Consider the following 121,896-nt stretch of genomic DNA (forward strand, 5'->3'; position numbering starts at 1 on the left):
ACAATTTCAATTGCAGAACCCTGAAGGGTTTGGATATGGACAGTAGGCTGGATATTCTTGGGTAACATAGAGCAGTGGTTCCCAACCTTTTTCCTTAAAGGAAATGGCCACTTTAGGAGGATAACAGCTCGCTGGAATAACAGCTACACTTGAAGTATTACATTTTGAAAATGTAATAAAAGTCCACTGATGCATTTCAAAAACGTCAGAATGGCTCATCCGTCATAATCCAAGTGCCCTGAAGCTGTGGCAGCCCGTCATCCTCCGATACCCTGTACGAGTTTTGTGGATTAAAAAACTACACTGGACTTCTTGTTGGCATGAGGGTCAGTAAGTACTGTCTGTATTTTCAAAGTGGCCATTTTCCTTTAAGAGACCCCTTTTCTGTCATTGAGTTAAACACTACTGCAGTTATTCATGTTGTCATCCATTCTGCTGGTTTTGTCTATGCAGATCTCTTTATTGATCTGGATGAAAACCAAAAGGAAAAACAAGGTTAGGGTTATTTAAGAATTGAGGGTGCTCAATGACATTTTACACCCATTTCTAACCCATTTAACTATCTGTATCTGTAAAATAAGTCACTATAGTGACTTATCCCAAAATGCATATTGTGTTAATGCTGTATTATTACCAAGAGCTTTTCCTGGTTTGACCTCTGAATAAACAGTTTCATCCACCGCTGCAGGACGTGATTTTCCTATGAATGTTTTGCATTAAACAGTAACGCCCCAGTAAACAATCATAATGATATGTACACTGTCTTCTTTAGCAATGCATCCATACATGATCTAAAATAATCTTAGTGTACACAACAGAACACAAGAGAAGGTATGATACAGGTTACAGTGTTAGGAGGAAGAGGTTGGTGTTTCTAAAAGTGGAGTATGGGTACCCCTAGGGGTACTTTGGAGTACTGCAGGGGGTACATGAGATTTTTAAAATACAAAAAAGTGAATATAGTGGATTTTAATTTAATACAAAAATTCATTCATTCATTCATCTTCTAACCGCTTCATCCTCTTGAGGGTCGCGGGGGGGCTGGAGCCTATCCCAGCTGACATCAGGTGAGAGGCAGGGTACACCCTGGACAGGTCGCCAGACTATCACAGGGCTGACACATGAGACAAACAACCATTCACACTCGCATTCACATCTACGGACAATTTAGAGTTATCAATTAGCCTAGTCCCCAATCTGCATGTCTTTGGACTGTGGGAGGAAGCCGGAGTGCCCGGAGAGAACCCACGCTGACACGGGGAGAACATGCAAACTCCGCACAGAAGGGCTCCCACGCCCGGGATCGAACCGGCAACCCTCTTGCTGTGAGGCGAGAGTGCTAACCACCACACCACCGTGCGCCCTAATACAAAAATGTAATTATAATATTGATAGACCACGTTTTATATATATTCAGTTATATTTTATATAGCTATATATTTTTATATTGACAGCACAGGAGATACATGGATATTTATGTAACACATCTTTGCACAAGAAAAGATGCTAAACATGCAACAAAATGATGAAGAGCAGCAAATGTTTCAGTCCTTGACTATAATCAGAGCTACTGACATGAGTACCTCACAGAACAGATATAGACACAGACAGATTCCTACCAGGTGTGGTCAGTCAGCTGGTGCCACTTATTAGATGAGATCAACTCTGAGGTGCAGAAGCATGACTACCAAATCACAATGACCTGTCATATGAGTACTACACTACTCACAGCATCCTCAAACACCAATATATGATAACAGACCATAAGAATATACAATATACACTAAACACAACCATACACAGGATGATAGAAAAGAAAGGACAGAACATGACCAAGCATGTCCAACAAGGCCATGTTGACACATGCAGCTCTGGAGAGGAACAAGAAACCTAGAAAAAAACAAGACCAATTGCGTGTTTGATTCAGACCTAAAGGCTGTTCAGTTTTGTGAAGAAAGATCCATCTACTTTCACACTGAAGACGTTTTGTTTCCAGATCTGTATGTCTGCAGCGGGTTAACTACATCACTGCCACAGAAGCTGAGTGCAGTGGCTGGATGTTTGGCCTCCTGGAGGTGAGCACCTTTGAGCACCTTATTTTCTACACAGATGTCTTATATAAATAGACTGTTTTGCATTGATCTCAGCCTGTGGAGCTTTTGTGGCTTTGTGGCATGTTCACATTTCCATTTGTCTACTGTGTGTTTCTGCCAAAAATGTTTTTGCTCTGGTCAGGAATACTCAGCTGAATAACTATTTCAAAGGGTGTACATTATTGAAAAACCTTTCGGAAACCACTGGAATAGGTCATAATGATGGCTTCGTGAACTTAATGAATGAAAAATTGTCATGATTTTAGAATATGTAAACAGTAAATCAATGAAAATAAGAGAAGAAAATAAGAAATTACAGACACCATTTTCCAACACTGAAGCATTTTTGACTTGGATGACAAACTGTGTCAAAGAAAATCCAGTAACAGCTGCAGGTGGACGTTTTACTTACCTTTGTCTTTCTTGGCTTTATTGTGAAAGTTCACCTGGGCATACATCACATTGTCGTCTGAAACAGAAGCCACATTTCAGGTTTTATTTGTACAACAGTTACAAACAAATGGATGGATCGATAAGCAGAATTAAACCAATTAAATGTAACGTGTCCTGATGTGTTTTCCATGACTGCACAGTAGGGCCAGGTATTAAAGGAATAAATGGAAAAGTAAATGACATACAATTTACATAAAATCTGAACGCTCTTTATGTACTGTAGAATTTGACCACTGCTGACACTGCTGACAAATCTAGTGGTATGAAGTGGTATGAAAAGATTACACTGTGACAGTACCCAATAAAAAGTTAAGAGTGAATCTGTTATACTTCACTGTACCTGTAGCTGATCTTATTTTCACATCTGAGCAAACTGCGCTCTCCTCTGGCTCCTCTTTTTTGTTCCCTGTTAAAAGGACCAGATGAATGCATGAAAAGACAACTTCCTGTATGTTTTTTTTTTTTTTAATGTATGAAAAGCGCTATATAAATAAAGTTTGATTTGAAATAAAGTTTGATTTGGTTATTTAGGTACTGCTGGCCTACAAAGGCATCTCTAGTGTTTGATGTAATTGTCACTACATAAAATAAAGTACTCACCCTTTTTAGTGATGTTTTTGAGCTCAACCACAGAATATGTGACATTGCTGGATTCACCTGAAACAGATATTTGTTCAAACAATCACCTTATTCTAGTATATCTAACTGCTCAGTGTCAAACATAAAGTCTATACTTTACCATGTTCAAGTCCTTCAAAGCCTTTGATTGATTCATAGAGAACAGCATCGCCTACAGAGCAGTGAAAATCAAGCCAAGGTCATACTAAAACCTTTGATCACATTATAAAATATTCTACATAATTCCAAAACATAGTGATGGCCAAATGAGTCCTCTTGAACCACTGTCTTTATTTTCTGACGCCACTAGATGGCACTGTCTGCTCAACAAAGGTTTGAAAGCACACTTTGAGTCCTTCATCTTTATATTTAAACCAAGAGCGCCATCTAGTGGGGTCAGAAAATAAAGAAATTGGTTCATGAGGTTTCATTTGGCCATCACTACCAAAACAGATAATCACATGTGAAATACTAGTCTTAGAGTTGATGATAAATCATAAAATTAATCAGGATGAAGGCTGACCATGGAGAGAGGAGCATATTCCTTGAGCTGAGTTTCATCCTGGTTGATCATGTGGTCTGTAGCAGGGCCCCGACTGCTGCTCTGAGACCTGGTGGGCCCAAAACATGAAGTAAATACAGTGACTTTAAAAAGAATATGCACTGTGCTACTGTCACATTCAGAATGAGAGAAGAGAGTGTTGGACCGACCTCACAAAACATGAATCTGTGGAGCAAAAAGACATCTGTTGTTACATTGTTTTGTATGCCAAATTGTTCGACTGTTACTACAGTACATGTAATCACATCAGAGTCAGTCTAACATCAGAAGTAAAAGATCTCACCTTTTGACTTTCTGTAGAGATACAGAAACAGCAGCAGGAGAAGAATCAGTAAAACTCCACAAACCGGCCCAACAATCAACAGCACAGGAAATGGAGGCCTGGGCGCTGCTATAATAAATATTCTATATTAATATTTACTCATATAACACTTTGATCAAATAGAGTTCCCAAAGTGCTTTACATAAACACAGAGTCAAGGTCCAGTCAAGCCAAGTAATAAAACTCCAAGAGTAAAAGACAATGACTGACGTCCAAAAATGTATAAGAACATACATCAGACTGTTCTCACAAACTGCTTGTACATTTTCCTACGAAAAAGTAATGCGCCCAAATTCATTCATATTCCACGGATTTGAAATGCTGCGATAACATGACCAATGCACTGTGACAGTAAACAAGGAGGCAGTCCCAGCACGCAGATTGGAGTGGTGGAGGGGTCACAAACAATAGACATTTACTTGTTACTTTCCGCTGGTGTCACATGTGTACTTTGAATGAATTTTGAGGTCTTTCAAGGTACGTCTTCACCATGTTTGATCCTAACCCTAACCACTGTAACTTCCACTGGCTAACCCTAACATCCCAAACTTGTTAACAAGTTAACAACGTAACTATGTGTTAAGGACGCAACATAATATGTGGGGCGCTAATTCATAGGAACCATACAAACCGTTATGAGAATATGTTGCACACATAGATACTAACATGCAAACATAATCTAAGTATGTATACAAAAATACATTCACGCATTAATAAATGCACAACTAGAAAACCACATACACTAAAATACACCTTTATAATCCCCTGATCAGATACCATGCACATTTAGATTAACACATAAACACATACAGTATCATAATAAATTCTAAACCTTTCACTTCTAATCATATATATTTTTTTAAATGTATGAAACAGTTTCTCTTTCACAAACAGTTTTTGAAAAAACTAAACAAAGTCACACTAATTCAGATATAATCTTTCTATCTTGGACCGTAACACAGCTTTACAAAAAATGCTGAAGAAACTGTTTTAATCATACTCACATTTTACTGACATCCAACTCTCTGGTGACGTCCAACTCTGCTGACCTTGTGGTGAATCTTTTCCTCTACATTTATAAAAGCCTTCATCTGACTTTGACACTGCAGAGATAGTCAGCTCCCCTCCAGTAACATTTTGGATGAGTTTGTCATTTTTATAGAAATCCACATTATAAGGAACTTTTTCTGTCTTGAATTTGCAGCCAAGAGTGACAGAATCTCCCTCAGTAACAGGATGGACAGGGCTCACCAGGATAATATCACCGTCTGTAAAAAGATTAAAGAATACAAAGATTTGGTTGCAGAGATCAGCTGGTGCAGCTTAAACAAGCTGATGTAACATTATGAAAATAAATGTTTGAATTAATTTTACAGCTGCATGCAGTAACTGAGAAATCCCTGTCTTACTGTAAATGTATCTTTCTGTCATCAAACCAACAAAAAGATTATAGTGCTTGTTTCAGTGTTGCTCACTGATGTACTGTAACACTGTAATTTCAGTGCAGATCACCCTTAAAGGTCTGGTGTGTAGGATTTAGTGGAATCCAGCGGTGAGGTTGTCGAACTGAAACTTCTTCCTTTGACCAAGCCTGTAGGAGAACTACTGTGGCTGTATGTAGATATAAACAGCTCATTCTAAGGTAACGAAAACAAAGTGACTCTTTTTTCAGATGATAATAAATCAATTAAAACATAGTTATGAATACTGTACAGCATTTCTGCCAATAGATGCCCCTAAATCCTACACACTGGACCTTTAAACCATTCCTTTCATTTCAGCTGCTGGTGACTGGGGATGTGACAGTATAAAATTAATGTTAGATGATTATTGTCATAAAGGTGTCAGTGAGCAATAAAATCCATCTGACAACATCTTGGAAAATATTAAGAAATGATAATTGAATGAACCAAAGCTGATGAGCTCTTTTAAAGGTCATCAAGTTTCACTCATTTTGAAAATCAGTTTGTATAATGTTAGTCACCTTCAGATTTTCAAAACTATGTAACAGAATGTTAAAATACTTCAGAAACAAAATCTTTTAAATGAATTAAGACTCACCCTGTTTAGTGATGTTGACTGCATTGCTGAACTGTCCTGTTTCAGACTCACACCAGAAGACTCCACTCTGCCAGTAACGGTCCATGTTGCATCTGGATCCAGTCATGGTCCCCCAGTAAGAAGAGGAAGAAGAACAGTGTCTCGGGTAGCCATCTACAGAAAACCTGCTCACTCTCCACTCAGTAGAGTTTCCCTCACAGCTCAGTGACACAGGCTCTCTGCTGAAGTGTTGCATTCTGTCAGGACTCACTGTGAGAGACGCTGCTGAATGAGAATCTAAAAACACATAAAAAGCAGACAAACAAAGAATGCAAACATTAAGCAAGCTATACTGTCAACAATCATTTGGTTTCCTTGTTGGTTTTAATGTGTTTAAATGCTGGAGTATAGACACAAAGGATCACACCAGTACAGGTATATAATAGAATTTAAAATTCCTCCATGGAAACAATCCTTCAGGTTTAATGTGGATTTAATCATTTTGTTATTTCAGGCTACAATGCACTAATACAAGGGTGCATAAATTGAAGTACAGCTCTCTGGGTACATAACCTCCATGTTTATCCCAAAACATGAAGAGAGGAAGAAGAGAGCTAGCATGAAAAGACAGAGAGAAGGAAACAAGCCAACATAAATGGAAGGAGGTAAGAAAATACATGAAAATAGAAACAGGAAAAAAGAAAAGAGGAAAGGGACGCTGAAGAAATGAATTCAAAGAAAGAAAAGAGAATCTCGACCTTTCGCTACAGTACAGTAAGTACTCAAAATGTAATGTAGTAGTCTTATGAGATTGGGTTATGGATTTCAGTAGTTGAAGGTTTGAACAAATGTGCACAATGAATGATGTGTAAAAATAAAAAGGAAGTCATGAGATGCACTCATTTTAAAATTCAGTCCAGCAAAAGAATCTGACAACAAAAACATCAGTAGTTTGAAAAACTAAACTACTGACCTGATGCTGGTGTGAGGGAAAGGTCACAACAAGTGCATTTATACAATCATCTGAGCATGGAAAAGTCAAACTAAACCTACCTCCAGACCAGACAAACTTAGGTTCACTGTAATGAGTATAATACACTGGATCTCCTCTTCCAGCTCTGCACACATATCCTGCTGTGTGTGTCTGTCCATCAACAATGTAGGAATCCTGTTCAGTCCCATGGATGCTGCCAGGTATCAGCTCATAGCTGTAGGAGTTGTCTGACAGTTTGGGAACAGCCTTATACCAGAAGAACCTCCATCCTGCAGATGGATGTTTAACACTGCAGTTCAGAGTTACTGAGGCTCCAGGACTCAGCCATAATGGAGACACAGTGAGGACAGGCTGAGGTATATCTGTTGGAAAGTGATTTCACAGAATGAAGACATGCTATAATTTGTTGTTGGTAGATGACATCCACGACTTGTATTCAAATTCAAATATAAAGGTGCACTGTCTGAAAATACAGGGAACAATAATTTCTTTTTCACATTCAGCAAAATAAAGATGACGACTGATGACATGTGACTTACAATCAGATACTCTCAATGTGAAAGCATCACTCCACTCTGTTGAAGACTTTTCATGTTTCAGTGTGCCCACACACCTGTAGTCTCCACTGTGTGATGACAAAGCATATGTAATCATGTTTTCCTTTTGTTTTTCAGGTCTGTATGAGCTGAGTGTCGTCCACTCATACTCCCACTCAGCGTCTCCTCCATCCTCAATTTCACATGTCAGTGTGATCGTCTCCAGATAGTATATCTCAGGCCAGTTGGGTCGCAGGGTCACAACAGCTCTGTTTGTAACTGTTCATGATCAAGAGGCCACAAATATAAAGATTAGAAAAGATTAAACATCAAACTCATTTCAGTGTTAGTCTTAATCCTCATTCAAAAATACACAGTGTATTATTTTCTGCATTTTATATTCCATATCATATTACCGACTGGATCACTGTACTCTGTGTAGTAAAGTGGATCTCCTCTTCCTCCTCTGCACCAGTAGAGTCCTCCCTGTGAGACACTGATTGTTTCATTTGAGAGGAAGACAACATCTTGTGTGGTCAGAGGTTCAGAGGCTTTATTGCCTCTGTACCAGAAGTATTTCCAACCAGATGATGATGATGATGATGATGATGATGATGGGCTCACAGAGCAGGTCAGCGTCACACTGCCCCCTGATGGAAAGTGTCTGCTCAGTCTGGCCTTTGGTTGTGCTGTTTAATTTAGACAAAGACATAAAAGTGGTCATTATTTCCCTGTGAATCAGTCCAGTTTGAAAGAGAATGAAAATGAATAATATAATCTCATCCAGCATTCTTGGTGGTGCTACAACTTACTGTGGAAAATGAATTTTTTTTTTTTTTAATTTTATATACTTTATTAATCCCTGAGGGGAAATTCAATTTTTCACTCTGTTGTCAATTACACACAGGTCCGAACACACACATGCACAAACTGGACCTATACATGCACTAAGTGGAGAAATGTCAGAGTGGGCTGCCCATGACAGACGCTCCGAGCGGTTGGGGGGTTCGGTGCCTTGCTCAGGGGCACCTCGGCAGTGCCCAGGAGGTGAACTGGCACCTCTCCAGCTACCAGTCCACGCTCCATATTTTTGGTCTGGACGGGGACTTGAACAGCCAGCCCAACCCAAGTCCCTATGGACTGAGCTACTGCCGCCCCAAAGTATCGTAAACTGATGGAAATCAGTTGCAACGATGCTTCTGTTAAACATTTATTAACCACTAAAGCTGCTGGTTAAATTAACCTAACATGGATTAAAGTGAGCACAAACACACTCCTAAGAATGAACGACAATTTAAACACAGCTTTCTCTTTTTCTCTTTGTTAAGTGTCCACTGTGTCTAAGATAATGCAGAGAAATCATCACTCCACTTCACTCTGGAAATGCTAAAGTACATGCCTGCTGCTCTTTATCGCAAAATGCCCTTAAATTTTGAGACTCTAGTGTGAAAACTACTTACGTTCCATTTTGAGTTTTACTGGTTCAGATTCTTCGTCCTCAAATTTACACATGTAAGAGCTCCCATCTGAAATGACTTGAACTGTGTTTTCTGAAGACATCGCTGACTGATGGTTTGTGTCTGTTTCAATAGGTGATCCATCTTTGTAGAAAACAGCATTCTTCTCCTTTGTCTGAGTACGATGTCGACAGCGCAGGGTCACTGATTCTCCTTCAAACACAGTGGATGCAGGACTTTCCAGGATCACATCTTTGTCTGTGGAACACAGGTCAGTAGGTGTTTCATTAAATCATCTCAACAAATGAACATATCAGTCATTTGAAGATCTTGTTTGAGTCGTAGGGGACAAATTCTTGACCATCCCTGTGGATTGTGCAATAACAGTCTTTTTCTCAATCTAAAACTTTTTTAAACAAGATTAACAACATTCATACATTATACATTAGCACTTTGTCAAACAGGTTGATCATATCAACATGGCTGATAAAAATAAATAAATACATAAAGTAATGCTTGTAGTGAACTTGGTCATGGTGGTAAAACTTATCACTTACCTGATACAGTTAGAGAGACTTTATTACTTTCTTTTCTTGAATATGCTGAGCGCTTGTGATCACCAATGCACTGGTATTCACCACTGTCGTCTGTAGACAGAGATTGTGATGTATATCTCTTGTCTGAGCCGAAGGGGGGAAATTCTCGACCATTCCTGTAGATTACGTAATACCAGTCGGTGTCTTTTCCCACCCTCATGTCACATATGAAGGTAACAGACTCTCCGGTAAATAAAGTGGACCAGTTTGGTTCAGTGGTCAGCACAGCATCTATAAAACCAACATAAACATTGTGTTTTCTTTATTGTATTAATTAAACACTGCTGAAACAGAACACACAGAAAATGGTGAAAAGTGATGCAGGTGTTGAATATTTGTCTCCAGTGAATATATAAACAAGAAGAAGTATAATTACCTTGAGCATGTCCACAGTAGAGGAGTAGATTCAGTGCTGAGATAAAAATTGGAACTTCATCAGACATTATCAAACTTACAGAAAAGATCGATTATAATAACCTCGGACATTTCTTTCATTCATGGCAACAATTCTTTAAACAAAGTCACTGGTGTACTCACAGAAAACCCCCAGCACACAGAGCAGAGTGTGCCCCATCTTCACACTCACGACTGTTACTCTGCCTCTGAGAAATGCTTCTACGCTGTGTAAAGAAAAAGCTCAGAACGTGTGAATCATACGATGAAAGATCAGAAACTGTGGGATGACAGAAGATGCATTACACATAAATACTGGACAGGAAGTTTTCTCTCACTTCTTCCTCTGAGTCATTGCATTCTGTACTTCCTTCCCTTTTACACAAAGCTCGCCCAACCAGACTGGCTTCACCATGGCATATTTTAATGTTAGTTTTTGTTGGACTTTATTTGTGGTGACCCACACAAGACAATCTATAAATTGATTTGCAAATACACAGAACTTACTCTGTGGACATGTACTTTAATTTCACAGAAAAATGTTACAGGTTTTACGGTTTCACATTCAGTGAATGTAGAGTCTGTAGGCAAACCCCGGAGATCTTGCCTCCGGAAGAAGAGCGGAAGAGCCCCGGTTTCCGGTTGTAGGCTGTTTGTAGTCTGCGTGATATTGACCAGTCACGTTCTAGCCGGCTGCAGTTGTTGCCAGGTTAAACGGTCCGTGTGGTGAACTCACTAGGCGGAACATAATTGGCGTCACTGCAAACTCTGAATCCATCGCAATGGTTCAGCATATTTACTTATATAGAAATGGAAGTCGGAAACAGAAATTCGCCTCCTCCGCCCAAATCAAACCGGAATGCCAAAAAAATGGGGTTCTGCCCCCAGAGGCTGTATCGCCGTCTGCCGGAAGTCAGACACTGAATACAGCCGATGGGTTCCAAGAATGTGGCTAACATAACTAATGCTTGCTATGCTTTTATTCTGATATTGATCGGGGCAGCATTCAGTCAAAAATGGTGGCTGCGCTGTAAGTGCACCCTCTTGTGGCTGTTAATCATAAATAACTTCAGTGTCATCTCTTGTCATTGTAACCTGTTTGGTCCAGTGACGGTAACAGCTGATGGTGCTGATGAGAAGACGGAAGAAAGAATCATGTAGCAGAGACACACCAGTGACATCATCTCTTACGAAGCATTTAACCTTGACGTTACCGTCACGAGGATAGTGATCATTTTCGTTATCAGGCCAACTGTCAAGAACGTTAACTGATCACCTGACAGAGGTAAATGTAGGCTACTAAAGTGACTGATAATTCCATCTGTGGTGTAAACGACTAATTATTGTGAAATCCATCAATACATGCCCTATATGACTCCTAGCCATGCCTTACACAGCACTGCACCCACCCCAAAACAGTTACAGTTCGCTAACACCTCAGTTTGACCCCCTAAGCATATTCAATCAGTGTATCAACAAAGTAGTGGTGGTGGAAATGAACAAAGTACATTACGACTTAGGTCCTGTACCTCAGTATCATTTTGATGTACTTGTACTTTACTTGAGAATAACTCCTTCATCAAGATGTGGGATTTAAGTGTGCTTTAAGATTTTGCAGACTAAGTTTTCTCACAGTGTTTGAGACTGTGAAATTGATTGCGACCATCCTCTTCCTCATTTCTGTGTAAACCAACACCACCAGAGACAGTTGCAGTCAACACCACAGTGACAGCAGGTTTTATGGCTATGTTTATAATCATATGCATTTTACCTTCCAGGTTAACTACATGATATTTTAAATGCACAGCTACCCTGAAGACATTATATTACTAAAGTAATCTGTTGCTGTGTGCAGAACGTTCTGGTGTTAATGGGATGATGTCGTTGTCTAAATGTGTATGCAGCAACACATTTTGTAGGTGTGAAAAGGAAGTGAAGGAGGGTTTAATGACCTCATACTGACAGGCGGTGCCTTGGCCGGCTTTTTCTCCGGCTCTAGTTGGAGCCATAACATTTTAAAAAAGCAACATTTGGTGATTGATGTTTATTTTATGATGTTTATGGCAGAGTCAAAGAAAACAATGTTTAAATTCTGGACAGAGTGCCCAGGAGACAATTTATATTTAGTTAATGTTCATTTAGTCACTTCCTGTGTGTGTGTGTGTGTGTGTATGTGTGTGTGTGTGTGTGTGTGTGTGTGTGTGTGAGTGTGAGATTGAACGATGCATCACAGACTCTACTGGTGCAAAAGTTCATTTTTACTATCATGTCATTTTCTATTTATGTTTACATGCAGCCCTTCTTTTAACATCCTTCTCTGAGCTTTATTGTGACAACTACGTGATCTAAGCTGTTGAGACAGTTGTATTTTCTGATTAAATCAGCATTGCATTGTACCCTGTGGTTTTTGTTTGTTTATTTCTTAATGGTCATAAAAAATCTTCCAAAACATGAACTCATCCTGATCTATAAGTATTTTTACACCCACAACTCTGAGAATACTGTAAATAGGGATTATTTCACTATAGTTCAGTTGATCATTTCCATCATTGCTCTCTGTGTAGAAACACAACACACAACTATGAAAAATGCAAAATGCCCAACAATTATCTGTTATAATTATGAACTACTTAGTGCAATACTAGTGTTGTCTAAAATGCTGTGACCGTGTGACGTCCCTGCATGCTACCTGCAGTGGTTGGGCAGGAAGTGTGGGACTGTCAACATATGTGGTCAAACCCAAAGTGTTGTGAGGCCTCAGAAAAAGAAGATGTGGGAAAGGTCTGGTCTCATGTACTATTTATACATATTAGGTATGTAAGTTCTCTTTTCTTTTGTCCAGCTCCAGTGTCAGTCCTTCTGTTTCTTGTTGAGTGCAGAGTGTCAGTGCTCGATGTGAGGATGGGGCTGACTTTGTTCTGCGTGCTGTTGTTATTCTGTGAGTACATAAGTGACTTTATTTGTTTGACAGATACAGATTAAGGAACATGTAGTGAGAGGAACAGAGTATCATATGTTTGTCCAGCTCCAGCTGTTTTTAAATGCTTTTGTTTATTATGTATTTGACAGTTCAGCCAGTTTATAATGTCTTAAGTATCAATCTTTATTACAGCGCTGAATACACTCCTCGACTGTGGACACACTGAAGGTGACTGAACAATTTTCTGTCTTTTCTGTTTTGGGGTTTATTCACTATTTATTCACTATATTTGATCAATATATGTATCATTTCATGTAGCAGTTATGATGTGACTAAAGCAGTGATTAAGAGTGTGTCATTACATGGTCCTCAAACACTGTTTTAGGGTTTGAATGTTTGACAGTATCTGTTATATGTTTGTGTGTGATTTCAGACGCTGAGCTGATCGTTGAACCCAACTCACACTGTTTATTTAGTGGAGAGTCTGTTACCTTCATATGTGACATGAGAGAAGGAACAGACACTGACTGGCTTTACACATTCAACAGGAACGGTCGACCAGTTGTCTCCTTCAATACAAACAACTCATACTCACTTAACCTGATGGCTGACTTGAGCGGTGATTATCAGTGCACTGGTCGTCACAAGGTCTCAACAAAGTTGACCAAACAGAGTAACAATGTCACTCTGTCTGTATCAGGTAAGATATCTCATTTGTTGTCGCGGCCACCAAGTTCAGCATCACCTGTAGCACAGCCATGTTGAGATAATCAGTGAACTATCACAGAGACAATCAGCAGGAGTTTTAACCTGCTACACAGACTCCATGGTTGCTGCATGTAGTTGCTGCAGTTTACTGTGTGTGTACTGAGTTTTGTTGAGTAATAATGCAGTTGGATATGCAGGGTTTTGAAGTTTACGCGATATTAACTGATACTGAAATAATTAACTGCATCATTTTAACAACAGGATGCATTGATTTGATTGATTATTTGAATGTAAAGGTTGCTGGGTTGCTTTGCATTGCCACTGGTACAAATAAGAATCCCTTTTAAAGAGATTGTACTCATTTTTTACACAATTCACCTGTTGGAGGGACACAGAGCCACACATAGAGAGGAAACATAGACTAGCTGCATTAAAACACAGAACTGCAGAGAACAGCAAGCTCAGTGTAGCAGCTTCAGTTGATTATAGTGGACGTGCTCTGCTGTGGGCATGATGCAGCATATGTGTTGCTCTGCAGCTGTGTCTCATGTATTTTGGCCATAAGAGAAAAGAATCTGCATGTTTTTCAATTGACTTTTGATACATGTGGGTGGCATGGTGGCACAGTGCTTAGCATTGCCCACCCTGGGCCAATGCAAGAGCAAAAAAACCAACCAAACAAACAAAAAAACTCTCAAGCAAAAAGCAAATAAGAGTTAATTACTGATGTAGTCTGCACGAAAGGTGTACAGATGAGGGAAATAAACACTCAATCGAGTACAGTTCATCCAGATAACAAGGCAAGGCTGCACTGAAGTAAACACTGGAGAATACTCTCTTAAAGGAAGAGAGGAATTCCCTCCAGACAGTGATGGGGCAGAAAAGACTGAAGAAATGGTTTGTTAAGTCAAATTTATTTGTATAGCACATTTCATATGACAAGCATAACTCAATGTGCTTAAAATGAACACAACATACATATGAAATCATATAACAACAAGGAAATTGCATAGTACAAGAGCATGTAGAAACCTGATAATAACAACAATACAAAAATAATGGTACAGCTGGTTTAAACCACACATATGTCTAAGTAAAAGCTTGTGAAAAAAGATGTGTTTTTAACCTGTTTAAAAGTAGACATTGATGTAATAGACCTGAGGTCATGTGGTAGTGAGAATAGTGAGAAGGTCTCTACTTCCAGATCTCAGGAATCTATCTGGCGTGTACTCAGCCAGCATGTCATTGATATAAGGTGGAGCTACACCATTCATAGCTTTAAAAACAACAAGCAAAATCTTAAAATCAATTCTTTGCTTTACGGGAAGCCAGTGAAGAGAAATTAAAATGGGAGTGATGTGCTCATAGTTTTTTGTCCTGGTTATCACTCTAGCTGCAGCATTCTGAACAAGCTGCAGCCTGTAAAGTGCCTGTTTTGTCATTCCTGTGAAAAGTCCATTACAGTAGTCCAGCCTGCTAGAAATGAAAGCATGCACCAACATTTCAGCATCTGAGAGGGATATAAATGATCTAACTTTAGTTATGTTTCTAATATGATAGAATGCAGTCTTGGATTTGGAGGAAATATGCTTCTAAAAATTAAGATCAGTGTCAATAATAACACCTAGATTCTTAACATGCTCAATAGGTTTCACAGAAAGAGGAGTCAGTAGGGAACTAATCTGCTGCTTTAAAGCTTTTGGACCAACAAGAAGAATTTCAGTTTTGTCATGATTAAATTGTAAGAAGTTTTTGGTCATCCATCACCTAACATCATTAATGCACTGAATGAGGTCATTTACAGGACTAAGATGCTTAGCAGAGACAGATATGTATAGCTGGGTGTCATCAGCATAGGAATGATATGATATATTGTATTGACGGATTATGGAACCAAGTGGGAGCATGTAGTTAAAAAGAAGAGGGCCAAGGATAGACCCTTGAGGCACTCCATATAAAAAGCTGACCTCATCTGAAAGACAATCTCCCATTGAAACAGAGGAAGATCTACCTGTGCGGTAGGAAGAAAGCCAGTGTAGAACAGTGCCTTTGAAACCAAGACAATTTTTGAGGCGACTAAGCAGAATAGCATTGTCGACTGTGTCAAAAGCGGCACTGAGATCGAGCAGGACAAGGACAGAGACTTTATGATTATCAGAATTAATTTTGAGACCAGTAACTGCACAGAAGTTTTTTCCTTATGCATTTCAGAGTAATTTAGTTGTCAGGCATATAGATATTTACATTAGAATGATTTTATTAACAAGTGCTTGAAGTGTGCACTGAGCTGCTGTGTTATCTAAAAAAAAAGATTACGACTTGATATTGGAGGATTGGAGGTAAAAAACTTCTTGGTACATCCCTAGAAAATAATAATGAATAATGAATGAATAATAAAAATGTATTCTAAACCAAACAGCAGGAAGACCTGTGGCCACTCTGAGAGCAGGCAGGACAACGATACCCGTAGGGGGCACTCTGACACTGACCTGTTCTGTGGAAGGCTCTGCTGGATGGAAATATGACTGGTTCAGACGTACCTCAGATTCCCGTGAAACTTTAATCGTTACGAATGGTATACAAAACATCAGTATCTCACAAAACGGTATCTACCGTTGCCGGGGAGGAAGAGGAAAGCCAGTTTTCCTCACAGAGTACAGTGATGACTTTCGCACTGAGATGACTTGTGAGTGATGTAACTTTTTTTCAGTAAAGCACTTTTAATGTTTTTTCAGCTGATTTTATTTTTCTGTTTGAGTGTTAATTGTGCTTTTCTGATGTGAACAGTGTCCAACAGGATCTCTGTGACCCTGCAACACAGCTGGACTAAGGTATTCAGCGGTGAGACGATCACTCTTGTATGTAAGATCAAGACAGGTGGAGACACTGAGTGGGTGTACGAATGGAGAACAACCAGCTCACACACACCTCCAACACACCGTGAGTACAGGATCAGCAGTGTTTCTGTTTCTCACAGTGGACGCTACTGGTGTAAGGGTAGAAGGGACTCGTATTCCTCAACAGAGTGGAGTAATGCCCTGCAACTGACAGTATCATGTAAGTCAGATTGTCTTTCATTTAGTCTATGTTTTAATGTGTTTTTATCTGTCTACCTAAATGACAACAGTTGCTTTTTCCTTCTCACAAAAATGAACAGCATATCGACCCAGGCCTAAAGTTATGGTACAGAAGAGAACCATACCAGAAGGTGGCAACCAAATACTGACCTGTGATATGGAGGACTCTGCTGAGTGGAAATACTACTGGTTCAGACGTACCTCTGTCTTTTCTGAAAGTCAGATCATCAGAGATGGTAAACCTGAGACAGTACTCAGTGTCTCACAGGGAGGCATCTACCACTGCAGAGGAGGGAGAGGAAATCCAGTTGTCTTCACAGAGGACAGTGACGCAGTCACTCTTGAGAAAAGAGGTGAGTGTTGGTGCTTTAGTTTGGAGCGATACAGCATGCAGAATTAGTGGTCCAAACTAGTTTCTTCTGTTTCTGCTTCTACTTAAACAGTTTCCAACAAGGCAGTCGTGACCTTGCAACCCAACTGGCCTCTGATATTTAGTGGTGAAACCATCACTGTAATCTGTGATATTCACGAAAGAGGAAACACTGCGTGGGAGTATGAATGGAGCAAACCCAACTCAAACACCACTCTAACAGACAACAAATGCAGGATTAGCAGTGCTACTGTGTCCGACAGTGGAAACTACAGGTGCATGGGTAAAAAGAAATGGGACTTGTATTCCTCAACAGAGTGGAGCGATGTCATCACATTGACAGTTTCATGTAAGTTGATATGTGTTTATTGCATAGTGTTTCTTTGGCATTATCACACTCATATCATGACCACTTGCCAAAAGATGGCTCTGTTTAAAATTTTACGCATTTTGTGGGTGTGTCTGAATTCAGTTTGTTTTGCCACTTCAGTTCAATCCAGTGGTTAGGAAGAGTGAAGCATACAAGCATTCCTATCATTACCTACAGCACTGTAGTATACCTCATACACATGTTGAGAACAGTGATTAAATGAGGATTTTGTTGTTGTTTTGATATGGTTAACAAGTGTTTTAGTGTTGCAGAAGACATTGCCTCCATGTCAGCAATAACCATGGCAGAAGGCATTGTCTTCGGATTGTCTGTCTGTCTGTCTGTCTGTCTGGCTGGCTGATTCTCATGAGCGCAATATCTCAAGAATGCTGTGAGGGAATTTCTTCAAATTTGGCACAAACATCCACATGGTATCATGGATGAACTAATCAGATTTTGGTGGTCAAAGGTCAGGGCCACATGGTGACCATGTCTGACTCATTCTCGTGAATGCGATATCTTAAGAACACCTTGAGGGAACTTCTTCAAATTTGGCACAAACGTCCACCTTGACTTAACCATAAGCTAATTAGAATCTGGTGATCAAACATTGAGGCCACTGTGACCTCCTTATTTGCATGAACATAGTATCTCAAAAACACATAGGGAATGTCTTCAAATTTGGCACAAACATCCACATGGTATCATGGATGAACTAATCAGATTTTGGTGGTCAAAGGTCAGGGCCACATGGTGACCATGTCTGACTCATTCTCGTGAATGCGATATCTTAAGAACACCTTGAGGGAACTTCTTCAAATTTGGCACAAACATCCCCTTGGACTCAAGAATTATGACTGTATTAATAGGATATAATGATGAAGTGAGGACATTAAATATCCAGAAGGTCAAAGGTCAACCTTACTGTGACATCATGATGTTCGGCAAAAACCCCTTTTCTGGCCATTATTCAACGTCATATCTCAGGAACAGAAGAGAACACACTTAGTCAGATACCGAAATGCTGACACTGATCTTGGGTGTCCACCTTGAAACTGTGATGATTGTATAGATCTTTTGTGCCACTGGGGGAAAGATGACGTGTGTGAAACATTAAGGTTTTCACAGATGGATGTAACCTGTAACTGTAACCTGACGCATTCACTGAGGCATACAAGTGCGAGGCAGTAATTCTAGTCTTTAAGAGGTTGAAATTGGAGTCATTTACAGGGACAGTCATGACCTTTTTTTATTGTCTTTTAATCGAACTAAACAGCACACAGACCAAAAGCCAACCTGAGTGCTGACAGCAGAGCCTTTCCAGCAGGGGGCAGTGCGACCCTGACCTGCTCTGTGAACTCACCATCATTTGGTTGGAAATACTTATGGTTCAGAGAGCAGACAACCTTTCAACACCTGGCCACACAAGAATTTGTCTTCCTGTCAAATGGACAAATCAGTGTCTCACAGGAAGGACTGTACATGTGCATTGGAGAAAGAGGAGATCCAACTTACTACACAGAGTACAGTGACTCAATCAGAATTTACAAAATTGGTGAGTGTTGCATTGAGATATGACTGTATCTGTGATTGCTAATAGGGATCTGGTTGATGTTAATTTAACCTTTTTCATTTGTCATTTTTGTTTCTTTATTGGTGATTTGTGAACATGAATAGCTACAAAAGGGGCTGTAGTGACCATGCAACCCAACTGGCCTGAGTTATACTCTGGAGAGACGGTCACTCTTAGATGTGAGATCAAGGGAGGAGACACTAAGTGGGAGTACGAATGGATGACAACCAGTTCATTTAAACCTCCAAACCAGAATGAATACAGAATTAGTTCTGTCTCTCCATCACACATTGGAGACTACTGGTGTAAGGGCAGACTGGAAAGGGCACAACAGAATTCAACAGTGTGGAGTATTTCCTTCAAACTGACAGCGTCTTATAGTAAGTCAGATTATGTTACATCCACACTGAAAAACTCATGAAAGCCTTGACGTTTGGGTTAAATACTTGCGGATTCTTTGCAAAGCTTTTTCACTGTTTTTTACTGTTTTCCATCTGAAAAATTCTCCCCCACAGATAAACCTCAGCCTGTCCTCACTGTGTCTCCATTATGGCTGAGTCCTGGAGCCTCAGTGACTCTGAACTGCAGTGTTAAAAATCCATCTGCAGGATGGAGGTTCTTCTGGTATAAGGCTGTTCCCAAACTGTCAGACAACTCCTACAGCTATGAGCTGATACCTGGCAGCATCCATGGGACTGAACAGGATTCCTACATTGTTGATGGACAGACACACACAGCAGGATATGTGTGCAGAGCTGGAAGAGGAGATCCAGTGTATTATACTCATTACAGTGGACCTAAGTTTGTCTGGTCTGGAGGTAGGTTTTTTTTTATTTCTTCCCTCCCTCAGAAAGCTGATGTTGTGCTATATCTTCAAACTATTGTCCACACTGGCATTTAATTGGATGTGCAGATTCATTCATGAAGAAATGTATGGCTCCGTGAAAATATTCAGGGCTAGATTCAAAATATTTGCTAGTTGGTAATGTAGTCAGTGAATTAAAGTTACAATGTAATTACTTAAAGTTAAAGTGGAAGTCTCGAAGATTTCAGTCCTGGTTTATATGGTGACACCTGAGGGCTGTATCACAAAGGAAGTTCAACAAAGCCAGGCTCTCTTTGCCTTCAGCTGGTTCCACAAATCTTAAAGCCTCAATCAGAGATAACAGGTTCTACGAAGGTGCTTATCAGTCTGCTCAGTTATCTCAGGCCTTCTTCTTCACGCTCTGTGAACATTGCCATAAAACCAGTCAAATGATGTGTTCAGTAGTGATGGCCAAATGAAGCCTCAGGAACCAATTTCTTTATTTTCTGACCCCACCAGATGACGCTCTTGGTTTAAAGATAAAGGCTGAAGGACCTGCAATGAAGTGTGCTTTCAAACCTTTGTTGAACAGAAAATAAAGATAGTGGTTCTTGAGGCCTCATTTGGCCATCACTAGTTCAGTGCATCATTTGACACTTAAAAATGATCGCTCTGTGCCGCCTCCTTCTGCCTTTGAAGAAGTATTACATTAAAGAGGAACATTGTTGTCTTAAATTAAGGTGAGAGAGGAATGCTGGCAGAAAATTACTAATTGTGTGAATTCACTAGTTAAAAGGATATCACTCCGTTTATGTCTGATGTGACAGCTACACATTCTTTAGCTCTTTACTTTAAATTCGATGCAACAGATTTAAACATTAAACTCAAGAACTGCATTTACTGCCCCTTACAGAAGGAGATGTGGAAATCACTTTAGTTTTGTGCAAATCTAAGTGAAATAAATGCTACTAGTTGAATATTAAAAGTGTTAAATACAAATCAACTAGAGCACAACATACATATTTCATACATAGTTTAATTTCAAACATAGTTCAGTAAGAGCAAGAACAACTTTGCAAATACAGTAGACAATATTGACAAAAACTGGTCCTGACCAGGTTAGGTCTGCAGCATAAGTTACAGCAGTGAAATTGGCAGTCTAGTTAGGTTAAAAGAGAGCCACCTTTGTAGAATAGAAAACTCTGGCTGTAGACTCAACATACCTCACTAAGCCACTACTATCACTTCATGGTACACCCCTCTGTATTCTCGGGTGGTAATAAGAGTGGTTTAGTACTACTAGTCACAGACTTTTAGGGAACGTGAAAAACTCTTGTTGTTTTAATAAAGAAAGCAAGCAATAATTGGCATTTTTCCATCAATCTGAAAGTAACCGTGATCTTGTTAAATGCTGCACATGGCATGAATGTGCGGACAGCAGGGCACAGTGAAAGGAATTGGTTACCTTGCTAAGTTGGAGTCGCCCGCAGTTTTTCACTTTGGCTGCTCCTTCTTGTTCTTCAAAATTGTATGTTGTCCCGTTTTGTAGATGCATTTTTGTCAGTCAGCTGTCCACTGAGCTGCGGCTCACCTTGCTCTTGGAGGCAGCTACAGTTTCAGTTTACACGTTCCAACAGACATGCAATTAAATGGCAACAAACGAAACAAGGAAATAACAGTTGTGGTAATATTTTAACACTAACAGATTGCTTATGTCATAACACACTACTCCACTGTTCATTTGGTCATTGCTGTAAAACCTTACCTTAGAGACTTTGCGACTGGATCGCTGCCGCTCTGATCATCCTGCCACGTTGATTTGATGTTTGTTCTACTTTTATTCCATTTCTATGGTTTAACCAAAGCTCTGCATCTCATTGCAACACTGTTAATGCTCAGCAATTTAAAATGATTGAAACAACAAAACCCAAGGTACATTGCTGTCTTTTTAACGTTATAATTTCACTTTTATTTGTTTTACTCTTCAATGTTGTTTGTCAGATGTTCAATCAGCAGCGTCTCTCACAGTGAGTCCTCACAGAGTGCAACACTTCGCAGATGACTCTGTCTTACTGAGCTGTGAGGGAAACTCTACTGAGTGGCATGTGAAGGGGTTTTTTGAGGACGGCTACTTGCCATACTTGCCATACTGCCCTTCCAGGGGGACAATGACTGGATTCACATGCTATATAGACCCTAACCATCTCTTGGGCCGTACTGCTGTGTACTGGTGTGAGTCTGGATCAGGGGAGTTCAGCAATGGCGTCAACATCACAGCAAATTGTAAGTTTTCATCCCATTTCTTCTTTCACATTTTGAGCATGTAATTTCACGTTAACATTTTAGAATTACATTTTTTTACATATGCATACTGAGGACTACACTTGTCTGTCTATTAGCAGCATGAGAAATGTATGCGACTAGTATTAACCCAAATAATTGTGGCATGTGACACCATTCATTTGTTCACTAACAAGCTGGTTTGTCAGCCCTGACTCATTAATAATATTTATTGGTTTTACAGATGATGTTATCCTGGTGAGCCCTGTTCATCCTGTGACTGAGGGAGATTCTGTTACACTTGGCTGCAAGCTAAGGACGGAAGAATTACTTTCCAATGTCGCTTTCTACAAAAATGATGAACTGATTCAAAATAATGACAGAGTGGACCTGAATATCTCTGCAGTCTCAAAGTCAGACGAAGGCTTCTACAGCTGTAAATACTCAGGAAAAGTGTCACGACAGAGTTGGATGTCAGTAAAATGTGAGTATGACTGATGCAGCCCATTTTCATTTGTTTATGTTTGCTATGATAGCCTTAGGATCAGCAGATTTCACCCAGCAGGCCTTTTTCCCAGAAGATATTTCGACTTGATTTGCTCTGTCTCTGCTCCCGCTAAGCCATGACAGTCTGACAGAGAGCCAAGACCAGGACCCTTAAAGCGAAGCAGCTAGATGGAGTTGAGCCATCATTCATTTTATAATTTACATTTGTGCTTTTCTTTTGATGTCAGAAAGGTTAATGTTTTGTGTTTAAAAAAAAACCTGGACAGTTATGAGGTAGTTACATTTCACAAGAAATCAGTAGGCATGTTAAAAATGGACCTCTTAATCACTGTCAGACAAATGTTGTGGTTTATCATTTTTGGCACAAGTCTACATATAACAGCAAATACAATTATTTTTCTTTTTTGATGGTTTTCAGCGAAATATACAAAGACATTTTTTGTAAAGCAGCTTAATTTAAAACTAGCAATTTTTTTCTGTCCCACTCTTAAATGAATGGGTTACCCCAAAATCGAAAATACATATTATTCCTCTTAGTGCTATTTATCAATTCAATTGTTTTGATGTGAGATGCTGAGTGCTGAAGATATAGAGATTTGAAGATGTCTGCCCTCTCTCAAATATAATGGAACTAGACGGCACTCAGCTTGTGGTGTGGAAAAACTCAATATCAGTGTCTGATGATCCAAAGAAATTCATGTAGGAACTATTTTCTTTCTACCAAACTACACCCACCAACCATTAGTGATGGCCAAATGAAGCCTCATGAGCCACTTTCTTTATTTTCTGACCCCACCAGATGGAGGTCTTGGTTTAAAGATAAAGGCTGAAGGACTGGCAATGAAGTGTGCTTTCAAACCTTTGTTGAACAGACAGCGCCATCTGGTGGCTTCAGAAAATAAAGACAGTAGTTCATGAGGCCTCATTTGGCCATCACTACCAACCGTATCACTGCACAGCAGGAAACATGCATCTACTGCTAGCTCACCTAGCAACACTGAGCCAGCTAACGTACAACTCAGCCAAGTAGGACGCCATTTATGTTCACATCTTGGGCTGTCATGAGGACTAAACCTTTAATCTATGGGTAGTTGTGTGCATCCTTCTGCCTAGTGATGTGGTTGGAGGGTGAAGTTCAGTACAAAGAAAATAGTTCCTCCATAAAACTGCTCACAACAAGATCTGTGGATTATCTTGAGTTAACAGGTCATGATTTCTGGAAAGAGACATTGCTGTTGAGTTTTTCTAATGTAATTTTTTGGCACTTTGAGCACCACAAGCTGAGTGCCATCTAGTTCTATTATATTGGAGAGAAGGCAGACATCTTTACAGCTGATATCTCCAACACTCAGCAACTCACATCAAAACAATCTAGAGTGATAAACAGCACTACAGGTAAGAAGAAAAAATATATGTTTGATTTTGGAGTAACTGTCCCTTTAAGTCAGTGGCTTCTTGCCTAATGCTGACATTGGTTCCCACAGTTTGCAGAAGATGGGGCCCTGGTGATACAAGTTCAAAATAGGAAAAAATAAAGGTGCTGCTGCTGTACCTGGGTCTCTATTTAAATACGAGACAGTATCACTTATGAGTATGCAATCACTGATCTGATCTGCTTTTGCCCATTAAAATAAATTAATATTTAGTCTTTATAAATCCAGCATCTGGTTCTCCATTTCCTGTGCTGTTCATTGCCGGGCTGGTTTGTGGAATCACACTGATTGCTCTCCTGCCACTGCTACTATTGTGTTGGTGCAAAAAGTCAGAAGGTGAGACCTTCTCTGATTTATTTTACATAAACTACATTCTGCTTATTAAAAAGTCACAAAGGAATTCTGATAGCACGACACCGAGCAGTAATGATTACTGTCTTTTTTACAGATACATGTTGTTGCAGGTTGGTACAACACTCTCTGGTCTCATCTGAAACAAAACATAACTTATTATTGTTATTTACTTCTTTTTTTTTTTACATACTAATACTTGAATACAGTTTATTGCTTTGTGTGTTAAGGCTCATGCAGTCTCAGAGAACCAATCAGAGCTCTGCTACAGTCGAAACTGTCTACCAAGCTGGAAATCAACAGCAGCTATACTCCTCTCTTCTCCATGGTCAGCTCACACTCTTCTTTATTCCAACCCTGTTATTATTTTTATGATAACAGCAATTCCATGTGATGCAGATTTGACACTGTTAAACTAAGTCAAGTACGACTGTATCAACTATGATGTCTTTATTTTTATTGACTTGTAGGTGACATGTGTGTCTATGAAACAGTTGGCTCTGGAAACACTGGTGGTGGTGGTACAGTATAAACTGATTCATGCAGCGCAGTCCAAAATGATACAACTCTAAGTTAGGAATTAAAATTCAAGCCATTAAAAACATTGTCATTTCACGAGACCGTGCAGATGAATACAGAAATGTCACATCTCAGATTCAGCTTAAAGGTCTTGGAAGGAGGAGTGAGTACACAAAATATGAAACATTCAAAATAAATTAGTTGATTGTTAATACCCAAATGGACATAGTGTTACATAACCAAAAGTATGCGGACAGCTGAATATTATACCCATATGTGTGTGATTGCCAGAAGTGTGAAGAGTAAGAAAGCTAGATTTTTTTTTATTATTATCATTATTATTATCATTATTTTTAACATACTGTTTTAACAGGAATACAGGACGATGCAGTGGAGAGCTCTGACTACCATAATGTGAATCCAGATTCAATTGCAGGTACAAACACAGGGTAATGTGCATTTGAATTAATATATTAAATATATTGGACAACCATATAACTGTAAGTATGTAGTTTAAAATGTTTCACTGTAGGCATCTAAACTTTTCCACTTGAAATGCATTTTAAAACAAATTGAGGAAGCTGAAGATTTCATTGACTCTTCAATTATAACTGTCAACAGCCTTGTTAGTGTTAAAGGGTTAATGTATCAAGTACTTATTTTCGTTGGCATTTATTTTGATTTTGTTTCAGGTCCATAAAAAGAAGTGCATCATCAGCAAAAAATCAAGAACCATGGACAACGAAATGATAGACAACAAGGTTCCAGATATTTGGAGTCAGTACGAGTATTTTTTTACAACTACTCACTTGTGTGCAACCAGTTGTTTTAATTATGGTAGTTTAATTTATTAAAATGCTTTTCAGTCTTTCTGTAATTTATGTTCATGGTTCAACCTCCATTTTACAGGAATTCTCATGTAAATCAGCATCATATCAGTTTGCTGCTGTAGACTGCAGCTACACAGGCTACAGAAATTGTGTCTGACTATAAGGTTAATATTTTCAGAGGAAAAGAAAACAAGACAACAGCTTTCATCAAAGATCAGTCAGATATAGTCAGGGCTTCATATCTGTACAGATGTTATTTTAAGAATCCTCACATCCCACTGACTGATCCCAAGTCTTTGTGATGCTAAATACATTAATAATTAAAATAGTCCAATGTTTATATACTGTAGACTACGTATAGTTTATGAAACAGTTAAAGTGGCCAAAAATGTGAATATTTGTGTTGCAGGATGATTTAAGGTGTGCCCCTAAATTTTCTGCTTACAGTGCTCCGACTAAAAAAAAAAAAGTTAGTTTGGAGCCCTGTACAACATTCATGTTTTGCTTTTGTATTTATACTTATTTTGTATACTATTATTGCTATAATGTAGTAATTATGTAGGTTAGATAGCTTAGAAAAACATATGTGTCATTCTATGTTAGTAACGGAGTTTGGCAGCATGGCTTTTATGTATAACTTGTCTATGCAGTTAAATGTTTATATGCATGATTTGTATTCATTTGTTGTTTTTGTATAAAGGTAGATTGGTTTTTCTCCTTGTAGTAGTCATCAGTTGTTTACTATATTCACCATTGTAGTGCTGACATTTAACATCTGAATAAAAGCCCATAAGTATTGTAATATTTTAATCAAACCAAACCAAAATGTGTTTACTTATTTTTGTTAAGGTGGACATATTTTTAAATAAAGCAGTGAGGTAAAACATTTTGGTCATTATGATACATATCATTTAAATGACAAAATTATATACTCAAGACCGTTTACCTGAATTTCACATGTGCCTGACTGATAAAAAGAGACATCCAGACACTTCAGAATGTGGTAAGATAGTCACATTTTTATCATAATAAATGCACCAGGCCCGATAAAGAATGCTATGAACAGATTTATTTGCCAATTGGAAAAGGTGGTGATTAATATGGAAAGATGCATAAAAATGTGCAAGATAAACATTTGTGTTCCAAAAGTTTATATTTAGAACTTGAGAGACTTTGTGTGTTGATTGTACAATGGTGAATTATCTATTTTTAAATATACATTATCAGTTTTACAGTATATTGTTTCTTTTTTATACAATGGACAATGGGGTCTATAATAAAGGCAATTGAATGTATTTTCTTGTACTTGTTTTTGTAGAGTAGTGCACCCTCCCTGGCAAGCAGCCTAATTTCAGAGACAAATGCCAGAGATGGACGTCAGTGATTGCTTTTTTTTGCCTCCACGCTGGCAACAGTCATGGCCAGAGGTTCTATGTTTTCAGGTGGCCCATCCGTCAATCCCATTCTCCAGAACACAATAGCTCAAGAACACCAAGAGAGAATTTATGAAAATTTGGCACAAATGTCCACTTGTCACAACAATGACCTGATTAGATTATAGTGGTCAAAGGTAAGGGTTGTTGTGACCATGTCTGTCCCATTCTTGTTAATGTGGTATCCCAAATACATCTTGAGCTTCCTCAAATTTGGCACAGACATCCACCCGGACTCAGCAATTAGCTGATAAGAGTTTTGGTGGTCACAGGTCAAGGTCACTGTGACCGTGTCAGTCTCATTCTAGTGAATGTGATATCTCAAGAACAGTTTGCAGGAATTTCTTCAAATTTGGCACAAATGTTCACTTGGACTTTGAGATGAATGTTTTAAATTTGGAGGTTAAAGGTCACTGTGACCTCACAAAAGATGTTTTTGGCTATAACTTAAGAGTTCGTGCTGTAATTATGACACAGGTTCACACAGATGTCTAATACGATGAAGTGATAAAGTGTTGACATTTTATAGAATTACAGCCTTGCTGTTGTATACCTCCTCAGACCACTCAAGTTGCACTTACAATTTACGTCAATGTTCGTAGAAACATGGATGCTTAACACACATCTTCCGCCCATCAGCACAGGAGGTCGATACAATCAGCACAGTTATAAGGTGGACAGGCAAGATTAGAGTCACTTATTCAGTATCTGTCCACATGCCTCCCCTTCTGTTCCTGAGTTATGACGTTGACTAATGGCCAGACAAGTGTTTTTGCAGAACCTTATGATGTCAAAGTGAAGCTGCCCTTTGACCTTTGAGATGTAAACTGTAACCCCTCATCATTATATCTCATTAGACATATGTGTAATATTTTGTCAAAATTGACATAAAAAAATTGTTCACAGTGACCTTTTGACCATTAAAATCTAATTCCCAGTGACCATTTGTGCCAAATTTAAGGAAACTCCTTCAAGGTGTTGTTGAGATATCACATTCACAAGAATGAGATAGATGCACGGTCACAGTGATCTTGACCTGTGTGTACCAAATTGTAATTAGTGCATTGTTTAGTCCAAGTGGACGTTTGTGCCAAATTTTAAGAAATTTCATAAAGCCGTTCTTGAGGTATCACATTCATGAGAGTGAGACAAATGCAAGGTCACAGTGACCTTGACCGTTGACCACCAAAAGTTAATCAGTTCATTGCTGATTCCAAGTGAGTGTTTTTCTCAAATAAAAAAAAAATCCTCAAAGTCTTCTTGAGATATTGCGTTAACAACAGGGTTCCTACGCAAGTATGTAAAGTATGGAAAGTATGGAAAAGTATGGAAATAAATTTAATCAATTTCCAGGTATTAAAAAGTATGGAAAATGAAAAATAAAGTATGGAAAAATATTTATGTTTCCAGACTATTACCACTGTTCTAAAATACTGTTTTCTCAAATATTTTAGGTATTTCCAAAAATAATTTAATCAGTCTGGATCGTGTTTTATGCCGGGCCAAGCACAGTTTATGTGAGAGCAAACGTCTCAGAAAACATACCGCCCCTTTTACCTGACTGACAAGTGGTATGTCCAGTCCACTGCCCCATGACCCTCCTCCAGCCCCCCAGGTATCAAGTTTCACTCCAACACTGCACCTTCGACAAGAAGACGAGTTTCACGTGGTTCACAATGGGTAGATGCAAGTTTTTGGATGGATGGCTTGACAATACCGTATATAAATACTGGTTGGCCAAGGATTCCCAATTCACACACAGAGCTAGATGCAAGCTTTGTGTGAAATCGTTTGACATCGCCAACATGGGGGAGAAGGCGATTCTGAGCCACATGAAAGGAAAAAACACCGACGTCTCGTTACTGCATCTCTTGCACCTAGAGTCCCAACCTTTTTGCCTCAGCCCAGACATTGACCTCACCTGAGTTTTTATTTGCAATCGCCTATTAAGAATAATTAAATATGATGTGAAATATGATACACTGATATATTTACTCAGATGTCGCATATTCTCTGGGAAAAAACAAAAAACAAAACGCTGAGAAGTCTGGAAATTGGGTTATGGAATTTTGAAATTCCAAATGTGTAGGAACCCTGTAACAAGAATCACCTGCGACCTATAAACACCAATATCTACATAGTTTATCTTTGAATCCAAGTGGACGTTTGTTTAAAAAATTGAAGGTCAACTTCTCTGTGACATCTTAATGTTCTCTAAAACACCTTTCTAGCCATTTTTCAACGCCATAACTCAGGAACAGAGGGAGAAGCATTTGGTCAGATACTGAATTGGTGACACTAATCTTGGGTGTCTACAATGAAACTGGGTTGATTGTATAGATCTGTACTGCTGAGGGAAAATGTGTGCAAAAAAATCCATGTTTTAGAATATGAAGCTTTTTTGCAGCAACATCTGTATTTCAAGAATTGTCCACTGGCATGCCTATGTATGAGTCTTTACAGGCATGGATGCACACTGTAACTTGACTGATGTGTGGAGGCATACAATGACAAGGCGGTACTTCTGGCTTTACAAATAATTAACTAATGTAGCAGATCATGATACCCGCTAACAACCTAACAGTAGGATGTTTGCTCAGCTTCCTGGTGCTTATACTTTGATCAAGATGCCCACTCTTACAACAGTAAGTTCTTTGATGGCTGAACTGTCTGATTCCAGAGCACCAGATTGAATTGCAAGGGCAGCATACTGTAGTAGCTGATTGTTCTGGTATGTGTCCCTACTGAATGCATGTGCTTTTGTTTTAGGCAGCACTGCCACCATGTGTCAAAGACATACAGTCGCAACCTCTGTTCCTTGATAAGCCTCTGCAGTTGCTAAAAAACATAACACTATAGATTCATTTTGCCACTGTTCTCTTAAGCAGACAGCAATACCTACACATGCATTTAAATAACTGTCTATGCAGCTGCAGGCTGAAATGTTGCCCCATGAGTGACTCTCCATCTTTGAGGCAGAGCCTTGGGAAAATACTGGTCACAGGCAGAAAACCCCCAGGTAAATAGAAGCTATCTAGCATTAGCTACACTTCACACCGATTACCCTGACAGTCACACAGAGACAGACACCTCAATTTTGGGGAGAATGGAAAAGTAATGTCACGAGTAGTGTAACAAATTACTGTTGGTAGAGAGTAATAAGTAAAGCAATATTACTTCTTTTTCAAGTAAAAAGCAGCCCCCAGAAAAGCAGAGGTTACAAAAATAAAGTTCAAGTTTAGAGGTGTCAATGCTCCCAAGCAACCGTTCCCTCCCCACCTGCCCAGACCCCATCGCACATCATCCCATAGACCTTGTGAAGACACCCACAAAGCCAAAAATAATAACAAAGTGGTTATTTTAATGTCAGACTTTGCAAGCCGTCTTTTCATCAGAGCAGGTTTAAAATCAAAGAAACGGCCCTACAAGATAAAAACATTATCAAAAAGAACGATGCTTGTCAGCACGCAGCTTAAAGCTAAGTTCTGTCGCCTTTTTAACAGCTAAGATCTGTCAGTTGTATCTAATGTTGTGCTTATTTTTATCTAACCTCATCATCTGCAGTTATAACAAGAAGAGTGAAATGTAATCGCTTCAATACAAATGTATTATTCATTAAAAAAAAGACAAGTGCCATCAACACAAAAGCCCCAGTTCTGACTGCTGAGGTGAATGAGGCTGGTGAATCCGTAAAGACTAGGGGGTGATGGGAACTTTAGAGTGAGACCAGATTGCCTTCACAGGGCAGCTTTTGGTGATTCTCCCTCTCTGTGGTTTTGTTATTTCTTGCAGCATCTGCTCAGTGTCACATGACACGTGGAGGAGGGTGACAGACCTTATTGTCTGTCCTCACCTCATCTGATGCAGGTTTTAGTACGTCTACAAGCACTCCCACTATCAGTTTTACTCACCAGCTCTCCTGGCATGCTGAAGATGGAGTAGGATAGCTAGAGAAAATCTGTTTTGTTGTCACAGGGGTTAGTTGTACAGTCATCCTTACCCCTGTCAGTCAGTGTTTAGCTAGCTGTAGCAGCATTGTGGTTTGAAATGCCTCACGTTTCTTCATTCTAATCTAATACAAATATCATAAATCTAGCTTGATATGGTTCTTATTACAGGCTTAAGTGTTGTTTTGTCATACCTTGACAGTTATGACGACTGCGTCTGTTGTCATCATCAGAAGCGTCACGTGATGTTGTGGCGACATCTCCTGTAGATGTTTTATTCAGGTTGTCATTCCGGTGCCCCCTGGCGCCAGGTGCCTATCCAACAGTCCATCAGGCGACAGGGGGCGGATGATGATGGTAATGGCGAGGGGTGGGGCACCCTATCATCCGGTGTTCCTCCAGATGATGGGGGGTGAGCCCCCCGCCATCTGACAGTCCTACAGATGACAGGGAGCACTTCTGTAACACTCCTAGGTGTGAGATAGTTGGTATGCTCCCTCATCCTGGTTTACAGTTCTGGGAGCACGCTTGCGGATTTCCACCACCTCTGCAATCCAACGGTGGTACTTGTTCCTTTCCATTCGAATGACCTTGGCCTCTTTCCCGTTCATTGATGTGATTTTCCCTTTTGCAGTGGTCTGAGATGGCTGATTTCAGATTTTCCTGCTCCGCAAACAAGGAGTCAGGAATAACAACAGAGAAGAGGAAAAGAAGAAGAGGGAAACAAATAAGTTTTGTTGTATGATAGGCATGGGATCTCTTATATGATATTACATTTCTTCTCGGGGTCAGTCTGGTCTTTTGGATGTACAAGAATCTGGCGCAGTTTTGTGTGTGGTTTTACGGGTGTGTTTATGCGGTGTTTGTGCATAACTCTTTGAATGCGCTCTGTAACTCCCCTGATGTATGGTAGGGTGACCATGCCCCGGGTTTCCTTCTATCAGGGAGACAGGTAGGAAAATCTGAAATCAGCCATCTCAGATCACTGCAAAAGGGAGAATCACATCATGAACTGGAAAGAGGCCAAGGTCATACGAAGGGAAAGCAACAAGTGCATTGCGGAGGCGGTGGAAATGCGCAAGCATGCACCCAGAACTGTAAACCAGGATGAGGGAGCATACCAACTATCTCACACCCGGGAGGCAGTGTTACAAAAGTGCTCGCTTTCATTTGTAGGACTGTCAGACGGCAGGGGGTCCCCATCCCCCATCATCTGGAAGAACACCGGATAATGGGGGGCCACACCCCTCGCCATTTGATATACTATCTGATGGCGGGGGGGGCCCTGTCACCTGATGGACTGTTGGATAGACAACCTGGATAAAACATCTACAGGACACATCACCACAACATCACGTGATGGTTCTGATGATGACGACAAACGCAGTCGTCGAAACTGTCAAGGTATGACAAAACAACACTTTAGCCTGTAATAAGAACCATATCAAGCTAAGTGTAAAAAGTAGGCTATATGAATTTGTTTGGACTATCATAAAGCGAATTGGCACAGTATCATTACTGATAAAAAATATATATACTTGGTCCACAAAAGTACTTTCATACCAAAAAATCAGCATTTGTCGGGGAACCCGAGGGGAAGGATTGAAACACACAAGGGACAACAGACAGGAGAGGACCACTCTAACTTAACACCCATGCTTAAATCATTTTGTGCAGGAAAGTTATGCAACAACCACAATTACTGACCATTTCCAAAGCAGCAGTTGCTGACAGGGTGACGATATCTCTCTCAGGAAGCAAATCAAAATGATTTCATATCTACAGGCTGACAAATTACGTGACCTCCCCTGCACATTTAAATGTTTTTTCGAGCATGATATCCTATGCTTTAATCTAAATTGAGCTAATGCCTGCAATATTAATTATCACCCACGTCTGCTCAGTATCTGTTGGAGTATCAAACTGAATTCACAGGCTAGAGGTTTTTACCTAGAACATTTGAAACACTTAGGAACGTATTCTGCTCTAATATAGTCATGTGTCAACTGTGATAAGCAGAGATAAACTGTTGTGGGAAAAAAAACATGTGATACATCTGATATGAAAATGTTGCTTCAGTTGTGTTTCTCAACATTTGCTGCAGTTTCAGTGTCTCTGTCGGACGTGAGGATGAGGTGCGCTTTGTTCTGTGTGCTGGGGATATTCTGTGAGTACATCATTAACATTCTGTGTTAGAACATTATAGCACTAAAATGAACAATGGGACAGAAATTTGACTCTTTTTTTTATTATTACATGTTTTTTGTCAACATCATTTTTGGAGTGGCTAGTGACTTTGCTCTAGAGTGGATTATTTTAGTGGATACATTTGAAAATTGTTTTAATTGCTATGAAAGTAATAATAATTTGATATCTATGCACTATAAAACTAAAGCTGCCAATGCCTGTGTTCATTTCTTTAATATTTCAGTCAGTTGAATCATGTCTAATTAAGTGTCAATTCTTATTTAAGTGCTGAATACACGCCTCTATGGACATGCTGAAGGTGACTGCACAATCTTTATTGTTTTTCCTTGTATTTAAATAAATACAAATTAAATTAGCAAATTACTCTAAATCACTGCAGAAACTTAATGATATATTATAAATAGCAAAAGGGATTTGCTAAACAAGGATTCGTATTATTAAAGGTGGTTTTCACTACAAACCCTCTGATAATGTAATATATGAGTTTTGCAGTGCATCTTTGGTAATAATTACCTGAACAGCATTGCAAAAAAACACTGTCAAAGATGCTGATTAAACTATTTGTCCTTTATTTTTCCTCGTTGGTATTTCTTCAATGTAAACAGAGACAAAAAGGCCTGTTGTGACCTTACAACCCAACTGGCCGAGGATATACGTAGGAGAGACGATCGCTATCAGATGTGAGATAAAGAACGGAGGAGGCACCGACTGGGAGTACGAATGGAGAACAACCAGCTCGATAAAACCTCCAAATGAAAATCCGTATAACATGAGTGCTCAGGTATTTCACAATGGACAGTACAGCTGTATTGGCAGAAACAAAAGTAAACAGTCGTCAACAAAGTGGAGTGATAACTTCAAATTGACAGTCCATGACGGTGAGTCAATTCAAATGTAATGAATATTAGAATTATAAATACATATTATATAGTTTAGTTATAGTCCTTATGAAAGCATTTAGGACAATAAATATAAAAATGCTAAAAGTACATCATAACATGTTCTTATTCTGAAACTTCCTAACAGATTCACCTCAGCCTGTCCTCACTGTGTCTCCATTATGGCTGAGTCCTGGAGCCACAGTAACTCTGAACTGTGAGGTTGAACGTGCATCTGCAGGATGGAGGTTCTACTGGTATAAGGGCGTTCGCAAACAGTCAGAAAATGTCTACACTTACAAGCAGCTACCTGTTAGCATTAATGGGACTAAAGAGGATTCCTACATTGTTGATGGACAGACACGCACCACTAGATATTACTGTAGGGCTGGAAGAGGAGATCCAGTGTATTACACTAAGTATAGTGGACGTAAGTTTGTCTGGTCTGGAGGTCAGTATGTTGTTTTTTGCTATGTTTCTGTCACAAAGCGGGCAATGCTTTCATTTTTAACCAGCCACTCTGCATCACTGCTTTTAGTGGAACTCCACACTAATTTTACCCTCACTCCTCTGTTGCATTTAAAAATATTTGGGGATGTAGTTAAGCTTTAAACTCAGTTGTAACTGTTCCAGATTAAAGTTTCACCAAAAACTTAGGAAGGTCTTTAAAACGTTCCACCTCTTCCAAATCATCACAATTGACCTATGGCTAAGTCCCGCCCTCAAACACGATGAGCCAATCACAGTGTGTATAGCCATTCCCATACACTTGGACATTCTCTGCCTGGACATTCATTGAAATGCATTACAGAAAGTCAGTTTTGTTTGGTTTTATGAGATTTTTCGGAGATTTGAAGTTTAACAATGGTCAAACGGTGTGCATGCGGTACATGCAACTCAGACACAAGGTATCCTGAGAGGCTGGGCGACGAGGTGTATTTTTTACACTTTCCTAAACCACATCTCAACCGAGAAAAGTGTTTCCTTTGGATAAAGTTGTGCGGTAACGTTAGACCACGCAAAAATAGTCAAAAAACACGCACATCCCAAGGTCCATTTGGAGTGGGTGCTGGATATGTATATATAAAAGTCATGAAAAACGGAGAAAATGTACCGCACACAAGGCTCGTGCTCGAAAACGTGACAGCGGAAATAAACAAGCCTTCAATGGGAGCTAAGACTTGGTGTGCGGTACATTTTCTCCGTTTTTCGTAACATTAGACCACATCAACTCAATATGAATAAGATTAACAATGATGTCTGTTTGGGGTCATTGTCCTGTTGAAAAATAAATGATCGTCCAACTAAACGCAAACTGGATGGGATGGCATGTCGCTGCAGGATGCTGTGGTAGCCATGCTGGTTCAGCGTGCCTTCAATTTTGAATAAATCCCCAACAGTGTCACCAGCAAAACACCCCCACACCATCACACCTCCTCCTCATGCTTCACAGTGGGAACCAGGCATGTGGAATCTATCCGTTCACCTTTTCTGCGTCTCACAAAGACACGGTGGTTGGAACCAAAGATCTCAAATTTGGACTCATCAGACCAAAGCACAGATTTCCACTGGTCTAATGTCCATTCCTTGTGTTTCTTGGCCCAAACAAATCTCTTCTGCTTGTTGCCTCTCCTTAGCAGTGGTTTCCTAGCAGCTATTTGACCATGAAGGCCTGATTCGCGCAGTCTCCTCTTAACAGTTGTTCTAGAGATGGGTCTGCTGCTAGAACTCTGTGTGGCATTCATCTGGTCTCTGATCTGAGCTGCTGTTAACTTGCGATTTCTGAGGCTGGTGACTCGGATGAACTTATCCTCAGAAGCAGAGGTGACTCTTGGTCTTCCTTTCCTGGGTCGGTCCTCATGTGTGCCTGCTTGATGGTTTTTGCGACTCCACTTGGGGACACATTTAAAGTTTTTGCAATTTTCCGGACTGACTGACCTTCATTTCTTAAAGTAATGATGGCCACTGGTTTTTCTTTAGTTAGCTGATTGGTTCTTGCCATAATATGAATTTTAACAGTTGTCCAATAGGGCTGTCGGCTGTGTATTAACCTGACTTCTGCACAACACAACTGATGGTCCCAACCCCATTGATAAAGCAAGAAATTCCACTAATTAACCCTGATAAGGCACACCTGTGAAGTGGAAACCATTTCAGGTGACTACCTCTTGAAGCTCATGGAGAGAATGCCAAGAGTGTGCAAAGCAGTAATCAGAGCAAAGGGTGGCTATTTTGAAGAAACTAGAATATAAAACATGTTTTCAGTTATTTCACCTTTTTGTTAAGTACATAACTCCACATGTGTTCATTCATAGTTTTGATGCCTTCAGTGAGAATCTACAATGTAAATAGTCATGAAAATAAAGAAAACGCATTGAATGAGAAGGTGTGTCCAAACTTTTGGCCTGTACTGTACATCATTGTTAGCTGTTGTCCAAAGGGCTCTAGTTAAGCTAACGTTAACTTCTGGAGCTTAGCTTCATTAATTTATCTGTAATCGCAGAGAAAACAAAGGTTGGCAAACGTTATGCTGAATGATTCAGTGTAAATACTGTAGCACCAAACTAACGGAGAGACACTCTTGGTAAAGATGGTAAAAAGGCCGTTATCCTTTTCTCATATTCTGAGCCAAAAACCTTAACTTCAGTGGCACTTTAACTTGTTGTCTTGTGATGGCAACGGCAACGAGATGCAGTTTATCATGCTTACCCTGTGACCTGTAAATTTTGGCTTGTAATTTAAGCTTTAGTTCGACCTTCTCAACAATAAAATGATGAATATATCCCTCCAATGCGCAGTTTAGGCCCTTTTGGTTACTTCTCAATGACATCTGATCGTTATGTCTCCAAAAATCATCTATTGCCTCCCGCGAAATACTGTGTACTGTGACACCTGCCATAGCGCCGGTCACTGAATGTTGATAGTTTGTCCGAGCAAGTGGAGGGGGGCGTGGCTTAGCCATAGGTCAATTGCTGTGAACTAATGAGGCCTAATGAACTACTGTCTTTAATCTCTGAAGCCACTAGGTGACGGTGTCTGTTCAACAAAGGTTTGAAAGCACACTTCATTGCAAGTCCTTCAGCTTTTATCTTTCAACCAAGAGCGTCATCTGGTGGGGTCAGAAAATAAAGAAAGTGGTTCATGAGGCTTCATTTGGCCGTCACTACTGTAACCCATGATTAAGTCTTTATTTTTTTAAGCTTGGAAACTGAGAAAGCATCGTCCATGTAACATGCATACATGTCTGTAAATGTTACTTAAAACCCTTTCATACATAGGACAATATCTCGAACATTTTGGGTTGATTCAGTATCTTGTGTCATTTTTTTAGAGTTCAACCCAGCAGCGTCTCTCACAGTGACTCCTGACAGAGTGCAACACTTCTTCTCTCAGTCCATCTCACTGAGCTGTGAGGGAAACGCCACCAAGTGGAAAGTGATGAGATATACTGAAACAGGCCAGCTGTCACACTGCTCTGGCTGGGGAAGAATGACTGGATCCACATGCAGCATCCACAGCATACAATACGGTGATGGAGTGTACTGGTGTGAGTCTGGATCAGGAGAGTACAGCAACGCTGTCAATATTACTGTACAATGTATGTTTAGTTATGCAGTTCTTAAAGTTTTCATATTTTTGGTGTTTCAAGTTCCAGACATATTGATACACTGATCATCTCATTACAATGCAATGTTCTGCTAGGGGTTGTTTGGTGTTTGCATTCATGTGAATGCCCCTTGGCACACTCCACCCATCCAAACACCACTGCTGATCAACCTCATCCCCTCATGGCAACAGCACTCCACAATGGAGAGACTGGTCTGAGGAGCGTGACAAAGAGCTCAAAGCATTGACCTGGCCTCCAAATCCCCCAGATCCCAATATGATCTAGCATCTGTGGGATGAGACCCCAGAGGTCCCGTGTCCATACCTCAACAGGTCAGAGCCAAATTCAATCCATAGTGGACCCTCTGAACTGGTCTGCTGTCTTTGGGTGGGTGGTGTGTTTCAAGTGGCATCCACATGGATGTCTGGACCCAAGGCTTCCCAGCAGAACATTGCATTGTTTCAAGGTGACTGATGTTATTCCCTTGATCTGTCAGTGGTTTTACAATTGTGGCTGATTGGTGTTATGTTCATGGAAGGGAACTACGGGTTTTGCAATATTGCCCTTTGAAATGAATCAAAAACAGGGAACAACATTCACATTAACATTTATGTAAATATAAATAACTGATCTCAAACTACTGCCTCTATAAAACTTCCTGACCAAAAATGAAGTACAAGATTTAAAATCACCAAACACATTTCATTATGTAAACTCTCTTTTTTTCTGCTGTAGCCAGTGATATGTATGATTTTTAAAAAAAAAAAAAAAAAAAAAAATCATCAGAAGGTTGCTGTTATGCACAGTCAAACAATCGAAATGCCTCCATACTGCCATTTTCCCTGCATGGTTTACGGCAGTTTTAAACTTTCCTGATAGCAAGTTTTATCTAGCGGCCTCCATTTTCATTAGATCAGTCTGAATATTTACCGCTTCCTGCTTGAAATGTAACTATTGGCCTGTGTTGCATTACGGCGTTGTCACATAAATAACAAATTCTAGCACTTGCATAGGCCATAGCACAACACAGCAGCATGTGAAGTGGGCTGAACCTGAACCAAACCCGAGCAAAATTTCTGATTTGTTATCCAAACCCTGTCCGACCCATCAGATTCTAACGGGTCCCGTTCTCAGGTCCGGTATCCACACTCTAACGTTAGTAACAAACGTACTTATTTTAAGCCAAACCTTTATGGGGTTTTTAAACCTAATCACATACTGTTGTTCCCTAAACCTTAGTGAGTAAACCTAAATGTGAAGTTTGTTTTTTTTTTTTTTTACATTCAAACTTGTTTTTGAAAATGGAAGTTTATTTTTGAAATACACAATGCGTGTAATGAGTGTAAACTGACACGTCATCCCTGAGCATCCAAAACTGATGTCAGAGGGGTACCTAGAGCATCATAGTTTAACATGAAAGTTCACTGACCAAGCGTCTGTATTTGACAAGTTGGGAGTGAGAATATGTAGCTTCAAAATTGTTAAATCAGTAACTGATGTGTTGCAGTTATATGTTGTTTTAGTAATACAGTGTCTTTCTGCAGCGCCCAAGCCTGAAGACTGTTCATTTCTTCTGCCACTGCTCACTGGGCTCCTCACTGGAGCTTTACTGGTTATCCTCCCGCTCTTGCTGTATCGCTTCATGAAGTCCAATGGTGAGAGTAAAATTACTGCAGAGTTCTCATGACACTGAAGAGAATATTTTGCAATTAAAGAAAAACAAACAAAAAAAACAATAAATGTCTTTTTTTTTAATTTACAGATTTATGTTACAGCAGGTTGGTGCAAAGTTATTTTCTCTCACTTTGAACTCAGCAATACTTATAATGATTCCTGCTAAATCTACCGCCATTTCCATATTTTAGATCCACGCAGTCTCAGACCACCAATCAGGATGAACGAGTCCACCGGGATGAAATGCAACAGCAAACATACTCTTCTCTTCTTGAAGGTCTGAATGCTTTCACAGCTGTATCTGATATCGCTGCTGGTTATAAATGCTGCAGTCTTCAAGACTGGGCCTCATTTTTTGAAAATGTTCCTCTGCTGCAGGCTTAACACTGGCGAACTTAATTAAACCAGTGGTTAAAATGTTGCCCAGAGTCAGTCTGTGATATAAAAGTTTAATTTTGTATCACAGAGGTAAAGTGACTAATTTGACTTGTCTTTATTTTCAATAACCTGTAGGTGACGTTTGTATCTACGAAACACTGGGTGGTTGTGAAGACACTGGAAAGGGTACAGTACAAACGATTTTAATGTGGAAATAATCTGTTTCATTTGTCTTTAATATGGACAAAATAAAGAATACAATGATGCCACATTCTATTCAATTCATCTCAAAGGTCTTGACAAGAGGAGTAAGCATGAGGAGCCAGTGGACACTAATGTACCATGAATCAGTGTTAAAATGCAGGTACGTTAACAGAAGCTGTTCATCACCTGAGTCTAAAGTTTTGATTTAAAATCTATCATCATCTTTAAAATTTCATGAGCGATAATTTAAGGTAACTATGCAGTGGTTATTTGTACCACCTCAAAAATAACTGGTGCACAGCATCTATGTATTTTGTAGTGTGTAAAAATATTAGCTGTGGTTTCCTTCCTGTCTAAATTTGGCTATCAAAGCAATATATCTCTGTCAGACAAACTGTGAAGCTGAGTTGTGTATGCTCGTGCTGAGCAGCAGTGTCTTGGCTTGTTTCTTCTCTGGTCCATAGTTAGGCAACTAATTATTAGAATCGCCTACAAATATTTTTCAGGGTTTAATTAGATTAACAAACTGAATTAAGTATCATCTGGGCCTCTAATTCTAGATTCTACAGTTACTCTATCCCCGTAAAAGTCCAGTATGTAGGATTAAGTGGCATCTAGTGGTGAGGTTGCGGATTACAACCAGCTGAAACTTGAATTAAAATGTCAGATATTGGGTCGTCCGTAGCTCAGGAAGTAGAGCGGATCGTCCGCTAATTGACCCTTCGCTAAGTCTTGCCCCTCAAATGCATACTTGCCAATCATAGTGTAGCAGTGGCCAGCTTTGAAAGGGGTCCAACAGCTATACGGCTGTGCTCCATAGAGTCTCATGCAATCGTTTCAGATCTCCTTCATTTTCAGGCTGGTTTTGTGGATTTGGAGCTAAATGTTGTGCCTGGGGCACGTCGTGTGTTAATGATACTCGTTACCTGGAGAGGTTGGAAAAAAATACACGTTTCTTCCCTGTTCCAAAACCAAAATCAAACTCTGAAAAGTGTAGGGTTAGCTAGCTAGCTACTGAAGATATAGCCTACTGAATGTACACACATGCTGCTTTTGCTTTTTAATGATTATAACAGTGAAACAAAGGCCGACCCTGCTGTACAGGAACCAGTGAAGGGAAGCAGGGAAACTTTGCTCATGTTCAACCAGCTGTGTGTCATCGCAGTGTGTGCAGATGAACATTGTTTAGTCTCCCCCGGAGCTCTCCATCCGTCCGCTGGTGGAGGTTTGACGGCTGGTGCCACAGGGGGAAGCCAAACACTGTTCATCTGCACACAATGTGATGGACCGAGTTAGGCAGGCTGGATATATCCTTCAAACACAGACTTTGCTTTGTCATTTTTCCAAAAAGTTGCTAATATTTCTTCAGGGAGTGCAGTCACGCGCAGAATCCATGCTCACTCCGACAGCTTGATGGACCGTCACAAAGGGGCGGGGCTTAATAAAGGGTCAATTTGATCTCTGGCTCCTCCAGTTCGCATGTCGAAGTATCTTTGAGCAAGACTGAACCCTATTATAGACTTGCTCCCTATGCCTGTTTCATTGGAGTGTGAGTACGTTTAAGCTGAGTAGTAGGTGTCACCTTGTATGGTAGCCTCAGCCACCAGTGTGTGAATGGGTGTGAAGGGATGGATGTGACATGTAGTGTTAAAGTGCTTTGAGAGGTCAGAAAACTAGAGAGATGCAGTCCAAGTGCAGGTCCATTTACCATTAACCAACCCGTGTTCAGTACAGTTTTGTCTGTTTTTCAGCTTTTTTTATTTTTTATTTTATTATGTCTTTGTTCCAGGTCCATAAAGTGAAGTGCATCATCAACAAAACAAACAAAACAACAGGCACAGATGACAACTTGAAGAACGTAATGTTCATGGCAGTTTCTGCAGTAGTCCAACTGCTCCTCAGATTTCTTAGTACTTTGTAGTCTCTTAGTACTTGTGGAGTTCAATAGTAGATTATATGAAATAATTTAACCTCCTGTTGGTCTCAGCTTAAATTGCAAAACTGCTGAGATGTTTTGCTTTTAGATTCATTGATATATCTTCTTTTTTATTTTGTTGCCGCTTAACCCCCTGACGACATCACATTTTGGGTTTGTTTGACCTTATACTTCATTCTACTCAACTCAGAACGATTGTCCTCATTTGCTGTCCACTTTTTTGTGCCATCTAGTGGTAGTAAGAGCACAATACATTAATCCATGTAAAAACAAGATGGCAGCCATCTCTGCCAAGTCAGTCTGCAAGTGGACAAGGTCCAAAACTTGATCACATTTTATGGTTAAAACTTGTTTAGTTACGACTGACAATGTTTGCAGTTTGATATGTAGTTTAAAAAGTTGTTTGGAAAAACGTCATATGAACTCTGTTTTTAGCCTCATTGTAGCCTGTAGCTCTAACTGCCTCACTGTACACCAAGCTCACGTGTGTGCACTTAAGCGCAAGACTAGTGAAAGAACGTGAACACACATGAAGGCGGTGCCCATGTCATGTCACATGTGAGCGCGGTCTACAGAGAGACAGAGCTACAGGCTACAGGCTACAATGAGGCTAAAAACAGAGTTCAAATGACGTTTTTCCAAACAACTTTTTATGTCGGGGCTTCAGGACACTTGGATCACTACGGACAAGCAGTATGGAGATATTCTGGGGTTTCAATTATGTGTTTTTGGACGTTTGAATCTGGGGCGCCCAGCCTGCATTAGGTGGAGTTTTGTTGCTAGCCCCATCTCCGCAAGGAATGTGAGGACTCTGAAACTTCACCTGAGCCTCCCTCGGCATATGGTTGAGTAGATAATGGCTGAATTTTCATTTTTGGGTGCACTAGCCCTTTAAGTTCTGGTTTAGCCCTTCTCTAACTTGAATAACTTGGGATAAAATGATTTAATCTTGCAGCTCAATGATGATCTAAAATCTGTAAATTCCAATGTTGATTTTCTGTCTTGTACAACCCAACTTTGTGTTTGATGACACGAGTGTATTTAAAGTTAAACATCTTTTGTAGTGCAGCTTCAATAGTCAAAGTCAAGGATAGACAACATTTTTTTCATTAAAAATAAACTGATGTATAAATAATATTTCATAAGACAAATGTAAATACTTCTGTGCTTTAATTACTGTACTTTATCACGGAGGGAGAATTGACACTTGCACATTTTCATGTCTGGTTTCTGGCAATGTAATTTTTTAGCCACTTGGTGGTGCCCTGCAGTTTTGCATTCAGTTCCTGTAGAAGTTTCTGTGGTCAAACACCTTTGCAGATGCATTTGTGAGTGCATGAATGATGCATGATGTTTAATTTGTGTTACTATGCAATACTATTTTAGATTGCTTATTAATGATGTGAAAAGAAAACTTGTTTTCATTCATTTGGGCATATAGTGTTAATGTTCTCTTTATGTAAAAAAGGCAGCTATGCTTGTTTTCTTTTATTTAATGGTCAAATTATGTACTCATAAGTATCATTATTGCATCTTTAGATTCATTGTTATGTAGTAGTTGTGATAGAAAGATTATTGTCAAATAAAGAAAATACACTCTCAGGAATTAATCTGGTTTGTGTTTCAGTTTTTATAAATTATATCATATAACCCTCACCAAGTACTTCCAGTCAGCTGATATGTTGATCCTACTGAATTCACAAAAGGACTTTAAAGACATCATGGACTAATCTAAAAAATTATGTTTAAATTAGACAATAATGAAGACAGAGCATGGGCCGCTTCTGCAGAGACGTGCTCCAGAAGAAACTCCACTATAGTAATGGGCTGAACAGAATTTCAGTAATGTAGAAATATCTGCCAAGGTATGATTAAAGGGGCAATAAGCGAAATCGTTTCACCACTAGGTTCGCTGTTGTGCACTGCCTGTAGAGCAAAACAAAGTGTGTCATGAGCCAAAAACACAGTGGGCCATGGCCCCTCTGATACAATGCCTGGCCCTTCCACTGCCTCCATTTCAATTCTAAAATTCAGTGATGGCATTTGGTTTGGTGTGCTACCTGAAGATTTCCCTGTAAATACATTTCTGGTGGTGCCACTGGTCACTGGGGTAAATCTAACACCTTGTAACAGGTGTGGTTAGTGGTTACTGCTCGTCATCACACAATGAGCAGGCAGGTAAACAACAGTGAGACAGTTTTTTTGGTTCAGGGCCTTCCAAGACGCGGGTTCAGTCACAAACAGCACACCAACAGTTCAAAGTGTGCAGTTTTACTGTGAGGTAGCAGACAGGAGGCGACAGAAGATGAACAGAAGGTCCGATACCAGGTGAACACAGGGAAGCCAACACACCTGTGAGGCGCCAGTTGTAGATGTGTTGTAACCGGTGGGGAGTCGAAGAACCAGCGGTGATGAGTGGATTTTGCGGCGCACACACAAACGCAGAATGTGCAGCCATGTGACACGGTAATCCACAGCACCGGAAATCGCAGGCAGCAGAAAAGGTAAACTCACAACGGAGAGCTGACTAGCAGTCTCTCCACACAGCTACGTGAAACAGGCAAAGAGAAACCAGGAACATGGAAACAGAGTTCCTGGTCGAGGACAGAAGGCTGAGTGGTTCACCAGGGAGCAGATGAAGCAGAAGAGTCAGAGACAGGCGTGTTCGGCAACAAGATATCAGTCTGGGAACTAACGCTGGAAAGACTTGCATAGAAATGACAAAGAACAATCTATTGTGGCGGGGGGCAATGAGGCACAGGTGAGATAAGTTGGCTTGATGAGGTGGGTGTGGTGGACCGGCAGGAATGGGAGATGTGTGGACAGGTGGTAGGCTGGCAGGTAGGTGTGGTGAAGAGGTGGGGTTAGTGGAAATTAGCTGGATTAACTGAGAGAATGGCATGTATGGCAGGTCAGAAGTGCACACTGTGACACATTTAGTTTTTGTCACCTGCAAATATATTATAAATTTGGTAGATTTGTAAAATTAAATTTAAAACAACTGGCTGTAAATAAATAAATAAAAAACTAGCTGATGATGTCTTACTCAGCTCTTATCTGTTTAACTTTTTTTTTTTTTATCAGGCGTAGCCACAGTGCAAGTTCTGCTTCCTGTCCCACTCACCGGCCATCTCTAATTTGTCAGAGAAGGAAGCAGACGTTCCCCTACCCACAAAGATGGCTGGTGTTTGCCTCCGATACGCGATCTGCCTCTTGACATACCGTGCTCTGCAGCTGTTTTGGCTCTTCCTCCATGGTGTGTATGCCTCTGCTCAGTCAGACTGTGCAGTTTTATTATTACAGGATGTATTTATTGGCCTGATGCACTCTTTTATGAGTTTAGATTTGTACAGCCAAAGCATACCGGTCAAGCTCATTGTATTTCCTGGATGTGTGTTTACAATTACGTGCAAACTACTTTCAAATATTATCCTACTACATTTTTTTGACTCATGTAAAATAATGTTTTACATCTGCAAATGTTTTCTCCAAGAAATCCTAATTTTTAAAAGACAAAGTCCCTTTTTCCTTCCTTCTTTCCTCTCTCTTTGTAAACATTAAAGAACATTTAGCAGTCATAATATCAAGATCAATTTTACAGTGGCAAAAAGATTATACCACTCTGTTGTTTGCTCTTGTGTTTCAGATGTGGAGGCTTCCAGTTGTCAACGTGTCATCCATAAGAAAGTTGGAGACACCGTGGAGTTGTCATCCTGCTTACCAACTGAAGGGGTCATACTGGCACTCTGGAAATATGGATCGTCAATAATTGCAGAAAAATATAAGAAACTTTCTGGAGACCATCAGTTCAAGGGCAGATTAGACTTAAACCCCACAAACTTCAGTTTAACAGTGAGAGAACTGACTCTACAAGATTCTGGTAATTTCATTTTTGTCTCTGCGGTGACTGACAAACAGAGGGGAACAGTCACCATCACTCTGAAAGTTCATGGTAAGCGACCAAGTAACCTTATAATTGTTTATAGATGATAATTCATCATTAATTCAATAGATGCCTTTTATATTTTTGCTGTGTTTCCTGTGATCTCTAGACTATTTAAATGCTGGTTGTGTGTTGTACTAAAGCTAACTATGCCAGTTTATATGGATATAATGGGATGCAGCATATTTCACATCCTGAGCTCTGTGTCTTATTCCCAAACTATGAATCTGGGGGCCACTATAGAGGGTTCTTTTAACTCCAGCAGTTGCGTGCTTCATCTATATTTGAGGGAGCAACGGCATAACTGGACTTTGAATGGTATTAACTTTATCTGTAGGCTACAGCACAACAACATAGGAAGTAACAACAATAATCACAATTAAAACAGACCAGTAAAGAAAACATTTAGCTACATAGCCTGCTTACTAATGGCAGAAGCACAAATATCAAGGAAAAATGTCCAAATCGACAAAATCTGCAAGTCTACAAAATTGAACCAGCAAAACACTTGTGGTATGATGCCGCGCAGAGGACACAACAGCAGCTGTTGCCCATTTTAACAGCTGGATCAAGCAGAGCTGCGTCAGGTGGAATTATCCCTCCTGGCTCCCTCACAGTCAAGATGGCGGAGGAAATAACAAAAATGTGGATTTATTCATCTCCTATCATGTCTGTCTTTAGTGATCACAACATGTTGGGTATGGATTAACCTGCAGATGCTCTGGTTCAAATGAGAAATACAAAAACAGGTCCACACACCAGAAGCTGCCCTTTTTGGAAATTTTAATTGTATCACCACACGATTAAAATGTCCAAAAGAACTGTCTTTGTATTTTTGTATTTGTTCTTCTGTCCAGCACCTAGTATTTATCGTTTTTGGATGTGCGGGCTGCTTTTTTAAGTCTTCTGGTTCAAAATGAGACCAAACATTTCCATGGAAGTGAGGCCTGCAACAGACAGGAACTAAGGCTTGTTGTTTTTATCTGAGCTGATTTCAAGAAAACTTGCGGCTCTTACGAGCTAGTGAAGAGGAGTGAGCAGTCAGCAGTCAGTGAAAGTATAAAACAGCTCATGAAACAGATTCTTTAACAATCATGAATCACCACAACCACAAGAAGTCCTTGAGCATGCAGTTATAAATATGCACATAAAAGGCTGATTAGGTCCAGTAGTATTTGAGATTAGCTGCTGATAGACAGATTCACACAGGAACACACAGGTTTCGGATCTTTGGTTTGGAATAGAGTTTGTGCAGGACCTCTTAACTGATGTAAATGATCTATTCTGTGGGCCTAGTTCTGCTATACGTGACTTTATTGGTGGTTTTCGTACACGCATAATGGATTTACCAAATTCAGTCAGAGCTGAAGCTGCAATGTCTACATTTAATTGTCCCTCTTTCTGTCTCTTCTCCAACTCTCTCATTAGAGCCCATTACTAAAGAGCCCGACGTCTTTTTCAATTCCACCTGGCACCCCTCAAATGGATCCTGTACGGCTTTGCTGAAGTGCAGTGCACCCACTGAAAGCAATGTCACCTACAACTGGACGGTGGGGAACCAAACTATAACTGGCTCCAGCCTGGAATACAGCATGCGACCTCAGGACAGAGAAACCAAATTCACCTGCACTATTTCCAACATTGTCAGTGAGATGTCAGCATCCAGAACCGAGAGTTGCAGCAACAAAACAGCTGACCCGTCTAAACCAGGTATATGCAGTGAGGTGAATATAGTTATTAGTGTTATTAGTGTCTTAGTGGTTGAATGGTTGAAACATTAAACTAGCTATGATATATAATATATAATTTACTTTTGTATCTGTATCTTTTAAAGTATTTATAATGCATTACAGTGTGACTGCTTTTAAAAGTTTGTTTATATAATTATTATTGCAGTGGCCGGCCCCTCATCTCAACTGCCATTGATTATTGGGTGTGTTATTGGAATTTTACTGATTATTCCACTGCTGCTCTTGCTGGTTTTTTACACAAAGTCAAAGGGTAAGACCTCCTCTTGTTGATATTAGATGGGTAACACTGATTGCAACCTAGTCAACAGCAAAAATGTTGGCATTGTACGTTTCTGCAAACCACAGATATGTTACATTTGTATGTTATTATGTAGTGGCTATGTTTAAACGTCATGTTTCAACAGCACTTTGGTTAATGTGTGGTTTAGGCAAATAAACAAAAACAAAACACTTAATCGTAGTTTGGAAAGGATCATGTTTTGGCTTAAAATATTTGGTTTTGGGACACAATCCCAGCTGAAAATGCAGCAATGTCTTAGTAAAAAACAACCACTTTTCATTGTTCTATCCTGGCAGAAAACACAGTGATGGCTTGATTAAGAACAACCACTTATAGTCCCGCTATCCCAACTGAGAACGCATCAGTGGCTTGGCAAGAAACAACCGTTGATAGTTCCATTATCCCAGAAGAAAACACAGCGATGGCTTGGTTAAAAACATCCGCTCTTACTTCCACTATCCCGGCAGAAAACACAATGATTGCTCCTGGCAGAAAATGCAGCGATGGCTGCGAAAAACAACCACTTTTCATTGCTCTTTCCCAGCAGCGAACACAACAATGGCTCGGTAAAAAAAATAGCTTTTTCCCCACTTTCCTGGCAGAAAATACAGCAACGTCTTTTCATTGCTATATCCTGGCAGAAAATGCGATAATGTCTCAGTAAAAAACAATTGTTCATAGTTCTACTATCACAGCAAAATACACAGTGATGGCTTGGTTAAAAAGACTCGCTCTTACTTGCACTATCCCGGCAGAAAACTATTGCTAGGTATAAAACATTTGCTTTTCGTCCAGCTATCCCAGCAGAAAACGCAACGATGGCTGGATAAAAAAACTATTTCTTTAAGTTCCGCTTTCCCAGCAGAAAACCCAACAATGGCTGGGTTAAAAACAAATGCTTTTCATTGCACTATCCTGGCAGGAAATGCAAAGAAAACACAGAGATGGTCAACCACTTTTTGGGACACTATCCCTGATGGAAAAACACTGGTTGATTAAAAAAAAAAACACATTGTGATGTCTCACTAAAACCCAACAGGTGTTGTTGTTTGTGGGTCTCAAACAGTGAGACCCTAGTCCACACTGTGGAATAGGTGACACGTTATCCACCACCCCCTTCTCCTCCCGTTTAGAAACTTTGATGAGATACGTATAAATGCAAATTGAACATTTTTGTGGTTTTGCAAAAACGCACAGTGCCATCATTTCTTCTGACAGCTGTCCTGCTGATTATCCAAATGTTTACTGAATGTTTCTGAAGTCAGATTATATGCAACAACAAAATAACTTGTAACATTTTTGTCCTCCACAGATCTTTGTTGTAACAGGTCAGGACACTCTTCTCTGATTTACAACTTAACAAAAGCAATATACTATACATGCTACTGCTGTTGTTTTTACTTTTGCTAGTTTTTAAAAACGACTCCTAATATGCATTTATAACTACGCGTTACAGGCTCACCCAGTCTCAAGCAGTCAGCCAAGATGAAACTCAGCAGCAGGTGTACTCCTCTCTTCTCCATGGTCAGTATTCCATTCACCTCTGTTCACTTTAAACACTATTTTAAACCTTTTAACACTGTTTTTTAAAGTTAACTATTATCTTATCATACACCCATATACATCTATTAATATGATCTTACCTTGATTATCTCTGACCTGTAGCTGATGGTTCTGTCTACGAAACGATGAGAGGCTCTAAAGATGCTGAAACAGGTACAGTACACAGTAAACTTTGATTAACGTGAAGCTTTTGACAACTCAGTGGTTAAAATTTAGAGATCCTGGCAAAATATGACACTTAAAATGAATGCAAAATATGCATTTAAATAACAGCGTACTCCCACAATATATTCATATACAATCTTTCAGAAATTGGGTGCAAAATGTTGTTAACTAAAAGATATGTGTGCACAGCATTCCTCCAAACTGTGACATCTGAACATATTGTATATGCTGTGGTGTTAACACTGTCTAAATGTGGCTAAGTATGGTCAACACTTCTCAGTAAAAGGGAACTGTAAAATTAACTTTAACTCTGGCTGCTCATATTTAAAGGTGTGAAATACATATGAGATCATATCTGTCATAGTTGTTTTGGGGCATTTTTGCCTTTCATGGATAGGACAGTGTAGTGTGAAACGGGGAGAGATGTATAAATATGAAACATGTCAGCTAAGGGCTGATTTGTTCCCTCGCACCAAGTCTCCTTCTTTTATTTCAATGGTCTGTAATCAGCTCTGCATCTCATGCACAACAGGTTCGGCCCTCCCCCCTGCATGCAAGCAGACATTCTCTATAGCTCTATATCAGAACAAACTGAGGACATCTGTTAGATTTAGATTAGATTTTAAAGTGTAATTTAAAAAAACAAACAAACCTGATAGCATTTTGTGGGTTAATGTTGCTTAAAATGGTATCACAGATATGATGTTTAATGTAACCTTGCATTAATTATCTCTGACCTGTAGGTGATGATTGTGCCTATGAAAACACGAGAGGCTCTGCAGAAGCTGGGAAAGGTACAGTATAACTTATACCACTATTCCCCCCCTTTCTCCAATTCATTCCTTCAGTCGTTTCCTCTAATTTGGTTCCAGATTCGTAAAGAGCGGTGCATCATCAGCAAAACGAGAGAAGCACAGATGAAAACGGAAATTCATGTTAAAGCAGTTTTGACATAAAGTAAAATGTATGTGCATTCCTCTGTCCTCAACTCAACTCATTCATTCATTCATCTTCTAACCGCTTCATCCTCTTGAGGGTGGCGGGGGGGGGGCTGGAGCCTATCCCAGCTGACATTGGGCGAGAGGCAGGGTACACCCTGGACAGGTCGCCAGACTATCGCAGGGCTGACACATAGAGACAGACAACCATTCACACTCACATTCACACCTACGGACAATTTAGAGTCACCAATTAACCTGCATGTCTTTGGACTGTGGGAGGAAGCCGGAGTGCCCGGAGAGAACCCACGCTGACACAGGGAGAACATGCAAACTCCACACAGAAGGGCTCCTACGCCTGGGATCGAACCGGCAACCCTCTTGCTGTGAGGCGAGAGTGCTAACCACCACACCACCGTGCCGCCCCAACTCAACTGTATATACATATATAGTTGTTGTAGTATACAATGGATTGCTTTCATTTTTTTTTTTTTACCTTTTAAAGTTCTTTTACCATGTTGTAAGCTGAATGCTGTCAGGTTTTTTTTTTTCACATTTATAAAATGTTCTCATGCAGGTTTACATGTTTAGCCACTTGGTGGCGTAATGTGCTTGTCCTTTCAGTTACTTGCTGCTCAGTGGTTCTTGTGATCAATTATCATTGCAGATGCATCAGTGAGTACATGCATGATGGATATCTTGAAGCATGCGCACATTTATTGTGTTTGATTGTGTTATAATTGAATAAGCATGTTTTGTAGATTATTTTCAACAATTTAAAATGTTACATTTAAAATGTTTTTTTTTCTCCATTTGAGCAAATTCCCTTTTGGGTTTTCAAATACTATAGATGTAGGTTGTATATGTGAATGTTTTTTCTAATTTAATTTTATTTTTTTGGTCAGTAGCTGTGATTATTGTAATTAAATAAAGATACTTTTTTTTATGTCAGCAAACGAGTTTTATGTCAAAATGAATGAGTAGCCATAAATAAAAAAATATACACTTTTGAACTCATGGTTCATGTTTCAGAGTTTTTCAAAAGGATTTGAGACAATAGGGCGTGCTGTTAAATGTGTCAGCTACGACTTGGTTCTGTTTCTTTGATGACTCAGTGGCCAGTGTCATTTTACTGTCACTGTCTCACTTCTCCTTTCAAAAGAAATATCAGCAAACATGTTCATGTTAGACTCCAGGGTTTTACCTAGTAAAAAGTCTGCTGGTACGTTTGAGAGCTCAAAGGGACGACTTTAAAATGAATGTCATCAAAATAGATAAGGATGTTTGAAATAGAAAATAGTGGTACAAAGAGGAAAATGCTGTATGAAAAGTTCCTAAAATGGAAGCTGATACATTTGATCCACATAACAATCATGACTGCTACAAAAGGAAATGACCTAATTTTGCCCATTTGCTAACAAACTTTATCTTTTCAGCAGCTGTGTTCAGTGTTTAATGCTCTGCTCTGTTATACAGACAATGAGGAATATGTGCAGAATTGTGAATACATACATACATAGAGTGATACTTTATTCATTCCCATGGGGGAATTCTTGTATCCAGTAGCTCACATAAAGTCACATAAAAACCACAACAATAATAAATAAGGTGCCCATAGGAATAAATAAAGTAAAAAAAAAAAAAGTCTTTAAGTCTTTAAATGACTATTTATCAATTAATTGGCTGGAGTGCCACACGTTTCTGCTGAGGGGATATCAAACACTGAACTAACAGTCAAAATAACCAATCAAATAATTTGTCAGTCTACTATTTATTGTGTAGAAATCACCACTCGATAACTTCATATCATATCTTTTTTATCAGCATCCCTTTGGGTAGAAGCAGAAGCAAGTCTACAGCCACATAAGCAGCTCTGTGAGGCTGAGCTAAATGCTAACATCAGCATGCTAACATGCTCACAATGATGATGCTAACATGCTGATGTTTACCAGGCAATCTTTGCCATTGTAATTCAGTGTGCTAGTATGCTAACACTTGCTAATTAGCACTGAACACAGTTCAGCTGAGGGTGATAGGAAAAAATGCTCAAGGCTCAGCTTCATGGCATGTCCCCACGAAGTGCACCGAGCTTTGAAGCCAATTTTCATAGACGCCAAACAGTGTACTTTTTTTTTTTAGTGACAACCCCCAAAACATGAATCGTTTCATTATCGAGATTTGTTTACAATTGAAAGTCCAAAAGAGACACACAATTGAATCATTTTTTCGCCACTGCGGAATCAGTGCCGATCATACGAGTAATTTTATATGTGGCAGTTGAGCTTTTTTGGCTTTATGTGCCTCTGAGCAACTTATAATAGGAATGAATGAGGCCCCACCTCCAATGCTGTATCCAAGTCTTTTTATACATCCATGCTTCGCTGTCAGTATGAAATTTTAGATTGCACGATGAAATGCAGTTAGTGCATACAATTAGTTGTTGTATTTGACCCATTAATTACCAGAGTCAATAGGATTTTTCCTCTCAGTCCAATGAATATTGGTACCAAAATTCAACAAATAGTTGTTACTATTTTTTAATTTGCTAAAAACTAACAAACGTCAACCTCATGGTCGCACTAGAGCAAAAATCAGTGGGTTCAGCAAAGTTAATAGGCTCCATCTTCTGGGTCGTTGGAGGCAGGACCCCGTTCATTCCTATGGAAGTTGCTCGTTGGCGCATAAAGGCCAAAAGGTTTGACTTCTCGAATATAAAATTACGTGGATCTTTCACATCACTGAGCTAACAGAACACGCACACTGGAGATGTTAGCTGGCCGAGCGACTGATTCCTGGTTTATCCCTTGGCTAGCTTGAATGGGGATGAAATTATTTAATCATGCAGCTCTTCCAGACATTTGAAAAGTTATCGGACTAAATGGATCAAATTTTGACAGTGAAAGATGTCATTTTGAGGTGGTTGTGACGCTCGAAACAATGTCTCCACTGATTTACAGACATCTTTTTCACAATGTAAAGCCCTGTTTGCACAGGACTAGTATGACCTGGGGGCCACATTTGATGTAGAAATAAGCTCCCATGCAGGGGCGTTAATATAGACAGATTGCACTGGGGCCCCTGGGGTGGAGGGGCCTGTAGAGAAAGAGGGCCCTTGCAAGCGATTCAGATTGCCACCTTGGAAATATGTCTGTGTGCAAAGATAAATAATAAAAAAATCTTATGTTAAAATCTGTGCCATTTTCTCATTTAAGTTAACTTTTCTTTTGTCTTTTTCTTTTTTTAAACAGTCCGTAGCTTTCTAAAACACAATTATACACTTTTTCTATATAAGCTACAAAATCTATTAATATACTTTAAAAACTATTAAATTAAATAATTGCTTTCTTTGATATTTTTTCAGATATGCAATGATGATTGTTGGGTAATATGTACGTCAAATGTCATGTCTCTATAGCGTGCATACTGCACCCATGTCTGTGTTTCATGCAGCACATTCGCATGGGGTAAGTGCTGTCTGTTTTTTACTCAGATTTACTGACATTTTCTCCGAAATATGATGCGCACAGTCATTTGTATCTCCAAAGTATAAGTTCTCTGTATATCCATTCACTTCCCCTGGCCATTCCAATGGATTCAACTTTTCCTGGATGTCTAGATCTATGAGCGCTGTCACCTGACTCCAACCAATACACAGACTTACTTGACTGGATGTCTATAAGCCAATCACAGTGTGCCACATCATCTAAAATGGACTGCAGTAGAGCTACGCCCCCTTTTTTCAACAAACATGGCTGTTTGTGAGGCAAGGAGGAAGCGTAAGTCACATTTAAGTGTATTTATGATATTGTTACAATTCATAATATGTGTTTAATGTAAACATGAGATGTTATTTTACTTCTACATGTCAAAATACCCAATGAATCTTTTTTTTAAAGAATCCATCCATTGGAATGGACTGGGCATCTGATTGTCACCAGAAAATGAATAGGGAGACACTGGTTTGATCTATTATGACTGTTCTGAATTGATTTTCTCATGATACAAACAGCTTATGATGCAACTTATTTAGTATAGAGGTTTTTCTTTTTTCAGACAAAGAGATCTTCGAGACAGCAACAAGGCAACAAAGACACAGTGAACTGAACGCATACAATGCACGCATGTAATTTGTGATACTGGGCTTTATAAATAAAATTGAATTGAATTGAAATTGAAATAAACACAGCTGTCAAACCACACACAAAACTCCGACAACTTCTAGTTCATCCAAAAGACAGAGTAGACACGGACAAAAAATGCAACGTAATCTATGAAATACCATGTGAAAAAAAAATACATAGGAGAGACAGGGAGAGGCTTTAACACAAGAAAAACTGAACATAAAAAAAGAATGTAAAAAGGAAACGGCAGGACAACTCACAAGATCCCAAAAAAAAAAGCAGAACAGGAAAACTTAAAGTCAGCCATGTCAGATCACTGCAAGAGAAACAATCACGTCATGGATTGGGACAACACGAAGGTCATAGGGTCAGAAAGCAACAAATTCAAACGCTGGATCAAGGAGGCCATAGAGATCAGGAAGCGGGCCGGGGACTCCATCAACCAGGATGAGGGGGCACCAGCTGATAAAGACACACCACGACGCATGTCAGATGATGCTTCTGAAGAAGACTGAAGTTGACAGTCGAAACATGTCAAGGTAAAGCAGCATCTCTTAATCTCTTTGTCTGAAAAAAGAAAAAAGAAAAACTCTATACTATGTAACTGAGTAGACAAACTGAACCGAATCGAGTTATTCGATGCAATTTATTGATTATGTACACAAAATGTTCATCTCAGGAGGTTTTGAACTTACTGTTTTCCAGAGATTCTTCAGAAATCTTACTATATAATGACGAAAACTGTGTGTGTGTGTGTGTGTGTGTGTGTGTGTGTGTGTGTGTGTGTGTGTGTGTGTCTGTTCCACGTTTTTCTCCTCACTGACCTGGTCAATCCATGTGAAATTTGGCACAGTGGTAGAGGGTCATGGGAGGATGCGAATGAAGCAATATTACATCAATTGGCCAAAGGGGGGCGCTATAGCAACTGATTAAAATTGCAAACTTTGAATGGGCATATCTCATGCCCTGTATGTCGTAGAGACATGAAACTTTGCACAGAGATGCCTCTCCTCATGAGGAACAAATCTGCCTCAAGAACCCATAACTTCTGGTTATATAGATTTTACGCCGTTTTGAATTTTTTGAAAAACACTTCAAATCGATCTCTTCCTAGGAAGTTTGACCGATCTGCATGAAACTCAGTGAACATAATCTAGGGACCAATATCTAAAGTTCCCTCTTGGCAAAAGTTGGAAAACTTACTAAAACTGAGCTTCTATAAGTCAATGACCTTTAACTATCTGCCTTTCAACGTGCTACCTCAGCTACAGTTTTAGCACACTAAGTATCCCACTATTGGCAATGGTACTACTGTACTTTCAATAAAGCAATCATACTATCAAATTTGCAAAAACTCTGTCTGAATACATTGCTCTTCTTAATGGGTTCAGTTGACTATTTAATCTGCAATTTCCTATGACCTGTATCCCAAACACACACCATGTGAAACTGTACGTGGGCAACTGTGCACTCAATGGGTATGGACAAGTTGAGATTATTTTGAGTTGTGATGATGACTAGAACGCAAAAGATATTCGCAGTGTGTTTTAAAGCATCACTTTATTTGCTGACATGAGTGAACCATTCGTGAAAAATAAATAATCTCATGTTTTGTTTGGTTTATAAAGATCTGTTTACACCATTTATTTTTCAGTCATTTTTAAATAACGGGTGGTTACTCATGTTCAGATTATCCATCCATTAGAATGGACAGAGAAAAAAGTGCTTATAAGTTGTAAGTGCATGTAGAGCGGTGGTTCCCAACTGGTCCAGCCATGGAATCCAGATTTCTCCTCAGTCATTAGTTCAGGGCCCACACAGTTTAATATATTCAGCGTCATACTTGCATTTGGATTCAGCTGAAGTGTGCTTTTTATAAAACTGGAAAAGTCACTTGCAGTCCACTCAGAATAGACCCACGACCCACCAGCTGGGAACCACTGATTTAGAAAAACAAAACAAAAAACAATCCACCATTACAATTCTGAAGTGGTTACAATTTGTAGATTTAAAAAAAAAAAAAAAAAACAAGTGGCAGACATGACATGAGTAATCTGAATGCAATCACTCTGTGAAGTGGCTGTTGTGCAGTGAGATTTTAGCACTGAACATCGATTACCCGTCATAAAAATCTTGAATCGTGAACTGAAGTAACACCCGTGCATGGAAGTGACATATCAAATCGTGTGAAGTATCAAACACAGTTTAGCAGGCTGCTCTTTGAGTGGGCAGCATCATACCACTTCTCTTTCACCCTGTGGGTTTCACATCAGGGTTCAAATGTGAACAGGCACATCACTTTAAATTCATAGGAAGTCAAGGTAAGTTGCAGTGCACAGACCACCTCTGCAGAAGCACCATGTAGTAAGGGACAGTTTATTGCATGGTATTGAGTGATATTTAGACAGTGGCTACCAGAGCTCTATATTTGTTGTTGTTGTTAAGACTAGTGAAACCACAGTCCCAGACAGTCTGCAGTAGCGTGATGATGTCATGAGTAACTCCTCAGCAAGAACCATAACCTTTGACGCTACTGCAGACTGAGGAGTTACTCATGACATCATTTTCCTTGCCTGCTCTCATGATCCCATCCAATCCATGCATTAGAGCTTTTTAACTTCATCTATTTTTTTTTATATTCAATACATCTCCACCCTAAAGTTGAGACTATGCAGCACGGCTATACATCCTCTTTTATAGGTGTATCGTCATTTGTTGTAGATGAGCCACAGAGACGGCCTTTATCTCGATGGTGGGTAGTTCACTTCCTTCTGTGTTCACAAGTGGTCAAGGCTGCATGAGAGACTTAGATTCTGCCAAAGATGCATGCAGGTAAAGACAGATACGCTGCAGAGTACACAGCAGAGCACAATATTTACATATTCTGTGGAGGAAATAACACTTCAGCCAGACCACATGCCGAGGTGGCCTAGCTCACACTGAGTTCAGATCTTAGTAAGGTGTGGACAACATTTGGCCACAATCTGGATGACTTGTCAAATGTAAGTCTCCTGCAACATCTTCTTCTGTCCCAGGGCTTCTCTCCTGAGCAAAAGCAAAGGGATGACCGTGGCTGGAGCACAGCTGAGACCTGTCGTCTTATATATAGCACTGTGTACCAGAAGCTGCGTTATTCACTTGTCTCCACTGTCGACAAAGCGTGTTGCGTACATTCCTGCCATCATTACAAAATAATTCAAATATAAAGAAAATAGGAAAGCACCAGGGATTCCATTATCCAGTAATCCAGGAAAATCTGTTGAAGTCCGACATATCAGACCTCTCCTATCTATCAGCTGTGCCTTTACGTAAATAAACCATGTACGTTTCAGCTGTGCACTGGAAATCATAGCCTACTGCAGACATAACCGCTTAAAAGACATTTGTACTGTTTAAACAGAAAGCACATGTTTTGCCTTTGCAATCTCATCCCAACTCATCAAATATCACCACTTTGTTTGTGGACTTTCACATCTGCATATGACGTGCTAGGTATCCTCCTGCGTCTGTTGTTGATGTCCTGTGACACAGCGTCAATTTACTCTTGTTACGTGCATTGTGTCATTAGTATTCACAGGACATGTACAGTTTCTGCTCATTAGATGCATACAGTCTTTTTTGAAAATAAACTTACAACGTCAGTAAAACACCTTGCATTTACATTTATTTCCTTGTGTAACAAAAGCATGTGGTTAGGTTTAGAAAAAAACCATCATGGTTTGGCTCAGCATTCACACAGGAAGTGAACAGCAGGCTGCAGTTGGGGGTTTGTCAGACCTGTTCACTTCCCGTCCTCGCCTGCCCCAGATGGACTTTCATGCTTCACATATTACATTGTTACCCAGAGCAATACAAAATGCTGCTGGCCAGTGCGTTTCATAACACTGTGAAATGCGCCTTTGTGCATCGGTATCTTACGCCGATGTCCACTGACATAGTGCTGGCATTTGACAACTTTGGTCGGTGGTGCGTCTTATACCACCTGTAGTGGCAATCCCTCGGAATATCAAGGAAGCCACTAATGAGCTGACTGAAAAGTTGAAATTACCCTCAGTCACATGGTACAAAACTAGGTGCTCCCGTGCCTAATGCAGCTCTCTGCTCAACTAAACCGAAGATGACGTAAATTACAAAATAAACGGGAGCGTCGTCATCAAAACTGAACATACATGCGTTTTGGTCCTTTTACATTTTTGTGCAATATTTAAGTTTTATACAGTGTCTAGAAATTAATTTTGCATGACATTTAAATTAACTTCTACTCACACGTTGTGGCTCTTACACCACTGGTGAAACGTGCCTTTCAGATCACTCCAAATCACTGACAAAGCGGCGGTATATTTGTAACATACCTGTGCAAAAAAATGAATTCCATCTCTATCCAATCGGGCAGGTGGCATTAAAGCGTCCAGTTTGGACACACAAATCCAGACACAGCTGAGTTCCGATCTGGAGCATCGGCTCACAAAAGTCACCCTGAAAGAAGTGTAAGTCTAAGTGGCCTAAGACTGAGCTTGTGTTTCTTTGGGGGAAGAGGTTCCTGTCCATTCAACCTAATTTACAGCACTTTGTCTGACGTCCTGTAGTCTCAACACACACACAGTACAGTAAGTACCCCATGATTGTCGACAGTGCTGTGGTGATTGTCAGACAGTGAGGAGCCCTTTCCTTACTAGGAAATCAGGCACTTATCTAGGCATTGGTCATGTCCAAATTGCTCCTACTTGACCACTGTAACTCAGGGTTGGACTGTCCATCTGGCATACTGGCCTTTTCCTGGTGGCCAGTATGGTGTGTTGACCAGCCAATAATACAGGTAGCCTGGCCCAATGATCCATCCATCCGTTTTCTAACCGCTTATCCTCTTGAGGGTCGCGGGGGGGCTGGAGCCTATCCCAGCTGACATACGGTGAGGGGCAGGGTACACCCTGGACAGGTCACCAGACTATCACAGGGCTGACACATAGAGACAAACAACCATTCACGCTCACATTTACACCTACGGACAATTTAGAGTCACCAGTTAACCTGCATGTCTTTGGACTGTGGGAGGAAGCCGGAGTACCCAGAGAGAACCCACGCTGACACGGGGAGAACATGCAAACTCCGCACAGAAGGGCTGCCCCACCTGGGATTGAATCGGGAACCCTCTTGCTGCGAGGCGACAGTGCTAACCACCACACCACCGTCCTGGCCCAATGATATATTTTCTAAATTATTTTACCCCAATAAAATTTTACCCCCCCCCCCCCCCCCCCTTGGGCTATGTACCTTCATTAAACAGCATCTGCAACAAAAAGTGTGACAAAACACAAGGAAGACCAGAAAAATACTTCTGACCCGGACTTTTCACACCCTTTTAGCAACTTGCTGGCTGCCTCGTGTCTCCCTCTCCTCTCTTGCCGTAAGCAGGCAGGCAGAAGAGTTATTATGGTTCAGGTCATTTTATTATGAGTCTGCCATAGTGTAAGTAAAAAATAGGGCACGCACATCCCTGAAGCCCACTGGGTTGGGTGCTGGATCACAAAGTGTCAAAAGCATGAAAAAAGAAAAAAGCGATCTGCACACCAAAAGAGCTCCCATATGCAATTTTTTATTTTGCGTGACGTTTCGAGGGTGATGCTCTTCCTCAGACTGCTAAAAGTGTGTGAATCGCTTTTTTCTTTTTTCCTGCCATAGTGTAAGCCTTTGTGAAACATGACTGTCTTTGTAACATGGATGTTGAAATAAATGCAGGTCTGTATGTGTGTGTGTGTATGTATTACACAAGTTACAGCAGGAAACAGATGCATAAAAGGCACAAATTGATGCGTGAAAATTCACCAGAATGCAGAAATTGAAGTGCTTCATGCTCAAAAAAGAGCCCAAGAACCCCTCTTTAATATGTGTCCCCTCAAGTGTTGAAAGAAACCAACACTTTTATATCATATAATATATTTATCACTGACATTTGTGTGAGTGATTGTGGTGGGCCTTTCTGTCCCAGTCCACCACTGCTGAAACTCCCATCTTGCTGGAGACTCTGCATTTTCTATCAGACCTATGCAACTTGTCTAAAATGCTGCTACCTCCCCGGTGTTAAATGTGTCTCTCTGTTCTATACAGTAGCCCCCTGTTGCAGCTTGAATCCAAGACCCTGTAGTGCTCCTTTCTGCCTTTACATCATGGTCAAACCCTACCATCCAGGTAGGTAGGTAGGTAGGTAGGTAGGTAGGTAGGTACTTTATTAATCCCAAAGGAAATTGCATTTTCAGATGCTCATACATAAACATAAAAACACAAATCATACACACAGTGCATAAAGACAGAATAAAGTGCAAGAATAAATAGTAATAAAAACAGGATAAAAAAAGCATGACAGTGAGATGTGCAAATATGCAAATGTGCATATTCTTGATGAGTTTGTCCATCCTCTGTGTGTCCTTCTGTTTGGTGCTGCCTCCCCAACACACCACCCCATAGAAGAGGGCGCTGAATGCCACAGACTGGTAGAACATCTGCAGCATTCTCCTGCAGACATTAAAGGACGCCAGTCTCCTCAGGAAATACAGCCTGCTCTGCACTTTCTTGTAGACATGATCAGTGTTAACTGACCAGTCCAGCTTGTCATCCACCTGCAGCCCCAGGTACCTGTAGGAGGCAACCACCTCAATCTCCCCGCCGCTGATGTTAACAGGCAGAAGAGATGGGCGGCGCCTCCTCAAGTCCAGTACCATCTCCTTTGTCTTGGTGGTGTTGAGCTGCAGGTGGTTCAGGTGACTCCAGGTGGTGAAATCCTGGAGTCACCTGCACTCTCCCTCACCCCCCCCCTCCTAATACACCTGACGATAGCAGTGTCATCAGAGAACTTCTGTACATGACAGAGTTCGGTGTCATGCCTGACGTCCGCTGCGTAGAGTGTGAAGAGGAGGGGGGCCAGTACAGTCCCCTGTGGCACCCCCGTGCTGCTGGTCACTGTGTCAGATGTTATGGACCCCAACCTGACAAATTGAGGTCTGCCCGTGAGGTAATCCGTGATCCAGGACACGAGGGCTGGGTCAACCTGCAGGGTGGTGAGTTTGTCCTTTAGGGGGACAGGCTGTATGGTGTTAAAGGCGCTGGAGAAATCTATAAAAAGAATTCTCACAGCGCCACTTTCCCTGTCGAGGTGTGTGAGGGCCCGGTGCTGGAGATACATACAGCGTCCTCAATTCCTACATTCCTCTGATAGCCGAACTGAAGCGGGTCCTGGGCCTGTCTTCATCAGATGAAAGGTGAGGGCCACCGGTCTGAAGTCATGACTGGCATGGGAGGGTGGGAGGTGGAGGAGGAGGGGGGCGGGGCAGGCTGAGGTAGGTGGGATAGGAGACCTGGCGCAGTGGCGTGAGTGAGGGGGGTAGCAGATGTAGAGTAGAACCGGTTAAAGATGTTAAGTTCATTAGCTCTCTCCCTGCTCCCCTCTGCAGCTTTAACATTGGCATACAACAAGTCAGTAGTCCTGTTTTTACGGGTTGGACAGTCCACAAACTTATGGAAAGCAGCCAGAGTTGAAGTGAGAGTGACATGATTGAAGTCCCCTGAAATAGCAAGAAAAGCTTTGGGGTGCTGAGTTTGTAGCCGTGCGGCTGACGTGTGTATAATCTCACATGCTGCTCCAGCGTCAGCTCTGAGAGGAATGTAAACACACACAGCTATGACGTGTGTGAACTCCCTGGGCAGGTAGTATGGCCTCATGCTTACAGCTAGTAGTTCCAAATCACGGCAGCACAGAGTGTCTTTAACAGTCACATGAGAAGGATTACACCGTTTGTTGTTCACGTACAATATGAGCCCCCCTCCTTTGCTCTTACCGCACGTTTTGGTGTCCCTGTCAGCTCTCACAGATGTAAATCCCTGCAGCTCGACGTTAGCGTCCGGGATGCAGCCAGTTAGCCACGTCTCCGTGAGGGCAACCAAACTGCTCTCCTGGTAAAGCTTCTCAGTTTTCATCAAGCCCGCTAACTCATCGACTTTGTTCTGGAGCGCGTTGATATTTCCCATCAGTATGGACGAAACTGATGGCTTATATCTCCGCCGCTTACTGTTTGTTGAGCCGGTCTTCACTTTAGCTCCAGCCCTGCAGCCACGATACTTTAGGGTGACCATATTTTGATTTCCAAAAAAGAGGACACTCGGCCGGCCACGACATAGCCTACTTAAATGATACTCGCAGTTTACTCAAAGATGCCTTATAATTTTAATATATTTAAAATTTATATGTATGGATAGAAAATTCAGTTATATTACAAAATAATATCTCTCAAAGACAGAAATTCAGATAGGCCCCAATAGGGGACACATACACACACTAGAGTGTGGTGATCCGAGCCCGACGGTACCCGATGGGTCGGCCGGGTTTGGTCAAAAATGTAGCTATAAATTGTATTCGGGCTTGGGTCGGATTCGGTCAGCTTTCAGTGAAAATGTAGTGTAAAAATAAATAAAATCCTATCGTCTGTCCTGTTTATTGCTTGGGCACTGTTATTTACGTGACAACACCTGAACATAACACACGGACACACATTGGCTGTTTGTTTCTACCTCTCTCCTCGCTGGAAGTCTCGGACCTCCAGCCGCCCGCCTCCGCCTTGATTAAACGCTGAAAATAAATTAAAAGAGGGAGACAGGTTTTTCCTATTTTATCTTATTTTGTTTTATTTCTCCCTCTCCTCTCGCTGGAAGCGTGTAGAAAAATAATTGAAATGGTCGGGAGCTGGGCCAGTTAGCTCGCGACCTTGCTCTTCTCCTCTCAAACGGACTTTCTTTGTCTTCCATTAGATATCAAAAACTCAAATACTCAGAGGTAAAAAAATCACTGGAGACACGTAGAATCAGATGCAACTGAGTTTAATGTGCTCGCAGGCAACAAACACATCACAACCCAATGAGTCAAGCTCCGGAGCAAGACCGAAATTTCTTTGTTTGCACTCGCTCTTTTATCGTAGAATTTCTGCTGTGTCTTAGTCCTTCCCACTTGGCTCTGATCGTAACGATATCCCACCTCTGCTGAGTCACTTTTTTCCCACCATAATGGTGTCATATTTCTGCTGAGTAATGTTTTTCCTAGATCTAAGACCGCCTCCTCTTACTAGGGTCATTCTCAGGACAAGCTGTAATTCCCCTAATTTTCCACTAGTGTTTTCTGAACCCATCCTCATGCTATTTTTAGAAATGATTCACAGTGAGTCCTAGGTACTTCTCCACCACAATGCTTAAGTGCACAGTGAGTGTGTGTGTCATAAGAATACATGAAATATGTGTAATTTGTCAGTTGCACAGATTATATTGCTTCAACACATATCTTTTAAAGGTCAACTAAAAGGTACAGTATATGTCTTCAGTAAATCAGTATATTACACTACAAGCGTCAGACCCATCTCAAACACGGAGGTCTCCCTCTCCGCTGAGCACGCCCGGCCTGTTAAATAGCCTGTAACCATAACAACTGTGTGACACAAACTCAGTGCTTTGGTCATTAAATAATGTCGGGCTCGGTTCGGGTTCGGACAGAAATATGCTGCCTGTGCCGCACTCTAACACACACACAAACACACGGAAAACCGGACATTATCATCAGTTTATAAAAACCACCCGGACGCTCCGGACAGGACGTGAAAAGTGGACATGTCCGGGCAAAAGAGGACGTTTGGTCAGCCTAGGTGACGCACTCCGGCAGCTCTCCCTTTCCTCAGCGCGAGCAGACCTTCCCTTGTGTAGACAAGTTTTGTGCTGTCCCGTTTCATGTTACAGTCCACAGTATCCATAGGATATATAAAGACAATGCTTTCACACCCACAGGAGCAATGGGGGAAAAGCATACACTAAAGAAAAAACCACAGTCATTCAATCACTCACACAGAGCAGCCAAAGGCAGCCTGCACTCTCAGGCACCGGTGTAGCACAGGAGGAATCTGTGTGACCAGTGAGCCCGGTCTCACTGTGAAGTTGTCAAAATCCGGCGCTTGGGGAGTGGCTTGTGGCATCAGAAACCAACGAGAAAAAAGGTCAGTGGCATGCACAGACTTGGGGCGAAACTTAGGGCAGGGGCGAAATAAAAAAGAAGGGCACATACAGCGTGTTCTCGCCACTGAAGAGGGCACTAAGTTCCGCGTGTTTTCGAGGGCACTTTAGACATGTTTATATGTTATACAAATGGCACATTATATAGCCTTAAAACAGACTAACTAGACAGACTACTCAAGCTAGTTTGTAGTTAGGATCAGCATCCACGAGAACTGTGTAGATTCAACGTTGGACTGTGAAGAACACACAGAGACATGGATGTATGAAAGAAAGAAATCCCTGGGGGGGGGTCTAGGGTCATCCTCCAGAACATTTTCAATTAAGTAGATGCCATTTCCTGTATTCTAGTGCATTTAAACACCATATTAGCACCAGATAATCCAAACTGGTTCTGTGAGATATAGTTCTGGCTCAATATAGATCAAAAAAGGGCCCAACATAAAAGTCATTGCAACAGTAATGTTTTTATCACCCAAGAGGGCAGTTTATCATCTTTTAACCAGCCAAGAGGGCACTTTAGCGCGTGTTTTGGCTCCCAAAAGGGCACTTTAGCACGTTTTTACCACCTAAGAGGGCAGTTTATCATGTTTTAACCAGCCAAGAGGGCAGTTTAGTGTGTTTTATGGCTGCCAAGAGGGCACTTTAGCACGCGTTTTGGCTCCCAGGAGGGCACTTTGGCTCCCAGGAGGGCACTTTAGTGCGTGTTTTGGCTCCCAAGAGGGCACTTTAGCACACGTTTTTACCACCTAAGAGGGCAGTTTATCATGTTTCAACCAGCCAAGAGAGCAGTTTAGTGTGTTTTTTGGCTCCAAAGAGGGCACTTTAGCGCACGTTTTTCAACAATTGGGCCGGAAAGGGGTCCTTTAACATTGGCGTGTTTGTCGTTGAGGGACAAAAAAAACGTCAATTCGCCTTGTTGTACCGACGTAGTGTGTTTATTTCCTGTGAAAACGGAAGTGTATCTTGAAAGGAGGCAATGCGTGTCCCAGAATGTCAACAATCAACGGGTACCTTGCAACTCTTCTGCCTCTGGACACACCTTCTCTCAGTAGACCCTGAGGTTCTTCTTTTGTTCTGACCCCATGGTGGAGTCTCTGCCTATCAGGCTGAATACCTACCTTTAAGACTACACCTCAACAATCCTCTGGGCACTTCTACTGTAGCACTGAACATGCTCTGTTTTTTAAACACCTTTACTCTGGGTCATTGTGAAAGAGAAATCATTTTTTAGCATCTCCTCATGAAGGAATATCTGATGACAGGATGTGGTTAAGTCCTTCCTGCTCAGGGGTTTTCAGATGTGGACTTCATCGTAGTTGTTCACACATCTCACTCAGATACAGCTGCGTATAGTAGTCTGTAGATGCACTGTTTTGTGCTTGAGGTATTTAAGTCATTTTAGTGAGTGGATCTAACGTGGGGTCAGGTCTATTAGAGTTTACAGCAAATAGTCAAGAAAAGCAATCTTGAATATTTGCCTTTTGTCACCTAATAGAAATAAACATTGTGATGGTAATATGGTGCAATATAATGCATGACCGCTGGCTCTCTCACTCAACTTTCATTTTTAATACTATACGATCATGTCTGTCATGTCTTACGTGCCTACTTTTAATGTCTTCTGCTTCTCCATTGACAGAGACCTCCCCCACTCTCCACCCTCTATTTTTTTCAGTACTGTCATGACACAGTACGATAGACCAGAAGAGGAAACAGAAGTTGTTCCTCTCCCTACAGAGATGGTTGGTGGTTGCCTGAGCTGCCTCTTCACATACATTTTTGTGCTACTTCTCGGGGTCTGCTTTTATGGTACGTACGCCTCTGCTTGTTAAGTTTAAGTATTGTTATGGATTTTTTTTGTCATGAGTAATATATATTTTTTTTTGCCTGATGCACTTTGTCATGTGGTTAAAAATAGCACATGTAGGTCAAGACTGCAGAATTTACTGGATGTTCGCACATCGGGAAATGACGTGTATTCCTTGGGAGATGCCTGCAGTCTTTGTGTCTTGTGTTTTTGCAAATGCAAGACGCCTAAGATGCACCAACGACAAATGCAGCTGCAGGCCTAGAAACTGTCATAGTAATATGCTGATTTAAGAGCTGAGCCGTCCAAATTAAAGAAATGAATTCAAAGCACCAACTGTGTGTGTTTAAAAAACTGTTTAAAAAGCATTAAGCTAATTGTTCTCTCCTGATAAAAAAAAAAAAGTCCTAATATGCTCGTGGTGCTCAACATGTATTGAAAATTTGAGCTCCCCACTTCTTTATTTATAATTACATGAATAGACAAAATATAGTATCTTGTGGTTTTATATTTGAGGATATATTTTGCATTTTTTTTGTGTCAGCAAATTTTCTGCTGCTTGGTCGGCTATAAACTGTATCATTATGCAATTCAGGGAAAGATTGTTTTTCTTTTCCTGTTTTTTTTCTCTCTTTAAACTAAGAGGATTGGGTATATTATTTCAACTAATAACATAATTATACACTATATTCTGATAAACATAGTCGGTCTTACGGGAAATGCTTAGACAGGAACAAGGAGGTGTGGATCCTCTCAGAATATTTGCAGAAGTAGGCAAGTGCATGTAAGTGTTTAAAAAAAAAAAAAAAAAAAAAGTACTGCTTGTTTATTTGCAGCTCACAGACACATCCATCAGTGTTTCAGTGTTGTATCAGTACTTAGTTAATAGCAAGAGAAATGTAGCTTCTGGTGCGATGGAACAACTTGTGAGCTTGTTATTAGATTCACACATAACGTGACCGCAGACATGTAAGCTTTTCATTTCCAGTGTTGGGGATTAGTGACCATGTAATGTTAGTAGTAGTTTAACTACATTCCTTAATAGCTTGCTGGTTGTTCAACATTTATATTTGCATAGTGATTAAAGTGGTAAACAAAAATGTTGTGTAGTTCACTGAAACTACAAACACATTTTGATCATAAAAGGAAAGGAATCATTTAGATTTTTACTTTACCAATGCTTCTTAATAATAGTAATAATAATAATAATAATAATAATACATTTATTTATAAAGCGCTTTCAATCAAAGTACTGTACAGGTGAATTAAAACAAGTACAAGTACAGGAGGAGCAAACCACCCATCACTCAAACGCAACAGTAAACAAGTGGGTCTTTAACTTTGCTTTAAAAACCTCAATCGAACAGACCTGTCTTTTTCCTTATCCGCTGTGAGGGTCTTAAGGACAGAGGGATGTCGTATGCTGTAAAGCCCTGTGAGGCAAATTGTGATTTGTGATACTGGGCTTTATAAATAAAATTGATTGATTGATTGATGTCAAGAGGAAGACTATTCCACAGAGTCGGTGCACGGAAAGAAAAAGCACGTTCACCGACCGTCTTCTTTTTGGCTTTAGGGACAAGCAGACGGCCGCTCCCCTCGGAGCGCAGAAACCGTGTAGGTACATAAATATCCACAAGTTCTGTTAAATATATAGGTGCCAGACCGTTTACAGCTTTATATGTTAGTAACAGCACCTTAAAGTCCGCTCTAACCTGAACAGGGAGCCAGTGAAGAGAGGCCAGCACCGGAGTAATATGATCATACCTAGATGATCCAGTTAAAATACGAGCTGCCGCATTCTGAACCAACTGCAGACCTCGAAAACTCTTTCTGGGCAACCCTGATAAAAGAATGTTACAATAATCCAACCTGGATGTCACAAATGCATGAACAAGAGTCTCGGCATCTTTTACTGAAAGGACTGATCTGATCTTTGCAATTTTTCTGAGGTGAAAGAAGGCCACTCGTGTCACCTCTTTTACATGCAAGTCAAATGAAAGGGTCTGATCAAAAAGTAGACCAAGGTTCTTTACCTTGTCCTTGCAATGAATGACACAGTCATCAAGAGATAGGGTGAAATGATCGAACTGGTGACTACATTTTGACAGTCCAATAGCTATCATCTCAGTCTTGGCTGAGTTAAGTAGCAGAAAGTTTGTTGATAGCCAATGAAAGCAATGAAAAACAGTCCTGAAAGAGCGCATGATCTGACCTAGTGGTGCCAGGTACATTGAAAACAGTGGACCTAGGACAGAGCCCTGTGGGACCCCATGCTAAAGAGAACAAGAGTGGTTAATTGAACCCCCTCTGACCACAGTTGGTTATTAACAAATAACGGTGGTGCAGTGGTTAGCATTGTCGCCTCACAGCAAGAGGGTTCCTGGGAGTCCGGTTGCGTCCCAAATTCCAAAGACATGCAGGTTAATTGGTGACACTAAATTGCCCATAGGTGTGAATGTGAGTGTGAATGGTTGTCTGTCTCTATGTGAGTGACCTGTCCAGGGTGTACACCACTTCTTGCCCAGTGTCAGCTGGGATAGGCTCCAGCCCCTCTGCAACCCCCAAGATAAGTAGATAGGAAAAATAAATGAATGAATAAATGAATGAATGAATGAATGAATGAATGAATGAATGAATGAATGAATGAATGAATGAACAAGTTTTTGCATGGTATTTTAAAAGTTAGCTGGCTAATTTAGTAATTCTGCTTGGTGTGATACCCCCACCTAGAATCTAGTTTCTGGAAGGCCAACCCAGTCGCCAGAAGAAATGTTGGCATTGTACATTTCTGTAAACCTCGTTACATTACATTTACATGTTATATAGCAGATATATTGGAACTCTACATTTTAACAACACCGTGGTTAATGAGTGGTTAGGTTTAGGCGGAAAAACCAACTTGGTTATGCTGAGGAAAAGATCATGTTTTGGCTTGAAATACCTGGTTGAGGGGGCACAACCCCTGAAAAGTAACAATGTCTCGGTAAAAAACAAACACTTTCGGTGCCACTATCCCGGTCTCGCTAGAAAGTAATCGCTTCTTGTGGCACTATCCCCGCTGTAACATAGTGACAGGTTATTAAAACACACCCATATTTGGTGTCCTAAAAAGCCACTGGAAAAACAGCAAATGGTCGCTACAAAACACCCACGTCAGGGATCTACAAAGATGATGGAAACACAGCAATGACTCGTAAAATCACAACTGGTTTTGTTGGTCTTGAACAGTGGTCTACAGAGGTCTTACACTTGGTGGACATCTCGCCTCGCCATCTATCATCCCCTCCGTCACTTTAGAAAAGTCAATATGATGTATATGAAACACGCAAATAAAGAATGTTTGTGGGTTGCAGAAATGTAAACATTTTCTTCTGGCGACTCGCTGAAAAGAAAGGTGTGTGACTGATGGACAGTGTATACAAAACCAAAGCAAAGTCGCTTTAGTTATATCCAAACTATACTGTCCCAGTTTTGCTGTAGTTCAGCTTCCTCCAGTGTAAAGTACCTGGCAACTTATGCTCTAAAAGTAGCTTCCCCAACACTGCAATTTCCTGACTATCCTCCATTAATAGCAGCAACACTGACCGAAAATGATGAACATCACTGAGGTCAGAGTCTGTGGTTCCACTGTAGTTTCTTTGGAAATGATGCCACGGTAACCAGGCCAGCTCTGCACGCTATTGTTGTGGTAAAATGTTAAAATGGCAGTCGTGTTGTTGGCTAATCAGACACCACGTGACTATTGCTGAGACTCTGACGTTTTATCTGGAAATTGAATCTTAGTAATACTCTTTTTTTCTAAACAACAGAACATGGCATCGTCAGTGCAGCTCCAATAACCTATATGACAACAGGAAACATGATTCATATGAGTGTTTTCCAACCTTAACCTCTAAAATTGTGGTTTATTCAGTAAACTAAAAATACTTGTTGAGGTCAGGGAAAGGTCACGGTCATGTTTATAGGAAACCAGTGATGACTGTTGACAGGAAACAAACGAAAGCTGTAAGAAGACATTGTGTTTTCTGGCGTGGCGTGTCATGTTATGATGTCATTCAGGTGATGTCGTCATGCCGTGGAATTAATTTATGCCATTTTGTGTTATGGTATTCTATGCTTGGCTTTTCTGTGCTACTTTATATGGAGAGTTATATGAAAGTGTTGTTTGCTCTTGTGTTTCAGATGTGGAGGCTTCCAGTTGTCAACGTGTCATCCAGAAGAAAGTTGGAGACACCGTGGAGTTGTCATCCTGCTTACCAACTGAAGGGGTCATAATGGCACGCTGGAAATATGGATCGTCATTAATTGCACAAAAAGATGGAAAACTTGATGAAAACCTTCAGTTCAAAGGCAGATTAGACTTTAACCCCTCAACCTTCAGTTTAACAGTGAGAGAACTGACTCGACAAGATTCTGGTGATTACCATTTTGTCTCTGCGGTGACTGGCAAACAGAGGGGAACAGTCACCATCACTCTGAAAGTTCATGGTAAACGACCAAGTAACCAAATAATTGTTTATAGATGATAATTCATCATTAATTCAATAGATGCCTTTTATATTTTTGCTGTGTTTCCTGTGATCTCTAGACTATTTAAATGCTGGTGGTGTGTTGTACTAAAGCTAACTATGCCAGTTTATATGGATATAATGGGATGCAGCAAATTTAATATCCTGAGCTCTGTGTCTTATTCCCAAACTATGAATCTGAAATGTTTCATTGTAATACATAGCTGTTTATCTTCATCATGATATATATCAACAGCCGCACAGCTGATCGGGGCCACTATAGAGAGTTATTTTAACTCCAGCAGTTGCGTGCTTCATCTATATTTGAGGGAGCAATGGCATAACTGGACTTTGAATGGTATTAACTTTATCTGTAGGCTACAGCACAACAACATAGGAAGTAACAACAATAATCACAATTAAAACAGACCAGTAAAGAAAACATTTAGCTACATAGCCTGCTTACTAATGGCAGAAGCACAAATATCAAGGAAAAATGTCCAAATCGACAAAATCTGCAAGTCTACAAAATTGAACCAGCAAAACACTTGTGGTATGATGCCGCGCAGAGGACACAACAGCAGCTGTTGCCCATTTTAACAGCTGGATCAAGGAGAGCTGCGTCAGGTGGAATTGTCCCTCCCGGCTCCCTCACAGTCAAGATGGCGGAGGAAATAACAAAAATGTGGATTTATTCATCTCCTATCATGTCTGTCTTTAGTGATCATAACATGTTGGGTATGGATTAACCTGCAGATGCTCTGGTTCAAATGAGAAATACAAAAATACAAAAACAGGTCCACACACCAGAAGCTGCCCTTTTTGGAAATTTTAATTGTATCACCACACGATTAAAATGTCCAAAAGAACTGTCTTTGTGTTTTTGTATTTGTTCTTCTGTCCAGCACCTAGTATTTATCGTTTTTGGATGTGCAGACTGTTTTTTTGAGTCTTCTGGTTCAAAATGAGACCAAACATTTCCATGGAAGTGAGGCCTGCAACAGACAGGAACTAAGGCTTGTTGTTTTTATCTGAGCTGATTTCAAGAAAACTTGCGGCTCTTACGAGCTAGTCAAGAGGAGTGAGCAGTCAGCAGTCAGTGAAAGTATAAAACAGCTCATGAAACAGATTCTTTAACAATCATGAATCACCACAACCACAAGAAGTCCTTGAGCATGCAGTTATAAATATGCACATAAAAGGCTGATTAGGTCCAGTAGTATTTGAGATTAGCTGCTGATAGACAGATTCACACAGGAACACACAGGTTTCGGATCTTTGGTTTGGAATAGAGTTTGTGCAGGACCTCTTAACTGATGTAAATGATCTATTCTGTGGGCCTAGTTCTGCTATACGTGACTTTATTGGTGGTTTTCGTACACGCATAATGGATTTACCAAATTCAGTCAGATCTGAAGCTGCAATGTCTACATTTAACTGTCCCTCTTTCTGTCTCTTCTCCAACTCTCTCATTAGAGCCCATTACTAAAGAGCCCGTCGTCTTTTTCAATTCCACCTGGCACCCCTCAAATGAATCCTGTACGGCTTTGCTGAAGTGCAGTGCACCCACTGAAAGCAATGTCACCTACAACTGGACGGTGGGGAACCAAACTATAACTGGCTCCAGCCTGGAATACAGCATGCGACCTCAGGACGGAGAAACCAAATTCACCTGCACTATTTCCAACATTGTCAGTGAGATGTCAGCATCCAAAACCGAGAGTTGCAGTAACAATACAGCTGAGTCGTCTAAACCAGGTATATGCAGTGAGGTGAATATAGTTATTAGTGTTATTAGTGTCTTGGGAGTGTAATTATGTTACAGATATCCATTAATGCAATGTGGCCAGTGACAATTTCTGCAATTACTATCTGACTGCTATTGCTGTCTGAACAGTGAGAAGGACAATGGTTGAATGGTCGAAACATTAAACTAGCTATGATATATATATAAATGCAATAACTCTAAGTATCTCTGATTATGTTCTGTGTATTATGACTGAGGTTGCCATTACATTGTGTGAAGCTCTCAATCAAATTTTGAATATCTCACAAGTTAGTTCCAGGTGTTTCCATTCAGTCGTCAAAACCAGAATTTACCATATCGCCAAGGTAGTTTTGACTAGTAATAATTTCAAATAAAGGTGTCTTCACTTACTCACAATTAAATATATTTCAATTGACCCTTGGCTAAGCCCCGCCCCTTTACAATGGTCCATCAAGCTGTCAGAGCTAGTATGGAGCCCACACTGTAACTAACTGCACTCCCTGAAAAGACATTATCTTTTTTTTTTTTTTTGAAAAATGAAAAAAAGGAAATTTCTCAAAGAAGCAGACAGAGAGGTCTACAGTCTGTGTTGGAAGGATATATCCAGGATGTTGAACTGATTCCTCATGACATCCAAATAGCTAAAAAGACAAACATATTTAGAAGCTAAAGCCGAACTATAGGCTACAGATCACAGTGTAGAAGTGAACCACCACATCACTGCTGATCGACACAGAAGACAATGAATATAAAGAGAAACTTCACTGATATTGAAATGTGGAGTTATGACCAACACTCACTTCCAGCTCGTCAAATACCAGTGCTTGGTCAGTGGCCCTGGGCATCAGATACCGACACACCATGGCGCCCCTTTAGTAGCTTTATGAGAGACGCACTGGGCAGCAGCATTTTTTGACACTCCGAGTAACTGTCACAGTATAAAAAGCGAAAAAAAAAAATCCACATAGGGCTTGTAGGACTGGAGGTGGATTGGTCAGACTAACTCAGGACTTTCACCCAGGAGACTGCTGTTCATGTTCCATGTGAAACCACATGTCAACCGAGTTATTTTCGTAAGTTATTGTGCAAGTGTGTGTAGCATGATACACTAGGGATGTATGTCATATGAAACTTGTTTATTTATTTTAAGTCTGGTGATTTTTGTTCGGACCTGTGTGTAATTGACAACAGAGCGAAAAATTGAATTTCCCCTCAGGGATTAATAAAGTATATAAAATTAAAAATTAAATTAAAATAAACTTAAGAGAGTAAAGCTATAAAATTTCTACCTGCGTTCAGAGTTTAATTTGAAAAGAGACTGTACACATTTGACAAGCGTTAACTGTACATATCCTGTGAAAATGTATGTTTATTTTGAAAAAACACAATGCATGTAATGAGTGAATTGACACGCCGTCCCTGAATATCCAACACTGACACTGGAGGTACTTCCTCGCGCATCATATATTGTGATGCTCAACGTGCTTAGCCTGGGGGCCACTTTTGCAAAACGACAAGAGGCTGGGGGTCCGTTAACAAACAAACAAACATTAATAATATTTATCAGATAAAATGAATAAACAAGGAAAATGCAGTTGCAGGGCCCCCCGGATCCTCCCGTGACTCTCTATTTCTTAGGAAGTTTCAATGCACTCTGGCACCAATTCCCAGTGTGAATCAATTTATTTTCAGTGTGAATTACAAAATGGTCGGCTGGCCACCCTGCAGCCTATTGCGGGCCAGATTTGGCCCACAGGCCACAACTTGAGTATCACTGTATTAGAGCCTGCACACTGAGGACAGCAATAATTAAAATATGGGTTGTCAGTCTATGACAAACGAAAATTCTGAAACTCAAAATTTTGGGTGTAACCCTGTTTGATTCATTTTAGTTTATTTTAAATGAGTATTTTTTTTTGCATTTGGATTATCAACAGCGACAAATCTTGTTAAGACATCTCTTCATGTGGAGCTTGTCCAGCTGTTAAATGAGATAACTGAAAAGTAAATATTCTGTATTTCACCAAAGATCATTTTTGCACTTCCAGTTTTATTCCTAATTTACAGGGTCTTAATATCTTGTGCCCTTGCACAACTGTTATAACTATACTGTTACTAAATCATAGTAACAGTGGTAATATTATCATTTGCAGAATGGAAATTTATCATTCTTCCGAGTGCGGTGGCAGGAGGAGGTTGTATGGTGCTAATCATAATAGTTGGAGTAGCTGTGTGTGTTTGTCACCGCAAACGAAGCCAAGCAGGTAAGAAATGCTACACTGAATAGCTGTGTGCCTTTTTAACTTTAAAATGGTCGTAGTTTCTTAAGTTGAAAGATGTTCACCATTTTGTTTTTGCTTTGTTTCTTCATTAAAAACCACCAGCTATTGACTCAAATGACCTCACCGTCTACGCTGATATCACTGATGTTGCAACTGAGGATGTGAGTATGCTCATGTATTTCCTGTGCACACTTTACTTTGCACATATCATTTGCATCCACTTGAAAGAGGAATTCAGTGCTTGTTTTAGAAGATGAAATGCATGTTTTTCCAACTTCTCTTGTTTCCTCTCTCTGTGATGCATGCACATGTAAACTCTCAGGGCACTACCATGAAGCCATGCACGCTGTATGAAACCATCGATAACAGAGGCGAAACAGTCACAAGTGGGGTAAGAGCAAAACTTTTATCTCTGACTTTCTTGCAGATGAGATTGAATTTGACATTACAGTACACTAAAGCATCAATCAATCAATCAATCAATTTTATTTATAAAGCCCAATATCACAAATCACAATTTGCCTCACAGGGCTTTACAGCATACGACATCCCTCTGTCCTTAAGACCCTCACAGCGGATAAGGAAAAACTCCCCAAAAAAAACCCTTTAACGGGGGAAAAAAAACGGTAGAAACCTCAGGAAGAGCAACTGAGGAGGGATCCCTCTTCCAGGACGGACAGACGTGCAATAGATGTCGTACAGAACAGATCAACATGATAAATTAACAGTAATCCATATGACACAGGGAGAGAGAGAGAGGGAGAGAGAGAGAGAGAGCGAGAGAGAGATATGCAGGTAATGACAGTATCTTACAACAACATTAATGGAAGTAATAATATTATAGTTATAGTTCTGGTTACTACAATATGTCGAAAGTATGTATTAATACCTGGCAGTATACATGTGTGACAATAATCATATGTGTATAATAACAGAAGAAGTATGACTAATGACTAATGATGGCAGCAGCAGCAGGAGGCATCTGGCGGGACCACGGCAGCAGCACAACCACACACGTCACGCTGTCCAGGCACCGCTGTGATATGAGTTAATCTGAGAGACAGTGGAGCACAAAGGCTCCGGAGAAGAAGCCGAGTTAGTGACATCCAGAATGGCCGGGTTAGCTAGATGCAGTAATAGGATACGAGAGAGAGAGAGAGAGAAGGAGAGAAGGGGCCCGGTGTATTACAGAGGGGTCCTCCGGCAGACTAGGCCTAAGTCAGTTTAACTAAGGGCTGGTACAGGACAAGCCTGAGCCAGCCCTAACTATAAGCTTTATCAAAGAGGAAAGTCTTAAGTCTAGTCTTAAATGTGGAGACGGTGTCTGCCTCCCGGACCGTAACAGGAAGATGATTCCACAGGAGAGGAGCCTGATAGCTAAAGGCTCTGGCTCCTGATCTACTTTTGGAGACTTTAGGGACCACGAGTAACCCTGCGTTCTCAGAGCGCAGTGTTCTGGTGGGATAATATGGCACTATGAGCTCTCTAAGATATGATGGAGCTTGACCATTTAGAGCTTTATAAGTTAACAGTAGGATTTTAAATTCAATTCTGGATTTTAGAGGGAGCCAGTGCAGAGAAGCTAAAACAGGAGAGATATGATCGCGTTTCTTAGTTCCTGTTAGTACACGTGCTGCTGCATTCTGAATTAGCTGGAGAGTTTTTAAGGACTTACTAGAGCTACCTGATAATAGAGAGTTACAATAATCCAGCCTTGAGGTAACAAAAGCGTGGACCAATTTTTCTGCATCTTTTCGGGTCAGGATAGGCCTAATTTTCGCAATATTACGCAGATGAAAAAATGCAGTCCGTGAGGTTTGCTTTAAATGAGAATTAAAAGACAAATCTTGATCAAATGTTACTCCGAGGTTTCTTACGGTAGTGGCAGGGGCCAGAGCAATGCCATCTAGAGAAACTATGTCATCAGATAAAGAGTCTCTGAGTTGTTTGGGGCCAAGAACAATAACTTCAGTTTTGTCTGAATTTAACATCAGGAAATTGGTGCTCATCCAAGTTTTTATGTCTTTAAGGCAATTATGGAGTTTAGTTAATTGATTGCTTTCTTCTGGCTTCATTGATAAATACAACTGAGTATCATCCGCATAACAATGGAAATTTATAGAGTGATTTCTAATGATGTTACCTAACGGAAGCATATATAGAGTAAACAGGATTGGTCCGAGCACAGAACCATGGAACTCCAAAACAAACTTTAATACGTAAGGATGGTTCATTGCGAACGCCAACAAATTGAAAACGATCAGATAAATAAGATTTAAACCAGCTTAGTGCTGAACCTTTTAAGCCAATTAAGTGATCCAGTCTCTGCAGCAGAATTTGATGGTCAATTGTGTCAAACGCCGCACTAAGATCTAATAAAACAAGTACAGAGACGAGTCCTTTGTCTGAAGCAATCAGAAGGTCATTTGTAATTTTAACTAGAGCTGTCTCAGTGCTATGATGCACTCTAAATCCTGACTGAAATTCCTCAAATAAATTATTATCCTGGAGAAAATCACACAGCTGGTCTGCGACTACTTTCTCAAGGATCTTTGACATAAAGGGAAGATTAGATATTGGTCTATAGTTGGCTAACACCTCTGGATCCAGGGTGGGCTTTTTAGTAGAGGTTTAATTACAGCTACCTTAAAAGACTGTGGTACATAGCCTGTTAATAAGGATATATTGATCATATCTAATATATGAGTGTTAACTATAGGTAAGACCTCCTTAAGTAGCCTAGTTGGGATGGGGTCTAAGAGACACGTTGATGATTTGGATGAAGAAATCACTGCAGTCAATTCTTGAAGAGAAATTGGGGAGAAGCAATCTAAATATATATTAGATTTTACAGCTGTGTTTGAGGTTAGATAGGTACTATCTGAGGGCAGGAGGTCATGAATTTTGCCTCTAATAGTTAGAATTTTGTCATTAAAAAAGCTCATAAAATCATTACTGCTAAGGGCTAAGGGAATACAAGGCTCAATAGAGCTCTGACTCTCAGTCAGCCTGGCTACAGTGCTGAAAAGAAACCTGGGGTTGTTCTTATTGTCTTCTATTAGAGCTGAGTAATAGTTTGCTCTGGCATTGCGGAGGCCCCTCTTATAAGTTTTGAGACTGTCTGTCCAGATTAAACGAGATTCTTCCAGTTTGGTTAATCGCCAATTCCTTTCAAATTTTCGCGATATTTGTTTTAACTTACGGGTTTGAGAGTTATACCAAGGAGCGAACTTTCTTTGCTTTTAACTTCTTTTAAGAGGAGCTACAGAGTCGAGCGTTGTTCGAGCGAGCCTACGGTGCTATCAACAAAATGATCAATTCGGGAGAGGTTAAAGTCGGCACGGAAACCTCTGTTACTGAAGGTATTGGTATTGAATTTAACGACGAAGTAATCTTTTCCTTAAGTTTTTGACAGCACTATCTGATAAACATCTAGTATAGTAACTGTTGCTGAGTGGCGTGTAATCGAGTAAAAAGAAATCAAAAGTAATCAGATAATGATCCGATAGCGAGGATTCTGTGGAAAGACTTTTAGGTTATCAATTTCAATTCCATACGCCAGAACTAGATCAAGGGTATGGTTAAAACAATGAGTAGGTTCATGTACACCCTGACTGAAGCCAATGGAGTCTAATAATGAGATAAACGCGTAGCCAGGGAGTCATTATCAACTCCGACATGAATGTTAAAATCGCCTACAATAATAACTTTATCTGATTTAAGAACTAAACTGGATAAAAACTCTGAGAATTCAGATAAAAATTCAGAATACGGGCCAGGAGCACGGTACACTATAACAAATAAAAGTGGCTGCGAGGTTTTCCAGGTCGGATGTAAAAGACTAAGAACGAGGCTTTCAAATGAATTATAATCTAGTTTAGGTTTAGGACTGATTAACAGACTAGAGTTAAAAATGGCTGCAACTCCCTCTCGGCCGCTGCCTCGAGGAATGTGGGTATTATTATGACTGGGAGGAGTGGACTCATTTAGACTAACATATTCATCTTGACACAGCCAGGTTTCAGTGAGACTGAGTAAATCAATATGATTATCTGATGTTAATTCGCTTACTAACACTGCTTTAGACGATAGAGACCTGATATTTAACAGTCCGCATTTAATTCTCCTGTTTTGTCTTTCTGTCACAGAAGAGGTTTTAATTTTTATGAGGTTGTTATGCACAACTCCTCTTTGTTTAATTTTAGATTTAGATAATTTAGGCGGTCGGGGACAGACACCGCTTGTATAAAACTATTAAAACTATGGCTGGGTAACTGAACTAGAAGCTCAGAGAAGCGCTTAGGACTGCGACTCTGAGTCCTGATCTCAACTCTGGGTTGTCAGGGATTTAAATTACTAATAAAGTTTGCCAGGTTCCTAGAAATGAGAGCAGCTCCATCCAAAGTGGGATGAATGCCATCTCTCCTAATAAGACCAGGTTTTCCCAGAAAGTTTGCCAATTATTAACAAAACCCACATCGCTTGCTGGACACCACCTGGACAGCCAGCGGTTAAATGATGACATGCGGCTAAACATGTCATCACTGGTCAGATTTGGGAGGGGTCCAGAGAAAACTACGGAGTCCGACATCGTTTTTGCGTAATCACACACCGAAGCAATATTAATTTTAGTGACCTCCGATTGGCGTAACCGGGTGTCATTGACGCCGACGTGAATAACAATCTTACTGAATCTACGTTTAGCTTTAGCCAGCAGTTTTAAATTAGATTCAATGTCGCCCGCTCTGGCCCCAGGAATACATTTGACTATGGCCGCTGGTGTTGCTAACTTCACGTTTCTCAGAATAGAGCTGCCAATAACCAGAGTTTTATCCTCAGCGGGTGTGTCGCTGAGTGGGGAAAAGCGGTTGGAAACGTGAACAGGCTGGTGGTGAGCCGTGGGCTTCGGCTTGGAGCTGTGCTTCTGGCGAACCGTAACCCAACCTCCCGGCTGAACGGGAGTTACCGGAGGACAGTTAGCAGAGGCTAAGGCTAGGCTATGTGGCTCCGCACCGGCTACAGGGGACTGGCTGGCATGTGACAACCAACCTCCTAATGGGGGTGTCAGAGTGTCTTTGATGGTTAATTATAACTATAACTTTATGTGATTAGTTCACACTTCATAGATCATCAGTTAAAGAATGTTAATTTACAGTCACTTCATACTTTAACTGATATGCAACCAAATTAGCTGGATTCCTGTTACATAGGAGTCCTGCTTTTTCACACCCCTCGCCAAGTGATTCAGGTGCGGAGTTACTCCTCCACGACAGAAGTCCACGCGTCTACAGGCAGCCTGTAATAAAGACAGCCGGCAGTGACTGGTCACTGGGATACTCACGTCATCGGGCAGAGCTCTCAACTCTGCCTGAAAAGCAGCTAAAAAGCATCATAGTGCTGTGACCGTGTTTGCTTGCCGGCTATTCCCTCTACCTGTCCTCCCCGATCCAATACACCTTCGTGGCTGGAGCCCCCCTCTCCGCCACCTCATTGGCTGTTATCCAACACAGACTTGCCTGGTTGGGTGGCTCCAAAAGACTTTTCTCCCTGGTGCAGGTTATTTGGCATGAATAAAGTGGGACCACAGGGGGACTAAAACTTACTTTAATCACAGCAACCATGTGACTATACAATGAAAGCATGTAAATAAAAACAGCAAAACCAAGCACGATAAAAACACGCAAGATAAAACACAGCAACATATAAAAACAGAAACAATGAAACACAATAAAACTAGCACTTTCGCCTCGTGACACAATCTCCGCCCATCTGTCACGTACTTGCGTCACTCAAGTGTTTACAACATGTTACAAACTTATCCATCCATCCATCCATTTTCAACTGCTTATCCTATTGAGGGTCGCAGGTGGGGTTGGAGCCTATCCCAGCTGCCACTGGGTGAGAGGCAGGGTACACCCTGGACAGGTCACCAGACTATCACAGGGCTGACACATAGAGACAGACAACCATTCACACTCACATTCACACCTACGGACAATTTAGAGTCACCAATTAACCTGCATGTCTTTGGACTGTGGGAGGAAGCCGGAGTACCCGGAGAAAACCGTACTACAGTTTTAAGTTTTAAAATGCAAACTTATTCTAAAACTTTTTTTTTTTGGACTAAACTTATCCGAAACCATTTGACAGCAAGTTTCACCTAGGACGTGTGTCACATAAATACATTAAAGGCTGCGTCGTAAAGAGACGCAAAAGGGTGCCTTCTGGTTTTATCATACTTGAGGGGTGGGAGCAAGTGCCCGTATTTGACGACCTGGGATACGAACGCATTGCAGCACCTGTTGTCATAGAAATAAATGGCTATTTTCTTCATTTCAGCCCATTTTCCTTTACGTTGTTAATGGCACCTGTTAGATGATTTGGGTTTTTAGTGCAACATAGTCAACGGTGCTACACTCCACTTCTTCTGCAGCAGCAACAAACAAATATTATAAGAATTGTAAATATGAAAAAACCTTTTGGTCCTCATGAATGAATGTATGAAGTGTGAATTAGCATTTCTTAATTTATGATGTATTGACCAATTCATGAGTCATGATGATACAGTGCATCATGCTGGTGAAGATTCTCAGTCATCCAGGTCATGATAATCTTAAGTGCTATATCGTAAGCAACCGGACTTGCTTGACTTTCTTGAGGACGTTTCACCTCCATCCAAGAGGCTTGTTCAGTTCTAGAAGTGCTCATACTATACTAGGACATTTTGTATGATAATTTTTTATGACATATGACACTATGGTCAGACAAGCCACACTAAAACATTTTTATGAAATTCTATTGTATGAGCTCTTTATGATATTGTCTCTGACATACTGTGACTTTTTTAATATCTTTTTTTACAACATATTAAACTATGACTTTTTATGACGTTTTGATAGCATACTATGCAATGACTTCTAAATTATATTTCCATATTTCCTTTATAATAATACTATATTAATTTATTTCTATGCCATATTATACTATTACATTTTTGATGACATTTGTATGCCATACTATACTATTACATTTTTGATGACATACTATATTGTGCCCATCATATGACTTGTTATGACATACTGTGACACTCCACAAAGTGACGGTAGAAATGTATGGATACTATTATTAGAGGGTTTAATATTAGTGTTGACCTTCTCGGCCATTGTGTCCCTCTGACTCCTGCCTTACCTTGTCACCATCCACAAGTCAACACTAGTTAGGTGTGCCATACTACCCAGCTGCTAGGGGGTGTGGCCTAGAGGAACAAAGGATAAGGAAACTGTTTAAAGGGATAGTGCACCCAAAAATGAAAATTCAGCCATTTTCTACTCACCCATATGCTGATGGAGGCTCAGGTGAAGTTTTAGAGTCCTCACATCCCTTGCGGAGATCCCAGGGGAGAGGCTGTAGCAACACAACTCCAGCTAACGGAGGCTTATGGCACCCCAGATTCAAACGTCCAAAACCATAATTGAAACCATAAAATATCTCCATACTGCTCGTCCGTAGTGATCCAAGTGTCCTGAAGCCCCGACATAAAAATGTTATTTGAACTCTGTTTTTAGCCTCATTGTAGCCTGTAGCTCTGACTGCTAAAAACAGAGTTCAAATGATGTTTTTCCATGTCGGGGCTTCAGGACACTTGGATCACTACGGACGAGCAGTATGGAGATATTTTGTAGTTTCAGTTATGTGTTTTTGGACGTGTGAATCTGGGGCACTGTAAGCCTCCATTAGGTGGAGTTGTGCTGCTACCCCCTCTCCCCTGGGATCTCTGCAAATGTTGTGAGGACTCTAAAACTTCACCTGAACCTCCCTCGGCATATGGGTGAGTAGATAATGGCTGAATTTTCATTTTTGGGTGCACTATCCCTTTAAGAAGGGAATTTGATTTGGTTTGTAAGGATAGACTGAGAAGTGAGGTTGGAGTCATGCAGCCTGCCACGCAGAAAAAAACACATTTGGCTGTTTGTCATGCTGGTTCCTTGATACGATGAAAGCAGCAGAGAAGCCAGTGCATATGGAGGACCGTAAAGATTGAGCAAGCCATCAAGCCTTTGTCTTCAAGAAGCTCCAGCTGCCTACAATATAGCACTTGAGATTCATGTATCATCACTTCATGTTGAAGTCATTATGACTTAATATAATTATCTCACACTTAACCATTACTTTTTTTGCACCTGCATCATTAGGTGTTGCGTTTTGGTATTAAAATGAGTTTTACATTAACTTTGACTGACATGACATTAACATTGATGTTTTTTTGTTTAACCTCCTTTTGTCACCAGCCCCAGACCGTGTACGACAAGATCCAGTTTAATCGGGCAAGGAAGGCCTCGGTGTCACCCTATCAGGAAGTGTCCTGAGGGATCACAGCATGATGTATAGATGAGTTTCCTTTGAGTAAAAAGGTGTACCAAGATACTTTGCCCTGAGCAATATTGAGAAAATATTAATATAATGAAGAAAAGGCATAAAACAAGTTTAAAAAAAAAAGACTTTTGTACATGATTTTGTAAATTTTCTATCTTGAACCCTGACAGACTAAAACACAACTTACGCTACATGCTTCAGTTTTATTAACAGAGTTGTAAATTCTGTACATACAGAGATTATGTTTTTATTTGTACTGTACTATGCAAATCTTTTGTGCATGTTCCTTCTGAGGCCTGCCAAGTGACTGTCTCGGCCTGTGCAAAGCCGGTCATATTAAATTACATTTATTGTCATTACTGTCACTCTGTATTTTATTTTGCAAGCATTTTGTTTTATCTAAAGGTTTTTTGAAAATTAATTGAAATTGCTATTAATTTAACAACTATGCTTTATATGAATATATTAAGCTATTTGTGATCATTTTTGCATGGTCATTTGTCACAGGTGAAAGGTTAAACATTGCAACTGCCATATGTAACTGTCAAGTCACCTGTAACAGTACTGGTTTGGTAAAAAACATTTAATTAAATTCATATTATTGTTAATGCACCTTTGCTTATTCAGAATTTTCCAAAAACAAACAATGTATAGACTCATACAAAAGTAATCCTCCTCAGTCATCACAAACAGGCATGTGCACAGTTAGACACCAGGTGGTGCTCAAGCACCTGCCCTTTTGTGCTCTGTCTAGATAAATGCTCTTTTTGCAAAACCTGATAATTAATTTAACCCTTAGATGCATGACCTACCAATACCTACACTCTTCTGTAAGTGGGGTCAAAAATGACCCCAGTTAGAATCAATGCGTTTTATGTGATAAACTTAAGCAATTTCTTTCATTTTGGTTAAAGATGATGATTTGTATTATATTTTGGTCAACAAAAGAATGATTTCATGCTTGACATATTCATTTATCACTTTTTATTAACATTTTGACAACTACTGACATCACTGAATAATCAATAATAGTATAATAGGCTACCTAACAGGTTAGATTTTATGACAAGGAAGCTATAAATATCATAGTAAGTCTGCTTATCTCTACACAGCAAATGCAGTAATGTTAGCTAGCTTACATTACAGTACTAACATTACATAGTAGTGTTATGCCCAGTCTAGGGGTGTCTGGGACATGACATGAAAGACCCCCATCTTCCCCAAGTCCCAAGTAGCCACAATGAAAAAGTCGTGCGGAACGATCAATAGTACGAATTTATTTACAATATTTAAATAACAATTAACTGAAATAATAGCTTCAGGGTGGACTAAGGCCAAAATGACAAACAAAAACAATCCTGCCCAGGGAGTAAGTAAATAACCTAACCAAACAAATTAAAAAAAAACAAATGACAAAAAGCTTACCTCCCTAACTAAATAAACAGGAGAAAAAAGGGTAACAAAACTGGCGGTCCACCCCTATGTCTTTTACACAATAAAGATTTACTAGAATACAGAAATTGCTGTGGCCGGTTGGGAGAGGAGGAAGGTGGAGTCTGCCTGCTAGCTCGAAGCAGCTCCCATCTTGGTCCTTTAAAAACCGAACGCCCTCAGCTGCAGCCAATCACAAACAAGGACAGATCCAATTCACCAATCACCGCCGGGCTATGGCAGACACCTATTTGCATACAGAAAACAGAATACGCACAGAGAACACATGCAGCAAAACCCAAACAAAAAGAAATTATGACAGCAGTCGTAACAGTAGTTAGCTAACTAGTACCTACATTGTAGTTAGCTAACACTAGCTAACTGTTAGCTAACTACAAAGTAGGCTAATTTGATGACAATAATAGTATACTTTATCACACAAAAGTCATGGATGTGGAAAATAAGTTCATATTTTATAACGTCATATGTATTCCAAGATATAAAACGAATATAATACTTAGATGTATGTTGCTGTATAAAAATCCTCCTGGGTGGTGAGACTGCTGACATTAGATGTGTAAGTGTGACAGTAAATGTGTACCTGACAGTCACAGTCGATAAGAATCAAAGATTCCTAAGTCTAACCCTTGATATTCCATAGGAAATGCTGGGGTCATTTTTGACCCCACTTATGGAAGAGTGGGTGATACAAAAACAACAATTTCTTAAAATGTATATACATTTTTTTTAATGCAAATGGCCTCATGTCAAAAACATGTTTTATGAGGAATACCTGGAATATGAAATGATAAAAACTTTTAATTCCATAGATATTCAAGAAAAACAACCCCGGGGTCATTTTTGACCCCACTTATGCATCTAAGGGTTAAACAAATCTGATATGGGCTTTGGTGCTGCACACACTGTGCACAAAGAGCGCAGAGAAGAAGAGAAGGAGCGCTGAGCTGCAGCCGCTGCAGACATCACTTCTCTGGGATTCTTTAAGAATATTTAGTCTGTTACGGAGATAATTATAAGAATTCATATGTGACTGTTTAATGAAATCAGAGCGGTCTGCTCTTGTACACAAACTTCACTCTACAAAATCTCAGGAGATGGATGGAATTTTAAAAAACGTAAATTAAATTGTATTTATAAACCAGCAGGACATGAAGCAGCATTTGACAGCATTATTCGTCCCACAGTGGGGAAATTTGCAACATTACAGCAGCAAAGGGATAGTGCAAACAGGACGTATCAGTAGAAAAAAAAAATACAAAGCAATATGCAAATATTTAGAGTAAGTAAACTGTACAAAAACAAAGGACAGAACAATAAGCAAACTGTATAAAAACACGAAGCAATATAATTAAGAAGTATCAAAAGAAGCAGATTATAATAAAGAGACAGACTGAGTGACTGATTAACATAATTGACCGGAAAGTGCAGGCACAGCACCAAACTCTTTCTCTGCCTATGCCGTTTGCAAACCGTAACCGATATTCATGCACAGCTTAGGCTACCTTTCGTTAGTATACCAGTAACACAAGGTCCTGCAACAACCTCCACATAAATGTATTTACAAAACTTCAGGCAAAATAGTACAAAACATTTGACAACACAATAGTTAAAATACAAAAAGTGCAAAAAGTAAATGTAGAAAATATTGCCTTTTTTTCATAACAATACAAAATATAAGCACAGTTAAAAAGTATAAGTTCACATGTGACAGGATAAAAAAGAAGAAACACTAAAGTAGACAAGAAATATAAAAAATCAAAACAAGATGTGATGGTTTTGCACCAGAGATGCAAAAAAATGCACAGTAGCCCATACCAGCCATATTAATAGCTGTACAACAGTATAATATAATGTAATTACTATCATTGTGAATCATTTGGTGCACCTGTGTTGGTTCTCTGGATTTTGTGCAGCTGTTCATTATATTAGGTCCAAACTCTGCCGATTCTCTCAAAATACACTTATTTATTTAATTTATATGTTCCTGCGTTCACTTTCTTATAATATCTATTATCTATAATATGCATCATGTAGTTTTCTTAATGCTGGTCTTTTTTTTTTTTATCATTATACAATACAATCCTAAAGCTACACACGTGGTGTAGACATCTTTTTATGGTGTCTTTGGTCTTGCTTCCTCACTGTAGCAAAGAGAGAAAACTTGGTCATTTCTTACAACTGTGTCGCCATTTATTGCTACAAACCTTGGACAGTTATTGCACGAACAGAAGCTAACCTTTAGACGTTAACATCTGTTGTTGTTGGAAACATTTTTCCTGAGGAAAAAAAATACAAATACAGAATATAAATTAATTACAAATTACAATTTATTTTAACAGCAACCATTTCAATCTGAATATAGCTATTTCAATTATTAATAGTAATGTACCTTTGAGGTGTGCAACGTTAGCTTTGATTTGTTCTGTAATTTAAAAACAACAACAAAAAACAAGGTCAATGTGTAGAATTAATTACTTTAAAGTTACAACTGGGTCATTTTATGGTAATGTTCAATCAGTTCTCAACACAGTGTGAAATCAACATCAGTAGCTACCATAAACTGTGTCAGGAAACGGTAACCTCAGGTCAAATGTTGTGTATTGTGTCTTGGTTTGATGTGCGGGCTAGAGCTTAGTGGAAAGAAAAGGGGTTATGAGACTAACTATGACTGTTAAAGGAAAGTGTTGCAAGGAAAGCAAGAGAGACCACAACCCGTAGTTTCAATCTGAATAGAGCAGAGGTGGGTGGTGCAAAGCCTGTCTGGGCACAGAATTGCCCAAAATATGCTTTAGCTCCCCCAGATCCCTACTTTGTTGTTGCGCCCCAGTATTTGTGATCATTTCAAATCCCCAAATTTGTTATAGCACCCCAAAGTTACAAAATTTTCTATGGCACACCTAAAATTTGTCATCCCTTTTTATTACAAATTTTGTAATAATTGCCCAAATTTATTTATTTTAAATCTAAAAATTTCTTAGTCGCCCATATGACTCAAAAAATATATAAATTAATATTCCTTCTAATCCCAAACTGTGTTGTAGTGCCCCCACTCTATCAAACATTAATAGAGTGTCACCAATATTTGTTTAACAACAATCCCTTAATGTTCTAAATTAACATTGTACCCTTGCATTTATTTTTATTTTATTTTTTTATTCATATCTTCTAATCCCAATTTCTTTTAATTTTGCTTCCAAAACCGAAACGTTAAAATAGCTCTCTTATTAATAGTATATTAAGGTAATCCTAAAATTTTCTTGCAGATCTGAAAGTGAGGTGTAAGCCTACAATATTTGTCATGATACCTCTAAATTCCAGCATTCAGCGTAGCACCCCTGAAAGGAAGTTATGTTTTCGCCGGTGTTGGTCTGTTTGTTTGTCTGTTTGTTTGTCTGCAAAATAACTCAAAAAGTTATGAATGGATTTTGATGAAATTCTCAGGAAAGGTGCATAATGGGACAAGGAACAGATGATAATTCCTTGATAATTTTGGTGGTGATCGGTTGAAGCAAAATGGATAAAATAATAAATAAAGTCTATCGTCTAACAGCCTGAGCAACAATTCCAATTTCTAAAGACGGTGAAAATAGCGCCATCTGGTGGCCAGAAAGCACGTCTTGTTCTACTACTGTTGTATTGTTGTAATTCTAAAGTTGAAATTAATGTTCTGTGTTGGAAAAAAGAAAGTGAAAAAAAAATACAAAAAAAAAACATATTATATTCTGTGTTATCAAAATTAAAACAAAATAAATACACCACAGTGTCTCCATGGTGAAGGCATATATAACCTAATAATGATAGTGATGCAAATAACCTAATTGTGATGCAGGCTGCAAAATCTGATGCAGAGGGGGAGGGAATATCACCTACTTGGCGGAGGTCTGCACTCTCTGAGTGCTTTTCTAGTTTTTTTTTTTGTTTTTTTCTTAATGCCAGAATTTGGTGTTCTACCCCTCATTTTTTAAAATCTTGCTCCTGGACCTCAAATATTAAGAAGAAGACATACTTCATTAATCTCCAAGGGGAAATTCAGTTTCTTCTCTTTCTTGTTATTTACATGTTACATATACACAGGCCTGAAATACACGCTCATGCACAAACAGGACATATACACATGTATTAAATGGAGAGATGTCAGAGCAAGTGGGCATGGACAGGTGCATGAGCAGCTGGGGCTGCGATTTGGACACCTGCCCAGCTTTCAGTCCACACTCAATATTTGGTCCAGATGGGGACTTGAACTGGCAGCCCTCTGGTCCCTAAGCCATATCCCTATGGCTCCCACAGTATCAATTACTTATTTTAAGTGTGAAAATTTGTTAAAGGGCCCCCACTCCAAAATAAAAAAAATTTGCTATAGTATCCCCTCAAAATGTATTACGTCCTATAACTCTTGGATGGTCCTATTGATTGGTAACCGAAAGTCAAGAAGGTAAGTCTTATCAGCACTATGAGCCTGCTGGAGCTGACATTAAAGAGAGGAGGAAGAAGACACAAACGTAAAGCTCTGATGTAATTTTATTATCAAGAATAGAATGTTCCTACAAGGATGATGTTCTCCTCTTACCTCCGAAAAAATATAATACAATCACTGTCAGTGCCCCTCCCAGGGCGCCTCCAAAGAAAAACGGAGCAGCATTTCTTTCCCTGGACTGAGGAGATGGCTGAGGCTTGTTATCTGAAACAACATGGGAGTGACAACCACACATCTGAAATGTGTTTCTGAGAACACCATTATTGTTGTGTTCAAGATTATTTTTATTGTCATCATATTGTATCTCATTTCATGGTATCATGTTTTCTCATTTAAGTCGATTGTGACCTTACCCTCACACTTTCTTGTCACAACACTTGAGGCCTTCTCCATATTCTTGCTGGAGGTGCAGTTAAATTTGACACTCTTCTGTGTGGTGTTGAGAAATGCCAAAAGAACTGCAGAGTTGTCATCAGGATTAGTCATGTTGAAGACCGTCATGCTGGAAGGTTCACCCTGCCAGGACAAGTCAACACCCTTTTCTGCTGAGGAACAACGCAGCCCCAACCAGCAACCTCCTTTTACAGATTCATAGGCGACAGTCTCTATGATTGGCATCTGGAGGCGTTCTGCACATCGTGAAATCAAAATTGTTGATTAGTATGAGGATATTCTCAACATATTCTTGACATAAGAGACACTAACATTCAGTGGCAAAATAATTGTTTGTATCTATACAAGAAAAGCATTAAAGATCAGTTGAAGAAAAAAAAGTTGCTTCATTTTGTTGAAGGTTGCTGTTGTTTTTTAAAAATGATTTACAGTAGAAACACATAAGTATCAAACTGTACTTCATAAAAGTGTTGTTAAAGTAAAAACTTGTCAATTAAAAAATGATTGACTAACTGTGTAAATACAATGTGTGATAATTGTTTTTTCCGCGTCAACATATTCAGCTTGATAACAAAATCTATGTTTTTGTCCATCTTGTCTCACTTACTGTGACTATGACTACAACTATGACTTACGTCATGTCATGATATACTGTAACTTTACTATACTATGACTTTTTTATGTTATTTGATATTTTGACTTTTTTTTTTTTTTACTATTTTCGACACACTGTGGCTTTTATTTTCTATTTTTATTACAACATACTATACGATGACGTTTTTAAGATATTTTTCTGACATACTATGCGATGACCTGTTTTGCAGATTTTTTCTGGCATACTATACTATCATACTGTCATGATTTACCATGGCTTTTTTTTTTATGATTTCTTTTTCTGGCATATTATACTATTATGACTAATATTTCTTCTGACATACTATTCTATATCACACAATGACTTTTTTGTGACATACTATACACTGACTTTTTTATGGCATATTAAACAATGACTTTTTTGATAATATTTTTTATTCCATGCTATCATATGTTTTTTTGTTTGTTTTTTTACTTCATATCACACTATGACTTTTTTGACAATTTTTGTCTGACATGCTATTATATGATTTTTAAAAAAGAAAATTCATATCACGTAATGACTTTTTTTATGATATACTATACAATTACCTTTTTTATTGCATACTATACCATGACTTTTTTTTCTTATGTGTCTTCTTTTTTAAATGATATTTTAATGGCATATTATTTGATGACTTTTTTTATGGCATACTGTATGATGACTATTTTATGGCATACTATACCATACTTTTTTGATGATATTTTTGAGACATATTGTACTATGACTTTGTTATGGCAAACTTACGTCTCACTGTGAGCTTAATCTTGTCTCCCTTGGGCTGTCCCGCAGTATTGATGAGGTCCACAGTGTATTCCCTCTCATCCTCTGTGGTCAAATTACTGATCGTCAAGTCACCTTATGAAGAAAAAGACACTGTCAAGAGGGAAATATAAAAACATTGTTTTTTTAACACTGACAGTTGATGGATTCTTCTTTTACCTGAGGAAGTTTTGAGGCTGAGTCTCCCTTTATACCGATCGACCCATTTGACGTTTTCATTCCCATTGTGAAAGGTGGCAATCCACGTGTTGTTTGAAAATATTGACCACACGATTGAGGAAAGATTCCATGATGGGTCAGCTTTTGAGGGCAAGGTGACCGTATCCCCAGGGTACCCAAAGACTTCCCTGAGGGATTTAACTAATGCCACTGTAAATAAAGTTTGAGAAAGATTCAGGGTGAAAATTGATTGCATGCATTTCATGTCACATTCAGTGGCCACAAAATTATGTCTGAGGGTTGCCATCGGCCTACTGACCACACCTTAAGATACTGATTAATATACGATGACTTTTTTATTCACAAAGATATTATGACGTTTTTTGACATACTATGGTATGACCTTTTCTTGTTTGTTTCATGCTATAAAATGACTTTTTTTAAGGATTTTTTTTCTGATGTACTATACTGCAACTTTTTTATGTGATATTATACGATGACGTTTTTACATGAATTTTGGCAACACACTTCACTATGACTCTTTCATGATTTTTTTTGACATACAAAAGTATGACTTTTTTTATTCTTTTGCTATGATATTTTTATGTGACGTTTTAAGCAATTTTAAACGACATGCTCTACATTGATGTTTTTATGCTATTTTGAACAACATGCTATACTTTAAAGTTTGTAAGCTATTTTGAATGACATACTATACTATACTATTTATGCAATTTAGAACAACATGCTATACTATGAAAATTTTATACAATTTTGAACGACATATACTATGACATTTTTGTACCTTTTTGAACGACATACTATACTATGACTTTTTTATGCAATTTTGAACGACATACTATACTATCACTTTTTTTGTGCTAAACTATGAAATGTTTCATGCGATTTTGAACATATTAACGATAACGTTTCTATGCAACTTTGAACGACATACTATACTATCACTTTTTTTGTGCTAATTTGAACGACATTCTATATAATGATGTTTTTCCCGCAATTTTAAACAACATACTATACTATGACGTTTTTATGCAATTTTGAACGACATATTATACTATGACGTTTTTATGCAATTTTGAACGACATATTATACTATGACATTTTTATGCAATTTTGAATGATATACTATAGCATGATGATTTTATGCTAATTTCAACGACATGCTATAATATGGCGTTTTTATGCAATTTTGATCAACATACTAAACTATGAAATTTTTCATGTGATTTTGAACATATTAACGATAACGTTTTTATGCAACTTTGAACGACATACTACACTATCACTTTTTTCTGCTAATTTGAACGACATTCTATATAATGATGTTTTTCCCGCAATTTTGAACGACATACTATGATGATTTTAGGCAATTTTGAACGACAAACCATACCAGAACATTTTTATACAATTTTGGACGACATACTTTACTATGACTTTTTGATGCAATTTTCAGTGACATGCTATACTATGACTTTTTATGCAATTTTCAACGACATGCTATACTATGACTTTTTATGCAATTTTGAACAACATACTATACAATGACTTTTTGATGCAATTTTTAACGACATGCTATACTATGACTTTTTGATGCAATTTTGAATGACATGCTATACTATGACTTTTTAATGCAATTTTCAACGACATGCTACACTATGACTTTTTATGCAATTTTGAACAACATACTATACTATGACTTTTTGATGCAATTTTTAACGACATGCTATACTATGACTTTTTGATGCAATTTTGAATGACATGCTATACTATGACTTTTTGATTAAATTTTCAACGACATGCTACACTATGACTTTTTATGCAATTTAGAACGACATGCTATACTATGACTTTTTATGCAATTTTGAACAACATACTATACTATGACTTTTTGATGCAATTTTTAACGACATGCTATACTATGACTTTTTGATGCAATTTTGAATGACATGCTATACTATGACTTTTTAATGCAATTTTCAACGACATGCTACACTATGACTTTTTATGCAATTTTGAACAACATACTATACTATGACTTTTTGATGCAATTTTTAACGACATGCTATACTATGACTTTTTGATGCAATTTTGAATGACATGCTATACTATGACTTTTTAATGCAATTTTCAACGACATGCTACACTATGACTTTTTATGCAATTTAGAACGACATGCTATACTATGACTTTTTATGCAATTTTGAACAACATACTATACTATGACTTTTTGATGCAATTTTTAACGACATGCTATACTATGACTTTTTGATGCAATTTTGAATGACATGCTATACTATGACTTTTTAATGCAATTTTCAATGACATGCTACACTATGACTTTTTATGCAATTTAGAACGACATGCTATACTATGACTTTTTATGCAATTTTGAACGACATGCTATACTATGACGTTTTGATGCAATTTTGAACGACATGCTACACTATGACTTTTTATGCAATTTTGAACGACATGCCACACTATGACGTTTTGATGCAATTTTTAACGACATGCTATACTATGACTTTTTTATGCAATTTTGAACGAAATGCTATACTATGACTTTTTGATGAAATTTTGAACGACATGCTATACTATGACTTTTTATGCAATTTTGAATGACATGCTATACTATGACATTTTTATGCAATTTTGAATGACATGCTATACTATGACTTTTTATGCAATTTTGAATGACATGCTATACTATGACATTTTTTTTTGCAATTTTGATCGACATACAGTACAGGCCAAAAGTTTGGACACACCTTCTCATTCAATGCGTTTTCTTTATTTTCATGACTATTTACATTGTAGATTCTCACTGAAGGCATCAAAACTATGAATGGACACATGTGGAGTTATGTACTTAACAAAAAAAGGTGAAATAACTGAAAACATGTTTTATATTCTAGTTTCTTCAAAATAGCCACCCTTTGCTCTGATTACTGCTTTGCACACTCTTGGCATTCTCTCCATGAGCTTCAAGAGGTAGTCACCTGAAATGGTTTTCCAACAGTCTTGAAGGAGTTCCCAGAGGTGTTTAGCACTTGTTGGCCCCTTTGCCTTCACTCTGCGGTCCAGCTCACCCCAAACCATCTCGATTGGGTTCAGGTCCGGTGACTGTGGAGGCCAGGTCATCTGCCGCAGCACTCCATCACTCTCCTTCTTGGTCAAATAGCCCTTACACAGCCTGGAGGTGTGTTTGGGGTCATTGTCCTGTTGAAAAATAAATGATCGTCCAACTAAACGCAAACCGGATGGGATGGCATGTCGCTGCAGGATGCTGTGGTAGCCATGCTGGTTCAGTGTGCCTTCAATTTTGAATAAATCCCCAACAGTGTCACCAGCAAAACACCATCACACCTCCTCCTCCATGCTTCACAGTGGGAACCAGGCATGTGGAATCCATCCGTTCACCTTTTCTGCGTCTCACAAAGACACGGCGGTTGGAACCAAAGATCTCAAATTTGGACTCATCAGACCAAAGCACAGATTTCCACTGGTCTAATGTCCATTCCTTGTGTTTCTTGGCCCAAACAAATCTCTTCTGCTTGTTGCCTCTCCTTAGCAGTGGTTTCCTAGCAGCTGTTTGACCATGAAGGCCTGATTCGTGCAGTCTCCTCTTAACAGTTGTTCTAGAGATGGGTCTGCTGCTAGAACTCTGTGTGGCATTCATCTGGTCTCTGATCTGAGCTGCTGTTAACTTGCCATTTCTGAGGCTGGTGACTCGGATGAACTTATCCTCAGAAGCAGAGGTGACTCTTGGTCTTCCTTTCCTGGGTCGGTCCTCATGTGTGCCAGTTTCGTTGTAGCGCTTGATGGTTTTTGCGACTCCACTTGGGGACACATTTAAAGTTTTTGCAATTTTCCGGACTGACTGACCTTCATTTCTTAAAGTAATGATGGCCACTGGTTTTTCTTTAGTTAGCTGATTGGTTCTTGCCATAATATGAATTTTAACAGTTGTCCAATAGGGCTGTCGGCTGTGTATTAACCTGACTTCTGCACAACACAACTGATGGTCCCAACCCCATTGATAAAGCAGGAAATTCCACTAATTAACCCTGATAAGGCACACCTGTGAAGTGGAAACCATTTCAGGTGACTACCTCTTGAAGCTCATGGAGAGAATGCCAAGAGTGTGCAAAGCAGTAATCAGAGCGAAGGGTGGCTATTTTGAAGAAACTAGAATATAAAACATGTTTTCAGTTATTTCACCTTTTTTTGTTAAGTACATAACTCCACATGTGTTCATTCATAGTTTTGATGCCTTCAGTGAGAATCTACAATGTAAATAGTCATGAAAATAAAGAAAACGCATTGAATGAGAAGGTGTGTCCAAACTTTTGGCCTGTACTGTATTAAACCATGACTGTTTTATGCTGTTTTGAATGACATACTATACTATTACTTTTTTAAAATGATTTTTGATGTCATATTTCACTATGACTTTTTGTCATGGTTTTTGAAGACATACTACAACTTTTTTTTAAATGATTTTTGACGACACACTGTACTATGTTGTTTTTTCATAACTTTTAATAGTATACTATGACTTTTTTTCATGATTCATGACGACATACTATTCTCTTTTTAATGTTTTTTTCATGACATACCATACTATGCTATACTATACTATGAGTTTTGATGACCACTGATATTTTTGTGACATACTTTAGTATGACTTCTTAAAATATTTTTCTGAAATGACTTTTTCCATGTCATGTTATGTCATGAGTATTTTATGATTTTTTCCCCCTGACATTCTACACTATGACTTGTTTAAATAATTTCTCTGGCATTTTTTATGGCATAATATGGTAAGAGTTCTTTATTGCATACTATGACAGTTTTTGGGGGGGCTTTCTGTGGCATACTATACTATGACACTTTTCAAATATTTTTATGACAAATGATAATTAGATTTTTTAAAAAGACATGCTACAGTATGATCTGTTTTAATGAAATTCTATACTATGGCTTTTTATGATATACTTTATCAGGGGTTGTTCACATTTTGATAACTGAGTGCCAATTTAGGGAGCCTGCACATGATTGAGGACCACTGGAAACAAAGCATCTTCTTCAGCCACAGCCACAAGCTGTGGCTCAGAGGTAGAGTAAGTCATCCACCAATTGAAAGGTCAGCGGTTCGATCCTGGGCTCCACCAGGCTGCATGTCGAAGTATCCTTGAGCAAGATACTGAACCCCAAATTGCTCCCGATGGCTGTTCCATTGGTGTGTGAGTGTGTTAAAAAAAAACAACAACTGAGTAGCAGGTGGCACCTTGTATGGTAGCCTTGGCCACCAGTGTATGAATGTGTGTGTGAATGGGTTAATGTGACTTGTAGTGTAAAAAGCGCTTTGATGACTAGAAAGGAGCTATACAAAATGCAGGTCCATCCATTTAATATCTCACTTACAAATGAAACTACTGAGTTATCCACAAAAATCACCAACTTGCGCTAACAGCACTAGCATAAAGAAATCATGTAATTCCCATGTCACTTGCATGTCATGTGCCCCTAGTTGCCATGCAACCAGTAGCTTCCTCCAAGTTGTCATTCCTAACCTGACAGATGCTTGTCAGAGGCATACAGTTTGACACAGTAGCCAAGTGATGTATTAAATGTAAGCTATTGAAAGTGAAGTATTGAAATTGACTGCAGATGATTGAAAAGCCAGAGAATCAACAAAGTGAGCACGAGTCATCATCTGGGCACCTCCGATGTCTGTAGCCTACAGAATGTCATGGCAATCCAAGTAACCATACCTTAGGGTGGACAGACCAACACTGACATTCCTAGAGCCACAATACTACCATGACTACAAACTATCATTTGGACATTTTCTCTGGGTACAGTATATGTAAGTACACATGTAAAAAAAAAAAGTGTTAACACTGAAAACTTGTTGGGGTGTAAGTTCATTTTGAATTTGATTAATATACTTGGTGAGGTACAGAAGTATTAAACATGATGTTTATCACGTTATTTACACCATGTACTGTATATACTTCCTGCTTTTTTTTGTTGGTGCGTAAATGTACAAAATAACCAATAACCTTCCCTTTCTTTTAACACAGAACATTGAAGCAAACCCAAGAAAGCCATTTTAACTGATTAGTGGTTAAAAATTAAGTGAATATCATTATATTTAAATCTATTTAGCTTGTTTATTTTTTTTATTTTACTGCCCCATTCCCACAGTAGTCGTATTTCTGTCACAGGGAGTCAGGAAGTAACCTATTCTGTCCTGAACTGTCATTTTAAATATTTCAGTTTTGTTTTGTTTTAATTTCTGGTCATTGATTGTTTTTAGTAAAAGAAAACAGGACCTACCTTGCAGGGAAAGAGTGAACAGGAGTTGAAGGTTCATTGTTTCTGGGTTAACAGAAACGCAGACTGCAGACTACATGTTACTTCCTTTTTCATGGTGACGCTGGCCACATGGTTCAAATTTCCCATGACAGCTTATCACCCCAAATTTCGAAAGAGATACTCAAATAAGCATCAGTTATTTTTGAGAATTTCTGATGATACATCTTCCAGGAATGACTAACTGGTTTGAGAGTCTACCCTCACCACATTTTTCATTCTAAAACAAAAAACCCCTAGCTGTACTTCTTGGGTACATTTCCCATATCAGTGTAAATTTTGAAACTGCGAAGTGTGTAGTGTCTATAATTTATGTTTTATATAAACCATACTTTCTCTTCTTAAGTGGACAGCAATTCCTGTAGGTACAAGCTGTTGATTACTACATAGTTAAAAAGCATTGGAAATTTTTGCATCATCGTCCTAGACTTCACACCCACGACCATACTCCCCCACACTTGAATGTTACTTCCTGATAACGACAAATTTCAGACAACTTGCGACATAGATGTGACAAATGCTTGGGTGAGATATTTATTTAAAAAAACAACTCAGTCCTAAAAAAACACAGTGTAACACAGTAAATCTCGTTTTTAAAGACAATGCTCTTCAGAGACAAGTGTTAGGAGCTTACTCAAGTACAACACAGTGATCCATTTGAAAACAGGAAAATACAACCTTAGAAAACTGCAATGAAATATACACGTAAGCTGCTTCTGAGTGGAAAGGCAATCTAGCTGTAGTGTAAAAAAGATATCTTTGAGTCACAAGACACACAAGAAAATGTGCACACAGATCAACCCATGGCCGGATTTACCTGCTGAAGGACCCCTGTTGACCCCAATACTTATGGCACTATGGTACTCTAAAAGTGGAATGATTAGTCTGTTAATCAGTTAGCTAATCAACAGAACCTGCAACTATTTTGATTATTCATGAATTAGGATTTCTTTTAAGGAAAACACACACACACACGCAAATCATCTGTTCTGGCTTAACATATGTTGACTTTCTATGTTGGATAATAAACTGAATATCTGTGGGTTTTGGACTGTTTTTTTTGTGAGTCAGTTACCTTGAAGCAATTAAAGGGCAAGTGCCGGGGTTTGTTTATGGGTATTGGACAATGCAACTGCAGTGTCTAAAGAGGAAGCTGTGTGAAGTCTGAGAAACATCCTCAAAAGATGTCACTTTGAGGTAAGGACATGCACCATGACCACTTCTGGCTGCGCTGAGTCAAGCCGATTTGTTTGTTTATCATCAGTTTAGATGTGATGTGCTGTGGACCTGGAGTAGACCTCGTCTCTGGAGTAGGTCCACAAGCACAAACGCCCACTCTAAAGCAGGTAGCGGTGACGTCTCGCCAACCGAACCAACCCCTGATGACTCCTCTTCCCCCTGAAACAAGCATGTGTGGTGCGAGACTCACCTCTCACCTGTCTGCGGGAGACTAATGAGACAGGCGTTTTCAAAAGTCTCTGTGTGTTCAGTTCTCAGTATGTTTGTAGCTTCTAACTGAACGTCTTTGGTTGGAGTTTAGTTTCTGTCCTGTGTCCCGGTTTGTACTTTGGCCGCATGAGTCTTGTTAAGTTAGTCCTGATGAAAACCCTGCATCTCTTATTTTGCTTCTTCACAATAAAAGCGTTTACATGACAAAATAACAGGGGAACTTTATTGTGAAGAATCTAGAGGAAATGAAACGTGTTTACCACCAAATTAGTGGAATTTTGTTAGCTGCCTTTCCTCAATAAAAACTAGCCTACCAATACCGCAAGGAGGAAGATTAAAAGCAGAACAGCCACAGTGAGATGTTAATGAAGAGCTGCAGACAACAGGCTCTTACTGCACCTCTGCAACAGCTCACCTCTGACAGATAAACTTCTTTTACCTGCCCTGCTGTGGAAAAACACATGCAGCAAAAATAATGAGGGACTTAAGACATGCTCCTGCTCCTAATGACACACCTTCAAGCGGGTAGCCCATTTGTAATGGAGATGCAAATCCCTGCTGTGCTGGGCTGATGGCCCAAACCCAAGCTGAGCCAGCCCATGACTGTCTAACAAAGGTAGAAAGACATCTGAAGGCTAGCCCTTTGAGGAAGTGGGCTTGTTTGAGCTGAGCAGCACCTACGCTTTCCTGCGATTGCCGTCTTGCAGAGTGCATTGCATGATGGTTAGTAATATTGTCAGGCTTGCTCTGACAACGCAACTGATGTGAAAATTTCAAGGGACAAAGACGCGAGCACCGCAGCTTGTCTTCACAAGCTCCAAAAATCAAATGCTTAATGGGAAACGACGTGCCAATAGGCTGAATCACAATGTTTTTTTACAACAGCTTCTGTGCGCAAAATAAAAAATAGCTCCGACTTTTGGTTTCACACAGACATCTACCTCTGCTCCCACCTGCCCTTTACAGACTTTCTCGGCCTTTATACCACAGCAGTTGCGCAGAGCCTCAAAGAATGCTGCCTAGTGATGGCCAAATGAGGCCTCATGAACCACTGTCTTTATTTTCTGAAGCCACCAGATGGCGCTGTCTGTTCAACAAAGGTTTGAAAGCACACTTCATTGCCAGTCCTTCAGCCTTTATCTTTAAACCAAGAGCGCCATGTGGTGGGGTCAGAAAATAAAGAAAGTGGTTCATGAGGCTTCACTTGGCCATCACTAAGCCGCCACCTGGTGCATCTCATACCACTGCCAAAGGGTGCCTTGTTTCACCATCAGTAGCGATGCCAACGGCCACTCTCCAAGCGTTGGTATTTGATGAGTTGGGAGTGAGACCGGTTTGGAAAATGACAACAGAAGTAACCAAGTTTGCCAGTTTTACATATCTCAATTAAAATCGTTTGTCAGTTGTCTACCAGGAAGTGACAGTTGTTGTTAGCATATGGTCACAGATTCAGTCTCTCGCTTACTGAGAGATTTTACCCCGTGCTACTGATAAAACTCTCAAATTGGCTTCGCAAAAGTTCTTAGTCCCCACTCGAGTTGCATTATGGGTAATTCTGGCGACATGTTTTGACCAGAAAGGAGAATGTGTGGAATAAATTTTTTTTGTTTTACTGTCTCTCGTGAGCCTAACAGTGTCATGGGAGTGCAATGCTAAATCGCGAAGTACTTTTTTAAGGTCTTGAAAAGTAGATTTTGACTCAGGGCACTTCTACAGGACAGGGCCACAAGGTTAGGTATTGAAGAACCTGTCTTAAAAGGTAGTGTCGATCATGTTCATCTTACTTCAGTGTATAAACATGCTTTTTTTTTTAGGCTACTGACATTTGCTAATTAGCTTTAAACAAAGTACAACTGAGGCTGGTGGAAACATCTGGCAGATATTCTGGACAAATTTTGGGCACCATAAAGGTCTGTATGAAATTTACGGCATATATTTGTTGAGATACTCCAGTCTGGACCAAAGTAGCGGGGCAAGTGACCGACAACGCCCTCCCTTGATCACATGGCTAAATATCTAAAAATAATTAATGTAGTGTAACAAGGGTGTAGGTTTTGTTTCAACATTTGGGGGGACACATATTTAGCCAGGGCCCTCCCCTAAGAAATTCTGACCATTAAACACCTCATTTACTGCATTCTATCAAAGTTTTATGCAACAATTTGTGCCTTTTCTATTCTATTTCTATTCAATTTATGGTGGAAACTTCAAGGTACTTCCTGCTTTAATTGTGCATAGATTCTTCTTCTATACTTTTTATGGCAGATTGCAACCATTCCTTTTGAGGTTGCATGCTGCCACCATCTACTTTACCCCGAGGCATTGTTACAGTACGTCTATAGGTCCCGACACACTAAGTTGATGGTTGGTTGTTGGTCAATGCCTGGCCGCTGGTGAGCGCGTCACCCTACATTTGACACATGGTCCTGCACCGCTGGCATAATCGGCCCTTCTTGGCCCTTACTGGCCAATTCAGCATATTGAATTGGTGCCGGAGACTTGCAATTAATCCAATTACGCACATGAGGGGAACCTGGGGCTTTACGGTCTCAGGCCACGAGGCAGTTGCCCACTTTGTCCACTTTGTGATCCAAACACACACACAAATTCACACACTCACTTTGCAAAATATCAAAAACATCAAGCTGCCAAAAAGAAGCACATTGGTGGTGCCTGGCTGTATTGTGTTGGAGCTCATTAAGTCCAATTCAAACCTCATATGTAAAGGTGAATACATCAGCTACCAGAGATATTGGACATACAGTATACTGGTATTTACATTGTGCTAACAAAGTTATATTTCCTCCCAGTGTAGGAGTACATTTCTTTCAGTTCTCCAGAAATGAGAAGTGATTCACCAAAACCTGAGCAGGAAATAATACAGCGCATTTTATGAAATGCTCAGTGCATTGAAAGTCAATCCAGTGTATCTTACTATATACTTTCAGTGGGAAGTATGTGTCCACTCGTCGGTGCACTATTCAGTGGAATCAAAAATAGGGGAAGCAATTTAAAGGCAGTTTCACCCCCCTTCGATTCAGCCAGTGAATCCAATCAACGTCCAAAAGACGAGAAAAGACCAGAGAACCTTTAAGTAAATGTCTGATTCTGCCTGTTTGTAGCTTGGAAAGTCCAAACAAGAAGTTCAAGTAAAAAGGGAAACGAGAATTAAGATTAGCTCTGGCAATGAGTGAGCTAAAGTGAAGCCTGTCAGGTCTGATAGTGCATTTTAAAGGTCAGTGCACACTCAGAAGGCTTGGTACATTTACCAAAAACAGTCCACACCCTACATGGGTATATATTCTATTGAAAAATTGTTGCCTGAATAATAAATGTGGATCAAATCAAATTTAAGTGTAACTTTTTTAACCAAAGGACCAACTTTTTTTCTCAAAAACACTTATTTCATTGAATGTGTAGTGAAATAGCACCAAAAGCAGCACAAATACTTCAGTGTCATGAAAACTGGAAGCAGTCTATAATACAACATCAGAAGTTAACAGTCAGCACTTTGAGTGTCTAATCTTATGACATTTGAGGAACAAAGTCTGTGATGGGGTGTTACTGTTGCCTTGACTATTGTGATGTTTCAGCCACATCATTTGGGCGTCACGCTTACGAACGGCACTATCGTTCACCACCCTTGTCCTACACAGATGTCTCTGACTGGAGTTTCATAACAAATTTGTGCCTCTTAGGGTCGATGAACTCCTCGCCCAGGCGCAGGAAGGGGAGTGGCGTCACCGTGACGACCAGGGAGAAGTCCAGGCGTCTGAGTGAGAAGACCTGGCCCTGACGCAGAGCAGCAGTCACTGGCTCCTCACTCACTAGTGTCCACTGGCGCCCCCTGCTGGTGTCCAGGTACTGGAGGGTGGGACCTGGGCTGAGGTAACGCTCAAGGAAAGCCTGAGACGCACACAGGAAGAATATTTGCAAGTCAGTTTATGAATAGTTGCACTAATACAATACAAGTTTGATTTGGTTTGGAGACATAATATTATCTTTATAAATGGCAGAACTTTTAGAGCAGCAGATAAACAGATTTTCAACCAAATTCAGTCACGTTTACTGCTCTAAGCAGATACCGTTCTGTTCACGCCAGTTTAAAGTAAACAGGCAAGATGACAGCTTAAAGGGGCTCTATGCAAAACTAAGAGTATATGAGCTATCTGGACACATTCCTCAACATGGATGTGGCTGAAATGGCAGCTAGCAGCTAACGATGCTAACTCTATTATTGGTGTTGAACAACAGTGACAGTCAGTATATTTATATGACATTGGAGAAAAATAACTGGACGAGGTAATAATGTGAATAATGTACGAGGAGACGCAGTTCATGTTTATGTTTCACCAGTTAGCCGCTAGCTAACCGTAGCTAAATTATTTGTCGAATGTTTGGTCTGTCAGGTAATAGGTCAACCGGAAAAAGATCCAATACTAACAAGCTGAAAGGCGGCATATTTCCCCCCATAGGAGCAGAGTTGGACATACTTTGGTCAATAAATTGTTTCCCCTCCTGTGTTTGTACACTGGGACAAGGACAGTAGTCCAATTCAATGGCTTAGTTGAGCTATAGCGGTAGCTTGACTTAAGTGTTCATTTAAAAGTACTTGACTGCTGACAGCGCTAATAGTGTTAACCAGGGGTGAACTTTTTTTCCTTATCCGCTGCGAGGGACCTAAGGACAGAGGGATGTCATATGCAGTGATGGCCAAATGAGGCCTCATGAACCACTGTCTTTATTTTCTGAAGCCACTAGATGGCGCTGTCTGTTCAACAAAGGTTTGAAAGCACACTTCATTGCAAGTCCTTCAGCCTTTATCTTTAAACCAAGAGTGCCATGTGGTGGGGTCAGAAAATAAAGAAATTGGTTCATGAGGCTTCATTTGGCCATCACTAGTCGTATGCTGTAAAGCCCTGTGAGGCAAATTGTGATTTGTGAAAAAAAAAAAAAATGTAAATTGCATATTAATAGATCAGTGCATACTAAATGAGACAAAGATGTAGAGTTACATATCGTTTTTCATGGGAAAAAAAACACACCGTACTATCTTATTTGGATGATCATAAGTACATTTTTAGGGTTGAACTTTAAAATAGGGACACATGGATATATATCGGTATTGATGATAACTGTGATATCTAAAAATGAAATATTGATATCATGTTGATAATAAACATATGATAACATCTTGTAAATAATCCAGCACCTCTAAAACTGTTTTTGTTTTGTTCCGATCTTGCTTTGTCTGTCTCCCATAACGTCATCGTGTTGCCTTATCACTATTCACGATTACTACGCCATTAAGTCTAATTGCTCTTTTTGTACACTTTTTACAGCTATGGTTACATTATTAGTCATTTGCCAAAAAACAAGAAGAAGCCCATAATAAAAAAAGTTAAAGATGAATTTTACTCACATTACATCAGTATTTTTAACATATTTTTAAAATGCTTTATGAATACCTTAAACTACCCTCCTTACCTTGGGGGTCATGTTGTGCGTGATGCAGAACTGCAGGTGGTTGATGATGCTCTCCATGCTGTGGTAGGACTGCTGCCTGGTGGCGCGGAGGTACTTCTGCATGGCCCTCGCCATGGGGGCAAAGATGGCCTGGGCCGCCTCCCTGGGGTCCATCACCTCCCGAGGGTGTTTAGGCGAAGAGGGGATCACCTCCTCATCCTGGTGGCGCTTGATGTGGGTAAAGGCTTCTTCTACTGCCACCACCAATCTTGTAAAAGAACCAGCAGAGTGAGTGAGACAGAAACTTCAATTTAAATCTACTCTAATTAAGCTTTTAAACAGTTTCATACTTGTCTTTTATGAAGTCCACTCTTTACTCTGTTGGGCCTTGCTTGCTCTCTCTTTTTAACACTTCTTTGTCAACTGGTTGTGTCACTGATTATTTTAAAACTGCATGTGTGAACCATTTGCTGAAAAAACCTGGACTGGATCCCCCTCTCTTTTAAAATTATAGACCTATTTCCAAGTTACCTTTTATATCCAAAGTCTTAGAAAAGAAATGGCATTAAAGCAACTTCTCTATGTACTAGGAAATAACAGCATTTTTAAAAATAGTTTCAATCTGGCTTCTGTAAATATCACAGCACTGAAAATGCCCTACTTAAGGTTACCAATGACCTTTTAACGGCTGCTGACGAGGGCCTGTGTTCAGTACTTGTACTCCTGGACCTTAGTGCAGCTTCTGACACCATCGATCATAACATCCTGTGACAGACTGAGGCACGGGGTGGGGATATCTGGTACAGCTTTTAAGTGGTTTTCATCTTATCTGATGAATAGGAGGTTTTGTGTCTCTGTCAACAACCACTTCTCTTCATTTTCATTTCTTCAGTATGGTGCACCTCAGGGGTCGACACTGGGCCCAATTGTATTCTCCTTGTAGATGCACATTATTCAGAGACATGGTGTCTCTTTTCATTTTTATGCCGATGATACACAGATGTACCTGCCCGTTAGCATCCACAGACCCTGGAATGATGTGTTCACTCAGTGACTGCCTTACTGATGTTAAAATCTGGAAGTCAAAATATTTTCTTCAACTGAATTGGTCCCCTATTGGAAAATATCAAACCTGTTGCAGGAAATCTTGGAGTCTGGTTTGGCAGTAATTTAAGTTTTGAGCAGTGTATCACAAAGCTTGTGCAATCATGTTTTTAATCATCTTAGAAATATTTCAAAAATACGATCCATTTTAACTTTTCAAGACACACAGTTTTACATGCCTTCATCTCTTCACGCCAGGATCACTGCAACAGCCTCTTTTCTTACCTGAATCAAGAACCTATTAATCGACTCCATACTGTACAGAATTCAGCTGCCAGGCTTTTAACGTGGGCAGAGGCATGGCTGAAAACTAAAGGGGACAGAGTGTTTGCTGTCAGGGCCCCTGAGGCTCTGGAACAGTCTGCCCGAGGAAATGAGGTTGGCCGAGTCAGTGATCTCTTTTAAGTCCCTTCTTAAAACATACTTTTATTGGAGAGCCTTTCCTGATTTTACTTGAGTTGTAAGTTCATTTAAACTGCCTTTTATTTCCTCCATTTTTACACACTATAGTGTTTTTATCAGTTCTTTTAAAAGAAGTTTTCATGTCTTGTCTGTTTCAATTATTGATGTGTAAAGCACTTTGAAACTCTTTTGAAAAGCCCTTTATAAATAAAGATTTTTTAAAAAGATTATTACTCAGCTGACTCGTGGGGATCATTAAGCTCCATCATATCTTTCAAATTCAGTCTCTGTCTTTGTATGTGCTTTATTTGTTAAATATATAATTGTGTGGGCATGTCCTCACCTAGCCTTACGTTTGCGGACCCTCCGCTCCATCTCTGCCTCCTCGTAGTAGTATTCATTGTGAGAGTTGTCTCTCCTCCGAGCAGCAGCTGTGATCATGGTTCTGGACTGACCTGTAGAGTTATTGGTGCTGTTCTCTGTAGACAGAAACACTGCAATTAATAATATAAAGACTATATTTACATGACACCTTCAAAAACAAAAACAGGGCTGACACATAGAGACAGACAACCATTCACACTCACATTCACACCTACGGACAATTTAGAGTCACCAATTAAGCTGCATGTCTTTGGACTGTGGGAGGAAGCTGGAGTACCCGGAGAAAACCCACGCTGACACAGGGAGAACATGCAAACTCCACACAGAGGGGCTTGAACCCCCTACCCTCTTGCTGTGAGGCCACACTGCTAATCATTCCGCCATCACCGTGCTGCCAACGTCAATAGAAATGACTACAAATAAAATGACCAACAACAGCAAAAGCAATAAAATAACAAAACAAAAAGGAAATAAAAAGACAACATCACATAAAAGCAAGTCTAAAAAAATGGGATTTAAGTGATCGATTCTGCGAGCCTCATCTCCTCGGGCAGGCTGTTCCAAAGCCTAAGAGCCCTGATAGTAAGAGCCATCACTAGAGACGACCTATCTGCCTAATCGGCAGGCAGAGCAACAACATCCTGAGCATGTCTGCCAAGTAGAGCAGTTTTTTCGATGCAATGTGCACACTAATTTGCTCATTTTTAGGGGGTAAGACTCACCTGTACTATTATATTATTGTTACCACAAGCAATGTACGACAACCAAACGTTGCCTGGTCTGATGAGTCTGGATTTCTGCTGCCACATTCAGATGGTAGGATCAGAATTTGGTGTAAACAACATGAAAGCATGGATCCATCCTGCCTTGTATCAACGGTTCAGGCTGCTGGTGGTGGTGTAATGGTGCGGGGGATATTTTCTTGGCACACTCTGGGCCCCTTAGTACCAACTGAGCATGGTTTAAACACCACAGCCTACCTGAGTATTAAGGCAGAATTAAGGCAGTTACGAATGCAAAAGGGGGTCCAACCTCGTGCTAACAATGTGTACCTAATAAAGTGGCCAATGAGTTTTTAAATTGACTCCACTAACACATAAAATAGCACAAAATATAAGTCAGCGTTCAGGGATTTCTGTCAGAGAGACCTTTCTGGAAGAAATCTTTTTCATAAAACTCCAGGGTTATCCAGCGTAAAGCCCAGGAGGTAAACTTCCTTGTTGTCTTTCTCTCGGCTACTTGACACCACCGTGACAAAGAATTTCAAAACAAAGGTGTACCCTAAAGATGATGATCGATGTTTTCACTTTGCATCAATAATATAGGATTGTTCATCATTGAATCGATATGTATCGCTCCAGATCGTTGGATCATTACACCCCTACTTTGCACACATACACATGGTAGAATTGTTCTGATGCAGAACCGGCTGAATGGAAAAGATTAAATACACAAGATCGTTTTACCTTCCCCCAGGTTGTAGACCTTGAAGGCAGACATCTTCTTAGAGAGGATGGACTTGGGCAGGTTGAGCAGGGCGGGGTTATACACTGGGAAGTCACTGTAGTACTGATCTAGAACCCACACTGCTGCTCGCTGAATACTGAGATGAATGACACAGAGGAAGAAACACAACATTGTTCCCTTTAACTGGGAAATTTCAACACAAGGAGCCGTTATAGGTGTCAATTACCCGTGACGACCTGACAGCTTTCTGACATTAACACGCAGATAAAGGAAGTGGTAAGCCACCCGCAGCAGGAACAGACTCCCACTGGGCTGCATGCATGAGAAAAAACAGTCTGCTTTACTGTGAGAATATGGAGCCTATGAGACAGACAAAAATAGCTTTAACAAAAGGAGAGTAATTAGAAAGCACGAATAAAAAAAATTAAGCAGAATTTTCATTAATTGACAAATGCAGTCTGGTTCAGGCTTATTCTGAATTGATGACAGACTGGACAGCATTCACAGTCAGCTATTCTTGTTCTTTCAATGTTTGACAATGTTGTTATTTTGCATTGAATCATCATCACAAAGTTTCAAGTGATTCAGACACACAAACACTCAACTATCTTTAATTACTGTGTATTTATTTTGCTGCACGGCTGACTATAGGTATAAAAAGCATAACATTTTGTAACATCACTTGTGGTCTATTTGTTGTAATTATGTGTCACCTACATATGGTTGCATGTGCAAAGTGCACAGCTGCTATGTTGGGCGACTTTTGGTCAGCAATATGGCGCCGTGCTGTGCCTACAGAGGAGGAAGAGTGAGCAGCAAGCCAGCAGAGCAGCAGCAGCTTCTGTCCTCCATCTGTGTTTACACAGGATGGGTTCAGGCACAGCAAAGAGTGTAGGCCGCCCTAGTTTTGGCTGTGCTCAGTTAAAATTCAAAACACAGTCAGTTTAAAATAGAAGAAAATAGATCTGAATTATAAAACTATGCTTCAGGGCAAATTTCCTTACATTTACTGGGGGGTTTAGATATTTCAGATTATCTAGATATGCTGATGACATGGCCTTAGCTGGTCTTTTACAGCAGACAGACCCATTGGGTGAAGCTGCCTACCTGGCCCACACTAAGGCCCTTTAGACACGGTGTCACATCAGCAAGTGACAAACATGGCCAAGATTTAAGAATTGATTATTCTCATGAAAAAAGTTCTGAAGACAGAGCCAGTTTCACTCGATGGCCAACGTTTTAAAACTGTGGAAAATTTTAAATACCTTGGTACTGTTCTGGACTCCCATGTGAGCTTCTCTGGAAAGACACTTAACTTTAATGCTTTTTAATATCTTTGCAAGAACATTTGAAACCAAATTTTGTTAAGTAATATGTATGCAGTCTCATGCTGTGGAAAATTTTAAGTAGGAATATGGTTATCATAGTCTGGACTTATCAATTAAACATCTGGACTTATTTTGGATTTTTTCATACGGAAGGAGAGGACTTAGGTATGACACACGTGATTTGCAAGCAGTGTCATGTGAGAATAAAATACTACGAACATGAGGGCTCACCTTGCACTCTACCATCCAGAGATAGCGTTAGCCACTAACGGCCAAGCTAATGCTAAATCCACTCCGCCAAAAAATCAATCAATACTGGACGCTTTTAGTTTGACAAAACTAGCACCGAACTCTGAGAGAGTCCATCACCTCCTTCACGCACAAAGATTTAAGTCCATACAGTGGACAAACAAAGGCTTTAGTCACATGCTAAAAACACTCAGTATGTGTCTCTGTCCTGATGTTTTTTTCACTGACAAAGCCGTACCCAAGCTCTACAGAGAAGTCAAGCATAAAGCTGAGGAATCTTTGGGTACAGCAGGAAGGGTGGCGTTAACTTGTGACACCTGAACTTCGAGGTCAGTGGATTCATATGTGACTATAATGGTGCATTATCACTGGTGACTGTTGTCTCACCAAACTGGAGCAGCACATGAAAGTCACAGCAAGCGTTGCAGACTTCCTGCAAAATGCAGCACAAGAATGGGGGATTGTGGTCGTAACAGACAACGCTTCTTACATGGGGGCTGCCATTCAGTCATCAGAACACCTGCATGTGAAGTGGTTCATTCACGCACCTAATCTGGCCTCACAGAGGGCGTTAAATCTGCCAACGGTTTTTGTGACGGTATTGGTCAGTCTGTCTGCTTTGCATCACATTTTGCCGCACTAAAAATGATTAAAGTCAGGAAAACAGACAGAAAAACGTTATATTACAAGGTAAAACTGACAAAGTTTGGGAAAAAGGTAATAAATACTCAGCATATCGCAAGATCCCAGTAATATTGTATCGTGACCTAATTATTGCGATCATATCATATCCCGAGTCCTCTGGCTAGTGATGGCCAAATGAAGCCTCATGAACCAGTTTCTTTGTTTTGGCACTCTTGGTTTAAAGATAAAGGCTGAAGGACTGGCAATGAAGTGTGCTTTCAAACCTTTGCTGAACACACAGCGCCATCTGGTGGCGTCAGAAAATAAAGACAGTGGTTCATGAGGCCTCATTTGGCCATCACTAACCAAGAGCACCATCTGGTGGGGTCAGAAAATAAGGAAAGTGGTTCATGTGGCTTCATTTGGCCATCACTACCTCTGGTGATTCCCATCCCTAATGTATATGCACAAGTATATATTACTCTTATCATTGTGTAGATTATGTATTTCCCTCTTAGTGTTATTTGCTCAGCCCTTCTTCTCTATCTTCTTAACTACAGACACGAGTGCCCTTAATAACCACCCACAGTATAGTAAAAACACGGTTTGCATATCTACAACAGCTTGTTTCTTTGTTTTTGTACTGTCCTTTGCACTCATCAATAAAAAAGGAAAGGCTCAGTGTCTTTATGAATATCTCTGCTCCTTAATTCCTAAATGACAGCTTCTATTTTGTTTTTATATTTGTTTGTCTGTCATTATTAGTTATTTCTGTCTTGTAGTGGCTGTTTTAATATTGTAATCTGAATTCATAATGTCATATCATATGCCTTTTTAACTGTACAATTAAATAAATAAATGAATAAATAAATAATAGGTGAAAATCTGTTGGGTAGTTTTTAAGATACTCTTTTTTTTACTCTTTTACAAATTTAAAATCTGAAATGAAAACAGATTTAAAATAGAAAAAAAGCACAGTTTAACAATTAAAAAAAGACAAATAATCCTGATACACTTGCCTAAGATGTCCCACGTTGTAGAAGCTACTGGCTCCGTCTGTGGTCCTCACAACCTTGAGACAGAATGCAGGCTGCAGATGTCTGACCTCCAGCAGCACCAGGGCCAGGTACTGAATGAACAGCAGCGCGTCCACCAGAGATGCTGCATATCCCACAATCCCCCTGTAGTCCGTCTCTCTGGGCTCCAGCACCCTAACCCCGTAGAAGAGCCAATAAGACGCAACGAAGAGGAAGACCAACGCCAGCAGCAGACAACGGAAGATGAAGAAGCGTGGCAGAGTGGCTCTGGGTGGGCGGAGGAAAAGCGCCCAGGTGGAGATGAGGAGGATCAGGAGCTTGAAGGCCAGAGAAATGTAAAGACCCTCACATGGTGTGCCGCAAGGTTCCAGTGTGTCCCGCCAAAGGAGCTGAGGGAGCGCCAGGAAGGCCAGAGGAGTGACCAGAGCAAAGAGCCCCAGGACGGCGCCCAACGCTGGGCCGAGGTAACGCCGGCACTCCAGCGGCGAAGAATCCTCAATGTCCTTAGAGACCCGTGTGAGGTCCTCGTTGGAGATGCTGTCCACGGAGGTGCCAGTGACCACAGTCGTCGTCTCGCCCCAGTTGTCATCCTGAGGAGAGAGTAGAGAGGAGTGTTGGTGACGCACGACAGAGCACAGCTAACGAGGAGTGATTCAAATCTAACTCTCACCCTGTCGTCTCCTCTGGTGGACTCGACGTCCAGCAGCGACTCTCCTGGAGCCTGGATGGTCACTGATTTGTCTCCACGGATGCTGCTGTCCCGACTCTTCGAGCGATGCCTGTCCCTCCTCTCCCTGGAGAGAAAGAAAAAGCGTAGAAGTCAGAGATGGTTTATTATCATGGATCACGTCGTGGCACGTCCTATATATAATCCTCCAGTCGCTGATATGATTATTTGAAAAGCCACTGTGTTAAAGCCTAATCTAATCTCTGAACCCTAATTTCTTCTTTTACAGTTTTTCATTTGAGCATTTAAAGCCAGGACAGGTACATTTTTTATGTGATTATGGTATCTTGCCATTTTTAATATCACCACTGGGCAGCGCCAAAGTTTGAAATTTCTCAAGTCTCCACTCTTTAAGTATATGTGGTACCTTTAATTCGTGTCCTTTTGTTTCTGTGCATCTATTCTAAGGCTGCAACTAACAATTATTTTGATTGTTGATTATTGGCTGATTGGGTTCTCAATTAGACAATTTTGGGGCATTTTTGCTTGAAAAACCTGAAACAAATAATCCATCATTTAAATCAGGGGTGTCAGACTCAATTTAGCTCATAGGCCAGATTCAGTCCAGTTTGACCTCAAGTGGATCAAGCGCATTATGAAAACGCTCACCCATTTACAAAACAGATGTTGAACAGTCTGAAATCTCAAGAAAAATAAGTTAATATTACTGATTCTCTGAAAGTCTTTGAAGCTGCATTTCACATGACGTATTCTTCTCACATTTTATCTAGCTCCTGAAACCTGACATCTCTCGGCCTTCACAAGCGCAACAACAGGCGTGCAAAGTCATCCAGTGAGCCTGGTTGGACCTAGTGATGGCTAATGAGGCCTCATGAACCACTGTCTTTATTTTCTGAAGCCACCAGATGGCGCTGTCTGTTCAACAAAGGTTTGAAAGCACACTTCATTGCAAGTCCTTCAGCCTTTATCTTTAAACCAAGAGCGCCATCTGGTGGGGTCAGAAAATAAAGAAATTGGTTTATGAGGCTTCATTTGGCCATCACTAGTTGGACCCTTTGGTGGGCCGATTCTGTCCTCTGTGGGCCATATGTTTGACACCCCTGATATAGTTAAATTCATTTTCTGTTGATTGATGAAAAATGTTAGTTCTACCTTGTTCTTTTTTTAAATGCTAAAATATATATAATACTGCAAATATATCTGGAAATATTCCTTTTGCATTTGTGCAATTAGCAAACTATTTTCATATTTGATTGCGTAAATATTTTAGCAAAAGAGCCAGATTCACTGATTTTGACTAAACACGTGTAAATACTTGCCATTTTTTTCAGTCTTTGTAAACTGAATGCAGAGCTAAACAGTAAGGATTCCCCAATTGTTTGGGGCAAGTGAAATGCTGGGCTAGTAAATCTAGCAACTCACTTGCCCAATCGGGAAAGTTCCAGAGGCGATGATGTAAATAGCTAAAGAGTGAGCCACCTTGCTTCCTTCTCATCTCTATTGAGAGTTGCACATGTGCACTACTGATCAGGCATTCACAACAATAGATAAAGTTAATGAGCTGAAGTGCAGGCGACCATTTCAATTAAACCTTAAATTTCACTGTGACAACTTTGACCATCACTTTAGTTTTTATATGACATACACTTTCAGTAATGAGTGGATCTTCAAGGGTTTATATATTTTAATTTAGACCTGATTATGTGAACTACATATATTCTAATCCTCACTCTGAGAAAAAAAAAAGCGTCAGGGAGTGTTGTTCCTGTGGGCTCCAGCAACACTCAACCCATGAGCTTGCCTGAGAAGGACTAAACGCACAAACTTGCTATTTTTAAATATCCCATGGAGAGAGACTCTCACTGCAGCCTGTTCTATTTTGTTCTAAAAATCTCGTTCTGTGGACGATAAATGAGGTGCAGACTTCCATCTGTGTCACCGATAATGAGGAAATACAGTGAGTGCTGGAGGGAGCAGTGAGTGACGACAACCTCGCCCACATTTAAGGGTACTGTTTGCGGTGGAAACCCTAGGGTCTAGGTACCATGTCTGAAGGGTTACTTTAGGGTCCAAAGGTGCCATACCTAAAGTGTTTGGTGGAAACGGGGCTTTTGCTGCAAGTTTGAGAGCAAGGTCAATAAAATGGGGTTGTTTTTCAAAGACACGTCAAGTTTCTGAAAAACATCGCTAGAGTGCCATAACAGGAGCCGACAGCATCTTGCTTGCATGGCAGCTTTAGTTTTTGTTGCGATTTGAAAACCACTAATAGGTAAAACAATTTGTACGGGGCAAAATAAAAACTGACTTTGGCTAGTACAGTTGTGATCCACTTACGTACAGTACGATCTGTGGTCTGGTACCTGTGTTTGCGGGAGCTTCGTGAGTGGGACGACTTGTAGGAGTAGCCCGAGTACGTCGACTCGTTGTCCATGTCGGAGGCTAGCGGTGGGCGGAGTTTCCTAGCCCCTCCTGCCCCCGGGCCGCCGCCGCCTTTCTCCCAGACCACGCCCAGCTGACTCTTACGATTGCTGATGGACTTGGTGGAGAGGGCCAAGGGGAGGCGCAGCAAGTCCACTTTACTCCTGAGGGAATCTATCTTGGAGGCCTGAGAAAATGAGGGGAGGATGGGGGAGGAAGATGGGGTGAGATAGAAGAAGATAAATGATGGAAATGGTGAGTTTGGAAAAGGCGAAAACAGTGTGAGAGAGAAAGCGGAGAGAGGAGAGTGAAGAGAGTGGATAATTTGTCATATCAGACAGGAGTAAAAGCATCTCAGAGGGAAACATGCCAAGTAACAGCGACAAGAAGAGAGACATTGTTAAAATGTTGGCACTCTGAGGTGTGTGAAAGTGTGTGTGTCACACAGGACATAGCTGGGCTCATTCTTCCGCTTTGAGGGAGTTTTTATGAGCAGACTCAAGTGATTTGGCCCTGAGTGCGTTCACAGCCAATAAAGGGCAATTACGCCATGTTCTATTCTAGGCTACGAGTCTCCAGTGTGGAGGTAGAACATCAGAGCGACTTTAAAATGTTCCAGTTTCATGCATGAATGACTCAAGCAAAGCTGAAAACTGGATGACCTTGGAGAATGTGCACAGCGTCTCATTTCTACAAACACAGAAAATATGTTTTGTTTGTGCTGGTTCATCTCCATTTTCTTTCCATGTGTGATATGTACTTGTCCAGACGCCACATTCCCCAACTGTCCCCTGTGGTCTCCAAGGGCAACAGAGCTTAACTACTACAATGGGGATGAATGGGAGGCTGGGGGTGAGAAAAGACAGGAGGGGGGTTGTTGCCACAGCAACCAGAACATCAACTCTACATCCCCCCTCCTCTCATTCTGCCTCAAATACACACCTCTGAAGACAGACAGAGACACTAATCATTTACCAGGCTGCGATTCTGAATCCGTTTCTGTCCTCCACTTAAAGGAATACTTTGTAACCTAAATGATTATTTTAATATCAGTTACTCTGTCTGTGTTATGTCAAATTCATGAGCAAAACTTTGTTTTTCTCGCATGCCTCCATGGCGAACAATGAATCCAAAAGGGGGCCATGTTTAGCAACAGCAAAACTATGTAAAAACATCTGTTAAACTCTCATACAACTCATGCTGTTTGGGAAGTACTGAGCATGAGAATGGATAAATGAGACTTGGATAATACTGCAAGAGTTGTGTGAACATTTGTAAACGGATGTTTTGTTGCTTACAACCATCTCTAGGGTTTACAGAGGATGGTCCCAAAAGAGAGAAAATATCCAGTGAGCAGCTGTTCTCTGGGTGAAAATGCCTTGTTGATGCCAGAGGTCAGAGGAGAATGGCCAGACTGGTTCAAGATGACAGAAAGGAACAGTAACTCAAATAACCACTGGTTACAACCAAGGTCTGCAGAAGACCATCTCTGAACCAACAACACGTCCAACCTTGAAGCAGATGGGCTACAGCAGCAGAAGACCACACCAGGTGCCACTCCTGTCAGCTAACAACAGGAAACTGAGGCTACAGTTCACACAGGCTCACCAAAACTGGACAATAGAAGATTGGAAAAACATTGCCTGGTCTGATGAGTCTGGATTTCTGCTGCCACATTCAGATGGTAGGTTCAGAATTTGGTGTAAACAACATGAAAGCATGGATCCATCCTGCCTTGTATCAACGGTTCAGGCTGGTGGTGGTGGTGTAATGGTGTGGGGGATATTTTCTTGGCACACAAATCAATATGTTCGTCATTCACCATGGTGGCATGCAAGAAAAACATTAGTTTCAGGAATTGTAAGTAACACAACATGACTAATCGATATACATTGGTCATTTTCTCTGTAACGTCCTCCTTTAGGTTTGAGTTTTCAACCAGGCAGTAACATTTTTTCCCCCAAAAGGTACTTTCCGATTTGGACATACAACAAGCACACTCTTAATCTAATACCAAAGCTCATGCTCTCAATTTGAGCCGTGACCTCCTGTGTCCATCTTCCACATCAGACACTACAGTTTGCAGTAATGGCTTTCATGTGACTCACACATGGACTTCTCAGCTGGGACATCTTGCAAGCAGACCCATGGTAAGTACAACGCTGCACTAAAAATGATCCACTTCCAAGGATCTACAATACTTCACACAGGAGCTAATGAATCCTGATGTCAACCATCAGGGGATGCTTCTCTGCTGCAGGCCCTGCACGGCTTGTGAAAGTAGAAGGGGAATGATTGCAGCTAAATATGGAGAAATCTTGTACAAAAAACTGATGCAGTCTGCGGGAATCCTGCCACCAGGGAGACAATTTTCCAGCAAGAAAACAAGCCCATGCATGAAGCCAGAGCTACACAGGAACGACTTAACAACAATGTTAATGTCCCGGAGTGACTGAAGAGACAATAAAACATTAAAATCACCTTTCATAGACGCTGTACGGGGGAAAACACTGGGCCATTGTCATATCATCAAGCCAAGCAGAGCACTCTGCGAGCTTTCTGATTAAAAATGGAACTGACCTGAGAGCACACATTCTCTAGTGGCATGAAAACTTATCTTTGCTGCAGCTTATGAAGACTTAAAAAGCTTTTCACAATCAGGAACTGACAGTCAAACGTGTATATCGGTCAATCGGTCTTGGGCCAGACACAACAGAGTCAGACACAGAGCACAGGAGGAAAGATAGCGCTTTAGAGGTCCAGTGTGTGGGATTTAGGGGAGTATACTGGCAGAAGTGGAATATAAGTAGTATGTTCTCTTCAGTGTACATCCATCCATCATGGGGGCAGCAGGCCAAGCAAAGCACCCCAGACATCCCTGTACCCAGCCGCCCTTTCCAGCTCCTCCTGGGGGACCTTGAGGCATCCGCAGGACAGATGAGATATGTAGTTCCTCCAACATGTTCTTGGGTCTGCCCTGGGGCCTCCTGCTACTGGGACATGGCCGAAACAGGCATCCTGATCAGATGCCCATACCACCTCAACTGACCCCTTTCGACATGAAGGAGCAGCGGCTCTACTCCGAGCTCTGTGCCCCTTAAGTCATATCATGCTGTCCTTTAATTTCAGCACGATATGCCGCCGGTCAACATTATAGTTTAACAGTGCTCGCCGGCGTCGGGTGGAAACGCAGCGGACAAGAACAAAAGTTAAGGCGTCGCAAGTCAAAGTAGGAAGAGTGGGTCCAACAAACACCAACTTTCACCCAGGAGAGCGGCGGTCGCGTCCCATAAGACTATAAAGCCAGACCCTGTCCTTTTGTCCTAAACCTAACCATGTGCATTAATTGTTGGAAGAAAACAAACGTCAATTTGTGTTGTTGTACCGACGTAGTGCGTTTCCTGTGAAAACAGGTGTGTATTTTGAAAGAAGACGATGCATGTAACAGGCAGAACTTGACACGGTGTCCCAGAACGTCGACAACCAACGCACCCAGGGTATCTTTCACAACGTACCTGGACGTGGAAATTCCATGACCAAACGTCGATATGTGATGAGGTCGGAATGAGAATGTGTTGTATTTCCAGGTGGCAATCAGGCCCCTCCACCCAACAGGTCCCAGTGCAACCGCACTGCCTGCACTGTCTGTATTTACGCCCTTGGGTCGGTTTGTTTCGAAGAGGACGAGACCTCTGCAGATAAGTCGGCTCTCAGTAAAAACCTCCAGAGCAATGAACATTGAGGGAATTCTAATCAGGAGATCCTCGCCACTAGATGCCACTAAAACCTCCTGATTACAACACTATTACATGCTCCTTTTAAAATCTTAGCTCCGAAGCAGTATTTCCAGTCATTCTCTCAACATATCAGAGCAGCAGAGTTTCTCACGGCTTCCAAACTACATTACTGTGCCATAAACATAAACAAAACCAGCTGTGTTTCTCTCCCACCCTGTCTGAGACAGTCAATCCCATTGATCGCACTGACGAGCCTCTCCCACTGTAATCAATCCACCGCCGATTGATTTACCCTGGAGTCCCTGTTCAGCATCATCTGGGATGTGAGAGGTTCCACGTGCAGCGTGGAAACACACTGACCAGAACCAAAACTGCTGCCACACTATGGGTTGCAGCGATATACTGGTTTCAAGGTATACCGTGATGTAAAAGTTGACGGTTATCATACCAGGTACATTTTCTCATCTACCATACTGAAAAATAAAAAGAATCTCTCCCACATTCTTACATTAACAAAATGGTTTCAATTATAGTAACAAAATATTTTCAACCAAAAATAACTCTTCCATTTTTATTCCTTTAAGGGTCATTCTGACTGATAATAATACCTCCTCACCCCCTGCATGCCACTCTGGAGTCCTATCAGTCCAACATTCACAAAGTGCTTCACAAAACACAATAAAGCACTCAAACAATGACACATGCAATCAATAAAAACAAAGGCAATATAGGAAATAAAAACAAGGCAACAAAAGAAAGTAAAACATAGAGCAAATGCAGGCCACTGAGGCCTCCAACAAAAACACACCAGGGAACAAGCACTGGACAATTTAGGGTGGGACGAAGGCCGTTTTGAAAAGATGGGTCTTCAGTTGTTTTTTAAAACTTTCTAAAGAGACCGCGGACCGTAAACCTAATGGAAGAGAGTTCCATAGTGTTGGAGCCACCATTTCAAAGGCGCCATCACCTTTTGTTTTTCAGTCTGGAGCAGGGTACTGGAAGTAGGTCGTGTTCTGAGAGATCAATTCATTAATATAAATATTAATAAATATTCTTTTTACAATAGAAACTAATCTAGCTGTTTGACATCCGACAGTTGTGAAGAACAGCAAGTTTGTCTGTGTTATCAGGCTTAAACGAGACATAAAGTTGAATGTCGTCAGCATAACAGTGATATGATATGCCTGTGAACTTGCTAATAATTTGACCCAGTGGAAGCATGTATAAAGCAAATAATACAGGACCCAAGACAGAACCCTGAGGTACACCGCAGGAAAGAGTTGCAGTATTAGACCTGAAAGGACCAAAAAACTCCCCTCTGAAAGGCAGCAGCAAATCCAGTCAAGGGCACTCCCAGAGACACCCACCCACTATCTAAGCTTGTCAATCATGATACTGTGATCCACAATATCGAACGCTGTGCTAAGATCTAGCAGCACTAAAACAGAACAAACACCCACATCAGATGACATCATTAAGTCATCTGAGACTCTACGAGGAGCTGTTTCGATGGAATTCTTCAATATCTCGATCACTTGTCAGTGTAGTGCAATATCATTTTCTCAGTCATGTGCAATACTACTTGTCATTGTTACATCATATTCAATATAACATTGATTATCAGGAGCAGTCTGTTTTTCTCCACCATTTTAGTCCATTTTTACTAACTCTTAAACTTATCATACTCCTATTGTTACTCTTTAAGGCACTGGTTTTTGCTTCTGTTACTTGAAAAACACCTCTATCTTGTATATTTGTATATTCTGCCAAATATTTATTGCTCTATTGTTCTAAAACTGGGCCCAGTGAGTGACCCTGACCGGGGGAACCCACTGGTTGTCTGGTTGGTACTGGTTATGAATCATTAATTGTTGTTACTGTATTTAGTGTTTCTGTAATTTGAAGCATTTTCTGGCACCAGAATTTCCTTTGGGATAAATAAAGTCCTATTGAACTGGATAAACTCTGTAATACCGTGATACAATGAAACCACGATATTTTTTTAGACGGTTTTCATACTGTGAAAATCTCATACCATTGCAGCCCTGTGCTGTAAATTTTTTTTTTTGCATGAGTGTGAATCTCTGCTGATGCTGTGGGGTAATGAAGCACAGCTGCACTTGTTTTATGAGGTTTATCAAGTTTAAACAACATGAGTGCAAGTGTATTTAGTTTGTTACATGTTTCTCTTGACCTGTCAGCTCGGGATGAAACATCTTGTTCAAATGCATGCTGCCTCAGATTCGGGTAACCAGCCTGCCTGTGTGGCTCCCGGGGGCCTCCAGGCCTCAGGGTGGCAGTGGGCCAGCAAGGCGTGGCTGCTGCCTCAATACAAACTCCCTTGAGCAACCCAAGACCAGGCTTCAAGGCCTTTACATGACAAACATACACATACATGCGTTAATTAAAAGATAATGATGACCGACGAGTGAAGAATGAGCTGCGGCGGCCGCGCTGAGGGAGATGTAACACCAGAGGAAACAAAAGGAGTAAGACAAAGCAGAACACACCCAGGATGAAGTGATGTGCAACAGACTGGTGACCACACATTAAACACATCTCACATGAGCACGGAGACGTGGATCTACCAGACGTGGAGTGTGGAGTGTGCGGCGTTCAGTTTGGCATACGGTGCGTAAAAGCGCAAAGTGGTTAAAGTGCGCGGATAAAAACACAAAGCAAGACCCGGTAGATGAGCTCTGAGTCACAGTGAGAAGGCTCACACTGTTAGTGGTATTCAGTGTGATCGATACTGTTATCTGCCAGCTCATCAGCTCTGACAGGCGAGCAAGCGCAAATACAGACATAAAAATGCATTCATGATAAAAAAAGAAGAAGCAAATGTTAGATGTGTAGTTTTTGCTTTAAAGCCGGTGTTATCATATTAATGCCCACACACTAAAAAGCACATCTTACCCAGAATGCATGCAGGGGTGTCTTACCTTTCAGTCCAAAAGGAAAAAGCTGCAACCTGCAGCACAAAGAGCCGAGCAGCCAAAGTGCCTCCAAATTCACTTTCTCCCGACGCGCATCCGTCCGCAGCTTCCACGCTCGGTCATCACCGGAGTGTTGCTCGGTGTGTTTTCGCTTGACGCAGTTTGTTTTTGTTTGTTTCTCGGCTGTTTAATCGCATCTTTAATCGACGCACGGAAGCCGCACAAAAGGCAGCGACACGCACCTCATCCCGGCCCCGCATCCGCTGCGTGGCTGAGCTGAGCGGCTGTGCGAGGACCCCCAGCAGCTCCGCACACCGGCACGGAGTGCTTTCACAGCTTCCGGTGGGGATTTTCAAAATAGTAATCTTTTATTTATAAAGCGCTTTTTAAAACAGAGTTACAAGGTGCTTTACATGTCAATAATTAAAACAGACAAGACACGAAAACAACAACCTTTAAAAGAACTTACTTAGCTTATACAAACTGAGGAAATAAGACATTTTAACTGAACTTTAAAGCTCAAGTAAAAATCAGGAAAGGCTCTCTGATAAAAGTAGCTATGTTTTAACCCTTAATTTTGGTTGAAACCCGGTGACACATAATGTAGTTACAAGTTTGAATTTTGGCAGTGCTGGGCCTAACATATATACAATGTTAAATGCCATAGGCTTGTGCTAATAATGTTAGCATGTTTA

General features: G+C 40.2%; 7 protein-coding genes and 1 long non-coding RNA gene across 15 annotated transcripts in view; 4 read left to right on the plus strand and 4 right to left on the minus strand.

Moving 5' to 3' along the window:
- Positions 1-10,511, minus strand: part of LOC125884294 (Fc receptor-like protein 5) — a 70,040-nt gene extending 59,529 nt beyond the window's left edge. The window contains exons 1-5 of the mRNA XM_049569195.1: positions 10,209-10,511; positions 10,048-10,083; positions 9,633-9,902; positions 9,079-9,333; positions 8,205-8,307 (exon numbers count right to left, since the gene is read on the minus strand). Coding sequence (XP_049425152.1) covers positions 8,205-8,307; positions 9,079-9,333; positions 9,633-9,902; positions 10,048-10,083; positions 10,209-10,245 — 701 coding nt within the window. The 5' untranslated portion in view covers positions 10,246-10,511. The remainder of the gene's footprint in view (positions 1-8,204; positions 8,308-9,078; positions 9,334-9,632; positions 9,903-10,047; positions 10,084-10,208) is intronic.
- Positions 1-26,892, plus strand: part of LOC125884319 (uncharacterized) — a 268,232-nt gene extending 241,340 nt beyond the window's left edge. The window contains exons 38-46 of the mRNA XM_049569217.1: positions 19,698-19,900; positions 21,889-22,170; positions 22,412-22,651; positions 24,336-24,443; positions 24,556-24,571; positions 24,689-24,786; positions 24,929-24,979; positions 25,351-25,413; positions 25,670-26,892. Of these exons, the coding sequence (XP_049425174.1) occupies positions 19,698-19,900; positions 21,889-22,170; positions 22,412-22,651; positions 24,336-24,443; positions 24,556-24,571; positions 24,689-24,786; positions 24,929-24,979; positions 25,351-25,413; positions 25,670-25,677 (1,069 nt within the window). The 3' untranslated portion in view covers positions 25,678-26,892. The remainder of the gene's footprint in view (positions 1-19,697; positions 19,901-21,888; positions 22,171-22,411; positions 22,652-24,335; positions 24,444-24,555; positions 24,572-24,688; positions 24,787-24,928; positions 24,980-25,350; positions 25,414-25,669) is intronic.
- On the minus strand, positions 200-2,942 carry LOC125884299 (uncharacterized). The gene is made up of 3 exons (XR_007448684.1): positions 2,887-2,942; positions 2,506-2,562; positions 200-467 (listed from the first exon to the last, which is right to left on the minus strand). It is a non-coding gene; the product is annotated as an uncharacterized LOC125884299 (long non-coding RNA).
- A 5,590-nt stretch (positions 26,893-32,482) lies between the features above and the next one.
- Positions 32,483-38,098, plus strand: LOC125884320 (uncharacterized). The gene is made up of 6 exons (XM_049569218.1): positions 32,483-32,591; positions 33,661-33,693; positions 34,001-34,273; positions 34,422-34,724; positions 37,605-37,864; positions 37,976-38,098. Exons 1-6 carry the CDS (start codon positions 32,483-32,485, stop codon positions 38,096-38,098), a joined length of 1,101 nt encoding a protein of 366 aa, XP_049425175.1.
- A 7,132-nt stretch (positions 38,099-45,230) lies between these two features.
- On the plus strand, positions 45,231-51,658 carry si:cabz01074944.1 (SLAM family member 8). 2 transcript variants are annotated; one of them, XM_049569058.1, is made up of 9 exons: positions 45,231-45,328; positions 45,719-46,024; positions 47,444-47,725; positions 47,912-48,016; positions 49,359-49,374; positions 49,503-49,570; positions 49,712-49,762; positions 50,518-50,568; positions 50,647-51,658. In XM_049569058.1, the coding sequence occupies exons 1-9, from the start codon at positions 45,250-45,252 to the stop codon at positions 50,652-50,654; spliced, it is 966 nt and encodes a 321-aa protein (XP_049425015.1). In that variant the 5' UTR covers positions 45,231-45,249; the 3' UTR covers positions 50,655-51,658. The 2 variants fall into 2 exon arrangements, with proteins under 2 accessions (XP_049425015.1, XP_049425014.1); XM_049569057.1 differs by having other exon boundaries at positions 50,518-51,658.
- Positions 51,659-66,442: 14,784 nt separating this feature from the next.
- LOC125884208 (SLAM family member 8-like) lies at positions 66,443-84,223 on the plus strand. The gene is made up of 7 exons (XM_049569056.1): positions 66,443-66,683; positions 70,867-71,172; positions 72,669-72,950; positions 75,114-75,224; positions 75,345-75,403; positions 75,565-75,633; positions 83,531-84,223. The coding sequence occupies exons 1-7, from the start codon at positions 66,458-66,460 to the stop codon at positions 83,606-83,608; spliced, it is 1,131 nt and encodes a 376-aa protein (XP_049425013.1). The 5' UTR covers positions 66,443-66,457; the 3' UTR covers positions 83,609-84,223.
- A 346-nt stretch (positions 84,224-84,569) lies between these two features.
- si:cabz01074946.1 (SLAM family member 9) lies at positions 84,570-98,015 on the minus strand. Of its 6 annotated transcripts, none has more exons than XM_049568769.1 (8): positions 97,877-98,015; positions 91,511-91,720; positions 91,316-91,426; positions 89,895-90,170; positions 89,635-89,745; positions 87,457-87,489; positions 87,304-87,343; positions 84,571-87,208 (listed from the first exon to the last, which is right to left on the minus strand). In XM_049568769.1, exons 1-7 carry the CDS (start codon positions 97,911-97,913, stop codon positions 87,306-87,308), a joined length of 816 nt encoding a protein of 271 aa, XP_049424726.1. In that variant the 5' UTR covers positions 97,914-98,015; the 3' UTR covers positions 84,571-87,208; positions 87,304-87,305. The 6 variants fall into 6 exon arrangements, with proteins under 6 accessions (XP_049424729.1, XP_049424725.1, XP_049424728.1 ...); XM_049568770.1 differs by having other exon boundaries at positions 84,572-85,293; XM_049568772.1 differs by lacking the exon at positions 87,457-87,489 and having other exon boundaries at positions 84,570-87,208.
- Positions 98,016-98,440: 425 nt separating this feature from the next.
- LOC125884212 (vang-like protein 2) lies at positions 98,441-121,621 on the minus strand. Of its 2 annotated transcripts, none has more exons than XM_049569062.1 (8): positions 121,208-121,621; positions 114,471-114,715; positions 112,093-112,216; positions 111,405-112,012; positions 108,184-108,320; positions 106,677-106,812; positions 104,849-105,095; positions 98,441-103,267 (listed from the first exon to the last, which is right to left on the minus strand). In XM_049569062.1, the coding sequence occupies exons 2-8, from the start codon at positions 114,539-114,541 to the stop codon at positions 103,010-103,012; spliced, it is 1,581 nt and encodes a 526-aa protein (XP_049425019.1). In that variant the 5' UTR covers positions 114,542-114,715; positions 121,208-121,621; the 3' UTR covers positions 98,441-103,009. The 2 variants fall into 2 exon arrangements, with proteins under 2 accessions (XP_049425019.1, XP_049425020.1); XM_049569063.1 differs by lacking the exon at positions 121,208-121,621 and adding an exon at positions 120,661-120,749.
- Positions 121,622-121,896: the final 275 nt, after the last annotated feature.

The sequence above is a fragment of the Epinephelus fuscoguttatus genome, linkage group LG23 (assembly GCF_011397635.1).
Source record: "Epinephelus fuscoguttatus linkage group LG23, E.fuscoguttatus.final_Chr_v1".
NCBI lineage: Eukaryota > Metazoa > Chordata > Actinopteri > Perciformes > Serranidae > Epinephelus > Epinephelus fuscoguttatus.

Bases quoted from the DNA above. Each gene is read 5' to 3' on its own strand.
- LOC125884320 (XM_049569218.1), top strand. From the start codon at position 32,483: ATGGACTGTTGGATAGACAACCTGGATAAAACATCTACAGGACACATC. The intron at 34,274-34,421 runs GTGAGTCAATTC...ACTTCCTAACAG, and splicing joins CAAATTGACAGTCCATGACG to ATTCACCTCAGCCTGTCCTC. The intron at 34,725-37,604 runs GTCAGTATGTTG...TCATTTTTTTAG, and splicing joins TAAGTTTGTCTGGTCTGGAG to AGTTCAACCCAGCAGCGTCT.
- si:cabz01074944.1 (XM_049569057.1), top strand. From the start codon at position 45,250: ATGGCTGGTGTTTGCCTCCGATACGCGATCTGCCTCTTGACATACCGT. The intron at 49,571-49,711 runs GTCAGTATTCCA...TCTGACCTGTAG, and splicing joins GTACTCCTCTCTTCTCCATG to CTGATGGTTCTGTCTACGAA. The intron at 49,763-50,517 runs GTACAGTACACA...TCTGACCTGTAG, and splicing joins CTCTAAAGATGCTGAAACAG to GTGATGATTGTGCCTATGAA.
- LOC125884208 (XM_049569056.1), top strand. From the start codon at position 66,458: ATGTCTGTCATGTCTTACGTGCCTACTTTTAATGTCTTCTGCTTCTCC. The intron at 75,404-75,564 runs GTGAGTATGCTC...GTAAACTCTCAG, and splicing joins CTGATGTTGCAACTGAGGAT to GGCACTACCATGAAGCCATG. The intron at 75,634-83,530 runs GTAAGAGCAAAA...TTTTGTCACCAG, and splicing joins GCGAAACAGTCACAAGTGGG to CCCCAGACCGTGTACGACAA.
- si:cabz01074946.1 (XM_049568768.1), bottom strand. From the start codon at position 97,913: ATGAACCTTCAACTCCTGTTCACTCTTTCCCTGCAAG. The intron at 91,427-91,510 runs GTAAAAGAAGAA...TTTCTTCATAAG, and splicing joins CAGCCTCAAAACTTCCTCAG to GTGACTTGACGATCAGTAAT. The intron at 90,171-91,315 runs GTAAGTTTGCCA...CACGATGTGCAG, and splicing joins GATTAAGCTCACAGTGAGAC to AACGCCTCCAGATGCCAATC.
- LOC125884212 (XM_049569062.1), bottom strand. From the start codon at position 114,541: ATGGACAACGAGTCGACGTACTCGGGCTACTCCTACAAGTCGTCCCAC. The intron at 112,217-114,470 runs GTACCAGACCAC...CTTTCTCTCCAG, and splicing joins CGAAGCTCCCGCAAACACAG to GGAGAGGAGGGACAGGCATC. The intron at 108,321-111,404 runs GCAAGTGTATCA...CATTCATCTCAG, and splicing joins TACAACGTGGGACATCTTAG to TATTCAGCGAGCAGCAGTGT.